This window comes from Toxotes jaculatrix, chromosome 2 (assembly GCF_017976425.1).
Source record: "Toxotes jaculatrix isolate fToxJac2 chromosome 2, fToxJac2.pri, whole genome shotgun sequence".
NCBI classification, from domain to species: domain Eukaryota; kingdom Metazoa; phylum Chordata; class Actinopteri; family Toxotidae; genus Toxotes; species Toxotes jaculatrix.
Window position 1 is genome coordinate 28,220,130 of NC_054395.1, and position 121,683 is coordinate 28,341,812.

General features: G+C 41.2%; 9 protein-coding genes and 1 long non-coding RNA gene across 17 annotated transcripts; 5 read left to right on the forward strand and 5 right to left on the reverse strand.

Moving 5' to 3' along the window:
* Positions 1 to 11,690: 11,690 nt before the first annotated feature.
* LOC121199726 (monocarboxylate transporter 1-like) lies at positions 11,691 to 32,402 on the forward strand. The gene is made up of 5 exons (XM_041064640.1): positions 11,691 to 11,858; positions 21,414 to 21,753; positions 29,359 to 29,502; positions 30,187 to 30,993; positions 31,564 to 32,402. The coding sequence occupies exons 2-5, from the start codon at positions 21,537 to 21,539 to the stop codon at positions 31,851 to 31,853; spliced, it is 1,458 nt and encodes a 485-aa protein (XP_040920574.1). The 5' UTR covers positions 11,691 to 11,858; positions 21,414 to 21,536; the 3' UTR covers positions 31,854 to 32,402.
* Positions 32,403 to 36,552: 4,150 nt separating this feature from the next.
* Positions 36,553 to 41,394, reverse strand: LOC121199735 (vasopressin V2 receptor-like). The gene is made up of 7 exons (XM_041064653.1): positions 41,310 to 41,394; positions 39,104 to 39,378; positions 38,761 to 39,006; positions 38,398 to 38,544; positions 37,974 to 38,277; positions 37,525 to 37,707; positions 36,553 to 37,396 (listed from the first exon to the last, which is right to left on the reverse strand). The coding sequence occupies exons 1-7, from the start codon at positions 41,392 to 41,394 to the stop codon at positions 37,212 to 37,214; spliced, it is 1,425 nt and encodes a 474-aa protein (XP_040920587.1). The 3' UTR covers positions 36,553 to 37,211.
* A 1,994-nt stretch (positions 41,395 to 43,388) lies between these two features.
* Positions 43,389 to 47,981, reverse strand: LOC121200926 (isocitrate dehydrogenase [NAD] subunit gamma, mitochondrial-like). Of its 2 annotated transcripts, none has more exons than XM_041066435.1 (9): positions 47,851 to 47,981; positions 47,594 to 47,709; positions 46,848 to 46,908; positions 46,044 to 46,176; positions 45,791 to 45,924; positions 45,573 to 45,675; positions 45,246 to 45,392; positions 44,149 to 44,304; positions 43,389 to 43,915 (listed from the first exon to the last, which is right to left on the reverse strand). In XM_041066435.1, the coding sequence occupies exons 2-9, from the start codon at positions 47,658 to 47,660 to the stop codon at positions 43,814 to 43,816; spliced, it is 903 nt and encodes a 300-aa protein (XP_040922369.1). In that variant the 5' UTR covers positions 47,661 to 47,709; positions 47,851 to 47,981; the 3' UTR covers positions 43,389 to 43,813. The 2 variants fall into 2 exon arrangements, with proteins under 2 accessions (XP_040922369.1, XP_040922361.1); XM_041066427.1 differs by having other exon boundaries at positions 47,868 to 47,943.
* Positions 47,982 to 50,901: 2,920 nt separating this feature from the next.
* Positions 50,902 to 75,285, forward strand: fam120c (family with sequence similarity 120C). Its single transcript, XM_041066415.1, has 17 exons — positions 50,902 to 52,437; positions 54,715 to 54,961; positions 55,149 to 55,231; positions 56,669 to 56,797; positions 59,155 to 59,257; positions 59,388 to 59,461; positions 59,823 to 60,097; positions 61,518 to 61,680; positions 61,799 to 61,882; positions 62,110 to 62,281; positions 63,073 to 63,322; positions 65,129 to 65,243; positions 66,949 to 67,173; positions 67,801 to 68,041; positions 68,344 to 68,479; positions 69,297 to 69,360; positions 69,493 to 75,285. Exons 1-17 carry the CDS (start codon positions 51,922 to 51,924, stop codon positions 69,748 to 69,750), a joined length of 3,135 nt encoding a protein of 1,044 aa, XP_040922349.1. The 5' UTR covers positions 50,902 to 51,921; the 3' UTR covers positions 69,751 to 75,285.
* Positions 75,286 to 76,594: 1,309 nt separating this feature from the next.
* LOC121200939 lies at positions 76,595 to 77,707 on the forward strand. Its single transcript, XR_005896573.1, has 2 exons — positions 76,595 to 76,675; positions 77,173 to 77,707. It is a non-coding gene; the product is annotated as an uncharacterized LOC121200939 (long non-coding RNA).
* Positions 77,708 to 79,760: 2,053 nt separating this feature from the next.
* hsd17b10 (hydroxysteroid (17-beta) dehydrogenase 10) lies at positions 79,761 to 84,008 on the forward strand. Its single transcript, XM_041046256.1, has 6 exons — positions 79,761 to 79,836; positions 81,216 to 81,380; positions 82,348 to 82,512; positions 82,597 to 82,725; positions 82,835 to 82,943; positions 83,486 to 84,008. Exons 1-6 carry the CDS (start codon positions 79,813 to 79,815, stop codon positions 83,674 to 83,676), a joined length of 783 nt encoding a protein of 260 aa, XP_040902190.1. The 5' UTR covers positions 79,761 to 79,812; the 3' UTR covers positions 83,677 to 84,008.
* A 1,727-nt stretch (positions 84,009 to 85,735) lies between these two features.
* On the reverse strand, positions 85,736 to 87,123 carry LOC121192962. Of its 2 annotated transcripts, none has more exons than XM_041055033.1 (4): positions 86,774 to 87,123; positions 86,610 to 86,637; positions 86,477 to 86,491; positions 85,736 to 86,355 (listed from the first exon to the last, which is right to left on the reverse strand). In XM_041055033.1, exons 1-4 carry the CDS (start codon positions 87,059 to 87,061, stop codon positions 85,862 to 85,864), a joined length of 825 nt encoding a protein of 274 aa, XP_040910967.1. In that variant the 5' UTR covers positions 87,062 to 87,123; the 3' UTR covers positions 85,736 to 85,861. The 2 variants fall into 2 exon arrangements, with proteins under 2 accessions (XP_040910967.1, XP_040910975.1); XM_041055041.1 differs by having other exon boundaries at positions 86,610 to 86,699; positions 86,774 to 86,914.
* Positions 87,124 to 87,495: 372 nt separating this feature from the next.
* LOC121192975 lies at positions 87,496 to 90,240 on the reverse strand. 2 transcript variants are annotated; one of them, XM_041055062.1, is made up of 5 exons: positions 90,148 to 90,240; positions 89,021 to 89,368; positions 88,265 to 88,315; positions 87,962 to 88,054; positions 87,496 to 87,876 (listed from the first exon to the last, which is right to left on the reverse strand). In XM_041055062.1, exons 1-5 carry the CDS (start codon positions 90,185 to 90,187, stop codon positions 87,785 to 87,787), a joined length of 624 nt encoding a protein of 207 aa, XP_040910996.1. In that variant the 5' UTR covers positions 90,188 to 90,240; the 3' UTR covers positions 87,496 to 87,784. The 2 variants fall into 2 exon arrangements, with proteins under 2 accessions (XP_040910996.1, XP_040910987.1); XM_041055053.1 differs by having other exon boundaries at positions 88,238 to 88,315.
* A 1,651-nt stretch (positions 90,241 to 91,891) lies between these two features.
* LOC121192936 lies at positions 91,892 to 106,315 on the forward strand. 5 transcript variants are annotated; one of them, XM_041054987.1, is made up of 9 exons: positions 91,892 to 92,139; positions 99,045 to 99,161; positions 100,549 to 100,668; positions 100,864 to 100,899; positions 101,186 to 101,359; positions 102,458 to 102,556; positions 102,848 to 102,885; positions 102,979 to 103,134; positions 104,851 to 106,315. In XM_041054987.1, exons 2-9 carry the CDS (start codon positions 99,125 to 99,127, stop codon positions 105,040 to 105,042), a joined length of 852 nt encoding a protein of 283 aa, XP_040910921.1. In that variant the 5' UTR covers positions 91,892 to 92,139; positions 99,045 to 99,124; the 3' UTR covers positions 105,043 to 106,315. The 5 variants fall into 5 exon arrangements, with proteins under 5 accessions (XP_040910921.1, XP_040910904.1, XP_040910912.1 ...); XM_041054996.1 differs by lacking the exon at positions 91,892 to 92,139 and having other exon boundaries at positions 99,103 to 99,165; positions 100,803 to 100,899; XM_041055006.1 differs by lacking the exon at positions 91,892 to 92,139 and having other exon boundaries at positions 99,141 to 99,161; positions 100,803 to 100,899.
* On the reverse strand, positions 92,018 to 95,382 carry LOC121192955. Its single transcript, XM_041055021.1, has 6 exons — positions 95,173 to 95,382; positions 94,301 to 94,633; positions 93,079 to 93,402; positions 92,781 to 92,879; positions 92,649 to 92,683; positions 92,018 to 92,514 (listed from the first exon to the last, which is right to left on the reverse strand). Exons 1-6 carry the CDS (start codon positions 95,210 to 95,212, stop codon positions 92,404 to 92,406), a joined length of 942 nt encoding a protein of 313 aa, XP_040910955.1. The 5' UTR covers positions 95,213 to 95,382; the 3' UTR covers positions 92,018 to 92,403.
* Positions 106,316 to 121,683: the final 15,368 nt, after the last annotated feature.

A 121,683-nucleotide genomic window follows, 5' to 3' on the forward strand; every position in this document is an offset into this window, starting at 1 on the left:
CGCCTGTGAACCAGGTGACTCCGAGTAGTGACATCTTCCATCGCAAGTACGTCAACCTGTTGATCTAGGAATCTGTTCAGTCCTGCTTCTCTTTGTTTGTTTCTGATGATTCTTACGATTCAAACTTCCTCCTGCTGCATCAGTGAAGTCTTGTGTTTTATTCTGGTGAATTCTTCACAGATTTAGGAACAGAGAAATGAAACGTGCTCAGAAACCAGTGTTAGAGTTGCACGTCAGTACGGTTTCGAGGTATTTTTTACTGAAACATTTAATTGATTAGCATCTGTCGGTTCATTTTCTGTCAGTCAACTAATCAATCCATCAACTTATCTTTGCAGCTCTGATATAAAGCAGTAAAAACTACTCCTACTTTGAGCACAACATAAAATACTGTACTAATAATCTAATAATGTGATAAATAGGAGACAGTTTTCTGCAGAACAAGAACTTTAACTTTTAATACTTAAAGTATATTTTGCTGCTAAAACTTATACCTGATGTAGGACTTTTACATGTAATGTATTATCAGTATTTCTACTTAAGTAAAGGATCTGAATAGTTCTTCAGAGACAGAGGCAGATTTCTCTCTGCTTGAAGAACAGACTGTTGTAATACTCAGTCCATGTTGTAATGTCCACAGCCTGGATGTGGCCTCAGGGGCACTCCAGATTTTACACATCAAGATCTGTTTACTGTCACAGGAAGTACCAATAAACAGTCGTACGACGTCTTCAGTGAGTGCGGAGGAGCTTTCCAAGTATGGAAATATCAACAATATCTCAGCTTGAACACTACAAATTTAAAACTGAAGGCTTCCTTTTAAACTGGACATGTGGAAAGATGAAAAACGTTTCCCAGACAGGGAGGGCCAAACAAGATTATGCATCATGGGCAGTGTAGGATCTACAGCTTTGAGGGCCTGACCCATATTAGGGACTGAACGTCAACAAAAAGTGAAAAGTGACTCAACAGGCTACATACCAGGATAAAGTACAGGCCTTCATCTTGTCGAATGGTACAAATCCATCGTTTTTTGGTTTCAGCATCATCTGGAAATGAGTGAAAATTTGGTTTGGTTGTTTACTTTAGTTACTGCTGAATTTTGGAAACCAACAGTGATTCAAACACAAGTTGTTTGTCCTCACTCGGTGAGATAAAGGTCATAGATTCACCACCGTGGCAGCACGACTGAGATAAAAATAAGACTCCTCAACTTAAGAGTTCCACCAGGGGTAAGGTCTGAGGTAGGTCTGAAAATACCCATCTTTTTTTAAGTGAACTGTGACCTGCAGGTGGCGCTGGAGATAAAGTCTATGGATCGGTGAAGTCATTGGGGCAATGTGGATGTGTGCGCCGTGTTTCAGGTGCTGCTCCCTGCTGCACAGCCCACATAGTTTGCCTGTTTCTGGAGATTAGAGCGATAACAGGACGCCATAAACCAACCTCCTCACCTGATGCAGGTAACAATACATTACTCTGGCTGCAGTCCAGCTAGCTGTGATGAAACACTGCCTTTACAGTGAGACAGGTTGTCCGTCTGCTACCAGACTATGAGACAGGTACAGCTCAGGTGTACACTGACTCACGAGCTTGTCTCGACACGAAGCTGAGACCTGAGGACTGATGTCCTGTCAAAGCACGTCTCCTCCTGAGACGGTTGCTCCATTTCTGTCAAGTTGTATTTCATAATGACTCACACTCACCTGAGCTGGGACAGGTGAGTTATTCAGCTGCCGGGCGGCGCAACGATACATCAATTAACACCTATTTTAATCGACTGTAATTAAGTTACAGCCAGACTCGTATCCTTCCGCCTGGTGGTGGTTGTTGGGCAGCGCATTAATACCGGAGCAAATCAGCAGCTGCATCAAATGCAGCTCCGCCAATCACATAAAATAACACCAGATATATTTTATTGATCGCAGCAAAATAAACACATGAACTGATCACAAATAAGAAACTTATTAAACAGATATACCAGAGAGGCTGAAAACAAAAACATATAAAAGGTACTAAATACATAAATAGTAAAGCAGTAAGTAAAGTATTTACATTAAAATAATCAAACAATTACCAATACCGATGAAAAAAAGTTTTATCACCAAGCACTGGTTCTACTGTGAGTGATACAGTTACAAATAAAGCAAGTTTTAACTATATAATATAATATAATACCCCCCCCCCCAAAACTGTACTTAAGTACAATACTTGTAAATGTACTTACTTTCCATCTCTGTCTGTAATGTAGTTTGTGTGTTACCTTTCAAAATAAGAGTCTCAGCCTTACCAACTTTACGACACCCTGTTCATAATTTAGCACATCACACTGCTGTATTTGCATATTCAGTTACCTGTTGACAGTAATTCTCTGGAAACTCATGCATTTTACAAAATCATACTTTAATCCAGCAGGTGGCGCCATGGCATTAACTGAAGTTTATATTCAGCCAGTCTTGCAATGTTCCTATATTGCCACTAGGTGGCAGACAACAGCAACTAAAAGGCATCATGTGCTGTATGCACCAGTCTGTCTGTCTGTCTGTCTGTATAGCTGAAAAGCTGCACGTTGCTCAGGATGTTGCCAGTTCAGACAATGAATGGCTTGTGTTCCATGTCATTCCACATACCTGGCAACCTACCTACATACTTACGTAAGTGTGTCCAGCAGCTCCACTCTTCACTGCTATATTTAGTCTGTTTGGCCACTGGAAACACTTACACAGAAGCAGATATGAGGCCATGCAGGAACGTTTTCACAACCGTCTTTTTACAAGCCTGATAAACATGAACAGTTTATAAAAGTTGATGATCAATCATGCTGACCTTTTAAAAGGAGCACTCCACCAGTTTTGCACATGAGTTTGAGTTTGCCCGTCACACGGAGTGAAGGAGCTCAGCCTGTGCAAACAGCAGTGTCCTCTGTGGCGTTGAGGTTTTACCAGGCAAGAGATTTGTTATTTGTTTTTATTTATTTATTCGTTCTCTGTACGATGCTGTTGTGCTGTTATGATTTTATCCAGATGTATCCGTTCTGCACACTGACACATGTCATAATCTCCCTGGTGGTGTGTATGTCGGCCCACTGTCACTGGACATGGATCCCTACGCCAGGGAGCTCTAATGGGGAAATGAGGATGAGGAACAGGTGAACAGGTGGGCGTGGGGGAAGTCAGGTGAGTGGAAAGGTGTCCCACCTTTCCACTCACCTGAGGTGCTGAGGTTACAGCAGGGCAGGTGGGCGTGGTCTGGTCTGAAACTTCAGGACAGTGAAAATCACTGTGCAATCAGGCAAAGAGTGAACAAATGACTGAATGACTGTGACAGTTTATTTGAATTTAATTGAATATTTGAAGTTGTGAGCTGCTCCTTCATCTCCATTGTAAAACAGGTTTAGTACTTTCCTGATGTGGCGTGTGCTATGGAGTTAGGACACAGAAACACTGCCATGGCAACACTGTGTGGGACACTTGAATAAAATGGAGTCGTGGTTATTGTTGTTAGTTACACCTGTGCTTTTCCTCACACCGTCTTACGCTGAGATTCACTGGAGGATAATCAAGAGAACCTTTGATGCTCTTAAGATTCATGTAAACAGGGCAGATGTTCCCCCTACTCTGGTGTGTGTTGCTGCAGAACAATCACCCCACCCCACCCCCTGCCCTTCACACCGTTGACCCTTCCTTTATGGAGTTCTTACCTCCACCAGCCCCCGCCTCTTCTTGCCCCCTTTGCCCATAAATTTCCCTCCCTGTCCTGCTGTGTGACGAAAACAACAACCCTCCATGTTCATGGCCAAAGCTGATACGGGTTCTGCAGTGCCATGTAATACACACTCTGAAGAGAGAGATCACAAACACAAGTTTAAAAGTATTATCAGTCAAATATTTGCTGGTCACAAATATCAAAAACTGCTCATAGGTCACCTGATAAGTGTTGAGAAACTGCAGCACAGAAATGCCAAAGATGTGTTTGTAGTATGTTTGAAGAAGTGACTCCACTACACCTTCTGTCCACCAGAGATCACGGATATGTTTATTTTCTCTTCATGGCTAGGTCAGCATTTAACAGCCGGATTTTAGGAATCCTTATCAAACAATTTATAAAGAAATTCATTATCAGCTGATAAACTATTATCAGCTGATATAGCTATCAGCTATATTTTTTAAACTCTCAAATATTGATTTTGTGTGAGCTTCAAAATGCATCATCAGTTGGGCTCTACCAAAGAGTCGTGTAGGTGTGTCATGACTTTCTGATGTGTGTAGTGACTTCAAATACTTACTACTACTACTATACTGAAAGAGTTAAAGTGGAGTGTACTCTGAATGTAAGGTAGACACAAAAATGTAGTTTTTGTATGAAAACTCCAAATTGTGAAAGAATATTTGTGTTCACATGTGGAAATGTTTATGCAGGCTGTCGTGTGTGTGTGTGTGTGTGTGTGTGTGTGTGTGTGTGTGTGGGTTGTGTGTGTGTGTGTGTGTGTGTGGTGTGTGTGTGGGGTGTGTGTGTGTGGGTGTGTGTGTGTGTGTGAGGACAGTTGAGGACACTGACATCAAAGAGCAAGAGGTTGTATCCAGATAAAGACGTGGAGGACAGGCAACCGACTCACATGCAAACACACATGTTCTTCTCATGTGGAAAAAGCAAAAGCAAAATGGCATTTTTTGGGGGGGGGGGGGGTTAGGACGTTACAGCTCCACCTGATTGGAGGAGAAGACATGGGTGGGATCTGCATGGAATCTGGATTTAATTCGAGGCTCGGGTGAGGGGGGTCCTTCTTTTTGCAGGCTGCAGGAACATATTTAGCAGCTGGTTGTAAAGTCTAGGATAAAAATGATAAGTTTGGTTTGATGCTCAGCAGCTTTTTGTGAACGACCGTGGCCTGATGAGCATAAAACAAATGTGTTCGTCTGGTGTAGATCAAGTTTTATTTGTGTTTCATTCAGTTGTTGTGTTGCGCTCACTGTGGAGACCACATTTCTTGCTGGTCATGTGACTCTTTATGTCTACACTCACCTTGTTAAAATGTTCTAAACAGTTGACGCCCATTTTACTGCTGCTGATGGTCTTCATCATCTTCATCATCATGGTCAGACGGCTGAAGCTCTCGCCTGCTTTAGACCGTCTGACCGTGACCTTGAGCTGAAAACGTGCGGCCGACCTGAGGCTGGGATCAGACGCTTCGCTGCCATTCTGATCATTCAGCACCACGTCCAAGTTTCTCTGATCATGCGTCACCATTCCACATAAATGTCATTCAACTCGTGTGTCAAACAGCAACTGAGCGCAGAGCCGAGGCCCGGCAGAGACCAGGGACCCTCCCTACTGTGTCTCCACCACCCTTCCCCTTAATACTGAGCATTTTCCCCTCCCACTCTTCCCACTCCTGTACATTTGCGCTGGTTAACTGTCATAATTTAGATTTAGATTAATGAATGAAAGCGTGATGAATTTCCTGTTTGTTTGTTTTTTTTCATACTTTTCAGCCCAATGAAAAAAAGAGGAATGCAGCAGTAATTGTGTTGTGTTGAAATTATGGTTCATTGCCTGGTTTGGTGCAGTGATGACAGTGTGGTTTCATGCTTGAACACACAGTGTCCAGAAAGAGCCGGGGAATGTTTGAGAACAAGCGCTGTGAGTCAGTGGAATCTCTCTGACCGGCTCTCTCTTCTCTTTATGCTGCCTCCACATGTCAAACGTGTTTCTTTCAAAGCCAGTTTCACCTTCATACACTGGGCATTTTATTGCTCTCATGTCCTTGAGCTGTTAATCAGCAGCAGTGTGTGTCTGTGACCTGAGTGTTAACGTCTGCACACAAACCAAATTTCCTTCAGGATAATAATATTGAAGTTGAAGTCTCTGACCTGTGATGAGCATGAACCAGCATGAAGGTCCCATCTGTACAAGAGGGAAACTTCTCAGTGTGTCTTTATAACAGCAGTTTGGGTTTAGAGATAATGTTCATTTCTAATGACTCACTGGTATTTGGACATCTAATGTTCAAAATCAAATTTTAGTCATTTTAGCGGTGTTAGAGGTCTCAGATCCCAGATACTTCAGGAAAACTACACAAGCGTTATCAGCGAGTATCTTACACACTGTTTGGTAGCTTGCTCTGTAACAGTGCATCGTATTTCACAAACGTTGCAAGTTTTGTGTGTGAAATCTTAATTTGAGAAGTAACTAGTAAATATATCTGTTAACAAGATGTTAACATGGTGGAGTAAAAAGTTAAATATTTTCCTCTGAAAAGAAGAAACTTGAAAAGAAAATGTTAAAGCACAGTTACCTGCATTTTAGCTGTTGTTTAATCTGTTTAACTGAATGAGAGGTGCTGTGTGCGTACTTGTACAGTTATTATTCTCATCCTTCTTCTTCTTCTTCTTAAAAATGTGGCCACCTTTTTAATGGCAGATATGACTGAAACGTAAAAACGTGTTAACCTTTTGGCATTTTTCATCTTTATTTGATTAATTATTAGAGTGACAGAACACTTCTGTTCAAGTTGTCCATAAATCTGTCTGTGTCTGTCTGTCTGTGGTCTGAAAATAAATTTTATGTCTGAAAAAGAGATGAGAAAAAAAAGTGGAGAGTGGTTGTGAACATGTGAGGTGGATACTGACAGAATGGGGTAAAAGTGGACGGATGTAAGTGGGACAAAGGTAAGAGGGCCTTTGAAAATGGACTGGGAGCTTTGTGGGACAAAGGTGAGGGAAACCAACGAGTTCAGCGTCAGTGGGTGAGACAAACAGATCGATACTGGGAGTTTAACCAGTTCCCAGCATTGACCTCTGCTGCGTGACCTAAAAAACTCAGCGTTTCCTGACCTTTCACACTATGGACGTCACTACTTGTTGGATCCATGCAGATAAAACTGGGCCAGTTTGTGCAGACAGACATAAACAAACAGTGTTGTCTTGTTTTGTGTTGATGTTTGTGTACTTGTCATCTGTAGGTGAAATGACAAAGTCTAAAAGTTGTCTGACTTATGAGGAATAGTTAAGGATTTCGAAAATCTGCCCGTTGTGCACGTGTGTGTTCATTTTTAACTGCACTCTTGTCACACAGGTTTAGTTTTTAGCCAGGCCAGTGAAGCGGCTCTCAGCACGACAGTGATGGCAACTGCTCAACGCATTGCCGTGCAGCTCTGTACAGACGTTCATGATCACAGGCGATGGATTTGAATAACTTTGTTGATCATCAGAGTTTTGAGTTTTCAGCAAATCATTTTGTCCAACGCTTCGGTTTACCTGAAAAATGACATTTCCATTAGCATCAGATGGGTAAATGTTAAACCTGCTATACATCTGCACATTAACGTTGTCACTGTGAGCTTGTTAGCATGCTGACTTTAGCACTTAGCTCAAAAAAACAAAACAAACAAACAAACAAAAACAAACGCTGTGCTGAAAGTCTGACTACACAGAGCTGCTACAGTGGCTTTACACTCTTAGTCTTTTTCTTTTGTCCGTGTAGTTAATAAGGGCAAAATTACAGCCGTCACACAGTGCAACAGACATACTGCAGTCAGAGAACATCAGTGAACCTGTAACTCTTCACCCAAAGGTCCCTTAGATTTGCTGGGTTAGGCGTTTTAGCTGGTCCAGAGTCCAGGTCAAAGTCAAAAGGTGAAGGATCATTTGTTGTACTCGCTGTTCGGCTTTGGAACGGTTGTTCAGAGAGCGTTCACTCTGCTGACACTGCCTCGTCTTTTACACTGTGTCTTAAAACTGTAGGCTTATTTTGTTTTTGCAGTATTGATCATTTTAACTGTAACCGTCTTTTAAGCTGGTTTTCTTTGTGTTTGTATTTTGCAGTATCTGTAATTGTTTCATAACATTGGATAACACTTTGTGCTGCTTGAAAAGAGCTATTCTAATAAGATTATTGTTATTATTGCTTATTCTTCTGCTTATTCTTCTCCTTGTTGTTATTGTCATTATTAGTAGTATTAATAGTAGTAGTATTATCAAAGATAATATGAATCTACAGCAGCTTATCTCCATGATTGAGGGAGGATATCCTTCTAAGAATTTACAGTTGAAGCCATTTTCAGTCGAAACGACTGAAATGCAGAATCAGAACTTGGAAGCTGAAGGCCGAATCAAATGAAATGCATTTCTCTGAAAACTTGGAAGCTGAAATGTAAAACTGGAGCTGGGAGTTGACGTGCATTCGCTGAAACATGCTGCTGAAAGAACTGAAGTTTAATTCTGCTAAAGGTGGAAGTAAAAAAAACTTTTCCAGTATGAACACAGACCTTATTGGGACCAGTTGTCCTCACTGGGACCAAAGCCTAGTCATTTCTGAGGATCTGGTCAAGGTTAGAGCGTAGGCTGACCACAGTGAATGGAACTCAATGCAATGTCCTAACAAGGCTCTGTGTGTGTGTGTGTGTGTGTGTGTGTGTGTGAGAGAGAGAGAGAGAGAGAGAGGGAAATCAGATAAACTTAAGTACTTGAACAAATACACTGCACCTGTACAGGGTGCGGACCAAACACACACACACACACACACACACACACACACACACACACACACACACACACACACACACACACACACACACACACAGGCGGAGACAGTGTGAGACAGTGTGAGAGAGTCAGACTCAGCAAAAAGGGTAAAGACAGAAAGACATGAACGTAAGAGAGGGGTCTTGATCTGTGTGTGTGACTCTTTCTTTAATAGGAGCGAGTGTGCGGTGACACGGTGGACTCTGCACATCGGCACTTTTTTTTTTACGGTCTCAGAGTTTGTCTGGCTTTGATAAAAGCTTCCACCACGGAGATGTTGTTGTTCTCAGGCTGCTAAAATGACTGCGATCCTCTCATGTGAGGAGAGAAGCCTATGAAAGCAGAAAGAGATCACCACGGACACACAAACACTGTTTTTGCTCACAGCACGTATCTCTGACACCCAAAATCTCCTGCTGAACCCTCCCCAAAACAAAATCTGTTTCTCATTCCCAGATTTTCCTGTAGTTCCCATCCCCACCACCTTTTTCTTTTTCTCTTTTTTTCTTCCCCGCCTCCCCCGTGTCTTTGTTTTCCTCTTCCCTCTTGTCTGGGTTAGCTCTGAGGTCTGGGGTGAAGCAACAAAACAGGAGTGTGTGTTTCCCCAACTTGTTTATTGTCTTAGTGAGCCCTGTGAATAGGCAGAGATACCCATTAGGCAAACAGCTCAGGCTTCCTGTCTGTTGCAGGGTTTGGGACCAAATAAATATCACGGACATCTCAGTAGTTCGGACTTGAAATGGGACGTAAAGACATTTCAAACTCCTTACAGACACATAAAAGTGTGTTCTTTCTCTGATGTCACTCATCCACACGCTGGCATCCCCTTTCTTCCTCCTCCTCATTAGCAGAAACTGAATGAATATTCCAATTAGGGACTGTCACATCGCTGAGCCAAAAGCATCCTCACACGCCGTCAGCTGGAAACATTTGACAAACAAAAGAGCATTATACAGGTAGAGCTGCTCCAGGAGCTCTGATCAGCAAAGAGTTCATCTTTTTCCTGTGAGTAGCGGCGGCGGCGGTCTTAAAGGACGGGAGGTCTTGTAGTGGCGGGTCTGATTATATTTACTCTTTCAGGGCTGAGAGCATGTGATTCCTTGGATGAGGATGGAATGTTAATTCAATGAACTCCGCTTTAGCTCGGGAGGGACTTGTTGTGTACCATGAGGGTTGTGCAGCAGGGGCAAGAACATAAGAAAAAATAACATCCACACCTCTGTTCAGTTCGCAGAAAAACATCTTTCAAACTTCTGAACGGGGAGATCCAGACTAATGACTAACGAAATGTGTTACGACTCAAATTTAAAGCCCTGGTTCGGGGCAATAACAAAACATTTACATTATTGTTTGTTTGATCTAATGAGTGAATGCCAAGTAAACAGCTTTAAATGTTCTAATGTGAACCCCTCTGACCTCACCTCTGAAAATGAGGAAGCATTGATTAAGAGTAGTTTCCCTGCTGTTAGGGAGGGGAGGGGGAGGTTACTGTAAATGTTTGTTCTTTGTTCTGTTCATCTGAAATGGACAAAAAAACAACAAACATGCCGTGATCAGCAGCAGGTGATCAGGATGTAGTGCATGTGTGCAGCACTTACTTTTCTTCCCACAACTGTAAAGCAGCTGCAAATAATGGTTTCAAATCTCATTTCGCTGGATGGTCACTGTACTGTCTCTGTCAGAAACACACCCAGTCTTTGCCTCTTCTCTGTCACTGTCATTTCTCATCTTCTCAGTTTGTGCAATGTCCATCTTGCTTTCACAGACGAAGAGGTGGGGAGGGAGGGAGGGAGGGGGGGAGAGCGGCAGCACATTTCAACACAAACTTTTCGGCACTGCTGACCTTGTGTGCAGGAGGGTGCGGACACAATAAACTGAAGATCTGTATAATATGATGCAATGAGAAAAAGTGGCCCCACAAAAAAATGACTGTGTTCTGGAGCTTACGAAGTTTCCCAACACTGAGCCTGTGCCAGTGCCAAGTGTTGATTCAACTGCAGTTTTTAAGGCTGCGAGTGCGTGGAGTCGTTGTACTGGACTACATTTTATTGAAACATAACAGGGTTATATTCCTCCTCATTTCCGGGGAGCTCTTGTGATATTGTTCCAGATCTGGATGTAGAGTCTCTTTAGGATCCCTGGCTCAGGAATGACTTGACCTCAGGGCAGCATATACTGTGTCTGAATTCTCTGAGTTATAATTTTATTGTTTTATCTTATTTAGTTGAATCCATTTTTTATGTGGTATCTGTTGATATCGTTATTATTATTATTATATAAGAGAAAAAAATCATGCAAATCCAATTCAAGGTCAACAAAGATGGCAATTATGAGACACAAACTTATAATTCTCATAATTGTAAGAAAGTTTCTCATCATTATAAAATATTTGGTCAAAATTAAAAGATACTTTGAGATAGTGTCTCGTTATTATGAGGTAGGATCTCATAAAACCAACTCAACATCTCACAATTATAAGATAATTTTTTTGAAGTTCTTTTTTACGATAAAGTCAAAAGAGAGTAATTATGAGACATTTGATTTCCCATGATTATGAGATATCATTTCAAAATTATGAGAAACTTCCTCAAAATTTCGAGCCAGTCACAGTTCTGAGACACTAAGTACTTACTACCTCATTAAAATGAGGCACTATCACCATTTTGAGATAATCACATGATGATGAAATACTTTTGATAATTGTTAAATGATAACTCAACATGGCATTTCTCATAATTATGATATATTAAGTCAAAATTATGAAATACTAAGTCATTAGTGCCTCATAATTATGAATTTGCATCTCAAAATCCTGTCCACATTCTGAGCTACTGAGTTAAAACTTTCTCACAATTATGAGATAATGAGGTAATGAGTTATTAAGTTTTCTTTTATGTTAAAACGCAGTCAACTGAGACAGTAATTGTGAGACACTTAGGGACTCTCCCACCATTATGAGAAACTTTCACATCTCTGAAACGTTTGTCTCATATTTTTTGTCTGTCTCAATCATAAGAAACTAACTCAGTATAATTATAAAATGTTTAATTAAAGGAACATTTAGTTGTTTTTCTTTCCACACTAATAACTGATTGACTGTTACACTTCAGCTGCGCGCGCCTCGCTCAGATTCCACCACTGCTGAGAGGTGTGTTCTGCGCATGCGCGGGAGAGGCAGTCGGCCGCACATCCAGGAGTTGTACGGTGCGTGCGCTTCTCTGCGCTGCTGCTGCTGCTGGTACAACGTGGAGCCATTATCGCGACCAAGGACACCCGGGAGACACTCACCTCGCCGAACCGAGCCTCCAGCGCACCCGGCCGACCCGCCGAATAACCGCGGTGAGTGAACGAACGAGCGAGCGGTGGTTGGGGGGGGGGGGGGGTGCACGGTCCCCGGCGCCGTGTCGAGACAAAGAGGCAGCCGCTGAATTAAACGGCTGTTTGTCCCCCGCTTCACATCTCCGTGATTCAAACGGCCAAGTTGTAAATTAGCCTCGTTTGCGCCTCCGTTATTAGCGTTACGCGCGCCCCAGCTTATCCTCCGTGCTTCCGCTGTCGTTGTGTTTCCTTTTTTTTTTATCATCACGGGGCGCACATGATTTTAAAAACACCCGGCTTCACGGGGCAGTTTCGAACCGACGTGGTTTCACTCACCGCGGCGTGATGCTGGCGCTATTTTTACACTCACATGTGGGGCGAGTGAGGTGAGGGTGCCCGCATCAGACCGGGCTGCCGGTGCCGTTACACAGCGCGTCCCTCTGGACACCGCCGCATTATTAGACAACGGGCCCCTGGGCTCAGGCATGTGAAAGGACCCCCCCACGCCCCCCGTGTGTTTGTAGTTCCCTGTGGTCTTGTTGCACGTTTTTGTCATCATTTTGCATCTCCCAGTGTTCATTGTAGGTGTCTTTGTAGTTGTTATACGTCTCTTTCTCGTCATTTGTTAAAACTTTTTATTTTTTGATTGACTTTACAACAAAAGAAAATTAAATGCATCATCCTACACAGGCTCTGGTCCAGGGCCACCCCTGGACCTGCCCCTGGGTTCCCTGGGATGCCTAATCACTGATCCATCCGTGGCTCCGGGTTGTCAGTGTGGTTGACACAGAGAGGAGAGTAGGGGATGTTGAGCCGTAGCCGTGATTTCCAGTGGGTGCAGCAGGGCATTTAACCGCGGCCTAATGTGCGCTGAGCTGCATGACTTTCACATGCCGGCTTTTTGAGGGCCAGGGCTCAATGGAAAGATCACACGTCAGCCACACGTGCTGCCTCCCATGCAGTCCCCATTGTCATAAAAACAACCAGAGCTGCCTGTTGTTTATTAATAAACATGTAGCCAGGGGATATTCTCTAAATGTGGTGCTGAAAGTGAGTGAACGCTATGTCATTTGCCAGTTGCTGTGGCAGGGTGACCTGTAGATAGACAAGTACAGGACCTGGTGTCATGTTGAAGTTTCCTTCGGTCAGTGCGTGAACGTAGCAGCTTCAGGGGTGTTGTGGTCTGAAATCTGACCTCTCTGGGGGATTCACGGTTGAATATTTCCCTCTGGCTGTCAGTAAAACTTAACTTCTAACTTCTGTCTTCTGTAAAAGACAGTTTTTAGACTTTTACAGTTCATTTATTGAAGAGTTTCAGACCAGAGTCTGTCACGTAATAAAAGGGTTTTGAAAGGTTCCCATGTACTTGCTTCATTGTGCTTATTGCAACACTTTAACTACACATTTCTGCTCACATGAATTGGTTCAGTCAGGTTATTGGTGCTGCTCCAAAACTAACCTGTCTAATTGCCCTTGTTGTTTGTTGCTTTCACATTCAGGACAAGTTCTGGCAGTCATGGCTGTTGGCAGAAAATGTACTCACAAGTACATCATTGTGCAATCTTTATTGTTACGCCTAATCTTTAGTGATACGACGTCTCGCTGGTGAGGAACTGCGAGGATAAGTTCAAACGCTGCACCTTCAAAAGAGCTCAGTGGACGAGGCTGCGCTCCCTGCCCACTACTGTTCGACCGGTGGATGGCAGGTGTCCAAGTTTGGCCAGTAGTGTGAACTGTGCTATGTGGAATTCATGAGCAGACAATCGTGACCTTGACACGTGTTTGACATTTTAGGTGCATCAGTGAATGTGTAAAGAGGTGGTTTGTAGATTTCTGAGTAAGTGTAAGAGACCTGTGAGAAAATATAGCTTCAGTTTTAGTAAAAAGGGACGGAGAATGAGACGAGACGTGTGTGTTGCTTTTCTTTTATTACTGTATGTGTGTGTGTGTGTGTGTGAGAAAGGAAGCGTGTTACTGATTAACAGGGAATGCCATGAACAGAACCAGATGTGGGGTGAGCGTCTTCATCGCTTAGTCTCCAGTCCTCCAGTCACTCATAGGAATCTGAATCCCGAAGCTAACCAGCCTGGGACTGATTGGACCAACAAGCTGCTTGAATGTGTCGACTCACGTTTAAAGAAATGTCAGTGGGCATTTTTCTCAGTTGTCTGACATTTTGTCAAACAATCCACAGCATGTGACACGTGCACAGTCACACTCGCACAAGCTGCTTGGATCCACAGGTTTCTCACACGGCCACAAAACTAACATGAAATCTGTGCAGTTTACTCAACTCATGATGACTCTGTAAAAACCACACTCACTCACTCACTCACTCACTCACAGAAAGAATGAACAGTACCCCTGCTAACCCCCTGTTCCTTCCCTTTCCCGTCGTCAGTGTTTGGCTTCCTGTCTTTCTTGTGCAGTATTTGGTAAATTTGGGAAATCCAGCAGACACGAGTCATCTTTAATCACAGCCGTGACAGCGTTTGTCCTGGCGTTTCACCCTCCAGTGGTTGGGTCAGTGAGTTATCACGGAAGAAGTGCTAACTGCACAGGATAAACTTCACTTCTGCATCTTTTTGTAAAATGTTGCAACAGCTGCTGAAGCTATTATATGTTGTTTGAAGGATTTCAGGTAACTCCAGCCGCTCTACACACTCTGGTAAAGGGAGCGTTTGTTGCTGCAGAATGAATGGCCTCATTGAGAACTCCTTCAGGAGTTGTCCTGCTTTACTGGTACCCACACACACACTCACACACAGACACACACAGACACACACACACACACCTAACTACGCTCCAGCACAGAGCAGTGAGACCTCAGGGGAGGTGGCAACATAAAGCCATTCCCCCTGGTGAGACCTGCTTCCCATTAAGAGCAGGCTCATCTCACATTCCTGCTCTGTGGTTTCCATTTTAACTGGCCCATCTGATGGTGGTTCTGTCGCAGAGGTTTCTAACTCCTGCTGTGCTCCTCAGACACGTCGCCAGTGGTTGTTTGTATACATAGTTTGTTGTATGTTTCGCTTTCGGTGTTGTAAAAGAAAAGCTTTCTAGGACGAGGACTAACCCGTGTGAATGCAACGCTTTCACGAATAACGAGTTTGGCTGGAGTGTAAAACAAAACAAAAGAGCAGGACAGAGCTGCTTACATTAGGCTTCATGATGATATAGTAGATTCCAGGACCTGTGTCCACACAGTGGGGACATACTGCGCCATGGTGAATGGTGCTGCTTCAACATGCGGAGAGGTCTGACCTGCTTAGTTACGCTTGCAAAGGCATGAAGAAACACGGCCTATACAAAATAAAACTTCTCGCCGTCTTTGTGTTGAATGTCATGTTTTTTTTTTAAAGTTTCCTTGGAAGCATAAGTACATCTTGTCCTGCGAGTGCTGCTAAAATCAGATTCACTATGGCCTACCTCCCCTCCCCGTTCGTTCCCCACGGGTAATTAAGAGGGCTAGTTTGTCTGTGTCAGCTTGGTCCCTGAATGACCTTTCTGTTGCCAGGTTCGTAGACAGCTCCTCGTCCTGAGTCAGTCCCAGACAAGGGTGCCGGTTGGTCAAGTTGACGAGTGGACTTTGAGCTAGGCATAAGGAAATTTCATTTCATTTTGTTGTATCTGTATTTTGGATTGTTTCCTGTTTGATGACTTTAGTCCAGTTGAGCTGTTTCTATGAGGCTGTCTAGTTAAAGGGTAACTTAACAGTGATTCTACCTTTTTTCTCGTTTTATTGCACTATTAACTCGTCCTTGTCCCAGTGTGTAGCGTTCATTACATTACAACTATAATAACTATGCTGATAACTAAGCATCCGGCCTCCGTGTCGTGTGACTCAGCTCATGTTTCACTGAGGACGGTAATTTTTTGAAAAACAATCTAATATCGTTGTTTATTCAGTGTTTATGTTTTTTAGCACCCTTTAACGAATAATATTTCCCATAAGCCTCTTGGTGTTCGTTGGCTAAATGTGAGTCCATGGCTGAGACGAGGGTTCGCGGTTAGTCCAGACCCGTCTGGATGATAACATAAGTACCCCCTGCTGCTGCTCTTGTGGTTTTTTTTTTTTTCCCCATGCTTCCTAAAGTAACTGGTTTCAGTTTCGAACAGCAGCTGCTGTACTGGATCTGATTTGTGTTAGAAAATGAAAAGTAAACCCCAGGAACACACAGAAAGCCTGAAGGAAACGCCCTGAATGAGACTGAGTTACAGAAGCCGGTGGAGCAGAGGCCCGCCGACAGGTGACGTCATGACTTTGGCTCTCTGCAGACGTTAAAATGAGAGTTGCAGATGCAACAGCTGAGGCACTCTGGTGCGGATCGAGGGACACTGAAGCAGCAGTTTTTTGAATTCGTGGAAGGGGAGTTTCCAGGCTGGAGTTGGGGGTTAGGTTGCTCATTAAGTTGGAGTAAGTGTAGCTGCATCCTAATAATGGGTTTTTCGGTTGCACTGAAGTGTAGACAGAGGCATTGCTTATATGAGAAATATGGTTTTGTTTTTTTTTTATTTATTCTGGTTCTGAAAAACGCATTGTGATCAGTCATAGTTCAGGATTTGGCCTCAGGTTTCTTCTCGAGAAACCTGCAAAGCTTCATTTCGGCATCATAACTCGAGTTATGAAAGACAGAGGCAGGTATTGTCTTTGTGATCTGGCAAATCTGCCTCATTCTGGTGCAACAGGACATATAAATCCAACACGGCTTGTAAAGATATTACACGGAAAGTGAAATAAACACCTGCGTTTGTGTCTTTGCCCTATTTTGTTGCGTAACTTGAAAAGAGGTCGAGCGAGCCCCAGCTCTGAAGTTGCTCCTTTAGGTACAATAGGCAGCACGTTGTTTTGGAGCCATAACGAAAAAAAACATATAGCGAGAAAATGTTTATGTGTTTATGCTTGAAAGATTACAATTCGCTGACTCATCGATTAACTAATCAGCTGATGGCTGCAGCCCTGGCTGTCATTATTTATTGCGGGGAGCTATTTCTGGGGAGCCTTGAGAATTCAGATCTAAAAAAAAGTACCGTTTCCAAAAGTGCATTTCGGGGTTTAAGCCTGGGCCTCGCCCTGAGTGCTTCTGAGAGCCTGATGTTTCGCACTCTGCTGCTTCAGTCAGCAGTGATGCGTGGGTTATACCGTGGGTGGGGCTTGTCCTCGTCGGTAGATGCTCTCTGAACAGAGATTTGATCGGTAGCACGTTAAGTCGTGTTTTTGTTTTCTTCTTCAGCTGTGGCTCCAGTGTAACAGATCAAAGGCTTTGCTGAGCACAGCTTCAGTGACAGCCGGAGGAAGAAGTAGACGAGCGTTTGCACAGACGTGTCAGTATGCATGGCTGTGTGTGAGTGAGGTCACTGGAGGATGGGCTATGTGGCAAACAGCTCCGTGAGCAACATGAGAGGGAGGCCAGCATGGGAGTCTTTGCCAGCCTTACTCGGTGGCCCCTGGATGACCCGTCGCTACACGTGATGTACTCTCTTCTGAGGTCATAATACTTTGTGTCTGAGGTATTATGACATTTATTTGGATTTAATGGCTGCCCTCCAAAATATTTCAAGGGTGGTCAGTCGCTTGTCTGGGATTTGGAAGTAAAGTTAAAATGACAAAGATTTCCCATCGGACAGGAAGTCCTCTGCTCTGTCTGCTGAATAACATCAAGCTGCTGGACTTACCTCAGTGTTGAGCGACTGTTTGTGAAGTTTTGTGACTTGGCTTTCTGACCAAGGACAATAAGGTTTGTGGCTGAAAAAATACAGATTCAAACATAAATCATGCACACGTCACACACCGACAGTGTGCTTTGATTTCTGTGGTGGCGCTGGTTTTCATACTCTGCACAGGATTACAACTTACTTCATGAGTGATGGCATTCACGCCGAGCTTGGTGCTGTGAATCGGCCAGCCGTGTAGGAATAAACTTAATGCGAGCCTGTGGTATCTGACACCAGCGGTAGAGAAAGCAATGAGGAAGTGGAGCTGCCTGTTTGCTTGTTCTCATTTCTGGTTATGGTGACTGTTTCTGACGTCATCGTCTGTCTGCGTGTCGGTGCGAAGCGCTACATCCATTTGCATTTGTCGCCTGTGGTCTGATCTGGATCAGGGCGTAGACAAGATGAAAGACAGAGAAAAGACACTTCTTTGATGGAGTGAAAAACCCTGAATGAAGCAGATGGAGGAATAACTTTTGGTTGTTTTGGGGAGAAAAAAACTAATTAATGTTGCCCAGTCAGCCGTAGTCTCACTCTGTCGGGCTCCTGCGTTCACCTGGAGCTCTCCTCAACTGTTGTTCCTCATGCGTCCACCAGATGCCCTCCCTCCTGTCCCAGTCACCTGACCTTCCCTGCCCACTCACATACCTGCTCCCAATTATCCAGCCCATATTTAAACCTGCTCCCCGCCAGATCCCGTGTTCTTCTTTGAGCTGTGGACTCCATGGACTGTTTTTGCCACCCTACCTGCCCCTGCCTGCCCGCATGGTTGTTTATCGTTGTCAAGCATTTGCACACCACTAAAAACATGATTAAAAATTGTAATGACTTACCAGAGAAATTTAAGTTAAGGCCTATTAATTCTGGTGAATCACTTCCCTCTTTTCTGACATTGCATCAGCGCTTTAGATTTTTGGGAACTGAAGCAAACTTTTCATGGGCATCATGACTCAGTCTGCAGTGTTTCGTCATGGGTGTCAAATGCCCTTTGTGTGTGGGTCGATTGGTGAGTGCACGTGAGCAGGGGAGTTCGGGTCGAATTATTTTTATGCAGGTAAAACTGGACGGCGTTCGTCTGAATGTCACGGCCTCCCTTTTTGGGAGCTGTGGCATGTGCACATTGCACAGATCTGTTTTAGTGTGTGTAGTAATGTAACCCGTCTGCTAAGCACATAGGACGACATGTGCCACATGTTGGCACTCTGCAGACCAGCAGGCGTGTTAGGGTTTTATCTCTGCTTACTAGTCTTCCTCCTGATCTTCTGTAATCTTGAATGTGGTAACTCTCGCTCACTGACCACACATGGGTGAAACCGCTGACTCACCCAGACCACCAAATCTTGTTCCTTAATAAATTCTCCTTTCTTAGACACACTTTTTTTTGGGTGCATCCAACTGACAGCAGTCTTGCTTATAATGTTCACGTTTTAGAGAGGTGTTAATTCAGCTGTGCGATTATTGTGGTTTATCCGCTCGGGTTTCATTTATGCACAAATAGAAAATCTATGGAATTTACAATCCACTCACTGGGACAAGCAGAGGAAAGCCAAGAGCGCTGCCTGTCAAACACCAGGCTGTAAGTTAGTTATATAATCAGCAGCTGAACACGAGTTTTCCCCATATAAGGTCAGCATCGAATTGTTTTGTTTAAATGTAGATATAGGTCAGTAAAATCTGCACCGCTGCATCAGATTACAGAGCCACAGATTGTGTGTGTGTGTGTGTTTATGTTTATGTTTATGTTTATGTTTGTGTTTATGTTTGTGCTTCTCCAAGACTTCCCAAGACTGAATCCAGCGTTTATCGCACAACTTTGCCTCCAGTTTTCTGGAGAAAACCCTGACGATGGTCATTTTAATTCAGTGCTAATGGCAAAGACATAACTTAATCCAGGTCCAAGTCCACAAGTTGATTTTCATCGTGTGCAGAACTGAACTGAAACTGCCTTGAAGGAAGGAAATAGCTGCTCAGGATTAAAAGCAAATGATCTAAAACGTGAACTCACTCCTTTTTTACACATCAGATTTATGTCAGCTGAACAACAAATATGCTCGTAACGTCAAATGAGGACAAAATATGTGTCTCGAAATATATAATATATAAGTGTTAGTCATTGGAATTGGTAGTAAAACAAGAAAAAAAATGTAAAAGTAAAAAGTAAGTTAAATACATGTAATGAGCACCAACAGCACAAGCTGTCTGAGCGTTGTGTGACCACCGGGACGAGTTAACCAGTTACTGTAACAAGCTGATGGTGTAATGATTGGCGGAACATGGTTGTTTACAACATGATCCCGGCTAAATGCCATGTAGAGCAGCGGGACGCCTGGCTGTTCATTAGTTAAAACAAGGACAAACTGTTTTTCACACATTAATGAGTAATTTTAAATGTCCAGTCTTTGGCTCCTTGTGTTTCTGTCCGTCTTCACTGACGTTACTCGGCTTTAGAGTATAACTGTACAGTTTTGGTGTGAAGTCCCTGCGTCGAGTACAGACTTGTATCTGAGTCAGTTTCAGGCCCAAACAGTAGCAGAGTAGACCATAAATAGCCCGGTTATGTGTGGCCTGAATGGAAAAGAGGACGTTTAGTTTGAAGCATTCGATGAGGAAGCGCAGGGATTTTTGAGCTGTAAGTGTTTGTCACTGAAATATTGAATCAGACGCTGCACTTGGTTTGGGTTCGGTTTGGTTACCAGCTGCGTGGAGGAGCCCGGCCGAGCTGTCAGACAGTCAGAGGTCTTCGGGGGCTCTTTGTGTTATTTTTACGTTCAGTTTGCACGCGGCCGTTTATTTTTAGTTGAGTTCTGCCACCGACTGCGCAGACTCGATTGACCTTCAACCAGATTTCCTGGCAGCGTGTTTCTGCATGATTAGTTGCTGAGAATTTTTTTTTTTTTTGATAAGTGTGATCATATTTCTGAGTTTCTCTTTCACTGCAATAAAAGAACTGGTTCATCAGGCTCCTGCCTACTGTGCACTCTCAGGCTGTTTCTTTTAATCTGACCTTAAGGCTTTAAGGACACCGGTGCTGTTACATAATGCTGAGGTCCATCTTGTAAAACGGCCCAGAGCTAATTACTAATGAATACACACACAATGGACAGAGCGGGAGAAACAGAGGGGGGTCGAGCTGCGACGATCAATCAATGCACAGGAAATTAATCAGCAGCCATTTTGATAATTGAAGCAAATCACCAAACTTTCCAGCTTCTTAATCGGGAGGATTTGTTGATTTTCTTTCTCATGTGATAAATATCACAAACGAGACATTTCAGGAAAAGCTCAGTCGAACATATTAAACATTAAAGAGGTTTGATCTCCATACGGCTGCTTCAGTGTCAGAGCCCTGATAATGTGAGTGCTGGCTCTATTCCTGCTGGGAGACTTGGAATAAAACTGAGTCTTCGTTAGTGTTTTTCTACCATGACAAGTCTCAATGGATTGTTGGATTTGAGGACGTTGAGAGTACGACACCGGCCCCAGCGTACAAGAGTTAAACTCAGCGTCTCACACCAGTGTTCTCACGGTCTAATCTTTGTGTTTTCGTCTGTTTTGTCTGATAAATACGCTCCATACTTCTCCATTGCTCTTCTGGTATGTTGGCACGCAGCCCGGAGCAGATGCCCTTTCTCACCATGACAGGACCTGGCGCTGCGATTTAAAACATGAATGTTTTCCTTATTTCTTGTTTTTCTGTGTCAGTTTCCTCCACCGCTCCACACCTGTCCTCCCTCACACCTTACGCATCCCTCTTTTCCAGCATATTTCATTTTACAGCTGGCAGCAGAAGGAAAGCATGTGTTTATCTCTTTCGCCTGCCATCTTTATTGTTTTTAACCAGCTCTCTGCTCTGTTCCCCCGCAGGTTTTGAGTCCTGATCCCAGTTCAGCTGGTCCAGTCCTCTGAAGCTCAGCTGTCCTCCAGCAGTGGCATTTGACTCCTTTTTCTTCTTCATCATCATCACCCTCTTCTTCCTCGTGAGCAGACATGCCTCCAGCCGTGGGTGGGCCTGCGGGGTACACCCCTCCTGAAGGTGGCTGGGGCTGGGCAGTGGTGGTGGGGGCCTTCATCTCCATTGGCTTCTCCTATGCCTTCCCCAAATCCATCACCGTGTTCTTCAAAGACATAGAGGTCATCTTCGAGGCCACACCCAGTCAGGTGTCCTGGATCTCGTCCATCATGCTGGCCGTCATGTATGCCGGAGGTGAGTGATGTGTGTCGTCTGTTGCGTCGGTGTTTATTCATTTATATTCACATTATTGGCTGATAATGAAAAACAGAAAAAGGTGAGAGACTCACCACTGTGGACACTGTTGCTCTGATCCAGTCATCTGGCTCAGGTCCTTACACCTGAGAAAAATCTGATCACGATTTCCTAAAACCCAAGTTAATGTCACGAATTTGCTTGTTCGCTCTGACCAACACAAAACCTCAAAATATTTTATCATATAAAACAAAGAAAAGCAACAAATCTTCACGTTTGAGAATCTGAAACTTATGACTGTTGAAAAATGACTGAATCATTTATTTGATTTTTAAAATTGTTCAATATCTGTCTTGCAATCGACTTATCGATGAATCCACTACTTATTTCAGCTTTAATTAGCATTACAGATGGACCGTGGACATTTCCCTCAGTTTTCTTTGCAGAACTGCTCGAGTTTTGTCAACTCACATGAGGGTGATCAGCAGTTTTTATGCCACCGGCCCTGAAATCTTTAACGCAAACAGTCAAAATGTCTGAGGAGTGTCTTCTTTCAAAAACCACGACAACTGAACATCACAACAAACATTCCAAAGATTAAGCAGTGTGCTCTTAATAACTGATATTTGCATGTTCCCGGTCTGTGGAGCACATGTAAAACCCACATCTGAAGCCTGTCAGCAGATGGTTTCAGTGTCATGGTTTCCAAAACAACCTCAATGGCCACACAGCTAGTAGCATCATATTAAAAAAGGGGGGGTAAAGTTAAGTTTAGGCATCTAATGAGTCGTCAAAGAACAGAGTTTATCACAGTGGATTGTTCTCACTGGAAACTGATCTACTTAAATCTGAGATGGTTGCTCAGGTGAAGCCTGATTGTGACGCCTCTTTGCCTTGAAGGTGACATGGGTAAGTCCTGTGTTTATCACTATTCATAACACAACTGCTAGACAACGGTGTGTTTAAATTTACGTCTTTGTAATGTGTATTACTTGAGCATGACTCATCGGCTGCTTGTGAGGCTTTACTTCCTCATTTTACACCCTTCACTGAAGCAAAACAAAAACAAATGAGACTTTTTATTTTCTCTTTACACCCACACACACACACACACACACACACACACACATGCTTGAGAGAGAGTCATTCACAGCTTTTCTCACAGCTTAAATAACACTTACTTCTAAAATGTGGGCAGGGAACAGTACGAGAGATGGAGGCTGTGTAGTTCTTGGAAGCTTTTTCTGTTTTTGTTTTATATTGTAAACTGAACGTCGTTGGGTTTTGGAAATTTTATGATACTCCACAAACTAAATGCTCAATTAATCAAGAAATATCTGCATATTTATCAATAGTTAGGATAATTAAAGGAATGTGATTAGGGCCGTGAATGTCTGTGTAAGATGTCAGTGCAGTCCATCCAGACATTGGCCTCTCTAGAACCCTACAGCAGACCTCAGACGTAGAGAGGGGGCTCTGCAGTGCTGCCTGAATTTAATAACAGAGATAAATAAAATTTGAGATGCACTTTTAGTTGCACTGCTGCAGCAATGACCTTCCCATTTACACATGGAGGCAGGTTAGAAAGACTGATCCGGTTTCAGGTCAGGTCTGGTTTCAGATCAGGTATCTCTTACTGTCCCAGGACACAAAGCCAGTTCTTTACTCATTCTTTCCTCACTCTGTCTCCCGCAGTGTATTTAACCGGCAGACCCTGCTTGTTCGACACCATCACCTCACTTTGTCTCTGTGTTTTTCTGTGTTCCCAGTTAAAATCTCTGTATCTAAAAATGGTATCTGTTCCTTCTGCTTACTCCTTCGTCCTCCTCGGAGCTGCGTGCCACCCTGCAGTCGCATTCAGTCGGTTTATGCATTTAGCAGGGAAAGCTGCCGAGGGAGGAGTGGAGGGGAGGAGTGAAGTTGCATAAGAGGAGCCAGATGTTGTTTTTAAATTTTCTTCTTGTTTCACAATTCAGCCTTAACAAGCATTATGCCTGCTTGCACTGCAGCACAAGTGAACTGTTCTGGCCAAACCTGGGCATAAATTACCGTTACCAGATTACTCACTCTCTCATGCTTGAGGCAACTCACGTACACACGCTGACTTCCACAGTGGTAAAACAAAAAAAAAAAACCCAAACACACCCACGCACGTATTCACTCATTGTGGTTTGTGGTGTCTATAACAGCTAACTAACAGCATCTAGTTAATGCACGCCTCACTTAGTCTCAGGGCAGAAGACATGCAGCTAAAAGAAGAAGGATTCAATACAGTCAGGACAGCCACACAGCTACTTCAGTGGTTAAGTATTGGTTGAAGGCTCGCTGAGTAGTTTGCATATGTTTTCAGCGCAGTCAGAATTATACAAGGATCTACTGCGTGGGGTGATGTTAATGCCTTCATGCCTGTGAGGTTTAAGTGGTCATTCATGCTAAGGTGGAAAGTATTTCACCGCCTTTTAGCTTTAGAAAACACACATATATTTATATAATGCTTGGTAACAGGACTTTATCAGTTACCCAACAGAGGCTGAGTGCGTGTGTTATGTCCTCTAATCCTCGTGTCATTTATTTCCTGGTTAGTTTTAGGAATATTTCAGAGCTGTGGTGACTCTGTAAAATTACACTCGCTCATTCGTCTGTGGAAGGAATGAAAAGTAGCCCTCTCTAACCCCCTCTTCCTTCCTTCCTTCCTTCCTTCCTTCCTTCTCTTCCCCCTCGATATAAGTTTTCGATGAGTGGCTTCAGTGTCTTTCTTGTGCAGTATTTAGGGAATTTGGGAAGTCCAGCAGGCCAAACGGACAGACACAAATCATCTTTAATGGCAGCTGTGACAGTGTTTCCTCTGGAGTTTAACCCTCCAGTGGTTGGGTCAGTGAAAAAAGTGTAAACCACACAGGATAAACTTGGCCACACTCATATCTGTCAGTTGCTTAAACTATTATTTGTCGTCTAAGCGATTTCAGGTAACTCCGTCCGTTTGTTTTTAACATAGACCGAGTCCTGACCGAGGGTTTGCTGTTCAAGCAAAGTCAGGTGCCTCATTTACACTCAAACTTTTATTCACCTCAGCTATGATCATACATGGTAAACTCGCTCTCTCCAAACTAAATTAATTACATTTTTCAGTACATGCTCGACCGCCTTTTTTTTTTTTTTTTTTTGTGTGTGTCATCTACAGTCACACTGACTCGGCTGCCTTTTCGACTGGAACATTTTTCTCAGGGGAATCTCTGAATTGGCGATATGCACTAGTTTGGGAAAGATAAACAGAGGGCTCCTCCGCGGCTCAGTAGCTCCCAGAGTGAATAAGGTTGTTTCAGTACAAAAGCAGTAAACCAGTAATCATGCCAACTGCCTGACTCAAGTTTATCTTTTCAAGAGCCTGCCTGTAGCAGAGTTAGATTTGGTGTGTTCCTCTTTTCCACAAAGAACCTCCAGTGTTGGTTTGTTGATCATATTTCCTACAGCAGTAACTCTTGTGACTAGTGTTGTAGTTGTTCCATACCAGGTTTAAACACAGACAAAGGTAAATGTAGACTGTCACAGAGACCTGGGACAACAAAAGTATGTGGAAAAACATCAACTCGGATTCAGCAGAGCTGGAAACACTGAAATGTGTAACTCAAGTTAAGCAGTTCGGGAAAAGCTGTACAAGAGGATTATAAAATGTAACTGGCCCGTCACTTGCTCCTAATTTGCCTAATCCTCATGTCTTTTGAGGTGTGGTGGAATTACAAACACAAACATGTGCCTTTATTTTGTTGTTGTTCTGATTTCAGGCGCTTATGTTGGAAAAAAGACCCTTGATCGCGTCACGTAGCAGCACCGATCACGGCCTCACCGAGTGGGAGAGCTGATGTCCGACTTCTCTCTCTGACTTTTCTTGTGATCTGTGGGATTTCTCTGTTCTTCGTGTGTGTGGGAGTGAAAAGAGCCTGTGTCTGAAGAAAGACAGATGTGTGTGTGTGTGTGTGTGTGTGTGTGTGTGTGTGTGTGTGAGTGAGTTTGTGCATGAGTGAACACCAGCTTGTTTTAATGCAATAAGTGTTCGGGGTTACAGGATACTGATATGATTAAGCATGGCCCGGAGAGGGAGAATTTAGATTTATGCCAATCAGGGCAAATGAATGAAAACACACTTAAATTAAATTACCGTCAAAGTTGGCTTCCCAGCACACAGACCCATAAAAAACCCTCTACACTCTGACCCCTCATGTATGTGAATAGGGAGAACGAAACTTTAGAAACTCCACTCAGAATATTTCAGCACACAAAATCACCTTTTAACTAATTTACACAACCAAAAACAGATTATTAGAAACTTCTTAAGCGCCTGCAGCCAGGAAACGTTACCTTAGCGTAGCTTAGCATAAAGACTGGAAACAGGTGGAGACAGCTAGCCTGGCTCTGTCCAGTGGTAAACAAATTCAACTGACGACAAATCTAAAGCTCAGCTGTTTCTTGGCTGGGAGCATTTACTGGAAGAAGTAGTTTGGCACGGAGCACCACCATGGTTTGGGGGTTTAGACGCCGACCATGAAACAAGGCATCACCAGTTTGAGCCTTGCGCTTGATCTCCGTCGCAACCTCTCTGTCTCATTTCCTGTCACCGCTCTACTCTTTATACGAAAGGATTAACATGCTCAAAAAATACTTGAAAAACAACAACAACAACACATCAGGTTCATTTTTGTGCAGATTAAACAAACCAGGCACAAGATGTTTATTGAAGAACTTCAGAGGCCCTTTAACTCTGTTACCAGTCTTTATGCTAAGCTAAGCTAACCTGTCTCCTGGCTCCGACCTCATATTGACCATATAGATCTTCTCCTCAAACTCTGTTAAAGAAAGCCTATAAGAATATTCCCCAACAGTCAAACTTGTCCTTTAAAGGTTGGGTGCAGATGGTAGACGTTGGCCTGTGAGTGATGTGACTGGCAAAGAAATGTGATGCAATCTCAGCAAATCCAATCAGCTGTTTCCCTTATCCTGCTTCTATTCTGTTTCTAGTGGGGCTGACTCATCAACGCCAGCTGCCCCTCTCCCTCATACACTTCAGATGGCCACTAAATCTGAACGTGAACATTTGCTCTGTAGCGAATGACTTGATGGGACTGTTTTATATAATGAAACCTATAACGCTTCGCTCCTGCGCGGTAAGAAGCGAAAGCGTCGCTGCTAAAATTAGACAAAGGAATGGCTCGTCACAGCTGGGTTCACTCCCGACATGCGCTCGCTCACTTGTTGGATGCTCTGTCAGCATAAAGCTGAGGACGTCTTTCCTCCGCTCGGTGTTGTTCTTCCTTTCACAGAGAGAGAGAAAGAGAGCAAATGATGGAAGGAGGGGGGTAGAATGAATCGTTTATATAATGTCTCTGAGAACACTGCTCACTGCCCTCTTTGTGTTTTGCCGGACAGCAAGAAAGACTGTCACTACCGATTTGTTTATGTGCGCGTGAGTGTTGAGTGGATGCAGATTCATTCCTGTCCCTGTACAGGTTCGGTTTGGTTTACAGTGGAGCTGCAGTGAACTCTGAAGTGTGTTCACTGTGTTTTAGTGGAGAACAACGTCTGAGTCTTTGCCTCTTTCATGTCCTGTTCATACCACTACAGAGAAACCCACCGCCCCGAACAATGGCAGCCCACCAGCGTGGGCTTTGTGCCAGGCCATCAGACTCTTAGTGACAGACCACAGAGAAACGAGGTGTCCCCGGAGAGGTATTTAGTGAGTGCGTGAGTGAATGCTCGTGCATCCAGAGCGCCCCTGGGCCTTTATGGTCAGCTGCCAACTTTCAAGGGCAAATCCACCATAGTCTGTGTGAAGGGCCCAGGCTGGTTATGAGGAAATGGATGCCGGGTGAGAGTCATGACACTAGAATAAGTGTGTCCTCTGAGATCATTCTTTTTTTTTTTTTCCCAGTTAATCTGAAGGGAGGATTTGTTGCAGGGACTGTATTAGACTGCGTTAGTTTTAGCTGGGTGTTCCTAATAAACTGCCAACTGATTATATCAAATATATAATAGAGTAAAACTAAATGCAACATTTACTGAATAGAGATCTTTAGCATCTTTTCTGAGGCAGAGAATTGGCAGCCAACAAAGTACACTTCTCTCAGTGTATTCAGATGTTCAGTTTACAGTCATATGAACTGAGAAGCAGCAAATTCTCATCAGCTGCGTGATCGATTAATCGACCCGTAGTTTCAGCCTTTCATGTAGCGTTCATCTCACTCTTTCTGTCCTCCTGCCCTTTCATGCACAACAGTCTCACACAGAGCCACTGTACAGATTCTGCAGGCCTTTACTTTGTATTCACATCCAGCAGAGCCGGTGTCAGGCCGGATCCATGTGAAGGCTCATTCATGGGGAGGCTGGCACGCAAGCTGAGGCACGTGGACGTCATCACAACTCCTCCTCTTCTCTCTCCTCCTGTCTTTTTTTTTTTTTCATGTGTGTTTGTTTTGTATTGTCGTGTACATACTAGGACAACAGAACAAGTGTGTTGTTTAATTTGATTATATGCGTACGTTGCTGTCCTGACATGTTGAAGTTTAAGAAACAGTTCTGCAACTAGCAAAAATACTTTAAAAAAATTCTCAAACAACAAAGTCATTGTCAGAATAGTTACCTATTAATTTTCTTCTGATTGACTAATCGATTAGTCATTTTGGATTAATCACCACAACACTGCTGTGGTCTTAACTCCCTCCATGCTCTTATCTCTCAGTGTTCAGAACTTTTCAGTGAAATGCTGAGCAGTACCCTGCGCTGCCTGCCTCCCTCCTCCTCACCCACAGATACTCTCCTTCCTCTTCCTTCCCTCCTTTTTTGCTCTGTAACCTCCGTGCAACCAAAGCCGTTACACAATCAGTCCTTGTCCCTCTTTTGTTTTTGCCGTCATAGCACCACCTGTTGGTGAACAGTGAAAATGGTAGGGTGATGTAACAGTACTGTATTTGCAGTAATACCAGGATTAGTGCAGTTTAATAGACTCGTATTTCTTTGTCAGTATATATAATTTTCACACACACACGCACACACACACATATACATGTAGTATTCAATTAATTAACTGCAGATTATAATTTTTTAAATTTATCAATTCATTGTTTGTTCATTAAGATTATGTAAGACCAAGGTGATGTCCTCAAATGTCTTGTTTTGCCCTAAAGATATTCCCACTGTAAAAACTTGGGAATCTTTGCTGCAACTAATGATTATCATGATCAATTCATCTGTTGATCATTTTTGACCATTGTTTATTTCATTAGTGTTTAAAGTTTCATAAAATTGTTAAACATGCTGAACACGATTTCTCAGTACAGGGACATACAGATGTCTTATTTTGTCCAACAGTCTGAATATATTCAGATTACAGTGATAAATGAAGAAATTCATCAAATCTTCACATCGGTTAAGGTGCAAGCAGCAAATGTTTGGCACTTCTGCTTTAAAAAATTAACTCAAACCATAAATTAATTGTCGTAATAGATTCCATCTCATTTTTTATTGCTCAACTAATCGAGTATTCATAATTCCAGCCGGGGTCTTATTCACGAATTTATCAGTTCTCCTTCTTGCCTCACTCTTCATTCTCTCCAGGTCCAATCAGCAGTATCCTTGTGAACAAATTTGGGAGTCGGCCAATCATCATAGTCGGTGGCTGCCTGGCAGGGACGGGACTGGTCGCGGCCTCCTTTTGCAACACTGTGGAACAGCTCTACTTCTTCATAGGAGTAGTGGGAGGTCAGTATTTTACCCACTTCCAACATAAATGTTCCCTTTGACATTGATGTAGAGTTTACGTGGCCATGTAGCTGTCACTTTTCCAGCACCTGTCTTTGGGGGGAAAAAAAGTTTCTGAAGACAAGAAACACTTTGTGAGAATGATCCTGTTGGGAAGACATTTAGTAGTTTTTGGGTCTTCGACTGACGATTCGGTCCCTGCCTGGTTTGTGCTGTAAAGATGTCAGGAGACAATTTCCACTCTGTGTCAGAATTTATCTGCTCTGTGGCAGCAAAACATTTAACGTGAGCCACAGGAACGTGGCTTAGCAACTCTGAGGCTACAAAGAAGGCATCCAAAACTCTCTGAGAGGCTCTTTTCTCAATCAGCCTCTTACTAGTAATGGGATCCAACATAAACACACATTTTTTGGCCAAAGTTGAAAAAGCTTTAGTTATTTCATGAGATGTTTCCATATTTTTTTTTTCCTCTGGGATTTTTGGTCACTGTTGTTCAAACCATATCATCCTGATGATGCAGATTAAGAATTCTTGAGTGTTAAAGTCTTAATAAATAAAACCTAAATATGTGTTTGTTTGTTTTTTTATTTACTTTTAAGGCTTTGAATGGCTTTTACTTTGAAGTCTTCTTCTCTTTGACTAACTCTCCTTTTCTGCTCCCACTCCACCCGTCTTTCCCTCCAGGTTTGGGACTGGCATTCAACTTGAATCCAGCCCTCACCATGATCGGAAAATACTTTTACAAGCGTCGGCCCATTGCTAACGGCATCGCTATGGCAGGCAGCCCCGTGTTTCTGTCCACTTTGGCTCCCCTCAACTCCTGGCTCTACGATGAGTTTGGGTGGAGAGGCAGCTTCCTCATCCTGGGCGGACTTCTGCTGAACTGCTGCGTGGCCGGGTCCCTCATGCGTCCCATCGGACCCAAACCTCAACCTGCAAAGCCCGACTCGGATGCCAAGGCGGCGGACTCAGGGCAGCCACAGCCTAAGAAAACAGTCCTGCAGACCATCAACTCCTTCATTGACCTGACGCTGTTCAAACACCGCGGCTTCCTGTTGTACCTGATGGGTAACGTTGTGATGTTCTTCGGCCTGTTTGCTCCGCTTGTCTTCCTCTCTAATTACGCCAAGAGTAAAGACATTAGCAAAGAAAAGGCAGCCTTCCTGCTGTCAGTGCTGGCGTTCGTTGACATGTTTGCCCGGCCCTCCATGGGCCTGCTGGCTAACACCAGGTGGGTCCGGCCCAGGGTGCAGTACTTCTTTGCGGCTGCCGTCCTTTACAACGGAGTGTGTCATGTGCTGGCGCCGCTGTCAGTGGACTACACTGGATTTGTGGTGTACTCCATCTTCTTTGGGTTTGCATTTGGCTGGCTGAGCGCGGTGTTGTTTGAGACGCTGATGGACCTGGTGGGAGCTCAGCGGTTTTCTTCAGCTGTGGGTCTGGTCACTATAGTGGAGTGTGCACCAGTGCTGTTGGGCCCACCACTAACAGGTAAGACATCCAGCATGAAGGGGGGGTTGTGTGTTTGGGGGAGGGGTGTAGTTACAGTTTTCAGATCAGCCTGATCTAACAAGTGAACCACTTTAACATTTTCTGTCCTGCTCTGTTTGTTTGCTGAGATAATTCTGACGTGTTAAGCTGCTGCTGTTATTCATCTAATCCTGCATGTGTTTCACAAATAAGTTAGAACTGCAGCTAACGATTATTTTTCATTATTAATGAATCTGTTTATTTCCTCTATTGATTAATCATTTGGTCAATGAAATGTATAAAAATAGGGAAAATGATTTTTAGCTTGTGTTTTCTGACCACAGCCCAAGGTGAGATTTGGTCTGCTGTCCTATGTGACAAAAAAAAAGCATCAAATCCTCACATCTGAGAAGCTGGAATCAGGAAATTGCTTTGGGAAATGAGCAAATGTCATATTAAACACGTTTCTGCTCCTAGTTTTTCTTTTTTAACAAAAATAATGTTTTTGTACTTCAAAACATTGATCAAATGATCATTTGAACTTTAAATCGTAAATCTTGAGTTGTCTCTGTCTTTCTCGTCCACCTTCAGGTGCTTTCTATAACCGCTACCAACACTATGACTACACCTACATAACCTGTGGCATCATCCTCATGATCGCCAGTGTGTTCCTCTTTGTGGGGATGGGCATCAATTACCGCCTGTTGGCGCGAGAGAGGAAAGAGGAGGAGAGAAGAGAAAGGGAGGAACCCAAGGAGGAGCGCACTGCCATGTTGGCACCTCCCTCTCCATCGAAATCAGACCAGGAGGCAAACGAGAACAACATGACGCCCGCCGTCACGTTGGATGACGTCGCCAAGATGGACGAGGACACGGTGTAGAAAATAAAATAACGGACTTGAGAAAGATGCACACTGCATTGCACACTTTGCAGAAACACACACGAAAGTTGCAATTACTCGGTACAACCACACACTGTCTTTATACAGCGATAACACCCTTGTACACAACCCTGAAGCCATGGAAACAATTATTTTTGTCATTAAAAACTGAGACCTGTTGCTGTGACGTGAAGCTTAGCCGACCGTAAAGTTCATCAAGCGGCGTTTCACTGCGTTGATACCTCTGGTTTTGGTATTTGACGTGCCTTTGGTAAACTGAAGTCCTCCAGGAGCACACGCACTGCTTATGTAAACACCAGATAGACGCACAACAGACTGAGTGTAAGATAAAAATCCAGTAAACTTGTGAGGACTTAACTCTCAGGGTCTTCTTGCAAATCACTCAGACTCGACCGCTTTAGTCGAACTGAGGCTCAGAGTCAAAGAGTTCATTTTGTTACAGTACTTAGAGATACTGTACATTTTCCCTCTCATTCTGCACACACACACACTTGCATTGCTTCACCCCTAAAGGGCTGGACAAAGATTTCATTTTATTATCAGTACAGTTAGAGTATATTTATGTTGGGTCCAGGTTTTCATGCAGATTTATGCAGGAAAACACAAAAAATGAATAAAATTTTGGGTAAATAATTCTGGAAGTTCATTACCACACAGGGAGAAGTAACGTTCATGACAACAGCAGCAATATTTATAACCTTTAGCCGAGAATATAAGGCACAAAAACAGAAATGTTTTGAACACGGAGATGTAGAAAAGTAAGTTGAAAACTAATGTAGGAATCTTTTCAGATGTGGTCTGAAGCTAGAAGGTCACAGTGCTAGTGACCTGCAGTGTAGAGGGTACTGTTAATTGTGTGCTTGTACATACGTGTGTGCACTTTTGTAATTTTGTATCATACACCCTCCAAAGTACCAGCTCATCACACGTTGTTTTATCGATAAATACGAGACACATTTGAACAAAATAATACGGTCACGCGGTCAACGGTCCAACCGCAGGTTCATCTGCTGTGTAGCCAGCAGGATGAGACGACTCACAGTATTAAATGACACCACACGCTGGTTTGTGGAGAAAAACCACATAGATGGGTATACTGGGTCTGCGTGTCCGTGTGTGTATGCGTGTGTGCTTGGACCTGCCCAGCTGTGGTGCCAAAATAGGAAAAAAAAAATTCTGAATCACACAAACATCCTAATTTTTCATAATTCTGGATTATAGGACCCGCGGAGCCCTATAGTGTTGTTTTTAATTGTTAATAACACATTGTAGTTTACAATTATATCAACAAAGCTTTGTGATTTCAAAAAAATCTATTTTAGCTCAATGTTTAAAGACAATCTGACAGAGTAGTCTTTTTAATGCATTTGGGTTGCGTGGGTTTATGTGTGTGAGCGAGGCTGTGTGTGTGTGTGTGTGTGTGTGTGTGTGTGTGTGTGTGCTGGTGTCAGCAGGCAGTGCAACTGTAGCCAGGTTTTATCTTTTCACTTGTTTGAAATTCAGCACGTCCTGCAGTTTGTCTCTAAACTGCTCAGAATGTGTCATATCAGATCCACCGTTTTTTTTTTCTTTAGTTTAAAATCGCTCACAGATACTCAATGATTAATCGATGCATTGATGAGTGAGTGGGTTTACTGCCACCATGAACGGCTGACACTGGTTAGAGAAAGTCTGGTTTGAGGACAGTTTATGTGTGCAGACTAAGGCAACAGAAGACATGAGACGCGTACACCCTCTTCTGGTGCTTTTATAATGGAGCACTGCTTTTTAAAAGTCCCTGATGTGCAGTCAGTTGCTCCGACGTCTGTCTCTTCATGTAGAACGATGTCTGAGCGGGCGAAGCAACAAGGCGACGGCCAGGGGAGGGGATCACGATTTCATTTTAAGTGGGAATATAAATGAATGTGTTGAAAAGCTGTATGCTACCTTTGTTTTCTTGAGAGCTGTTTTGGTAATTATACCATGACCAAATGTTAGTATTAGATTTCAAACCAACTGCTATCGAAATGTAAGTTGTCATCTAAATGTAAATGTTGCTTGATTTTGACAGAAGTCCCGGTTTGTTGTTTTAAGGTACTGTTGGTACCAAATGGGAGAATAGTTTCCCTCATTCTACCTGATGTGTTCACCTGTCCATGTACTTGAATCTCAAGTGCAGTGCAAATAGTAGAGAAAATCTCTGCAGACAGGTCTGATGTCTCTGAGTCCACATTCCCCTGCTCTCAACCCAGACTTTCTTTAAGCTACAGCAGACTGACATACAACCACATGTCACGGAACAGGACAGTTTGATATACTTTCATTCAGAATTGACCTAAAACCTTCAGATATTTTGCCTCTGAGACGAGTGAAGATGACACTTTGAAACGCTGCAGCAAAACCATTCTATTGAAAAACTGAATGTTAGAGTTTTCCAGTGCAGGGGTTTTTGAAAATGGTACTGAAGTTAGCCACAGGACCTTTTGTGTTTAGAAAAAAAAAAAAACCCAGAACAAATCAGTGTATAAAGGTTCTTTTTTTTTTTTCTTTTAGTTGCAGTAGATGTTTTTATGTTTGTATGTGTGAAGTGTTTATATGATTGATGAATGAATGAATAAACAGTTTTTAAAACAAAACTTCTTGCCTTTGTTTTGTTCTGTTGAAAAATCATAAAAGGAAATTAATATTTACATTATCAGCAGATTGAAACAAAAATACACATATGTACATTTAATGTAAGTACACTTGATAAAATATATTACAGCAGTTTGTAGGAAATAATGATTGATCTGATGTGGGAAATATTGGTTAGCTTTCTTGTCCACAGCTCAATATAAAGGTAGCTCCCGGTTTAGGTTAGCTTAGCTTAGCATTATCGACCTTGTGCGTCCTCTGGTTGCTTAGCAACGGCTCCAAGCCAAGAAATAGTAGGGTACATAACTTTCCAAGGAAACGCAATTGCTCACTAATTCTCACGTTATATCTTTTGGTTGATTTTGTTCAAAGTAGGAAAAAACGCGGTGCCAGACAATTTCTTGGGTAAGACCCGTTACTACCTAGTCTTCATTGGTTGCCTGGCAACTGTTCAAAGCCAAGGACGTAGTCGGGTACATAGCCTTTACCAGGGGACGGCTGGCTAATAGTGGGCGATAGGGCGCCGCCCTCCTTGACCCGCACGAAAAACAAAAGAGTTTATTTTGCCGTTCCAACTCTAAATATCACTGTCCAATCAGCAGCACCTTCAAGCGATTTCAGTCAGATTGAAAATCGCCCCAGGCGCTCTCATAAATTTACATTTTACGTTACATTTTTTTTCAAATTGTAGACCCTGCAATTCATTTCTATAGGCTCCCAACGTCCCAACGTGCTTACGTCATACGCACTGATGGAATCACGTGCTTCTCTGATGACGAGCACAGCGCGCATACGCATCGCGTTCACGTTCAAGATCAACATGGCTAGCATTGCAACTCAACGGAGCAACTCCATCGTGTCATTGCGGGAATTACCATTCTGTCGTCGGAGCAATCGAGATAAATTGGCTATCAAAGAATTAGGACCAAATTTAAATATCAAGGAGGTGTCTTCAAAGGCGGGGAAAACCTACAGCCGCTGATTTTCACGGAGCTGGTATGAGCGGAAAACGTGGCTAGCAGGATGCGAAGTAGCTAACGCGCTGTTATGCTACCTCTGCCTTCTGATTCACCCGGATGGAAACACAGACACCGCCTGGCCAACCAGGGGTGTCACCGACACATCTCTCGGAGAAGGTAAGAAAACATGAAACATCGGAGATGCATATGGAAAGCTGCCCGAAACTTTAGTCTTTTGGAAGAGCTAACATCACCACACAGTTGGATGAGAACTACATGATAGCTGTGTGTCGTCACAACGACGAGGTGAGTAAGAACCGCCATATGCTAGGCCGCCATATTGACTGTGTCAGATTCTGCGGCGTGTTTGAGTTAGCCTTCGAGGCAAGGATGAAATCGAGGGGTCCAGCAACCCCGGGATTTTTCGTGGACTGGTCGACTTAGTGGAGGCGCTAGACGAGGTGTTTGAGGAGCACTTAAAAACAGCCTTGTTATTGTACTCTCTGAATGTTGAATTGTAAATAGTTGCATTGATTGCACATTGCCAGCTGAATATCACTGTATATACTGAATTATGTTCTGTGATGATATGATTTTTGTATAATTTGATTAGATTTTCAATGTGGCATCGTTCTCTTAAGTCAGTGGTGTCCAAACTGTTCCACAAAGGGCCGTGTGGCTGCAGGTTTGTCTGTGATGATGACTGTATATAGAGTTAATAGTAGGCTATGCCAACGTTGATTTCATTCATCGAAACAACAGCTGCACCTTAAATAAAATGTTGTCAGATGAAGACAATGGAATTGTTGTGATTAATTGTAAAGCAGGTCTGTTGGCACTTCCAGAGGTATACATGAGGCAAACTAGTAGATGAAATTGGATGTTGATGGCCACAGTGGATGTGTTTAATCGCAGAACGAAAAAAAACTGTACTCAAGAAATTAACTATGAACTTGATGTAGCTATGCAAAAAAAAAAATCATGTCTGATGCCGCCATCTACCACGTGATTGAACAGGAAAGGTGACCAGGAAAACCAAAGTGTACAATACAATGCAACATTGTAAAGTAACTGGTTATTTTACCCGTCATCATAGCCATCATTTGCAACCATTGCCCCCCTGAGAGATTTGTCAGGAGCCGCCACTGTCCTTTGGACAGATTCAGGCCAGTTGATTCACTCTGCTTCCAACTACCGTTAGCAGGCTAAACGGGCTTTGCGCAGCATCAACTCTGGAAACGGGAACCCTGGCTCTGTCCACAGTTCGCCAACCAGCACATCTAGAGGTCTCTAATTGATTGTTGTATCATGTTTATTTAGTCCATACCAAAAATTAAGCACAAAAATGAAAAATCGCCGTTGTAGTCACTAAAGTATGCGATGTGCCCGACTAGTTCTTGGATACAACCTCTGATAGAAAAGGCACGTGAGGTTTTTCAGCTACCTTTTTTTGTGCAGAAAGGGCAACCCAGGCTCTAATCTAACCTTCTCCTGGGTGTATGATAACTTTAGTTATCATATAACTAAAGTTATCTTCATTCACGGACAGACAAAGGAGAGGCATGGTCTTTTCATCAAACTCAAGAAAGCGGGTAAGTGTATTTCGAAAAGTGTCCGTCTAAATTTTATAATAACGTGGAAAAAAACAAGCACGGTATGGTTGTGTTGTTCTACGGGGAGTAAATACAAGATCATACTGTTATATGTATGACATGGCTGGATTTTGCACTTTATCGTGCAGTGGATCTGTGTGTGTGTGTGTGGTTCAGTAGTTGGAGGTGTGTGTGGTGGTGGAGTCATTCGGCAGGGAGCCTCGGCGCTGTGAGAGCCCGCGGCAGAGCAGCAGCAGGCGGAGCTCCGGAGAGACGCTGCTGGAGAAAGCTGAGTAGATCCAGGGGTTGGTGCACGAGTTCAGACTGGCCAGCAGCATCAGCAAGGTGAACACCGCACCTGGATGCACACACACACAGGCACACAGGCAGGAGGAGGTTTGTAAATGACAGAGGTTAATCATATGGTAATTATAGGATTATGGGAGAGGTAAATTTCAAAATATAATGCCAGAGGAGGGGGTTCACCATTCTGCGGTGTGTCGGGGTCCCAGGCAGCCCAGAGCTGGACACTGAAGAACGGCGCCCAGCAGAGTGAGTAGACGAGCACTATTACTAGCGTCATCCTCACTGTCTTTGACATGGCTGCTGATACCTCTCCACCACGGGCAGCGGGGGCTTTGGGCGGAGGGCAGCAGACAGCAGAGGGCGCTGCAGGGTCAGGCAGGACGTCAGGCTGCAGCTCAGCTGACGGGGCCCACAGACACAGACAGGACTTTAAAGGACCACACTGGTGTTTTTGAAGGAATTAACCCTTTTATGTCAAACACCACACTTTACATTACTTCCTACTTTTTCTGTGTTAGTTTAGCTTAGCACCTGACTCATTCCATAAATACCAGTGCCACTTGCATGACTAAAAAAAATCACATTACGTGCAGTGTAATCATTCAACACACAAACTGTGCGGCTCTTACCTGGATGAACAGCTGTGTAGGTGTGAATATCGCAATGTGAAGTGATGCTGCTGGATCTGAGCGGACCCAGGGGCAGGTGGTGATAGCTGGATCCAGGGTCAAAGGTGGTGTGACTAACAGGGTTGTTGTACGCGAGTGGTGAAACATACAGGGAGAGACTGGACCTCCCTCTACTGCCTCCCCCTGCTCCTCCTCCTCCTCCTCCTCTCTGGCTGTCCCGTCTGGATGGAGGGAGGGAGGCGGGGGATAGGCGGCGCTCTGACTTCAGGTACAGATTGTTATGGATCTCCTTGAAGATTCGCACCTGAGGCATGAGGTAATGGTGAGGTAATTTAAAATACTGATGATCCATCACATTGACTGTCAGTTTTTTTATTTTGTATTAGGATCAAATTCTGTTGTGGTCTGGTGTGTTTCTTTCTACCTGGCAGACAGTGATGATGAGTACGGGGAGGATGAAGACAGCCAGGGTCATCCAGGTGACGTAGGCTTTGAGGCCCCAGGACTCAGCAAAGTTTCCCCAACACTCGTACACGCCTGGAGCCACTTCTGAACGAGAGAAGATGAAAACCTGGCGGCAAAAACGTGTGGAGGTAAATACAGAGATTTGCATGCGTGCATCTTTTTCTAAGTCTCATAATAAGTGTAATAGTTTGCCTCTAAAAAAAGGAATGAAGCATTGATGTAGTTTCAGTCTTGGTTTTACTTTAAAATCGTCACCATCACCATTTCCCATATAAACCAGCACTTTATATGCGATCGTCAGACCCTACCTGAGTCGTCCTACCTGTGGCAGGCTGAGCAGCAGTGACAGCCCCCAGGCCAGCAGTATGAAGGTGTTCCAGCGCTGGGTTGCCCCACTACGATGAGCCTGCAGGGGGCAGCAGATAGCGTAGTGACGGTCCACTGTCATGGCCACAATCATGTAGGAGGAGGCGAACATCCCAAGGACCTGCAGGTATTTCACCAGACGACACAGAAAGTCGGGGCCGGGAAAGCGGCCCTTGGCGTCCCAAACCAGCTGAGGCAACACCTCAGAGAGGAAGAGTCGGAGGAGGAGGGGGAAGAAAGATGGGGTGAGATGCGGAGAAGGGGTGCACACAGTGTGTATGCACGTGTGTGTGTGTTACCTGGAACAGAGCCACCACCAGGTCGGCCAGACAGAGGTTGAGCATGAACTGGTGCAGCGGGTTGTGGTGTCGTCTCCGCCGTAGCAGCACCACCAGCACCAGCCCGTTGCCGAGCAACGCCATCACCAAGATGACTGCCAGCACCACCACCTCGGCCACTGCCAGCAGGGCGTCACGCTCCCACCCTGTGACATTAGCACCTGCCGGGGTCACAGAGACCACTGACCAATCGATCGACGGGTATGAGTCTGTTACCATGGAGACTGACATGTTGCCTAATAGAAGAGAGGAGATAAATGCTGTGCGTAAGTTCAGTTTTGAGGTACTTGTACTTAGCTTGAGTATTTCCATTTAATGCTACTTTATACCTGTACTGTGTACCCGTATATTGTACTTATGTATTTCATTACATCTATTTGGAAAAAAATAAAAATAATATTCAGTACTAAAAAGGTGTTTCTTATCCCTTTTGGTACAATAATTTCCTCTGAAATGTAGTGCAGTATCAAGTATAAAGTACCATAAAAGGTAAATGCTCAAGTAAAGTACAAATATCTCAAAGTGCTCGTTACTGCCTGTTTCTTTATTGTTCAGTTGTTCGTCCAATTAGTGACCGCCAATAACCAATTACCATCCTTCCCCTGTAGTTCTCCACCATTTTGTCAGAAACGATCACAGGACGTTTTGTGGCCTCAGAGGTTATGAAACAGGAGCGATGGGCGACTCGCAGTTTGTGGATAACGACCATCTACAGGTCACTTGCTTCCCAAAGTATCAGCTCTGGATGTGTCCACAAACACAGGCACACACACACTGCTGAAGTTAATAGGTGTGTATGTGTGGGGTCAAGCTTCCGTGGGCACGCTAATTGTGGAACAATGAGACGTGAAACGTGTTTACAGGCGTCCCTCACACACTTTTACAGTTCAACACACACACACACAGACGCACACAATCGCAGAGGCATGCAGAGAGGGCCCCTGATGTGGCACTGTTTACTGAGTATGTGCAGATCCTAATAGTAAGTCACAGTTGTTTGACCAATCTCCAGTGATCAACATTACACACTAACGCTAACAGTCAGGGATTTCTCAAAAAACTGCACTGACTGCAAAACCAGAAAGAAGAGCAAGTGCAAAGACAATGTATAGAACTGTTTATAAAGAGGATTAAACTAGCTTCACTTCAACCGGCATCAGTGCATCAGTATTAACAATCTAATGATGTCTTATTTGATGATTTATCCCTTAGGGGCCATCTTTCTGCAGAGTACTTCCCTTTTGATGCTTTAATCGCCCTGATAATACGTCAGTACGTTTACTTACAGAGGATTTTGAATGTGGGGATTATACGTGTAGCATAGTATTTTTACGTGATTGTAGTGGCACTGTATTCACGTGTTTTCTTACAGCGCTGTGAACGTGAGAAGCAGCTGTGACAGAAAGCTACTGACAGTATCGTCTGTTTCTGTTAGCACAAAACAGATTTTCCTGTGCACTCAGCAGTTCTTAGGTTCATTAGTCTTATCGTGAAAAATTGCTTTTTACCTTAATTCTGCCACTAAACGCAAAAGTGGAGACATTTATACAGTAAATGAAGATTGTCCTCTTGTGAAAAATGTGCTCTGACAAACCCTGTTAAAAAAACAAAAATCATGATCCTGTAGCTCACAAAGCAACAAGACTATAAAGCTGAAATCATGCATTTTTTTCTTTTTATATTTATTTTAAAATTACCTTTAATCTGCTAGAGTTAAACCTTTTAGTTTCAGCCGTGGGATACAGTTTGAAAACAGTTTGATTCCCTGGTGCTAAACACAGAATCTTCACTTCAGCCAGTGTAAGCTGATGGTTGGTTCCCCTGAGTCGCTTTCTGAGTCAACAATAGCACAACCTGGTTTGTTGACATCTTTTGGGTATGATAATCCAATTAGAAGACCGGAGACCTGCTGTTCAGTACTTACTTTACTTTTCACAAAGCAAAAAGCTAAAATCTGTCTTTCTCTGTACACCTGGAGGAGTATTTTCATGATTCCTGTCTTTCTCAGCTTTATCAGATTTATCATAATACTCCCAGACGTCCACCTGAAACCTCTCCAGCCTCATGAACAGTAAAAGCCACTTCCTCTGATTTTAGGTTTCCACTTTGTTCCAAAGCAGAGCTGGGAAAATCCAGAGCAAACTACAAGCAAAGGTAGACGACTTACTCACCTCGTCCTCGTCCTCAGCGTCCCGTGAAGCATCTGTAGGAGCCAGGACAACCTGATCTGCTGTTGCACACACTAGCCGCATCCATGCTGTGTCAGTGTGTGTGTGTGTTTTCCTCTTGCTTATTGCTAGAGGGTGACCTCTGCCAACTCATGCTGCCGACTCCTGTCTCCCCATCTCCTCCGTCCGTCCTCTCCCTCCTCTTTAACACATCCCTCCCTCTTCTCGTCTCTCCCGCATTCGTGAAAAGCTTGGAGAAAAAGAAAGAGGGGCTACACGAGTGGAAAGCGGGTGTGTTGATGAAAGGATGCGACGCCCAGGCTGCGTCAGTGAATTAATGTAATTTCCTGCTGATTGTTAAGATATTAACCATGTTGCTGTTGGCCCTGCTTTGATCCACATTCAGTGCGGAGCAGAACTCGAGGGCATACAGCAGCAGATCAAATGAGATTTCTGCTATTAGCCTCTCAGAATGATCAAAGACGCTTTAAACTAATGTGTACGTGTGATTTTGCATCAGCGGGTGATGGAGAGGGGTGGGAACGGGCGGCGAGAGGGAGGAGAGACAGTGTCAGATGTTGTGACAGATGGGATGTAGGGTTTTTGGAGAGAAATGAGAAGGCAGCAACGAGAGAAGAGTTATCTTTCTCAGCGGCCTTTTTCTTTCTCACTCCTGCTCCCTGTTTTTGCTCCCCCCCTCCGTCGCTCTCTGTCTCCTGCATTCCACCTCTCCTCCTTTCATTCTTTCTTTCTTTCTTTCTCTCCCTGACAGGGCAGTAATCTGTTTGCTTCCCCTCAATTGCTCCCTCATTTGGAGAAGCCTCTAATTATCGAGGGGCCCGCTGAGTGACCTTAAACATGGACACAGAAACATGAACAACTCACACATGAGGCTGCTTCTTCTCATGTTACGCTTCTATGAAATACATTTTTCTACATTTCATCTACGTGAAGCAGTTTTTTTTAAAGTATAATTAAACTTGATCAGTGGACTTTAATTGGTTGTAATCCAAGCACAGATAATATAGATCAAAGTAAAAATACTTTCATGAAATAGAATTCAATGGAAAAATATCTGGATTTAAATTTTTGTTATTGTCTGCAAATCCCATGAAGAGACCAAAACCAACAATGTGTTTGTTTCAGTACTTTGACTTCATTTCTGCGACACTCAGCCTTAGATCCATTTGTTCCTACTGAAGAAATGAATCCTTGAAAACAGGTTGTGCATATGTAATTTCACTTTTTAGAAGCATAAATCGTTTCCTAAAACAGCTTGGCACAGAGTGCTTTTGTTGGGGACTATTTTCAGCTGTGGATTAATATGCATTTGGTGCTCTGGTGAGTATTTCTGGCTGTAGCACAGTGAATGTGGGACTGGAGTCAAAATAAACCACAGCGTGCACAGTATGTTCATGGTTCATTGATGTGTTTATAATCATTTTTGGCCAACAGTGGAGCTCTCTGGACACACACGATACTTGATAGTAGATCAAATTCAAACTCATTGTCGGTTTTGGTCTTTTCATGGGGTTTGTTGTCTTTAATAAGAATAATTATCCTTTATGTAAAAGTAATTGCAAATATAAACAGTGAAATGTGTTTGAGTACCAAAGGTAGAGGTTCTGGTTCTGTTGAACAGCCTTACTGATGCGTGTGGTGCCAAGTGGTGTGTCGGTGAAGGCACTGACCATGAACAGCAGTGTCTCTGGTTTATGTCACTTGTTCCCCTCATTCCCTGTCATCTGTCCAGTGTCAGCTGTTTAATTAAGCCACACAGCGTCAACCCCAAAATACTGTGTTTATACATTTAAGTTATGGTTTATAACACACTGCAGTGTAGTTGTACGCAGCTATAAGGATATTTCTTACAGTAAAAAGTTAAAGTTATGATGCTGCTTAGTACAAAGTGAGTTTCACGCCACAACACACCATATGTAGTGCTTACAGAAGACAATGTGGCCTCCCTGTGGTCTAGACAAGGCAGTGCGGGATGCATTTATACATGTTTCAGCACAGACAGCTGTGGAGACGAATGAACGCCAGGGAAACAGGCTTTATTAGAGGTGTCAGGATCAGACCAACAGCCAAAAATTCTGAGCAGTACATCCAGCAGGAGGACGGCTGTGTTTGGTCTAAAATAACTTACATTTCAAATGCATGGATAACTCTTTTCAGTTAATGATAAATAAACTAATCTGCAGGGAAAAGACCAGGTGTAACTCAATGCCATGAAGTGCTCAAACAACTTTCAAAGAAAAGAATCTATATTAAGTAAAATTATGTGCATTTCAGCTTTAAACAAAATGTTTAGAGCTATTAAATCCTATGAGTAAATACAAAACAGTTGCATAGACACACTAACAGTTTGTGTATAAGGTTTCATTTCAGTATTACTATTACACAACTCAAATTGCATAGAAGAGTTAGTAAACAGAGGTACAGTATTAGAGGTACTCGTCTCTGCTGTCTGAGGGGCTTTGCATATTCATGTCTGTGTGTTCTAGATGCTCAGTGTGCGGGGCCCAGTGCTCTGAACAGCATTCATGATGGACTGGACCACTTCAGAGGTGGAGCCTTGGCCTCCCAGGTCAGCAGTGTGCAGCTGGAGAACAAAGGAGGTGAGAGGATGGAGAGAGGAAAAATCAGTGTGTGCAGAATATTCTCTGATGTTCCTGGAAGTAAAACAAACACTGGAACTATCGTCTACTTAATTCATATCCTGTTACATTCTTCCTGCCCGGGGCTTGAAAATAAAATTTAAAATGTTGCTTACAAGTAGTTTATGACTGGACACTTTTTGTTTAATCACTCATCAGATGGTGTGATGGGGCGTACCCGAGTCTCAGTGACGGTGGTGAGGATGGCCCTGCGGATCATGCCGGCGTAGGCGTGGAGCTTCAGGTGATCCAGCAGCAGGCAGGAGGCCAGCAGCATGGCTGTGGGGTTTGCTGTGTTGCGGTTAGCGATGCTCTTTCCCGTGTTCCTTGTTCCCTGCACACAGTGGAGCGTGAATTAAACAGAGATCATAAATGAAAGAACAGGTAGGCGTGCAGCAGCTTTAACATTTGATTATGTACAACGTTCTCTGCAGTGCTCAATTCATTTCAATTTGAGATACTTTATTTGTCCCACGTACAAACCAATGATCCAAAATCCAAACACTATAAAGCTTAAAAGTGCATTTATCTGTCTACACACAAGGCAAAGTGACCATTTCTTGTACTGTGGCGATTCACAAGTCTAATGGCTTCTGGAATAAAACCAAACTATTTTACATGCAGACAATCTAAAACACATTCCTGATGGGATTAGCTCAAAGTAGGACATGTTTGGGGTCGTTGATAATCTTATGTGCCATTTTGAGGACGTGCTCAGGATTAAGCTCTGCTGGGAATCTTTGTGTTCTGCTAATAATTTTAGAGCTGCGGTTATCGACTCCCTGCATTCAGTTCAAATAACTGAAACAGTTTGAATACTTTCTGTAACAGGAATAAAAATTCTCTCTCTAAAGGAGTTCAGTTTGTGCAGGCAGTTTGAATCGCTTCCTTTCCAGCTGTGGCAGGCAGCTGTTTGCCACCTGCTCAGCACCAACAAAGTTATCTACCTTTGGCTCCTACAGAACCAGATACTTCCCTTTAAGAGAAGGTTGAGACCAAAACAGAGCTATAAGCAAGTGATTATTTGACCAGAGATATGACTACAGATTAAAGCTAATGTTACTGTGCCGGATGTGTAAACAGGGAACTGTTTACACATTCACTCACCATATCATCTTTATAAGGTGATAATATGTCCTTTTTTCCTTTCTTACAATCTCTGTGTTTTCCTCTGCCTCTGTCGCCCCCTAAATCTCCCTCCCCTCATATCGCCTTTCATCCCTTACACCCTTGTTGACAATCTAATCCATAAATTCTGGGTGTGAATCCTCTCACCGTCTCAAACACGGCGTAGTCCTCTCCGTAGTTTGCTCCTGGCACCAGGCCCGGTCCTCCGACCAGCCCAGCACACACATTGCTCACAACGTTGCCATACAGGTTGGGCATGACCATTACATCGAACTGCTGGGGCCTGGAAACCAGCTGATACACACAAGTAAAACATGGTTCCAGAACATGTTTACAGCCTTTAACTATGAATGAACTCTGCTAGCCTTCAGCCATAACCATCTCATTTAATACAGCAGTGGGAATATGGCACACTGAGCATGATGATATAAACACAGTGTAATGTATGGCCGTGTGCGGACATGCCGCAGCTACCTGCATGGTAGTGTTGTCTACAATCATGCTGTCGAAGGTGATGTCAGGGTAACCGCTGGCAACCTCCTTACAGCACTGCAGGAAGAGGCCGTCACCCAACTTCCTGCTCCAAGAAACACACAAGCATTAAAATTGCACTGTGTCATTTGTACAGAACAAGAAATATAAATGAAGAGGGAAGTAAAGCACAGGCAGAGTGTGGGCCCTCACGCACTGACATGATGTTAGCTTTGTGTACAGCAGTGACTCGTCTGCGTCCTTTCTCCCGAGCCGTTCTAAACGCGTAGTCAGCGATGCGCAGAGATTTGGTCCTGGTGATGATCTTCAGACATTCAACAACCCCCGGTACATTCTGCAGAGGCAGAGAGACACAGTGTGGAGATACTCAGAGGCTGGATTTGTTATGGTTTGGACAGAGATGCAGATATTTTTCCATAAAAGTGAAGAGGAACCACACAAAGACACACACACCTCATGCTCCAGGCTGCTGTACTCTCCCTCTGTGTTCTCCCTGATGATCATGATGTCGATGTTTTTGTGGCGTGTCCTCACCCCTGGCAGAGACTGGCAGTGCATCACATTGGCATACAGATCCAGAGTGGTGCTGCAGAGAGGAAAAGGAAGGCAGAAACAGGACGAGGAGGAAACACGGATGACTTTAAGCGCACTTCCACTCCTAACATTATGGTCAGTTAAAACAAACAAAGTGTGGTTGATTTGGGCTGATGTGTCAGCCGTGAATCGAACTCTGTTGTAGACTAAATAACTGGACCGAGACCGCTTGGAAAGGATGGTCTTGGTCCACTTCAGAGTTCAGGAATTTTCCCTGATCAGTGCAAGTTGCCTCTTTTTCCTCTTATTTCTACCTGTTTGTCATTATTCTATAATACTACATCATAATAATAATACAATAATTATCATAATCAGTTATTTCTTAGCGAGCTCTGACACCTGAGAACATAAATATGCACATAAGACGCATTAAAGTGCAGCACAACCAGCACTCAGTCACAGTGATGTGACTTTCACCTTGTGGGTCCTGATGATGCAGGATGACAATCACCAGAACTCTCCAATCAGTGAGTTACCTGTCAGTCTGCATGAGCTCAGGTTTAATCCTCTTAGTTGGTTTGTAAAAAAGTCATATGTGAACACGAGACCCGACCAGAACTAAGATGGAATGTGTCCTTTTTTTCCTGTGGAGCAAATGAACTGAACCACAGGTGTGACAGCGCCTTGAGATTAGATGAGGAGGCTGAAAAGTGGTCGACTCACCGGAGCAGGTTGTTCCGGGATTTATAAGAAGGTGGCAAGTTGTGGTTGGTCTCAATGTTACCTGTAAGAACAAACCAAATTATGCCTAAATTATGACAACTGAAATAAAGATGTAACAGAAGCAGATACTGAACATCAGATAGACAAAATGTCACAACTGTATTTTCAAACCTGACAAATAATGTGAAAGCTTTTAGGCATATTTTATTCTTAACTGGTTGTAAAACTGTAAATACTCATTCTCTAAACTTTTAAAAAAATTTAAAATTTGGCATCAATATTCAGGGTCCCTAGCAGACAAACTCTAAAGACTTTGGTGTTCCTCTGGGTTTTCCTCTAGCGCCACCAGCAGGTTGGTGCTAGAGGAAAACCTTTTTTTGGCTCTTAATAAAATGTGTGATCTTCTGACTGGAATAACTTTAGTGATTCTTTTACTTCCCATGTAGAGTCAAAATTTCAGTTTGTGCAATACTTTGGTTAACAGCACACCTGCAAAACAAGCAACCTTGTTAACTTTACTTTGAAAACTATTCATTCTCAGCATTGCTGTGCCTAAATACAGCCCAACAGAGCTGCCAACGTGGCTGTAGACTCTTAGTCTTGTTTTAAATAGATAAATAAATACATATATACATTGTGGGGTATCATAATTATTTTCTGACATGTACATTTAGAGATTTGAAACATGTCCAGGACATGTTTAATACACACACCTTTAGAGACGCGCACACGTATAAAACACCAACCTTTCAGTGCCACTCCATTGCGTCTTATGGCCATTATGGCATTACTGATGTCTTCCTCTGAGGCCATAGTCGAGTCCACATTCACAACTTCGAAGTCCACTGGCACGCAGCAGAACCTGATCATTTAAACAGATGGAGACCACTTCAGTATGACAGAGCTGAGTCATTCAGCAACAGTGTGAGTCTTTTTGTGGTTACTCACTCTACCCTGACACTGTGTGTGTGTGTGTGGCTGGATAGGATGTGTGAAATCTCACCGGAACAGTTCACGCACATGGTTGGCCAGCTCTGGTCCAATGCCATCTCCAGGAATCAGAGTCACTGTGTGTCGGCCTCCGTACCGTGCAGGGGGAGGCTATACACACACACACACACGCACACACACACACACAGACAGACCTCCTGATACAATCCAGTAGATGCATCCCTACCATACTACTGAGAGGACTCAAACTACAACTAGACAGACTTGTGATCTTTTGGCTCCTACATCCTAATACATGACCTACACCACTGTCCGTGTGTGTGTGTGTTAAGCAGCCATACTCACTATGGTCTGTTGTGGGTGCACGGAGGGAGGAGGGGTTCAAAACAGTGGAGAGAAAACAGGGAGGTTAGAAGGAGAAAGAGGAGGGGAAGACATTGAATGGACAAAACAGCATTGTCTAACAATGCAGTAAGGACATCTTGATGTGTCTGTGCGTCGCTTCTTTGCAGGTTCAGGAATCCCTTAAGTTGTGTAACAGTGGGGTCATCAGGGTGATGGGAAAGTCGGGAGGTAAACCCAGTGTGAGTCTGCTGAATGTTAAATCCTTGTGAATCACAGCTACTCTTTCTCAGTAACTTACAGTGTAAGTGGACGTGTGTCTCTGGTTACGTGTTGCAGCGCCATGAACCTGTGAATGCAGAGAACATGTGGTTGTTTGCAGAGAAGATATGAATTAGAATCAAGTGATAAATAAGCACATGATAAATCACAAGCTCATACATCAAATCTACACAATGTCCTGAAATGAATTTGTGAGTTTAGTAATTGTTTTTGCATTGATAAGAATATCATCACCACAGGCAGGAGTTCAGACCTGCAAGTAATGATTACATTCATTATTAATTATTCTGCTGATTATTTTCTTGATTAATCAGTTAATTTTGTTAGTCTGTAAAGTGCTGGACAATAATGAAAATTTTCCATTACCTTTTTCCCAGTGCTCTAGTTGAAATAATCATGTTGCTTGTTTTGTACCACCAACAATCCAAAACTCAAAGAAATTCACTTTACGATAAGACAAAGAAAACCAGCAAACATTCACCAGTGAACCAGTAAACTCTTGGTATTTTGAACCACCTTCACCTTCATTCTGCAGATAGAACATGTTTCCTGTAACATCTTGTTTTTGTTTTTATCATGAAATACAGTAAAAATGTAAGAATTTCTGAGTGTAAGGGCAGAGTAAGATGTAAGACTTAATGTTTTATAATATTCTTAAAACTCAAAGTGAACTCTTCACAAAGTAATGTTGAGAAAAGAGGCTGAAACACGCAGAGATTTTAGATTAAATTCGTTTACACTTCAGCACTTTAGTTATTCCTACAGGTGTGGTAATGACAGTGGGGCCCACTGAGACTGCACTGAGACCCGGATTGTTCTGCTACGCCCCTGAGACATCGAACTAACCTACTTTTGTACTAGTCTCTGAATAATTCATGTCCCTGCAGGGAGCAGGTTCAGGAGCATACATTTACAGCCTCCTCTCGCTCCGGAGCTGAAGAAGAAAGCTGCTCAAACAGCGAATTAAATTTCTCCGCAGGGGAGTTTTAAGGTGTCAACAGACAGAGATGTGCTGAAGGACAGCGACTTCCGCCCAGCTAACAGTTAACCAACCAGCCGTTAATCTGCTTAACTATGCTCCCTCCGCTGGTCGGGAAAACTAACCGGTAAACCACATCACGGGTCAGCACAAAGTCTGTTTTTTACCAAAAACCGTCTGCTGCCGGTGAACTCGGAGACCGCTCCCACCCGGGACACCCGGCTGAACACGGGCTTCAGGGCTCCGGACAGAGACCGCACAGACCGGGCCGTCATGTTCACTCTCACCGCGGATGGAGGGACGATACGGGGGCGAGCTGCGCGCTCACCGTTAATCTCTCTCTCTCTCTCTCTCTCTCTCTCTCTCTCTCTCTCTCTCTCTCTCTCTCTCTCTGCCACACACACATTCACTCAGGGGCGGAACTTTACACTAGAGCGTGCGTGTGCGCGTGCGTTAGATTAAAAGGGAATAGATAAAAATGTTAATTATTCAGTGTATTAATGCCAAATAAACAACTTTAACTTTAAATGTTCTAAATACCACTTTGTAGTAATTTTGCCTCTGTGCTTATTTTACACCTGTTTGTGGCCATTTCAGTGACTTTAAGAAGAGAAATGTTTGGTCTCTTTATAAAGAAGTTCTGATATTCAACTACCTATCACCTCCTTCTGGTATTGGAGGGGGAGTAGGGGCGGCAGTCAGATTCTCCAGGGGGTGGGGGTTGAGCTGGGGGGGCTGTGCCACCTCTGGCCACTGCTCTGGTCCAGCCTGTGTATTCACTCATCTACAATAGGATCCTTATTCTGCTTAGTTTTGATGAGAGGGGAAACGCAGACAAAGGTAGCACAGGCAGACACAGTGCACTTGCAGTACTTGGAGCTGGCTTCATGTCACCATGCCAACCTGAACAGAAAGCCCCAGTCTCGGCTTCTCATTTTTCCCTCCCAGAGCACTGACCTGAACACAACCACAGGGAGGCGACAGAGATTTAACATGAACGGGACAGCACCATTCTACCTGTTACACCACTCAATCAAATTTCATGGACCAAAGAGCGACTGATTCATTTTTATGTATTAATTTAATGGTTTTCATTATTTATATTTCCCACATCACTGCTGAAGTATTTGTTGAAGGCTCCTATAAGGCTGTGATTTTAGCATCAACATTAGCCTGCGGTAACAGCCGTTATATTGCAAATATTTACATGTTGAACTTGTAAATATATTAACATATTGAACATGTTAATATTCACATAGTGCTGTTCCTACTTGAATCACTTGTGGACCCCTTGGAGAAATTCTACTCTCCAGCTTTTTATCCCCATCCAAACCGTCTTCGTCCTTCTGCTGGTAGTTGTAGTTTTTTTCACCCTTGTCACCAAAGCGCCACTAGTTGGACGTGATGGGGTGATCAAACTACATTTCCCATCATCCCCGCGGCGGCACCTCCTCCCTCCACTCCCTCCGCCTTCCCTCCCACTTCACTGGGCCGCGAGGAAGTCGCAAGATGGCTGATGTCGCTTGGAAGTAATGTTCCCCTCTGCAACATGAAGCCGTGAGTGTGGAAGAAAGCGAGGGAGGCACCATCGGGCTTTTATTTTTATTTTCTTTTAGTTACTTTTCTTTTATTTCGTCAAACATCCATCTCATTCCGCGTCGTGTCCGCCCCGGACTTGTCTTCGGGAGTTGACGCGTCAAATCACGCCGGGGACCCTGCCAGCAGCTAACGGCTAGCTACACCGTTAGCAAATATCAGCACAGCTAGTCAGCCAGCCAGCCACGCAGCTTGTTAGTTTTGTTTTTAATCCATACTCTGACACCGGCGAGCCACCAAGCTGCGCTACACATGTGCTGAAATTTTGCCTGAGGTAGTGCAAAATAAATGTCCAAATATTCAATCTGTAACGATTTTACAAGCTGCTCGGTTTAACATCATGTCCGCGAACTGGCCATCCAGCCCGTGGGTTGCTAACTAATGCGCAACATTCACTCTGTTTCATGTGCACAAACCATCAGGATCATTATTTTGTAAGCATTTCTTAGTAATATTCAACACCCAGCTGCATTTCCGTTACTTGCTCGGCCATTTACATTTTGGAAGCTGGTTATGTTACAGCCAAATTATGGGAGCAGGAGATACGCTGAACTTTTCTTTCTGGTTGTAGGTAGCTACACTGGCCTCGCTGGCATCTCACCAAAATCCACAGGGATGGACACTAAACTGAGCACCCACGACCAAAACTGAAAAAAATTGGCATTTTGATATCTCGGGATAAGTAGCGTTGGCTGACAGGCTTGTGCAGCAGTGCATGGTGACTCATTTCACTAGCCTGGGTGACAGATTAGTTGTTTTGCAGGGTTAACTAAAACTACAGTTAGTCACTACATCGGAGACCAGTTAGCTTGCCTGAAGTGCACAGCTAGCTACAGTCTCGCCCCACATCACATTACAAACACGGCGTACAGAACGTATTCAGAGCCCGCTCCCGGCCAGACACACAGGCTCAACAACACCGTCATGGGAGTGCAGGGTTTTCAAGAGTATTTAGAGAAACGGTGTCCCGGGGCCGCCGTCCCGGTGGACCTCCTGAAGCTTGCCCGTACCGCGGCCCGCCAGCCCCCACACCACCATCATCCACACCACCACCCACATCACCCCGGGCCCATGCCTCCCCCGCCCCCGCCTGCCAGGATCCTAATCGACGCTGACTCCGGCCTGCAGCGCCTCTACGGCGGTTACCAGACGGACTGGGTGTGCGGGGGCGAGTGGAACGCCATGCTGGGCTACCTGGCTGCCCTGTCACAGGCCTGTCTGTATCAGGGTGGCCTGGAGCTGGTCGTGGTTTTCAACGGCACACTGGGGAAGGAGCGCTGGCCCGAGTGGGCGCGGCGAGCTCAGGGCCAGCGACAGACGGCGCAGCTGATAGTCAACCACGTCGGCAGCAAGGCCACCCCGCCTCCCCGGGCATGGTTCCTGCCCCCGGCATGCCTCAGCCACTGCGTGCGCCTCGCCATGTTCCGCTTCCGAGTGCGGGTGAGCAATGTGATAATGGTTGTGTAAAGTTGTTTTATTGTGGTCATATGGCGTGCCGTTCATTTAACGCTTGCCCTTTCTTGCAGCACGCCCATTTAGTAGCTTACATCATCCAGCCCTGCTTTAACTCCTTCCAGTGTGCGAGCAAGTGCAGCTGCCAGCCCCAACCAGTGAAATGAGTCAGTCTGGGGTTTTGTTGTTCAGTGCTTTACACGAAGACAGACCCGATCTGTCAAACGGTCTATTTTGCGCTGGCAGTTTGCAGCCAGCAGAGCATAGATTCCTGTCTCTAGCTGGTGCTTGTAGCCGGCCTGTTCTGCTCTCATGGATATATGTGGGATGGTCTACTGGGAGGAGAAACGTATCCAGTGCAACAGATTTTTTAGATCTGTGAAGCGGTGGCTGCTGGCTAACCAGTCTGTGCATCCTTACTCCAGTGCAGTGGGAAACCTGTTTTGTACAACATGACCTAGTCTAGCCTATATATTACATAACATGAACTCAATGAACCTTTCATACATTGAACAACTGCTGAGTGGATAGACTATTTATAGGAGCTCAGAACCTGACAGTGGTACCTTTTGTGATGACTTTTTTTCATGCAGTTCAGTTGGTTGATGAAAGTTTAAAGTATTTTATTTGATTTTTTTTAAATGTTTGCTCTGGTATAAAATACAGAAAAGCTGGTGCACTATATGTTAAACGTAGGAGGATTAAGTGAAATGAAGAAATTTGTTGTAATGTCTGGAACCATCTAAAGCAGACCTGTCATTGTGGGGCACTGAACGTAAAGCCACGTAAAGGAAATGTGACTCATAACGTTATGTTGATAAATGCAGCTACAGCTGCTGATTACCCCTCAAACTTCCTTCCCATCAACTTTACCTAGCTGTTTGTGGTTTACCTTCCCAGCAGCCTGTGTGCTAGAACAAAAAAAAACACAATGCCATCGTGCATACTGAGAGGGTACTTGTTAGAACAGAAAATCTCATCCACATTACAGTACAACACATTGATGCTCCTTGTGCTTGCACAGCATCATTACTCACAGTTCCCATGTGTACTTGTTTTTTCTACCTGTATTCAGGGAAACAGTCCTATGTCTGCGCCGCATTACACCTTTATGAAATATGTTGCTGCTGCTCTCTGTGCAGAGAGTGCCTGCTCAGATTTACACGTCATGTCGGTTTGTTTTGAAATTTTTGCACATGTTATTCTGGTGGTTAAGATATGTTATTAGTTTTGGTTTTATGATTAGAGGGTGACACAACAGAAATATGGAACAGTTTGAACAAATCTGTCATAAAAAGTTTCCTCACAATTAGCTGTGCCATCCCTGTCCTGTATTGCATTCATCTGAAGGAAGAGATTTGATTACCAGCTCATTAAATTGATTTTCAATGAAGTAACTGGATGTAATTATTTAGTTTTCACATTGATTAACACTGACATTGATTAACAAGATTAATTTAACAGTTCTGGCATAATCCTGAAGCTCTCATCCGCTCTCTTTCTGCCACAGCTATGCACCAGTTTGGGTAGAACCATCAGTGCTTTCTGAGGAAATTGTGTTGTCCTGGGTCTAGGTGTGTGCATCACCAGCAGTGTAGAAGTGACTGACTCAACACAAATTATCACAAATGTATTTTTTCAAGTTTGCAAGTGAACAGTGGTTTATGAATTGTGTTTCATATTTTGTTGTTATACAAAGTGTCAGCACCACTGGCGGTTTCTGATCTCTACCTTCATCATAAAGAGTGTTTTGTTGTCGCTGCCAGCAAATGCTGTCAAGTTTTTGCTCTAAGAATGTTGTTCCATAGCCTTTTTGTGAAATAATTGACAGATAAAACTACTGCCTGTCCACAGCTAATGATTATTGTGTATAATCAGTTGATCTGCTATTTTCTTTCTTGATTAACTGATTAGTTGCTTGGTCTATAAAACATTACATAATAGTAAAAAATCCCTATCATGTCACAAAATCTTAAAGTTTCTTGTTTTCTCCAACCAAGATGTAAGTTTAAAATGATATAAAACAGAAAATGACAAATCCTCAAATGGGAGCAGTTGGGACTGGGTAAAGTAGTTGCAGATTTATTTTCTGTCAGCCAACTACTTGATTAATTGTCTAATTGTAACTTGAAGTGTCACAACAAAAACACAAAATACAAATCTAGCTCACGAGAGTCCTCCAGCAGTGCACTCTGATGATTCCTAAAGGAGGTACCACCAAACTCCATCCACAGCAGGCTGAGTTTGTCCGTTCTGCATCCACAGGTTGTACAGACCTTGGAGGACCATCACCAGGAAGTGCTGTCTCTCTACAGAGACTATGGATTTGCTGGTCTGATTGCTCAGGATTCTGAGTTCGCCCTCTGCAACGTACCTGCCTACTTCTCCTCGCACGCGCTCAAACTGAGCTGGAACGGAAAGAACCTGACCACACACCAGTATCTGCTGTCTGAGGCCGCCAGGCAGCTCGGGCTCAAGACACAGCACCTGCCCTGCTTCGCTGCTCTGCTGGGTAAGGTTCAGCACGCGTACACATACCTCAGCTCGCACAAATCCAAACACGTACCCCACGTTTCTCTTTGTCGCTCTCTCACTGAAACACATGCCCCTAATTGTGACTTGTATTTCTGGGACCTCTCTTTGTGTCTTGTGTTTGTTCATTGACACAGCAAACAATTGAAAGTTTTTCTGTCTTGCAGGAAATCATATTCTGCCTGATGAGGACCTGGCTGCCTTCCACTGGAGTCTACTGGGACCAGAACACCCACTAGCTTCTCTCAAGGTAGCGTATGCTTCTACGTCCAAAGTCCTCCGCAAATCTCACAAAACATTAGCTATAACAGTAACCTAGTACTAATCAAATCGTGTTGTGAGCCCTGACTTAATGTAAACGTCTGCACGACCAGATCCTTACTTGGAACAAGTCTTTAAATCAGATTTTCTTTGCTTTTTAAGAAGTTTATCTTCATTTAGAGAAAGGCATTCCTGTTTTCTGATCTTCTTCCAGTTTCTGGGCTACTTTGCTGTTGCTGAGTGTTACTTTCATCTTCAGAACATCCTGTCAGTTTCCAACACTACACACATGAAACAAATGTGGAAAAAATAAACTTTGCATCAGTCTGTTTTCTCATCTTGGACAGTTTAACACATGGGCTACACACCTTAACATGATCGCTGTATACTAATGGTTTTTTTCCTTGTGCTGTGGTGCCATGGTAAAAGTGTGGTCATAGACTTGGAGGTGCTGTGATATATGAATACAGTGGCATTGGCAGAGAAAATGCCACACCACTCTTGGGTGCGGCTGCCCTCGCTCCCAGACTTTGTCTATTATTTTCATATATGCCAACACCTTGTTGTGTTTTATTGCTTACCAGTGACAGTGTGAATTCTCTAGTAGCTGGGCTGTTGCCTTGCAACATTTTTAGGATATGACGTATTATATTTCAGCTAAATTATATTGTCAGTGCTCATCCCGACAAATATGAGTACCGGTATTTAAATTTTGAGCTTTGATCTGCTCTTTTAGAACATACACATTATCCGTTATAGCACAGACACGTGAGACTGAATTTTGCCTTTACTTGCATACCTTATAATAACAGAGACATTTAAAGGTTTAACACAAGCAGAATCAAATGAAACTTATTTAGAAAGACAGCCTTAATTGAAAGGATCTCCTGAATGTTACGTCTCAGATTTTTCAATTGTGGCTCTGAGATAATGTCTGTTCAACCAGAATTCCTCTTTGAATCAGACTAAGTTCTGAGACCCAAACAGTATTTTAAAGGACAAATTTTTCAAATGAGTGTCGTGTTTAAAGGTCAGATAAAATGGTACACAGATGCTTTTTGTAATTGCATCATCGGTTTTACTTGTGGAACATCACCAAAATCTGTAAAAGGTCATTAATCAGCAATATAAGTGGCTCAGTAATATTGGTTTGGCTGTAATGCTTTTTCAAAACTAGAAAACCTCCCAGCCCTCCCTTTGTAACCGTGGTCTAATAGATCAGCCATGTAGTGACACTGCACTTCCCTGAGTACCTTTGAAGTTTCTGTTTAATGTCTTAAGATTGTTTGTACTCCGTGTTGATTTAAAAAAAAAAAGTGAGTTGATAAAATATGCAGACAGATGTCTGTGTGGCCCCTTTGTAGTTTTACTCTCCACCAACCCAAGACATATGTTCATCAAAACCTTTGTGTGTTTGCTGTCGCAGGTGCGAGCTCATCAGTTGGTGCTGCCGCCCTGTGAGGTGGTGATCAAGGCTGTGTCAGAGTACGTCTCCTCCATCAAAGACCTGGGAAACCTCGATGCCATCGCCAGAGATGTCTTCAAACAGTCACAGGTAGGCCATGTGTGCACTGTGCATTTCACTGATTATTAAGGACTAGTTTTTATCAACTTATCTCTTGGGTTGGATCAGAATTAATTAAAAGTGTCTAAGAAAAGTAGGACAAAATAACAAGCTTGGTCTCCACTAATGTTTGACCATGCTGGACTGTTGCTGATGGTTAAATAGGTCAGTGCTGTTGACACAAAACTTGAGTCATCATCGGTACTTCCTCACACAGCAGTTCTAAACCATAGACTTATACCACTCCTTATATAAATCCACATGCTTAACAGGATTAACTCGTTAACTCATTTCAGTTCATCAGGAGATGAGCTGAGGGAGCTGCAGCGTTAACAGTGCTGATTTCACTGAAAATGACATATTAGAAAATTTGTAAAATTAGAGCTGCAACTAGTTGTTATTTTCATTATCCATTAATCTTGTTTATGTGCGAATTTGGTTCATAGTTGTGTTGATTGATGTAGGGTTGGAATTAAAAAGCCCTTTATTGAATCTGCATGCTATCAAATCCCTTATCAGATCTGTTTATATATGTCTTGTCAGTGCTCTGAGACATTTCAGGGGGTCCTGTCGGCACCATTTGTACTTTTCTAGGGGGCCTGTGCTCCATGGTTGGGGCAAACAATGCTGTTAATGACACAGTGATACAAGTGAAAATGAACCTATGTTGTATGGTATGTAAATGTTTAAATAACGGACTTTTGAGGCATGTCGCTATGTTAAAGAAGCAGTAAACAACTCATTCTCTGACTTACAGAGGCGCGTTCTTATATTCCATCATCACTGTAGAGAGGTTTTGTCACGGGGAGACCCCGTGCCCTAAGGAGGGGCACATGCGCTACACACTCTACTCAGGTGGATCTTGCCAAAATGTTGATACCCGGTGGAAAGTGTTGGGGAGTTGTGTGTGATGTGAACATTTGGAGGAGAGGGTGAGGGGGAGAGAATACATTGTGACTGGGTGTTTGATTTGTTGAATTTGAATTGTGATTACCTGTTTTCTTTGTTGCCCTTCTTCCTCTGTTAGACCAGGAACAGCCAAACCTGAGCTGGAGCATTCCAGTTGGTTAAATAGGGGGTTCACAGGGGAAGAAACCAAGTGTGATAGACTGGGAGGGGTGTTTTGTTTTTGTGCTGGAATAACCAGTATAAGTGTCTTGTGTAAAAAGTAATGTGTGGTTTTAAAGTAAATATAGCTGAATTTCGAGGTGACAATGTGTTATTTGATATTGTTATTACTCTAAGTATGCTGGGGGACATAATTGATTTTGATTGCTTGGGATGGTGTAGTCCAGCAGTATAAAAGGGAGGAGGCTGTGGTGGCTGGAGGGTAGAGAGAGAGAAGGAAGAGTCTCAGCTCCAGGACACAGCACCAGATTGTAACTCCTGCCTTGGGCCCAAACTACAGGGGCATAGCCAGACGGGCAGTTTAGAGTGTAGTTCTTTTGTTGTGTTTGATCGGTTTCTTGAGAAGAGAGTTTTTTTTGTTTTGATTTTGTTTTGTTTTCCTTTTTTTTTGCTTAGTTTCCCGTTCTGGCTGGCCCAATGTGCATTTTTGGCCGTAAAGTTTGTGAACAGGACTCTAATGTTGAATAAAAAGGAGTTTGGAACTGCTCCGGACTGCTGCGGCTCATGGTTTCACTCCGGGTTTCTCGGCCACCCTCACAGGTTTATTATAAACTGATCTTATACGCTAAGTCTGGTAATACTGTGTATTTTGTTTTTTAGTGCCAAACCAAAGCCTGATAAAAACGTATTCCTCATGCGCCACAGAGCTCCAGAGTTTTACAGAAACTGTTAAAAACACACCAGTGAGCCGTCCTGCTGCTAGAAATTCTCAGCGGAGCACCAAATATATATTTATCCACAGCAAAATAGAAAATAGCCCCCAACACTATGTTGTTTCCTCCTCGCTGAGCATATTTTCTAAAAACTTCAGTGCCCAGATGAATTAGAAAATTATTTAGCAAATGAAAGTGTGTATTTGTGACCCTTTTTTTTTTTCAATCCAAGATTTATGTTTTTAATGTGTGTAAAGCCGGTCTGGGAAGTTATTCCCATTTTTGGGAACCATAGAAATTTACTGCTGATTTGGAGATTTTTTTCGTGGTTGGTGTTTGGTTTGTGTAGTTGATGATAACAACTGAGTTCACATTCCTCAGACTTGTGTTGAACTTGAGGTCATGAAGGGAATAGGGAGGCAACAAATGAACACCAGTGACAGGCATGAGTCTCGTCCAGGTCCATGCTTTGGTCTGAAGGGAAAATGCTTCCCCTAGACATTTACATTTTCACTGCCATCATCCTGCATGTTATGTAGTCAACATAATGCTTTGTTTCTCTCACAGTCTCGAATGGAGGACAAGGTGGAGCGATTCAAGAAAGCTGTGGAATATTTTTCAGCTGCCTCCAAACCACGCTCGCCCAACATGGGGCCCTCCTCTTTCATCTGTGAGTACGAAACTGCTTTGGACACAGGTTTAGAAAACAGTTGTCTACAGCACCATGTAGTCTTTCTTTTGGCTCAGTAAAACTGAATAAATCTTTATGAAATCTTTTTTTTTCCTCTTTCTGTGCTCAGTACCTGGGTTTGGACCCACTCCATTTGGGGGACCACCTGGCCACATGGGACCGATGCAGCCTGGAAAGAATCAGGTAGATTCCTTCATCCTCCTGTACGTGTGTCTGATTGTTCTCTGCTCTGTGTGAATCTACATGTAGCAGGGTAGATTTTTTGCTCTTTGAAATCCCTGTGTGGCATGTGCTCATATAGGTGGAAAACTGGCCGAAGGAGGAGGGTGCAGTCCTTTCCGTCCCAAATCCTTCCACCAGCCTCGATTAGATGCTTCTAGTTTGATGTGAAATAAAATGGGACAGTTTTAGTTCCCGTCCCTGAGACATCTTCTCCCTCCGCTCTCCCTCCTCTCCTGCTTCTACACTCTCCTCTCTTCTTCCTTTTCCATTTCGTTTTTTTGTCCCTGCCCTTATTCTCCTCCCCTCTCCTGTCCAAACACAGTTCCCTCCTCCCCAGGTTCCAGGGTTAAAGCCACCCTATCAAAACACGCCATATGGACCTGGCTCCACCCCTCTGTTCCAGAACCCACCGCCACCGTCCCAAGACTGCAACGATTCACTGACGGGCAAGATGGGTTTCTCTGACTGGTCAGCTCCGTATGATTCCACTCAGGGGGGAAGTCGATTACCCAATCATCACACCAGCAGTCAGTCTGGTCCCTCTCCGTCACCATCCTCGTCATCAGATGGAGATGAACCCAACGACAGCAACACAAAGTAAGTCACATGATACAGGTCTCAGCAAACTGAGACTGCTGGATATTCTTAACTATAGATAAAGTTAAGAATATCCAGCAAAGTGAAACGTGAGTAAATGGGAATTAAACGAGAATTAACCTTAATGTCTTGTCTATGCTTGTGAGCTGTCATAATGAAATTAATGCAATTTTCATAAATAATAAATTTGATGGGAAAATTTATTAGCGGTTTAATTCGTGAGAAGCCCCCTGAGTGTTTCTTCCTCTCACAACCATCGTTATTGAGGATTCAGCTGAAAGTTAAAATCCATCAGTGATGCAGCCGCTGGAAAAACCAGAAAACTTTTCCTCCTCTTATCAATACAGTGTTTTTCTACTCACTGCTGTTCTGAGCCGTGCAGCTGTTTCCTCACACACAAGAAGTCAAATGTCTCGTGAGCGTTGTGCCTGTTTCCATAATGGTCTGAATAAAGCCGTAAGAGACATTTACCTGTTGGACACTTAGACGAAGCCTGCAGAATGTTACTGTGCGTATTTCATGTCTGGAAAGAGTGAGAATAAGTCCTGCTTAACGTAGAAAGCCAATTTGATTCCAGATGAGCCTTTCCCACAATGCACTGCACCCACAGCATCTCTGTATCACAGACACTTGTTGCCTGGCTTTTTGTCAACAAGCTTACGGTGTAAAGTAGCTACACCCCAGAGATTCGGGGATTACAGCGACGGAGGAGAAAGAAAGAGCAGCAGAGCAAAATCATCTACAGGAGACACACACGTGATTTTGAATCTTCCAGAAATGGGATTTAAAAGTCAGAATGAGGAAACTTTGGAATCATTATAGAGTGTTGAGTTTATGTGAGACTCACTTTAATACTAACACATTTTAGCTTCAGTAACATCTATTGTATCTACTCACTGAAACAAAATGAGCTTTGACACGTTCATTTGCACAAAATCTGTTTGAGGAAATGCTTCGTTTGCAGAAACTGCAATAGTGAAAACACAAAGGTGTGTGTGATACAGATACACTGGTACCAGACAGTACTGGATAAATGTTTCAGCCCGTTCTTAAGGCAATATTTCGTTAAAATGCTGCTGAGTGGATGGTGTTTACCCAAGTCTCTGGGTCAGGTCATCAGGCGGTGATGTTTACAGTAGTCCAACTTTTCTTTCAGCGTGGGAATGTTAGGGATGACTGGAAACAGGTATGTGACTGACTGGGGACCATAGTGAGCATAGCAGGAGTGGGTTGAACTGCACACGCCAACATACAGAGGCAACAGGCACAGGAGTGCTGAGAGATATGATTAAATGATGATTGATGTTGTGAAAGTTTTTGTTTTGGTTCATCTTTACACCCCTGTTAGACACACACAGACACACACACACGATGAATGCCGGGCCAGAATTACTAAACACTCCCATAAAAATTCTTTCAGCCATTTGACGGACAAGCCCTCTCGGTGGGAGGATCCTGCTGGAAGAGGGGGCTCGGCCTCTGGAGACGGTTCCCAGGGCAATGGGAGCGGGTCAAACATTCCGTCACTGCTGTCTATGGCGACGCGGAGTCACATGGACATAACCACACCCCCTCTGCCTCAGGTGAGAGACATGAAACACGAACCGAGTAACACAGCACGGTTGTATGTTGTTTTTGGATTTTGTCACAGTGCGTCCTGTTTTTTCTTTGTCATGTTTTTCATGACGTTTGTCGTTTTAGGTCAGTGCTGAGGTTCTTCGTGTAGCCGAACACAGACACAGAAGAGGACTGATGTACCCCCAGATTTACCACATATTGACCAAGGTAAATCATTTTCCTCGCTTAGATGACATCCAAGTTCTTTGCATTTGTCTCTGCTAGCCCGTATTCTGTCTTTGCAAGGCCCCTAAGTCATCTTGTCTAGTTAAAGAAGGGTTATGAAAATGGCGAGAGGTAGTAAGTCAGCCTTGTCAGGGCTCTTCTTCTTCCTGTTAATCTCTCTTCTTATTCCCGTTGTGCTTACCTCTCCCTCCACCAACTTCACCCCTCAGGGAGAGATGAAGATGCCAGTGTGTATAGAGGATGAGTGTAACTCTGAGCTGCCTCCTGCCTCTCTGCTGTTCCGTGCTGCCAGACAGTATGCCTACGGTGTCCTCTTCAGTCTGGCTGAAACACAGCGCCGCCTGGAGAGGCTCGCCCTACGAAAGAGGGCTCCCCTGGAGGGTAGGTCGTGGGACGGAGTAGTGTAGATGGATTAGGCCAGTATGTTTTCTGTCAATATAAGCAGAAATGGAAGCTAGTAGAGTTGCAACGATGAGTTTGTTGATTGACAGAAAATCTCGACTAGTCATTTCAGCCATTTTTCAAGCACAAGTTCCAAATATTCTCTGGTGTCAGCTTCTCAAATGTGAGGATGTCCTGCCTGTCTGTCCTTCCTGTTTTTAGTAGTGGTTCTGCATCTGCTGACTCGTCCGACCGCTGGTTAAGAAAGAGCGGCGCCGTTTGCATCTGTAGCTTTGATGTTGCTGTGCAGGCAGAGGACATTTTGACTTGGCACACACAGCAGATAATGTCATTAATGGTGGACGCATTCCACTGAGCTCTACCAGTTGCAGAGCTGTGGTATGGTGGATTCTGTCTAACCAGTATCACTAAATGTAACTTTAGTTACACCTGTGCTTTTCCTGAGATGAAATGTCAGAATACCTGCTGTGAGAAAGGCATTGTCTGAAAGTTACCTCAACCATGGGAACAAAACCCCTATTTATATTACAGAGCACGGAGACACTGTCTCATAACTGGAAGGTCACAACAGTCTTTGAACCTCTGCCTGCTAACTTCTGTTAGCTACATGGTTAATACGACACTGAAATACCAACCTGCTTCGAAGCCTGCCACTTAAACGTCTGTGTCATTGTCTCTAGTACATTTATCTCACAAGTGTTGGATCGGTCCTTTAAAACCAAACCATGTTCTTGTCCGTTCGACACATCTGTCTTTCTGCTGTGTTGCAGTTCCTCCAGTGATTGTCAAAGAATGGAGCAGTGGTAAGGCCAAGTCAGCCCTGACTCCAGAGCTGGTTCCGGCCCTGTGTTTCCGGGAGTGGACCTGCCCCAACCTGCGGCGGCTGTGGTTGGGTCGTGCCAGCGAGGACCGCTCCAGGAGAACCAGGGCCTTCCTGGCCTGCCTTCGCTCTGACTGCCCAGCCCTCCTCAACCCAGCACAGGTTCCACAGCATCTGCTGCTCATGTGCTGCGTGCTCAGGTGTGAGAGCCCGTACACCTCTGCTGGTTGTAGCATTCTTTTATAATGTTTACCCAGTGTGTTCTTTGGAGGCCACACCTCAGTGGGAGCCAGGCTCTGAGAGTGTGTGAATGAGTATTCCCGCTCAGTGCTTTTCACTGTGCTTGTCTTTGTTTTATATGATTGTGAATTGAAAAGGACATTTGAACACATCGTCGTCAGCTATAGGACGCAGTGATCTCCATTTTTCTTTATTTTCTGACATTTTATAAAAGTTATTCTCCAGAAGGCTGGTATGTTGTGCAGATTTACCATTTTACTCAGCTGATGAGTCAAATACTTTAAAAGGTTTAGCAGCAAAAACAGATCACATCAGTGTATCAGTGCCTCCACACCTCTAATCCAACAGCACAGGTGTTTTCACTGACCTGATTAGACTTCCTCTTATGGTGACTTTATACAGTGGTGTCTCCCTCAGTGTTATTATGCTGTGTAACATCGTTCAGATCGTATTTATGAGCAACTGAACAGAGAAACATTCGTGTCAGCCTCCTAGTTGTAATTCAGAGTCAGAGTATTGGGAATATTTGACCGACAGAAGAATCAGCAGACCTGTGCTAAAATTGCTGAAAAGCCAAGGCGTCACTGGCAGTCACATCTAAACAAAATCCAATATGAACAAAAATACAATGACTGAGCTCCTTAAAAGGAGCCACATGCTGCTTGTTTTTTTTGTTTTTTTTTATCGGGCTTCACTTGTTAACAAATTGTGTGACTACAAGGCTGAAATCATCGGGGAATAATGTGCGAGCACTTCTAAATCAGAATAATGAGAGGTTCCCCTGATCTTTCATTCTGCCAGAGTGTGAATGCAGCATTGGAGCAGGACAAGTTGATGTCAAAATGTCACCACGGTGTCACAACAGACATTTTGACTTGTCGCATGCAGAAAAATCGCAGATGTTACTGATAATAATAAAAGCTGTGTCTTGTTCAGGTGTCCCAGTAAGTAATAACAGCAAGGCTGTGTGAACAATGCCAGGACCCTGAAAGTGAATCAGCTACATGGAGTTCATCAATCATACGTTTCATTATGTGCACCTGGGCTTTTCCTGCTGTGGCATGTCAGAATGTCCTCTGTGAAAAGAGCTTATTTGCGGATCAACAATAAGTCACAGTATGATAGTGCTGATACAGAGGGACAGTACATCGTGTGTCCTTCCTCTGCTTTGTTTGAACAGACATTTTGTCGGGTTTTCGGGGACAGCGATCGTCTGCTGTCCCACACACACACAGTCTTTACAGCATTTACAGTGTTAATCCTGTATTGTGTGTTACCATTGGACTCTTTTAACTTCTCAGTAGGCCTGGGTGTCGAATTCAATGCTTCCTAAGGTATCGACCGAATTTCCTCGATACTATCGGATATCGAAAAATGTCATTTACCAAATTTCGATACCTAATGGGTTAATCTCGTCAACTTCAGTGAGCCAATAAGCTTGCAGCATGTTTGCTGGTGATTGGCTGTGTCCAGTCATCCAGGGAAAACGCTAGTTTACGCCACGCCCACAAAGCCACGCTCTAGATCTTTTCCACATTTTACACGGATTTACACGGATTGCGGTCAGAAGAATGCACGTGACGCGACAGCTTCGCTTGAGCTACGTAGCTCACGCTGTATTGAAAACTTTAGAACGATAGCCAGCCCTACTTCTCAGATTGAATCGATTCAGATTCGAAATTCAGTTGTTTGGAGTTACTTCGTGATAAACTGTCAGTACACTGTGGCTCTGTGTTCCAAACTTAGCTTTGTTTTCCTTCGCTCAGGTATATGATGCAGTGGCCTGGAGGAAGGATCCTCCAGAGACATGAGCTAGATGCCTTCCTGGCCCAAGCTGTTTCCAGCCAGCTCTACGAACCCGACCAGCTACAGGAGCTCAAGGTGAGAGGCGGCTTCTCTCTCCATCACTGATGATGGTTTTGTTGCTGCGCATCATTCTCATTTCATTTCCAGTTTCCTTTTTTTGTTCTGTTAATTAAGTTCCCTCTGTGCAGTTCATCAGGCTGTACAAGACTAATTGATTCTTTGGGTGCTTTCACACCAACCTGCTCGGTTCAGTTAAGGGCAGCAGCGAATGATTATTTTCATTATCAGTTAATCTGGGGATTATTTTTCTGCTTAGTGGATTCATTGTTTTAGTCTATGAAACATCAAAAGGTGTGAAAAAATGCCCCTAACAGCTTTACAGAGTCCAAGATCACATCCTAACGTGTTTTGTTTTGCTCAACTAACAGTTCTAAAGCCGAAGATCTTCATTTTACTGTGACACATGCGATGTCTGTGCACTTCATTGATTCAGTGCTTTATTCAGTTCTTTAATGCGTCCTTCTGTGTACAGTAATTCTGTCCAAAGCCAGACTGAAACTAACAGACAGTGGCCTCTAGAAGTGTAAATAAGTCAGTTTCCACCGCTGAGCATTTCACTGTTTGCTGAATTCAGACACATTCACACTGTGAGGCTGTTTGCCTACCTGCCTTCTCACTACACTGTCAGTCTGCTCCATCACACACGTACAGCAAGCAGGGTCCCCACACTGTAATGTCCTGGAAAATAATTTTGACGTTCTCGTCTTTTCCTTCTGCTGAGAGAGAACAGTCAGATCTTAGAATGGCGAGGGCGACAGTGCACAGGCTGCTCCGGTCAAGTGTTGAAGCGCTCTGAACGTCCTACAAAAGCTGTGGGTTTTTGAATGCACCGTAAAAGTCAGCCTTCATCTTTTTAGTAACTGCTGCTTGGTACAGAACTTTACTTTTAAACGCGTTTGGGATTTAACTCTCATGAATAACATGAAAAATGTTAAGTTGGCTGTTATGTGTTTGGTTTGGATGATGCTTGTTTTGCCTGCGGATGTGTCGGGTTTGTGACTTGAACAGTGTATGCGTGTGCACACGCACACTTGTGTTACATGAGCTTAATGAATGGGAACCGTGTGTTTGCATGTGCGAGCGTGAGCATCTTTTCCTAATTCCAAGTAACCTCTGAATCCATAAAGCATGAAAATGAGCAGGAATCGACGGCAGTGCGTGTGCTGTTCGTCCTCTTATTATCAGCCATAAACTTCAGTCTAGGTTTGTTTGCACTGTTTGCATTTTAGGGATTATTCTGCCATAGCTGTTGCAGTAATAAAAGAGTCAGTATGGTGCAAAACAAAAAGGAGTTCAGGTCAAATGTCTCTTTAACAGTTGTTGTGTTCTGGTTTTTCTGAGTAACCTTGCTACTGAAGCACAGTGATGGTGGATTTACACTGAATTGCAGTGTTCCTGCACACTCTTTCTTCGCTCTTATGTTTTCCTTTCTAATTTTCTGTGCTCCTGATTCATTCTGTGTAGTGCATGGCTGCGTCTCTTGGATATGCTAATCTTACTACAAGTCCTTAAACTGTTTTTTGTGTTACAATCAAAGTTCTTTTGAAATCCTCCTTTGAGACAAAGTGCGATGTGTATGCCCACATACCATGTGTTCAAGAGCTCATGATTCACAACTCTGCTGCACTGTCAGTTCTTCTGTCTCCTGCACTACTCATCTCTGTGTGCTGCCCACAGTTTAAAATCTGCTGTCACTTTTCATTTGTGCGTTGGCTGTCAGGTGGAGAAGGTGGATGCCCGTGGCGTGCAGCTGGCTGCTCTCTTTATGGCCGGCGTTGACACAGCGCTGTTCATCAATGATGTGTGCGGCCAACCATTGCCGTGGGAACACTGTTGTCCCTGGGGCTTCTTCGACGGAAAACTGTTCCAGAGCAAACTGGCCCGGGCCGCCCGCGACCGGGCCGCCCGCGACCGGGCCGCCCTGCTGGACATGTGTGAGGGGCAGGTACGAACCTGAGAGCGTCTGTGTGTGTGTGTGTGTGTGTGTGTGTGTGTGTGTGTGTGTGTGTGTGTGTGTGTGTGTGTGTGTGTGTGTGTGTGTGTGTGTGTAATCCTCTCATTATTACACACACACACAGACACACAGTGATGGACAGAAATGGACTGAGTGTGTGATGGATGTTTTTCTTTCAAGACCAGAAAGCCAATATAAGCCAGCAGTTTTAGGTAGGTAGAGTTCTTTATTGACACCTAATGATTTTATTAATCACAGAAACGGTACAGAAAAACAGTGAAAAACTAAATTTCATTAAAGACTGGATTGTGTACAATAACTAAATGCACTACATGAAATTAAAAAAAAATAGAATAGATACTAAAGATAGAACTGTAACTCGACTGTACAATGATAGTATTATACCGTAATACGCTGCACATGGAGATGCAGGATTGTACGTGGATGTTAAACAGAATGTTGTTGACATTAACATTTTAGTGCCCTGTTTTATGGGCACTTAGACAACAGTTGCTGGGAACAGTAAAGGAGAAGTGTGATCTCATCAGCCATTCCCAGGCTGTGTGGTGCGTTCATGTACCTAACAGTCTCAGTTACAGCTTTCTCTCTGCTCTGCAGGAGGAGCTGGTGTCCAAGGTTGAGAAGATGCGTCAGGCGATCCTCGAGGGCATCAACCTTTCTCGCCCTCCTCCTCCTCCCCCTCCTCTTCCGCCTCCGGCCTTCCTGCCCCCTGCCATGGTGCCCCCTTTCTATCCCATGCCTCCTCTCTACCCACCTCGCCCCATGGGCGGCATGCCCCCCCATCATCACCCGCACCATCCACATCACCCCGCCCAGCACAGACCCAGAGCCTTCCCAGGTACAGAGATGTTTTTGTTTTACATGTATCTCATTGTAAAGTTGCTCTTCATACAGCATAAAAGACATGAAGCCAAAATATTAAAAAAATACAAGGCAACATAAAAATACACGTTAATGAGATTTAAAAACATTAAAAGAAGATAAAAACAAGCTAAAGTAACTCTGAGAGTTTGTTTCAAATGTGTGGTCTGCTGTATACAGTTGTGTAGAATTGGGGCACAGATGTAGATTCTCACTTCAGACTGACTCTACAATAAGAAAAGTTTGTCTCAGCTGTCAGTAATTTTCTTCTTTCTTCAGGTATCCAGTCCATCCCCCCTCAAGGAGGGAAACTGGAGATCGCTGGCATGGTGGTTGGCCAGTGGGCTGGGAACAAACCAGTCCGTGGGAGAGGGGGGTTCAACATGCAGGTGGTGTCAGTGGGAGCAGGGAAAGGGTGAGTAACATGGTGATTTATACCACAGTAAATTATCAGGAAGAATGAAAATATTGTAGAGCTTAAATGTGCTCTGGTGATTTGTCCACACGTATTTTCTTTGTAGTTGTGTGTGAGTAGTATCAGCCTCAAGCATGTTGCTATGCAACTGCCAGCTTTCCAAGGTTGTAAAACCAGTGCATAAGCAGGGCTTTTGCACTGAAATTTTTATTTTACCAGATCAGTATCATCTAAAGCAACCACTTTCTACATTTTTGACAGAACAGAGTTGACTTTGAATGAGCTGTTACACAGTAAAGATGAGTTGTAGTGTGAATTTTGTCTAAAAAGCTGGTGTGACTGAGCCCTAAGGCAAGATACTGATATTGGTTGTGTTCTGCATTTAAAGGGGAACTGGTTTTAAACATCAAAGCCTGTTTACAGGTCTTGGGGAGCACTACCGCATATGCGGAAAAAAGTTGCATAAAGCATTTTGTTGGTCCAGAGGGAGCTGTGGGAGGTCTGATAAATTCACTTGAGTCAGCGTCAGTTGAGTCTGAAGGCTGCAAGTTTGGAAAAAAAAAAAATCAAATCTGGTGGTGTGAAGATAGAAAAAAGGGACCTTACCACATCTCTGTCTCCTGCTCCTCGTCGCTTCTTGAGGGTACGTCAGCTGCTACTATCGTGAGAAACCGAACTGTCAGTGACCAGGCTGCGTTGTGGGAAATGTAGATGTCAAATTTTGTTTCTGCTGCGTCAGTTTTTTTTCCTTTCTCTCTCTTACAGTGCAATATGTATTCAGTACTTTTAAAACGTCTGTTCTGTTCCTTCATCTCAGGAGGGGTAAAGAGATTCCAGCAAAAGTAAGGGGAGGGAAGAAGGCAGCTGCCAACAGAACACAGGTATAACCCATCAAGCAACAGCCCAACTTTTACACAAAGCTCCCTGAAACCTCCAGAGAACATCACAGCTGTAATCTCTTTCTCATGCGTCCTGCCGTCTCTTAACTAAATGTTTTGACCACCCTCCTTCAGACGTCGTCATCCCCCCCAGCCAGCAGTCCCCCAAAGCCCTCAGAGGAGGCGGGCTCCACGCCAGAGGTTGCGACTCAGCAGCTGAACGGCAGCTCAGCAGCCTCCGCCATCGGCCAGTCCTTGGAGCTGGCCCCCCTGGTCCAGCCAATCCCGTGTGCCTTAGCCAGCAGAGACAACCAATCAGAGGGGGTGGAAGTGGAGGCCCCCTGTTGCCTTGACGACTGCCCGTCAGACGGAGCGCTACAGAAGGAGGAGTGATGGCATCCTTCCCGGGATGCACCGCTCTGAGAGAGTTATCTGTGTTCGACTGCCTTTCCCTGTTTTTGTAGCCCTGCCTGCTAGCTGTGCACATCATCACATGGAGCAGGAGGTGAAAGCGAGGCTCCTCCTCCTCCTCCCTGCTGCTCCATGTGGTAGGCTAAAGCAGTTAGCTGTTACTCCCTTTTTAGTTTTCTCATGTGGTTTTACATTGTTTTATGAAGAGAGGTTTTCTCCATGAGTCAGTAAGCGCCCCACCCCTCAAAAATCCTAAATGCCTCCCTCCCGCACTCAGAGTAAAATAAGCTTGAAGCCCCGCCCCCATTATGACCCACCATTTTAAAACGAGCCCCCTCTTAGGTATGGGTTTCTGTACAGTTTAAGTTTCTTATTTTGTGTTTTTAATGGCCCCGTTGATTGAATCGCTGCACACAGATGTTAAGCTTGCGGTTACGGTGACAGATTGGATGTGGTTTCCATGGTTACAGCATCTAGGCATGGTCGCCATGGTCGGTAGTTGTGCGTCGATGCGTTTTGTTGCCATAGCCATCTCGTGTGAGGTTTGTCTTACATGAGCTCAGACAGACATTCGGAGTGATTTACCATTCTCCTGTGCAGTGACCCTTGCCCCTAACCCCCCGTACTCTACAGGCTAGCTACACTGCTGAACACACAGTGTTAGCATACTTGCTAGCGACAAACCCCTTTATAGATTGATCGGTTATCTATCACTGGAGCACTTCTGCACCACCATGGTATTAGCGTGCTATTTTACTTTGACCTATGTAGCATAGCCTAGTGCTTAGCTGTTGTGCTAAGAGACCCCATGAATTTATGCACCTTAAGCCCTGAAGTATGCAAGATGTTACCCCGCTCCTCCAAAAGAAAAGTGCATTATTATATTATCTTCCCTCCCCCCTTGTCCCCTTATTCCAAAAGCTTTGATTGTATTTTCCCAACAGAAGCACTTAATGTTGTATTTAAATATAATGAAATTGAACAGGCCCCTGTACAGTTGAATTGACCGTCTGTGAGGGGTGTCCCCTGCGCCTGAGTAAATCATTATGACATGTAGAACTACATTTAAAGGTAAAGATCTATTTGAGAGACGTCAGAATGTGAACAGAGTGGTTTCAGACAAAGAAGCACTTTGTTTTAAAAATGTTAAACCACACTGGACAGTCCTCTACCAGGTGATAAAGAAATGAAAAAAAATCTGAGGCACCTTCTGGAGTTAAGGCCAAAAAGAAAAGACTAATGCTACCCAGCAAAAGATGGAGCTGGATGGTGGCGAGGCTTTGGGTGACTGCTGCCAGGCACAGTTCCCTTCAGACCGGCCTCACACATTCAGTCAAGAACTTTGCAATTAACCTGAAAGGACTCCTGATTGTCCATCAAGGATCGCTGGGAATCGTTTCAGATTTCTAAAAAGTTATTTCCAAAGTGTATTTTGATAAGGCTAGCCGACTGAGGCAGCCGCTGATATAAAAGGGGTGTGGCAACAAAGCCTCAAAGATCCCTCCGCCCTCGGGTGGTGATTGAGCAGTTGTTGTCATGACAATAACCCAACACCAGGAGCTGTTGCCCCGCATAGCTCTGGTGTGTCACTTTAGACCAGCAGGAAGCACTTCCCTGCCCTGAAGCACCTCAGCCACAGCAGAGGCTTTATGGGTTGGCTCACATGTCACATGACAGGGGAGAGGGAGGCCTCATGGCGGACCCGAGTGTGCCGCTCACAATCTGAGACTTACGAGATACTGAATTGTTTTATTAGAGCACCTATGTTTGTAGAGAATAAGATGTGTCCCCCACAGTAGGTTTCATCTGACAACGGAAATACAAGTACGTACTTCTTACCAATTACTGGTAGCACAGCTGCAGATGTAAAAGCAGTAGACCGACAAATATCGCCTGAGAGATGCTGGCCATGAACATTGTAAACTCTATAAACGTACTAAGAGGTTGAAATGAGCTCATTTAAAAAAAAAAAAAAAAAAAAAAAAAAAAGGCAAGTCAACAAGAAGCACCTTATTTTCTTACTATGTTGATGACTTGTGCTCCATTGTGTGCCACAAAATTGACATGGAAAAAGCTCTTATGAAATGCCGTTCTGAAGGAAAAAACCCTGACTATACATGTAAGTGTTAATGTAGTCGCGTCAGACATCCCCTCTGTTATGAACTCAACACATTACAGTGAAACGCTGACAAGTTGACCCGGCCGTGAGTGTAGGCCTACGGTCGTCGCCACAGGCCTGGGCCGCGCCGCCGTCTCTTACACCGACACCAAATGAAATCAGAGGTTTGGACACGTTAGCCGTTATTGGTAGGGATTAAGCATTCGAGTGCTGTAGGTGTTTATAGGTTAAGAGTAGGTGACAGCGTTGGGCTTAACACAGGACTGTAATACACAGACACCAAGACTAGGCTAGAGAATATAGCTCCACTGGCCGAAATACTAAGTCTAGAATTACTAGGAGTCATATACTTAACTGCTTTCAACTTTTGACATTAGTACAAATATGTGTATCGCAACAGTACATTGTTAGAAGATGGCTTTTCTGCAGCGAGCCAGAGTGTGATCCGGTATACGATGCCCTCTCTCGATTCGCTCGCCAGATAACCATTACAAACACGCACGCATGCACTCACACACACACAGACACACACATACATATACATACATACATATACATACATACATATACATACATACATACACACACGACAGACAGGTATTCAGTTGCATTTGTTACCAGCAGCATTCTCTCTGCTTTCGTGCTGAAGTGATTTTGTGCAGTTTCAGTTCCCAGTGGAGTGGTCGTCAGTTCACCAGAGATCATTTGGTAACACATTCTTCTGACTCTAAAATCCCACACTCACAAGTTTTTTGCATGGACGGATTAAAAAAAAAAAACACATACATGTTAGCGGTGTCGTCAGGTAGGCAACGAAGCAACCATCTACACGGACAACACATTAATACACACACACAAACACACACACACGGATACATAGATGTTAAACCCTGATTTACACAGTAGCTAGTATGGAAAAAAAAGTCAACACAATACATGTAGTGTCCCTTTTTTGTCCTTGTCTGTTTTAGTTCAATAGATATTTGATCAGTGATTTTTATGCTTGTTATCCTAACAGCCCCCCACCTGCCACCCCCACCCCCCTGCTATGGCACCTTCTCTCGCCGCCCCCCCCCACCCACCACACTCCACCAAACTGTTCATTCACTTCTTTTCTCTGCCCTCATAGGTTACATGCATCCACTCACACTCACACACACACACACACACACCATGGCCATTGACTCTCATTAAAAGCAGCCACACACCAACACAGATACTGCACACACAGGTTAACCCCTCCCGTCACCCCCTGTACTTCAGTCCTCTCTTTCACTCTTATCACCTCCCTCTCTGCCTCTCCTTTAGCCCTTAGGACCGTTACTATTGGCCGTTTTTCTCTTTTCTCTTTGGGCTGCCCCGCCCCTTAATCAACCCAACTAACAGTAAAGGTTATATTAACGTTGATAATCAGTTTCTGTATGTATCTAGCCAGAGTCTGGAAAAAAAATCAGAAAAAAAAATCAAAACTGTTTTATTCAATTGTGCAAATGTGTTTTTCTTACTATTTTTAATGTTATTACATCTTCTAATCTAATCCTTTTACCATTGCTTCAGTTAGTACTGAAATACGCTTAGCCAACCTAGAGATTTGAACTGTAATGATTGCGATTTTCCTTACCTGTATTTTATATGGCATCTTTAGACCACTTCACCATTTATCATGTACGTAAGTAAATATTGCCCGTTTTTTTTTTCGAATTGAAAATCGTTGTCTGCACTATGTTTGATTCTCATAATATCCCTGATAACGATTTGGTGGTCGACTCATTATCAATCGAAGCTGAACTCTGCGCCCTTGCACAAAGCAGCGAAACATCTCTTGTAAACACCTGAGAACCAAAGCGCACCTAGCATCCCCCCTTTACCCCGTATAAATTCCCCATGGTCCCTGCCCCGCAGCCCTGACATTGACAGTTTGCCCCCCCCCCCCGAGTAACAAGTATTCTGATGAGTATGATTATATATATAATGACAGCACGTGTGATTCATCTGACAAGTCTGTGACGTAACGTAACGGTGTTTTTTACACTGTGGTTGTTGTGGAGACGCAGACAGACAGGGAAGAAGGAGCGAGGTGCGAGTGTGTGAACGAGTTGGCAGGTTTAGACAGCGAGTTTGTTTGTAGGCATTGTGGGTAGATTCGCCGCTCACGTTGCTCGCTCAGTTGTATGTTGTTCACTGACTGAATTTAGGCTGTGTGAACTTCTGCACGCGCTCACATCAGATCTACACTAACACACAGGAAGGAACGACACCTGACAAACATGCTTTCAGCCGTGCTGGGGTTTTGGCGCCCTCTTTTGCATTTTTCTTACATGTAAATTGTTGTGCTCTCTCAAACTTGCCTTTAACTCCCCAGACTCAGATTGACAGAGCACACAGAGCTGTTCTGAGTCTCTTCATACTGTACAGTAAGTGGGCATGGAGGCTGTTGAAAGTGGCTGAATTTTCCTCACAGCGCAAACCTGAGATTGCTTGGCCTCCCAGTAGATGTCATAAAAATGTGGATGTGTGCGAGAGAAACAGTGAACCTGAAGAAATTGGTTAAAAATCAAGGGAAAGACTTTAGGGCGGAAACAGTTGATCAGTTGATTTGTCGATTGATGGGACATTGATTAATGGGAAACTTTTGATAATCATGTGAGTCATTTTAAAGCACAAATACCATGTGTGATATTTACAGCTTTTCAGTTGTGAAAATTTGCTAAATTTCTTTTAGATCAGCAACAATTAGTCAATAAATTTTTAAATTGACGTATAATTAACTGGCGGGAAAAAAAAGCAGTAGATTGCTTTTTTTTTTTTGCTGATTCCAGCTTCTCAAATGTGAGAATGTGATGACCGAAGGTCGAATAATCATGAACTTCAGCTCGGTCTTCAGGAATTTGTAACAGGCGTATTTTTTTTTTTTTTTTTTTTACACAAACCAATTGAGAGCCCTGATTTATGTTTTATGTAAAAGTAGGTTTTTCACTGCTAGTTGGACAAGAGAAGGAATTTAAAGATGTCTCTTGGGGTTTGTGTAAGGTGTAATGTACATTTTTAACTATTTTTTGACCGAACAACTGAGAAAATAAAGTACAGATTAATCTGTAGCAAAAGTAAACATAAGTTGAAGCCCTATAAGACTTACTTAAATTACAATTTACAATCCACGGCCTAGAGCTTTCTTTTATCATCCGTCTAAACTAATTTCTTTAATCAGTTTCTTGTCTAAGCGAAGGGGAAGGCACAACAACAAATGATCTCAGCTGAAGTGACATGAGGAAAATTCACCCTCCCAGTGAAATGAGTCACAAGAAATTATGTCAGGTGGATAAAAGCACCTTGCCTCTGTGCCTATAAAAATGGGAGCATCTCTGAAGAGTTCGACAATGTTAAGAGAACCAAAAGTCCCAGAGTAGAGATGCACTATGTTGTAGAAGCTGAACAGTATTAATGTCTGTCATACAGAATGTGGAAAGGAATCATCTGTTGTTTTGTACCTGTTCTGATCTATTTGCAGGATTCTCACAGCATTTTGTCCAGTTTGAATAAAGGTCCCTATTCTGTCTGTCTCTCTCTCTACACTGCCACTCCCCCCCTCGACAGCTCCCCAAGCTCCAGTATAACCCCCTCATCCCTCCCCTCCATGGCTGAGTCCCAGTAAGAGGCTCAGGTTGATTATTGTAGGCCGTTTCTTGTCATGTTGGTCAAACGCGCCCTCAGCAACATGTGTACCAGTGCATGTACTTCAGTACCCAGGGCCACCCAAACCTACCTGTGCAGCAAAAAGGGTTAAAATTTATCCATAATATTATTGTTATAGAAATATTATCAACATCATTATTGCTGTTATAATTATGGTTGGTATAATTTGTCATCATTGTTAGCATTATGGAAGCACCAGACTGTTTGTGGAAAGATGAGAAAAAGAAAGCTTTTTGTTTTTTTTGTTTTTTTTTTAATTTGTCTGGCTGTTGGTGGTCTGATCTCACAGAGGGAGGGGAGGAATGGTTCAGAAAGAGACAAAGATGGCAGTCATGTTTGTACTGGTTGGGAAATGACTTACAGTGCTGAAATAAAATTTATTCTTTTAGTAAAAAAAGTATCTGTTGTGTCCATTGTCGTGATTTTTAGATTTACTTTAGCTTTAGTTTTTAAATCTTCAGGACAGAATGAACAACAAGGTTTTTGCTGCATTGGAGGCGTCGGTACTGTAATGAGAGCAAGAAAAATGCCATAATTTCTGATTTGATAACAAACCGAACAACTTCTAATGAAACTGAAACACTGAATTTAAAAGGATTTAAAATCCAATATTCATTTGAATTTAAATTCAAATGAATAATTTCAATTTGAATTCAGGTTCAAATGAATAATTGGTGAGAGTCCGGCCTTCTGCATGTCTGTACTCAGGGGTCTGTTGTCATCTGTCCATGCTTATAACTAATGTATAAATCATTAGTAAATTGTGTATTAGCCATTAATAAATCCACTAATTACAATTTTTTTAAATTTATTTACGGTGCGTTATCAGACTATGATACACTGAACTTTACTTCTAATGAAGTATTACTACACGGTAGTGTTGACACTTTAGTAAAGGGTCTGAGTTCTTCTTACAGTCCATATGATAAAGTCTGAGGTTTGCTCTGTGGCTGCGGCTGAAGTCTCGTTGTGGGCGCGTAACTCTCGAGATACTTGGACATACCACCAGCTCTCAGCCAGCGACCACAAACCCGCTCCGCCAGGAAAGATGGCGAGGGTGATAGCGGAGCTACCTGGGCTAACTGAAGGCATGAGGTAAACCCCGCTGCTTTGGTTTGACACCCACACAGACGGCGAGTTGGGCACGGGGGTGAGGGTGGGGGGGACCCTGGCCGTTGCGGACACAGACCCCCGCGGGTCTGTGTGAGTGTGTCCGGGACAGCGGATGTGACAACAAGCCGGACTGAGAGGTCGAGAACCGCCAATTCCAGCTAGCTGTCAGCTAGCCGCTTAGCTGGCTTCCACGGCTGCAGGCTGCGCTTGAATACTAAATGAACTCCCTGTGCATCATCAGCAGCTGGTTTTCGTTCTGTCTCATTTAATAAATATCGATATGAACCAAAAGACCTCACGTTAACCAGCTCGATAGTCTGAGGTACTGCCCAGGTTAGCCCGTTAGCCTCACCTACTGTGGGATCCAAGCTGCAAACGTTATTGGTTTAACGATATTTGTGAGTTAGGTACATATGCGTTTGTGTATTTGTCAGTCCATTATGTCCTGCTCCTTATCACATGTGGTTTTTGTTCCCTAGGTGCTGGTTTGGCTCTGGAGACCCTCCTCAAGGACAGGGAACCTCTGAGGAGTAGGCTTCATCATTTTCAGGGGACTGCTCGCCTCTTCTTTTTCCAGCTCTTTAACTCCTCTCCCTGACAGATGAACAGATAGCCGAGGGTTTTAAATTCATAAGTGTAAAGATGTCAGTGATTTGGACTCCAGAGAAGAACGGTGGGGGGAGGGAGCTGTGGGATGAGGTAGTAGTTTGTATAGTTTTGGGATCACACCAGATCTGGGAGATAACTATACAGCCTACTGTCTTTCTCACGGCGTCCAAACCATCACCTGCATGACAGAGACTGCCGGACACGTCCACGTCTTGTTTCCACAGTGACTGTAGCCTCTGCGGTGAACACTGCATTTGTTTTAGTGGTTGTATTCTGTGTTGCTGTTGACAAATCAGACATCAGTCAGAAGACAATGCCTGTCATGTTAGTTTCAATATCCCTGCTGCTAACATGCAAAAACAAAGAAAAAAAAACACACACACATATTACTGCAGCTCAGTTGCACACACACAAACTACTGAAGGATGGAACAAATTTTGAGTCTGCCCTCGCACAGTGACAACAAATCTACAGGAGATGTCTTAAGGTTCTGTTTTCATGGTGTGTCAGGGCAGATGTGTTTGTAGCTGCGCTGTGGTGAGGTAGTAAGTTGTGTTGTTGTGGGGTGTGGGATATTGCAACCCCTGTTTTGGAGATACAACTATACAACTTCCTGCCTTCCACAATGTGGCAGCGTGATGCACTGTGTTCCAGCCTCTGCAGTGTGTTCAGACATGTACGTGCTTCGTTTATTTGACAGGCCATATTGCAGGTCTTGAATCTGCTGGTAATGAATAAGATTTTCAGAATAAAGTGTGCTTTGCTGATTTTTATTTTTTAATTTGAGCTTAATTATGTTTTGATGGACAGAAAAATATTAATTAACAGTTTCAGTCATTTTTTAAGGGAAAAAAGCAAAGATTTACGCCAGCTTCCTCTGGTTAAGTTATTGTTGTTGACAAACAACTGATTTTCAATCAACAGAAAAAGAGTCAGGAATTAATTCCTTGTGTTATTAAGTGTTTCCATACTATTATTTTTATTATCTATTCCTCTGATTATTCCCTTGATTAAAATGTTTGAAATGGTGAAAAGGCACACACAGTTCCCCGGAACAATATTCAGTTTATGATGATATAAAACAGTTTTACGAAAATTACTGACTGTCGACTGTCAAAATAGTTGACAAGTTTCTGTTGATTGACCAGATGATTAATTGACTAATCTTTGCAGTTCTTCAAAACCATACATATTTTATCTGCTGGTTGGACCAAAAAATTAATTGGTTCATTTTGAAAATAAACTGATCAGCTGATAATGAAAATAATACTTGACTGCACCTTTACTTTTCATTTCCCTGCTCCATCTGAAACTCTTGATATATTTTATTTTAATCTGCTACGATAATACATTCTTAATTTGATGGTGGAAAGATCAGATATTTCATGTTTCCAGTGTTTTATTTTTGCATACACATGAAAATAAAGGATATATCTCTATCTCTGTCATCCTCCAAGCAGTAAGCAAAACACGCTCCCAGAACTCTGTTGTCTAGTAACAGTTAAACCTGCGTTAACCCTGTGAGCCCGTACGTATCATATATGATACCCACATTTCTGGGACTCATTGCATCACCATCAAGCATAAACTTTGCATTTAACCCTTTTAGATGAACTCTTATGCTCGTATACTGACTCCTGGTAGACACTCCTCACTTTTCTAAATGTTTTGACATGTGTGATACAAACAAAAAATATACTTAGAATTTTTTTTTTTTAATTTTTTTTTTTTACATTTTGTCAAAGGGACAAATAAAGAGTTCATATTTGAAAAATTAGAATTTTCTGACCATTCTTTCATAGTTCAGGTCTCACAGGGTTAAACGTCAAAAATTGACTGAAAATGAAATTAAATCTCCTGAAGCATCAGTTGGTCGCCTGAACTGACCTTGGTGAGCTGCAAAGCTGCTGTGATTGGACAACATCCTTCATATTTATCCTGATAATGGCCTATAACGAGAGCGGGCGTTACCCGAGATCTCGCACCGATTGGTCAGATTGGAGCGAAAGGGGCGGGACTTGTGCGTTTTTCCATGCTTTCACCGAAGAGACGCAAAATGACAGAGCTCTCACACTCACTGCGTTTTCGGAAACAATGTACTTCCGGAATCTTACCATGACTTGACAGCATTTTTACAATTTCACCCTGTGACACTTAAACATTAATCAAGAAAGAAAATTAACTGGCTGTTAACTATTTTGATGATTATTTTAGTCATTATTTTTCAAGTGAACGTGTCAAATATTCGGCTTTTTCCAGCTTCTGCATTTTCACACATGATATTTCTTTCTTTTTTTGGAGGGGGTCTTTATTGATCTGTGTCAATTAACAGTCTTATAAAAGGGCAAAAATGTATCTTGCATAAGTTTTGAAATACGTTTTAAAAAAAAAATTAACGTCGTTAATGTTGTTGGTTGCTAAGTAACGATCGGGTTGGAGCCACAGTGGGTGGCTCCTGTCGAACGGACACGATCTTTGGTGTGACGTCAGGGCCGTCTGTCCGAACCAACATGGCGAACATTCGGTGTGTCAAGGTGAGGAAAGAAAAACTGAATCTGTCCGCGCGGCGCAGCGCAGCACCTACAGCTGTTACCTGCCGAGAGAATACGATGCGTGAGACATGAGACGGGTTTGTGTTGTGATGCGCGCGCGCTGCGCTCCTCCCGCTCGGCTGCCTTCCTTGTAGTTCAGAAGTTCAGCAAACGTGCTGGGAATCAATGGGTCCTCACAGCGCCCTCCGCTGCATGTTTGACACTTGAGACGAGATTTATTTATTTAAAGGGTCAGTCCACTTGAATTACGAAAACGTTGCAGTTTGTCAGTTAAATTTCATTCGGTCTGACCCTGTGATCGCTTTATTTTTTTTTAATTCATCCCGGTTTTCAGATAGCCCTCTGTGAAATCGTTTACTTAAATGCCGCGTTCTGACTATAGAACAGACAAAAGGCGCACCGTTGTTTCTTTACGGTGTTGTTCCCTGGCGCTTCTTGATGACATCACGCAGGCTGTGAAAGACGGCAAGTTGTGATTGGTCGGGGCCCAGTGGGTAGTCTGTCACGTCTCAGGGCAAAATTACACCACAAGAATTTATTATGAATTTAATATGATTATATTGCTGCAGTGTCCGACAGCAGTGTGCAGTCTGAGCCCAGAACCGATGAATGGAAGCTGCTTTAGGGTGCTAACAGCTTCACCTTCTTACTATGAGCCGTGGGTTCCATTTTAATGCTAGATTTTTATGTTTTTGTTGGTTTGTTTACAGTTCCACACAAGACATTTGCTTACTTTTTGTTATGTCTTCTTCTTCTTCTCGCCGGTTTGAAGTGGTGGTGCTCAGTTGTGAAAACACCATGTCACACATTTCTGTGCACAGATCAGAATGTGGGTTTCCACTGGTTCTTAGATTTGAAAAAGCAGCTCCAATGAAAGGAATGTTTAACTCATCTTATGAACAACTGGGGCTGTAAATTACAATTATTTTAGCTGTTGATTAATCTGATGTTTATGTTCTCCATTAATCTTTTAATGGTCTATAAAATGTGAAACATAGTAAAAATATATTTTAAAAAATGCCTGTTAGAATTTTCTAAAACCTACCTTTTACTATCACAAAAAACAAAGAGAAAGAACAGGCCTCGTTCTGTTTATCAGCTAAATGATTAATCAATTCAGGTCTACGTACATGTAAGAATATTCCTTGTTTCTCAGCCGTCTCAACACTCAATGATGAAGTGAGTTTTTTCTGCTACACATTTTTAATTAACCAAAGCATTTTTTTATCTCTCACCCGTATTTCTCAGTGACCCATGTTTCCCCTGTGTTTTTACTTTCTTTTTTTTTGTTAATATAATGTCCTGTGTTTCCTCTTTCCTTTAACCCCCCCTGGTTGTCCATATGTGTGCGCGTTGAGTAGGGTATGGTCGGCCTGGTGACGGGCGGTGCGTCTGGTTTGGGTCGGGCCACTGTGGAGCGTCTGGTGCAGAACGGGGCATCTGCTGTGATCCTGGACCTGCCCTCCTCCGAAGGACAGGCTTTGGCAGCCAGTCTGGGAGAACGCTGTGCCTTCGCTCCTGCAGACGTGAGTCCAAAGCCCACCAGACACAGCACGTCTGGACACATACGCTGATACAAAATCACCATGTATGGATATTTCTGCAGATGTGATGCATGTGCAAGCATTGAAACCTGTGTCAGGTCCTTTAGTAGCAATGGCACTGTTTTATTAACGTGTCCCATTAAAAGCCACGAGAGTGTGACAGTGAGCCAGCATGTACAATACCGGGACCCTGGTACTGGGACCGGGACCTGCTCGTTTGTAGGAACGTCTCGATAAAGGTTTTCTGGCTCCTATCTGAGTCCTTTATCTGCCGATACAGAGTCTGATCCAATATTTGCAGAAATCAGAGTGATCTCTAGCAGCAGGAAGCTTCAAAAGCTCTGATGAATCGTGCCCAGGTACCTGCCCAGCACCAAACACCAAATCACTGCCAGACAAACCACAGGCAGACAGCAGGTGAACATAGTGGAGCATTTAGCAGCCACAGGACCAGATTTATCCCTCAGGGTTCCAATATAAGGAAGTGATTATTGGACTTGCACTAATCAGGTGACCAGACACATGACTCCACATGAAAGATAATGTTGCTCCACAACAGCTGGATGTGTGAATAAGCAACTGCTACATGCTAACAAATTTACCACATAAACATTATAAGGTGATATGTCAACGTCGTGTTCACAGCAGCTGTATCTGGAGGTGTAATATCCTCTCTGCTCAGTAGATGACACCCTCACATTATCCAGTGTCACAGCTGAATGCACATGGTTCATGTTGACCCTCAAGGTCTGCTCCTGTCCATTATTTATTATTTATGCCAGATCTGTCTCAGTTCCCTACCTGCATGCACCCAGAGGTGGTATCTTTAGTACGTTCTTAGAACATTAACTCATGTATTCTTGTTGATATCCATCCCATCTCTCAGGACACATGTTGATGTGATGTCTAAAACCATCCTCGGACTAAAAGAGGCCTTGTTGTTTCCCAGGTGACGTCGGAGGCCGACGTGCAGTCGGCTGTGTCCCTGGCCAGAGAGAAGTTTGGGAAGCTGGACCTGGCGGTTAACTGTGCCGGCATCGCTGTGGCTGTCAAAACCTACAACTTTAAAAAGGAGCTTCCTCACAGCCTGGAGGACTTCCAGCGTGTTATCAATGTACGACGGGCAAAAAGAAACGCCAGTCACAGCTCATCACACGGTCATGTGTGACTTTTCTTTGTGTTTTTTTTTTCCCTGCAGGTGAATATTGCAGGAACCTTTAATGTGATTCGCCTTGCTGTGGGTGAGATGGGGAAGAACGAGCCTGACGCAGATGGACACAGAGGCTGCATCATTAACACGGCCAGTGTGGCAGCCTTTGACGGACAGGTCATTTAAAACACACGCAAACATTAGAAAATAACAAAGTGTTTATTTATTTATTTATTTTGAATCTCTCTCTCTCTCTCTCTCTCTCTCTCTCTCTCTCTCTCCGTAGGTCGGCCAAGCAGCTTATTCAGCTTCTAAAGGCGGCATCGTCGGAATGACCCTCCCCATCGCACGAGACCTGGCACCCATTGGCATCAGAGTCATCACCATCGCACCTGGCTAGTGCACATATATACATACATACATGTACACAAATATACAGATACAACCGCCCCCACAAACAATAACCCTGTCCCGGTAGAAGAAACAGGCCTTCGCCTTTCATTTGTAAATGTGTTACATAAACATGCTTGTTACCTTTTCTGTTCATAATTAAAAGGTGAGACTGGTGATATTCTGTATTTTTATTGTCACATACATTTTCACAGTTTAGTTTTTGTACAGATTAAACAGAGGTAAGGTTTAGGTCTTACCTTTGCGGTAATGCTTGATCTAAGATTACGGTTAGTTTCACCTGAATGCCTCACACTTCTGCCCTTTTTTGAGAGTTTGAAGATTTTAACAAAAATCCATCATCAGTTTTCTGCCACTTATCTGTTTCTAGGTCATGTTATTTCTGACCAGTGTAGCCATGAAACAGGTGTTAAATTGATTTCTGCTTGGTATTAAAAAGGCCTAATAAAGTCTTGAATTTAACCTGGTGAACGCTGTAGAAACCACGTCTGATTTAATCCTGACATTTCGTTCCTTCTCGCTCCAGGTCTCTTCTCCACTCCTCTCCTGGCTGGTCTTCCAGAAAAGGTGCGCTCCTTTCTTGCCCGCCAGGTGCCCTTCCCCTCACGCCTGGGAGACCCCGCTGAGTTTGCCCACCTGGTGACATCACTGGCTGAGAACCCCATGATTAATGGAGAGGTCATTAGACTGGACGGAGCCATTCGCATGCAGCCCTGAGACAGACTGTGTGTGTGTGTCTGTGTGACCACGTTAACAAAGGGCACTGATCTTCAGCTGCCTCCAACAAAGAGAAAATTTGTGTGTGTCTGAATGTGCGTGTGTGTGTGTGTGTCTGCCTGGTGTAATTATGTTGTAGACAGCTGCAGACAGTAACTATAAACTGTTGGGGATCACAAACACCATTTAGTGTGTGAGACCGTGACAATGTGTGAAAATGAGACTGCACATCATTCAGAGCAGTGCAGTACTTTATTAACTCCACTTCGGTTGTTTTGTAAACTGATCCAGATTATAATAAAACCTCCGACCGGTTTGATTATCTGCTCCAAGAAGATTTTTTTTCTTAAAAAGCCTTAATGTAGAATTTTTATTTGTGTACAGCTTCTTTAAAATGATCCTAATTGCACAAGTTAGATTATGGAAAAAACTGAGTTTGCCTTCACCCAGTTATGTCTCAAAGTCTCATTGTGTTGTATGACTAACAGAGTCACAATTTATAGTCTGCAGAGAAGAAACATATACAGTTGCAAGAAAAAGTATGTGAACCCTTTGGGATTATGTGGAGTTTTGCATGAATTGGTCATAAAATGTGCTCTGAACTTCATCTAAGTCACAACAATAGAAAAACACAGTCTGCTTAAAATAATACTACACAAACATTATATGTTTTTAATGAACATAATATGTAAACATTCACAGTGCAGGGTGGAAAAAGCATGTGAACCTTTGGACTTAATAACTGGTTGACCCTCCTTTGGCAGCAATAACCTCAACCAAACGTTTCCTGTAGTTGCAGATCAGACCTGCACAACGATCTGGAGTAATTTTGGACCACTCCTCTTCACAAAACTGTTTCAGTGTAGCCATATTCTTGGGATGTCTGGTGTGAATCGCTCTCTTAAGGTCATGCCACAGCACTTCAGTTGGGTTGAGGTCAGGACTCTGACTGGGCCACAGAAGGCGTATTTTGTTCTGTTGAAGCCATTCCTTTGTTGAATTACTTTTATGCTTTGGGTCATTGTCCTGTTGCATCACCCATCCTCTGCGGAGCTTCTGTTGGCGGACAGATGGTCTTACGTTTTTTTATTTAAATTACAAAATTTCGGCCAGGCCCTGAGGCAGCAAAGCAGCCCCAAACCATGATGCTCCCTCCGCCATGTTTTACAGTGGGGATGAGGTTTTGATGTTGGTGTGCTGTGCCCTTTTTTCTCCACACATAGGGTTGTGTGTTTTTTCCAAACAACTCAATTTTGGTTTCATCTGTCCACAGAATATTTTGCCAGTAGTGCTGTGAAACATCCAGGTGCTCTTTTGCAAACTTCAAACGTGCTGCAATATTTTTTTTGGACAGCAATGGCTTCCTCCGTGGTGTCCTCCCATGTACTCCATTCCTGTTTAATGTTTTCCTTATTGTAGATGTGTCAACACTCCAGGATTCTTCTTTACCTCATTAAACATTCTGCGCTGTGCTCTTGCAGTCATCTTTACAGGATGACCACGCCTAGGGAGAGTAGCAAGTGCTGAACTTTCTCCGTTTGTAGTCTGTCTTACCATGGACACATGAACACCAAGGCTTTTGGAGATACTTTTGTAACCCTTTCAAGCTTCATGCAAGTCAACAATTCTTGATTGTAGGTCTTCCGAGAGCTCTTTTCTGCGAGGCATGGTTCACATCAGGCAGTGCTTCATGAAACCAGTAAACCCAAATCTGGTGTGTGTTTGTAAAGGGCAGGACAGCTTTCAGCAACACATCCAATATCATCTCACTGATTGGACTCAAGGTTGGCTCACTCCTGGCTCCAATTAGCTCTTGGAGAAGTCATTAGGCTGGGGGTTCACATACTTTTTCCACCCTGCACTGTGAATGTTTACATGTTATGTTCAATAAAAACATATAATGTTTGTGTAGTATTATTTTAAGCAGACTTTTTCTATTGTTGTGACTTAGATGAAGTTCAGAGCACATTTTATGACCAATTCATGCAAAACTCCACATAATCCCAAAGGGTTCACATATTTTTTCTTGCAACTGTATAATCAAGACAAGAAATCAATGTCAGAGTTGCACATTTTTTTAATGTCACAACAGCTTTGATATAAAAAGGCTGCACATATCACTGGGTGCAACAGAGGTTTGACTGTTGGAGAGAAAGGCACAAAACAAGAGAGAGAAAAACGAAGTCTAAAACAAATCTATTTCAATCCCATTGCCTAACAGAGAAAAGCTTATTCGAGGGCCGATGGTGAAGCCAGTTCCCAGCACCTTAGCCTCTAAACCTGTCGCTCCGACACCAACACCGGTGTCTACTGCTAGACCGACTGTAGCCTTCACAGGACCAGCAGAGGCTGAAGCACTGGCCACTTCTGCTCTGGCAAAGGCTCTGGCACTGAGAGACGCAGCAGAGACTCCAACTCCTGCACTGGCGTTGGGCCCTTTGGCCTCAGCATCAAAAACACTCCACTCAGCTCGAGCGTAGCCCACTCCTGCTGCAGCGTAGAGTCCTGCCTTGGGAATACGTTTCCCAGGTTTGTCCTCAAATCCATTTGCAAATGAGTCGGCACCTGCATATGCACCAACAGCAAAAGCATTTCCGGGCCGGTCAAAGGTGTCGATCATCTCCAGTGCGCCAGATACGCCGACGGAAACATCGCAGCCTCCTCTCAAAACTGCATGGGCTGCAAGTAAAGACGCATTTCATCTCAGTCTTGAAATGCGACAAACATCACAGGAGTCAAAATGATGTTTGACTGACAAGAACAAAAAAAGACAAAACTGTTTAAGAAGTAAGTCACTTACCCTCAGCAACGGTGTCTGAAAGAGATAAAAGAAAAGTTTATTTTTTACTTTGAACATCCGTAAAAGTCTCTGTTAGCGAATGGCATTGACTTTTTACAGTGCGTGTTGTATCTCTGTAAACCTCTTTCCCTACCTGGCATCCTCAGGACCGGCTGTTCACTCTGAGACAAAAAGACGAAATGTCACCAGAAAAGTTTTGCTGTGGGAACTGCCTCCAGGGGAACTGCAAAATGTCATCACATCATGAAGTATGCACGGATTACTGTGTGCAGAACAACTCACGACTTGATTTCTTACCTGGTGAAGTTGTTCGGTTTGTAAGCGATGTGATATCCTTTGTGTGCTCAGTGTCGCTGCTGGGCTGCTCGGACTGAGGGGAGCACAAGTCCCAGGATGCAAAGGGTGAGTCTGTGTATGAGTCACTGGGATGGAATTTCCTCTGTATGTCCGTATGGACGTTGTTATGCTAACTGCATGCTCCTGTTCAGTGTCCTCTGGATGGACTGTCTCTGATGACAGTCTAGTTTCTCCAGTCCAGCACTGTCTGTCTTTTCTGCTGGAACGCAGTCTGGCTTGTGGCTCCATTTTAAGTTTGTCCTGTTTGTCCTTATTCTGTCCTCTGTGGGCTCACACACTGTTGCCTCACAGCAAGAGGGTTCCAGGTTCTGAAACTCCCCTCAGTTACAGTAAACGGAAAGTGAAAGTAAGAACTTCTCGGGAGTTGAGTGTTTTACGGTGAGCCTTGTGTGTGTGTGTGTGTGTGTGTGTGTGTTTTCTGGTACTGATGTATGTGTCCAGTTCCCCACACAGATTTATTTAAGCCCAGAGGATAAAACTAAAATTGTCTTTTTATAATTAAGCGTGTCAAACAATGTCTCGATTAAACAACCATTTCAAAACATACATTTAACATTCTTGTAGTTAGAAGTACAAATAGATGGTTTATTCAAGAGGGAGTAAACTTATGGCAAAAACTTACAAGAAATGTAAAACTGACAAATGACAGACAGGTTTGTAAACATACAGAATATTTAAAATGTCAAATACATATTGTTTTATCATTACTTAGGAAATTACATTAAAAAAATATTATAGTGAGATGGGTTCAAAGTATAGTTTTGCAATGCACAATGAAGGAAAAGATAAGATAATCACCAAGAGCACATATTATAAAAATAAAAGACAAAGGTTACAGTATATGTGATCACTAACAGCTGGAGACTGGAGCATGTTTCTCTTTGGAGGCAAACTGCAACTGTCTAAAAATAAAACTTATTGGCGACAGGGAATAATGGCACAACACAAGAATTACAGTGATCTGAAGAATCCAGACTCAGTTAACCTTCTAAAGAAAGTCACCTCCATGTTTCTGTCATGTGCCTGCCCCCTGGTGTTCGGTCCTGTGGAGCACAAAGCACAAAAAATCATGCTTCTTTCTTGCATTTGATTGAATATTAGGTGAGCAGAGGTTAGAGGGTGACTCACCGGCAGGGTCTCTCCTCATCTTCCACTGGTAGAGGAGCAGCACAGCGGCAGAAAGCAGCACAGAGACGCATAGAACCACAGGGAGGACGTAACCTGGACGAGAGATTTCAAAAAAAAGAAAAAGAAAAGTTCTACATCTTCCACAGATGTTTGCATCAATTAATCTGTTCTACATCATGCAAACTTGTTTTAAAGATTCAGATATAATATTTTTAATATTTTGTTCAGATTAAAATGGACGGACACTGGCAGAGTTTCAGCTCTGTCTGTTTGAACCTTTGACCATGTGAACTGCAGCTGCACCTGTTGTTTCCTCTGCCTGCTGCTGTTCAGGCTGCTTCACAGTCTCCGGAGCTGTGAACAGCGAAAGCAATCAGTGAAAATCAGTGACAACCACATTCACACGTTGTAATGATCCATTTACGTCTCGTGGGTCACATTTGGTCAAATTAAATGTCTGTTAATTTAAATGAGCCGTCAGACACGTGTGAAGACTTTATAGAGATTTTCGTCACCAAAAGGAAAAAAATAAAAAAGGGAAATGAAAGGAGACACAGCTAGCCTGGCTTTGCAGCCTCTTGGTAACATCCACCACTGATTACTGTGTGTTCGAACCACCTGTGTTCACTGTTTATTTCTTAGTTTACGCTGTTAGCATGCTAACATTTGTTCATTGGCTGTAACCACCAAATACAACTGAGGCTGACGGAAATTTTGCAGAGATTTGGCCACAAACCAAACTGACCTTTTTGGTTGACCTGCTTGTGGCGCCAGAGAAAAAGCCAGGTGATCACCAAAGTCTGCAGGATTCATCCTCAGAGGACCACAAATTTTTGTGCTAAATTTCATTTGAAATCCATCAAATAGTTGTTGTTTCAGTCTGGACCACTGTGCTGCTAGCTGTGCTAACGTGGCTAAAATGCAAACACATTATGTCTCGTGTTCACTTTTTGAGTTTTTAAAACCAAGAGTGCTCAGAGCAGAACTATAAAAATCATTAATCAAGCTTCAATATTTTGATAAAAGTCACAAAGCTGGACTGAACAGAATAAAACTCACCGTCTGTGACTCTGACCTCAAACTCCCAGTATGAATCAGGCAGGTAAGGTCTTTCCAAACCACACCTGTACCGTCCTGAGTCAGACTTGGTCAGCTGTGTGATGCTCACAAACAGAGAGGGAGAGGACACCGGGAACGACCCGTCTTTGTATTTGATGCTGTACCTGCCCCTGTGAGCTGCGCTGCCCTTAGTTTCGATGAGAATGTCTTTTTCTTTACATTCGTCCTTACAGAGGAACTTTCTTCTTCCAGAGAGGGTGAAGGGGCAGGTGGCTGTGACACTTCCGCCCTCAGTACTGATGAATATGTTTGCACTGACGAGCCCAGTGTTTCCATCCCAGAGCGCTGCTGGAAAGACGGAGGGTGGATAATGATAATGATGATCAGTGCTTCCTGTATTGTATACTTAGAGTACAACACTGACTGTAGGTGAGTTTCTGTTGTAGCAGTGGTTCTACTTGTTTCAGTGCCTCTTTTTATTCAGAGGCAGTCCTGAGCTTTTACAGTAAAAACATTTGTTTTTGTGCGACTTTTTAGTTTTTGTTTTTTTAATCAATTAGTTCGTGATGAACAATAAAAGAACATTATATAACAGAAACACTGTTGGTGCAACTGGGAAAAGCCTGCACTGAAAATCTTACTTAAGTAAAAGTTCATACGTATAATCAGCAGAATGTGCTCAAAGTAAAATGATCTGTTCTGCAGACAAACACACCCTGTGATGGTTATGTTATTAAATATTATATTATTGGATTATTACCAGTGCAATAATGTTTAAGTAGCATTTTATTGTTGTAGTTGGTCTCAAATGTGAACCACACTGTGTACTGCTGGGTAATTTACTCTGTAACAGTGAACCACATTTTATTATTTGATCATTAATTTTTATGTAAACTCCTAATCAGCACTGTAGGTGACAAACAGTGGAGTAAAAAGTGTTTCTCTCTGAAACACAGAGGAGCAGAGGTGTGAAGTTGTATCACAGGAAAGAACTAATACAAAGTGCTGGCGCCTCGAAACTGTATTTAACAACTTTTCTACCACGGGAATCCACCAGAGAACAATCAGATACCCAAACAGCTGCGATCAACACGTCTGCAGAGACAGTCAGGTAAATCAGTTCTCACCTGAGAAGACGCAGAAGGACAGAACACGGTGGATGTTCATTCTGAATTTGATCCTGATGGAGAACGATCATCAAACTGCCTCTGTCACTTCAGTCTGTCCGGTCTCTGTCAGTCTGATCAGCCAGGAAGTTGACGCTGCTCGGTTTCATTCCTCCCTTCCCCTCTGCGGTTTAAACCCTTTATAGCTCCTTTTGTAGCCACAGTATAATGATGATGATGATGAGGGGTAAGCTTCGTCATGTGAACCCCCCCCCCACACACACACACACACGTTCTTTAGTTTTTTTTTAATTCATCTGATGAACGTTAACAGCAAAGTCTTCTTCAGCAGCATTTCACAGGCTGTCACTGGAAACTTGATCAGGCCACCATCTAAAAAGAGATCACACCGACATCAGGTGCCTCTTCCACAGTCAGGCGCTTCCTTATTGTGGTGCTACAGCAGAAAGATGTGGGCAGTTCAGTTTTATTTATAGACAACCTTATAGAGCTGAGCCAATATTTATCAAACTTTAAACTTTAAATCTATGGGTTTAAAGGGCTAAGTTGAGTCGATCCTTGACGCCACATGTTTCTGTCTCACACACCCTCTGAGACATGTTGTTTCTGTGACTGTAGAAAATATCATTGGCCATGATGATTTTAAAAACTCAAATCAAACAATAATAAAACCACAGTGACTTTGCATGCAGTCGCTTTCTTTGCATCTTTAGTGCCTGAGTTATCAGTTTGGTCCCGGATTCTCCTTCTCATATTGTTTCTCTGCTGTTCCTCATGTGGAGCAGCTGCAGAATTTCTTTCCTGTTTCAGTTTCAGTTTCTGCCAGCCGCCTGCCTGCTCAATTTTATACACGAGTTTTATACACAAGGTGTTTTTTACTTGCAATATTTGTTTTGAAAAAGTTCCTTGAGAATAATAACTTACCATTGAGAATAATGATGATTTTAAAAAAGGGGGATTACAGTTCCTTCAAAATGAAAGAGAACCAGTGTAAACCACGCTGTGACTGATGTGGGAGTTTAGGTTTAAAATCAGAAAAAAAAGCAGGAAAAGATGTTTGTTTAAGACTTTATTGTGAAAGATAAAGGAAAAATTAAAACTATCAAATTCCAAGGAATATATGTGGATGAGAGGGTCTCACAGTTTCTAAATAAAATACCGGATAAATGTAAAAAAAAAAGCAGGAGGATGTTATGAGATGTTTGACAGCTTTGATCAGTCCTGTGCCTGTAGTGTATTTGGATCAGCTGCATGTACGTCCATGTAAAGGTTAGACAGAATCCAGGATGAAGCTGTGAGGTTGTGGAACAAGCTTCTTCACATTTCAAGACATGATAAGTCCTGGAGGTTCAGAGTGACAAAGCCAACAGGTGACCACTCTTCAGAGGAAATCAAAATGCACATCTTCAAAATGCAGGTACGGTTTTTCATAAGGAAACAATCAATAAGCAAAATGGAAACAAAATCATTTACTTTGGCACAAAATCAAGACGCAGTGGGAGAAAGTGATGGATGAAGACTTAAAAACAAAGATGTGAACCAGAGTCAGATTCACTGCATTCAAATGGAAACTGTGACAATCAAGAGACACTTTGCTGAGACTCAGCTGGAACCAAAAAAAAAACAAAAAAAAAACCGTGACTCAGCAGTAGGTGGCGGTAGCGCTCCGTCTGGTTCCAATTCGCCATTGAAAGAAAGAGGAAGAAGAAGAAGGTGGCGCAGGTGAAGTGAATTAACTCAGGTGAGGTTTTGGTGCAGCGCGCGGGTCCTGGACTGTGGCTCACATAATGAATCGGGTGAAACGTGGTTATTTCTCAATGAAGACAGAGAAAATATGGATATGTGTGTTTTTTTCTTTTCTTTTTTTCCCCTTTTTGAACGATGTTACGGCGGAGAGCGACCCGCGGAGGCGTTATGAGCGCGAGAGTGGAAAACAAAAACACTTCCGGTCTTGGATTTTAAAACCGACGAAAGGAAACAGCTGCTCTGCAGGTGAGTCTCTTCAATCTGTCCCTGAAATTTAATGGTGTTACCTTCCATTTCCATTACAGTTTGGACAAATATGGAAACATATTGATGAAAAGAGGTTTTTGGGGGGGTTCAGGGGCACCTGGGTTCTTATCGACAGCTCAAAGTGTTTCACACTACAGGTCACATTCACACACACTTATACAGCGCTTTGGACTAACACACACTATTTAAAGAAGACACTTTGCCTCCACACATGCGTGTTATGTGTTGCTGGTCTGTGTTTGGTTAACCCTGCAGTGAACAGTACATGTTCTGATCCTGGGTGTATGAATCGAGCTCCTGGTACGGTGATTCCTCAGGATTGGGGACTGGACCACAGTTGTCGTAGATGTCAACCTGGGGGGGGGGGGGGGTGCAAAAGAAATGACTGAGGTGACAAGAAGTGAGGGCACAACTGAAATTAGTGGTAGCCATGACAACAGCCCATAGACATTGATGATGATTACAGAGGAAGCGTAAAAGAAATGCACCTCCGCGTTCCTGTCGTTTTCCTGGGCGTTTGCATCTGTGGGAGAGAGAACAGCAAAGCAAAGGTGTTTTCCTGGTTCGTTCTCTGTTTGTAATTGTTGGAAGTTATAGACGGGAGTAGAAAGGAAACTCACAGGTAACGTGAAATAGCTTCTTCTTGTGGAGCAGCAGCAAAAGAACAACCAGCAGCACAGCGAGCAGAGTGACGCAAATGACCAGAGTCAAGACTTTACCTGGATGAGAGATGAGAGGATGAGAGACATCGGAGAGAAGGACTGAAACAACTACTGACGAATCACAACTGGGAAAACATCAGTTTTCTTTAGGAAACTTTGCAGTGAAATTTAGGATTTCGAACAGGTTGTAGTTCATAATGAGGCTCAGGTAATCTGTCCTGCTGCTACATTTTCACAACCTCCATTAGAAACTCACCGTCTGAAACCGTGATCTCAAACCTCTGGCATGTGTTTTCTCCGTCTCTTTTTAACACGCCGCACCTGTACTGCCCGAAGTCGTTCACGGTGAGCTCCGTGATGGTCACGTTGAACAGATCACTGTCCCCATACACGATTTTGTATCTCTTCTCCGTAGCCGTTTCATCGCTGGTATGAAAGAGAAATTTCTTACATTCGTCCCTGCAGAGGAACCTCCTGTTTCGTGGATGCGAGGACATGGAGCATCTGATTGTGACTTTTCCTCCTTCAGTGCCGCTGTAGACTCTGGGCTCTCCCAAGGTGAGATCCCTCTCACAAAGCTCTGTCAAAGAGGAATAGTTCACAGATACCAGTTTGTGAATCTGTTTTTACTGTATTTTCTCTTTATAGTCTCTAAATAATGATCGAATTTAAAATGGATTTATGTGTCTGATAATCATATTCTCAGTCTCACAGTCAGCTTTTTGCCTTCTTTCATTTTTTTCTCATTCTATCTTCTGTCGCTTTTGATTTTTTTTTTTTGCATGTGGTGTCAGATAAATGTGGATTAAAAAGCACAACCTTTCTGTCTCAGTTACAGTGGATTAGAGGTATAAAGTAGCGTGAAGTGGATGGTGCCTCAAAGTTGTACTTAAATACAACGCTTGAGTAAATGTTATTTATCTTTATATTCCATGAATGGAGCAGGACACATATTTTAATGAGAACTCCTGGAACATGAACTTAAATCACTGAATTTTTAATGTTAATGTTTATCAGGGAATTTACACTGTTGTGTGTTTTTGCTGTTGAGGCTGTTGTTGTCTTTCACAACGTGTTTTCACCAGTTTCCAACTGTCTGTCATACGCGTCATAGCACTGCAGTGCTTTCTGTTATGGTAACTCCATAATGAAACTGGAGAGCCTCTTTTTATTTATTTATTTATTTTTTAAAATTAATTAATTTATTTCCTGGTGGGAGCACACGACTCAAAACAAGGTTAGAATTAGTTTGTAGAAGTGAGGAACTGTGCAAAGTACAAATGTAAAGTAAAAGGTTGTTAATCACAAGTTTTAGAATATAAAATGTTTTTTTGGCTTCAGAAAGCAGCAGCAGCAGTTGTAGTGGTTGCAGTTGTCTGATTAATTGATGCTGTAATCACAGGCGGAGGACAGAAATCGCTCAGTTTCATGGAGGCTGTACATGGAGGTTAAATTTCGTGACTTCAGTTGACACTCACCTCTGACCCTGAGCTCAAACTCCTTGTATTCAGGATCCTGTGAAGAAGACGTGCTCACGCCGACTTTGTACCGTCCTGCGTCAGACTGGCTGACCTCTTTGATGACTACGTACACTTTACTGTCATTGGTGTCGTATCTGATGGTGTATTTCTCGCCCTGAGCTCTGTTCTCAGTGAGGATGTCATTTTCTTTGCAGTCGCTCCTGCACAGGTACATTCTGCCTCCTGCAGGGACCTGAAAGTCAAACGAAACCCTGAAATCTTCGCCCTCCAGTTTTGTGTAAGGGGAAGATTGTGTGTTGACGAGATCAGTGCTTCCACGGAACAATGCTGCTGAGACAAAGAATAATACTGATCATCAGACCTTCATATACTGCAGACTGCAAAACACTCTAGCCTTGGCAGAAGTGGTTTTAGTGCTTCCTCCTTTATCTTAAAGTGGAACAAAATGTAATATTCCACTTAGTCAGTTAATCAAATTAAAATGAATCAGCAGCTAATTTGATAATTGAATTAGTGTTGTCATTACTTTTAAAGCAAAAGTGTCAAACAGGATTTGCTGCTTTCATTTGTCGTACGGAACAGTCAACTGAATATTTTTGTTTTTCACTGTCACATTGGACTGTGGGGAAATCACGAACTGTGGGGAATTTACATTTTCTAGGCAGAATCACTCAAATAATAATTAGTTGTGGCCCTAATTCCAACTTCATGATGTCAAACACAGGAGAGCAACAGCAGATGAAGATGAATGATAAATAATTTAATAAGGATCATTATTTAGAGATTAAATTATTTAAACATTAATGATGTGGCAGCAAAAGAAGTTTGTGCTGCAGCGTTAAAGAGTCCGTCAGGTACTCGGTCCTCACCTGATGAGAAGCAGAAGAAAATGAAACGGTGGATATTCATTCTGAGTTTGATCCTGATGGAGAATAATCGGTGAAACCACAGAAGAACTGTGTGTTATCACTTCACTGCGTCTGCTCTGTCTGTCTGCTGTGTGAGGAAACTTCCACTGTTAAACCTCTGTTAAAATACAGCAGTTTTAAAACCTTTTTTCACACACACACACACACACACACACACACACACACACACACACACACACACACACACACACACACACACACACACTATCACCCCTTCTCAGAACTGAGCTCTTACTCAAACCTCATTTCAAGCATCAGCTGACTGAACATCCTGCTTCAGCAGAGAACGTGTCTCATGAAGGAACAGTGACTTTCATCAAGTTAAACACATATTTTAGGTATTGATCTCATCTCTGTGCTGGTGACACATTTTTTCAGTTACTGAACAACTGCAGCTTCCCCCAAAGGGAGGAACCTTTCAATATGAAGCTTGTTTTAAATGCACAAAAGAGCTTTTTTTTTTTTTTTTTTTTTTTTTTTTTAACTTTTTCTTTCTTTCTTTTATGTTTTTGTGTTTTCAAAAATGAAAACAAGTGAGAGACGTCCGTTTTTTTTGGGCCCTAAATCCAATCCAGGTCTTTTGATGTTGAGTATTTTATCCTGAATCTGATCCGATACTTAAATTTACTGAGATGTTCATTAAATTTCTGACACACTGAAATAACATCTGTGTCCTTCTGTAGTTTACTCACTTCATTTAGCATGTGCTGCTTGATCGAAATGCTGGAGGCCCTAAAATCAAAACTATGTATTTTATAAACTTAAACATTCATCCACGTCGTAGCAATCATTTAAGTGGACAGTATGACTCCTGAAATTGATGTGACATGATCCACCAGGGAGGAGACGCATCAAGTTTAACGCTGGCCCTCCATCAGCTTACAGAACTTTTCAGTTGGCCTGTGTTGTGAGACACAGCAGCAGGCTGAGGGTTAGCTGATACCTGCCGTGATTCCACTGAAAGATGCTATAAAGTCGCTGTGGAGAGTGAAGCGGTTTGAAGACTTGTTGATGACACTGCAGCACTTTGCTTTTTTCTTTGTTACTATTTTCTCCCACTTATGTAAAGGAAAGAGATGAAGAAAGGAAAGAGGAAGTGGTTTTATCTTTTTTTTTTGGGTGCAACATAAATAAGAAGAGTAAACAGGCAACTTTGTCCTGAGAGGCGTTCAGCGTTTCCTCTTTTCAGCAGTAAAACATTGACTCATTGTGTATTTAAAGAAGCTGCCGTGCGTTTGGTGGCAGTTCCATTCACTTTACTTAACCCGTGTCTCATTTCCATAGGAGCATTGTTGCCGTGGTTACTGGCAGTTTTGTACTTTTTTTGTAGAAGGGCAGTTCAGCAGTTCACCGGATCTGTGGCGGTCGTACATACGTGTAAAACCTCTGTGAAGTTTAACGTTCATTTTCATTTTGGAGCGTGTCGTCGAGTCGTCTGTCGTTTGTCCAGTAACCGTTCAGTTTGTGTTTTTTTGGATGAAATCACTGTAATAAGATGTTCAGATGTTTGAGAGTGAGAATTAAACATACTGGAAATATGGATCACATTATTATTATTATTATTTTTTTTTTTAGAGACTTCCAGCAGAAACTTAACACTGACCTTTTCTTCGCTGTCATTCCTGCTGATTAATCTGAGTCATCAAACAAAATTAAACTAAAACGTGGGCATTCACTGCGTTTTTGGTTTGATATACATGAGTCAATTGTTCAATCAGTACCTGGAAAATTAGTAAGAATCCATTTTAATAATTGATTAATAATTATCTGTTGTATTTTTTGTCATATGATGAATATATATTTTGGATATTTGATCCCATAAATCAATCTGTATGAGTAAATCAAATCAACGAAACAATAAATGGCCATTTTTGACTATTTTGTCAAATTGTACAGACCTAAGGGTTAATTGATTGAGCAATAATCAGTTAATCAACAATATAATTGTTCATTGCAGCCACAGTATATTGAACATTTTTGGTTTTCAGACTATTGATTATAGAAAACAAGCAATCAGACATGTTGCCTCTGACTCTGGGAAACTGCATTTGTCTTTAACCACTAAACAATTAAACAGATTGAGCACAGAAAAAGTATTTTCACTTAGTGAAGAAGAATCATTAAACTGCAGGAGAAGTTTTATCTCTTACATTCTGTTGTCTCTCTGACGTGTTCACAAACAAACATGTTGTTCCTCACACGAGGTTCCACTGAATTGCTCCATGAAGTTACTGTAAGTTTTCATTTCAACATGTTTTCGTGCTCAGTGTCAGCGACAGTCACTCTCATTCTCAGAGTGGAGCTTTGAGTCAGTGTAATGCACTGACACTCTGTCACTGTCAGCAGATTAATGTAAACAGAGCCACGATACAGAGAACGTCCTGATAGATTCTACTGTCTTATACTGTGTTTTAATGAGGAGATTAAAAGGAGCATTTTACAGACTCTGTGTTTAAAAACTGCAGGTGTGGAGTTTGAAAGATGTGGGCATCAACAGGCAGGAGGGCTTTTTTTCAGAGGTCGACCCAAACCAGGGAGTGAAAGTCAGAATATCTTGGCTTTGTTTTCTGTCTCTTGTGACGTCCCCAACTTCATGGAAGAGTGAGACTAACTTGCTGTAGTCCTTTAACAAGGAGTAGGTAAATGACATGGAAGGGTGGAGGTTTCACTTTTCTTCAGTGTCCAGCAGAGGGTGATATGCACATGCAGAGAAGTGTGTATTGAGTAGAAGAAGTAGGAAACACATGGAGGGAGAAAACAGAGACAGAGTTTGGTCCAGAGTCTGGTGTGGACGTGTTTGCTTAAAGAATATTTGACTAAAGATTGAAAATCATTTATTATCTGTGGATTTTAGAGTTCAGCTTTGAACATGATGAGAAGAAACAACACACTTAGCTCAGAGAGAACCTTCTGACTGAAACTTACAATCACTAACTGATTGGTGTGCTGCAGCTCACACATAAACACAGTGCACTCTCCAGAAACTGGAGCGATGATGAAGCTGATGTGAAGGGACATTGTGTCTGTGGTTGTGTTTAGGTGGGTTTACAGGTGGACTGATGGTGGGTTGCTGGTGTCTTAGTCACACTAATGTTACTGTGTGTTAGCTTTGTGTGTTTGTGTTGTTAGCTTAGCCCTGCAGGTGTTACAGAGGACAGAGAAAGATGCAGTGAAGGATGATGGGATGCAGCAGTTCGCCATGTTCACACCTCTTTCAGCCTGTTAGGGTTCGACGGTTAAACGTGTCAAAATATAAACGTGATGCTGTCGGTGTAACTATAGCAACTGTGTTTGAGTCAGTTCATGTAAAAGCAGAACTAAAGCGACTGTTTCCATGACATTTTCATGTTTAAGGAATTTGTAAGACGCCTCGTTCAGATCTCAGTCAGGCTTTTTCAGACACATTTAACATTCAACTGTCATAAAGAGAAACGTTCAGCGCTTTGTTAACACACTGACTCATTCAGTGTTTAACACAGCAGCTAAAATCAATTAAATATGGACATCTTCAAACAGGGTGCATGTAACTGTTATGTACTACATGTTGTGTTTATTTGGAAATGAAATGAAGAAACGCTTCTTAAATAGTTTCTGGTTAATTTAATGAATGAAGAATTTTGACAGTTCAAAGTGTGTGTGTGTGTGTGTATGTGCGTGTGTGCGTGTGTGTGCGTGTGTGTGTGTGTGTGTGCGTGTGTGTGTGTGTGTGTGTGTGTGTGTGTGCGTGTGCGTGTGCGTGTGTGTGTGTGTGCGTGTGTGTGCGTGTGTGTGTGTGTGTGTTTCTGGGGGAGGGACTCTTCATTTCACTGAAGATCATTTAGAGAAGTGAGAAGTTCCCAATCTCTCAGTGAAGAAGGAAGAGAGGCAACGTCAAACCATCAGAGCCTCAAACATGAAAGTTCATCACACTCTGATCTTCTTCTTCCTCAGTGAGTACGCACACTTTCTTTTTTTGTCGTTCACTCTTTTTTCTTTATTTTTTCTCTTCAGAGTTGATCAGAGAGATTTTTTTTTATCCTGTGAGGTTTCAGTTTTAACAGAGGACAGAGTTGGATTTGAGTCACTTTTACTTTAACATTAGTAGTTATTTCCTGTCAGGAAGTTGTTGGTTTGCACAAACTTTTTTGTTTTATTTTCAACATTTTCTTGTATCTGTTTCACTTCACATTTTCCCAGAGATGATTTTTATTACCTGCAGTCAGATCTTCTCCTTCTCTGCTTGTTAGATCCTTTTGTTGTATTTAGAGTGTTGATGAATTACAGATATATTTGTGTTGCTTCAGTCTGACTGTAGCTGAGACACTTCTCACTCCACAGGAAACTCTCTCTAATAGATTTTGCAAAAAGTGAAGTTTAACCTTCAAGTTTCCACCATAATAAATCTTGGCTGCATTTTTAAATCTGCTCAGAGTCGGTGCCTTTTGCTTTTGTTAACTTGCTGTTTGCTAAAACACTTTGTTCAGTAAAGAACAAGTGAAGTTGGAGCTGAGGCTCTTTTCTCTCCTCAGCTCAGAGGAACAGCTCTGCAGCAGTAAACCACTGTTGGCTGTGGCCACGTTAAGCAACGTATGCAAAACTGCATTTCACATGCAAAGAAGCAGTGAAGAAAATGTCATTTTAAACAGAAGAATTTCTGTCCTGGTGCTGAGTTGCTGTCCATGGCTCCAGGTTGTGGTTTGGTGCTGAGCCCACAGACAGCTGCTGAGGAGGGATTAAGAAACAGGATGTTATCTTCCTGCATAGTTTGCTAGCCACCTGACTAAAGTCATGAAAAATCCCAGAGATGGCGACAAGCTTGGATGAGACAGATGGTGCAGCTGCTGCCAGAGCTTCTGTCCCAACTGAACATCAGCAGGACAGATGTGTGATTTGTTAGGACAAGACAAATGACCCGCCTTTCCCAGAAACATCATGGGCTCGTTCACGATAAGCTTAGTCCTGCGCTGCTTAGTTTTTACATCAGGAAAGTGATGTGACGTTACTTTACATGAGAATTCCAACTCACTTTTATTGATCTCTGGAATCAGTTTATTAACTTTTCAAAATTTGTACAAATTTATTTATTTATTTATTGTTTGTTTGTTTGTTTGTTTGTTTGTTTGTTTGTCTGTCTGTCTGTTTGAATTGTCATCAATATTTACAGTGAAAGTCTGAATCTTTTTAAATAGAATGAAAAGTGAGTGAAACAGCTGTTGGACTGTGGACGTGTGCAGCTCCCAGTGTGACTCTGTGTAAACGCTGAAGCAGGAATTATTATCCTCAGACTGCAGCATCTCACAGGACCATAGTAACTGTGATTGTTCATGTTTTCAACAGCACTGCAGGAAGGTACGACTGGGCTCGTCTACGCAGACATTGGTGCTCGCACAGAAACTGAAGGAGGAAACATCACAGTTGGATGCTCATTTACCTTCTCTGGACAGAGGATAATGTTCTGTAAGGAGGAATGTAAAGAGGGAAACATTCTGGTTGAAACAGACGGCTACAGAGCTCAGAGTGGCAGATACAGCATTGAATTTAAAGACAATGGGATTCTATCTTCTTCCACTCTGTATGTGAGCATCACACAGCTGAAGAAGTCTGACTCTGGACTCTACATGTGTCGTTTGAAAAGACCTGTTTTTGTTCCAGATTCACGCGACACTTTTGAGCTCAGAGTCACAGACGGTGAGTTTCCACTGAAAGTCACAGAAATGTTTCTTCATGTTTCTGCAGGTGTGAAGAAACTTTCTCTGTTCTCTCACAGCTGCTTATGTTTTAAATAATCTGACATGTTGTGTAATCACTGTGAACATTAGTAAAACTCAACATTAGAATCAGTTCTGCTGTAAAACGGTTTCATCTGAACATTAATGAACCGGACAGTTGACCTGCTGACCTGCTTAGTGTTGGTGTGATTAAAACCTGTTTTAACTGTTTGATGATAGTTTCTGATTGTTTCACTGTTTCACAGCTTTGAACACTTCAAAACCAGACTTGACAACATGGCTCCCATCATCCTCCACAGCAAGAACGACGACCACACCCACAACACAGAGTGTAAGAAGCTCCAGTGTAAAAAGCTCCACACCTTCATCAGCCTCCCCTTCATCCACCAAACAGTCTGAGCCGTCATCTGCAGATTCACGTACGTTACATATTAAATATGGTTTTTCTCAGCACATAAACATGAACATGACCTTCAGTGGATGTTGCTAAGACAACAATGGAAATGTGTCTCTCAGGTTGTGTTCAGACTGACAGGAAACTCCATAGGTGGGATAAAAATTCAAAACATTTCAACACAAATAACAATAAAGATGATAAATAATAGAATCAAGTAAAAAGAAATGAAAGTGGTCTTAAAAATGAAAAAAGAGAAACTGTTGTGAGTAAAACCAGAGATCCAGGAAGCAAAAACATAAATAAAAGGACAAACTGAGTAAACAAACAGACTAAAATGTGTAAATAAACAGACAAATAACTGACAAAGAATCTTCAGATCAGTCCTGAAGCAGGCGGGAAACCAGTGCAGAGAAATCGGCGTGATGTGTTTTCTCTCTCTCTGGTCGCAGAGAACACCTGCAGCTGATTTTTCAAACAGCTGTAGGTGAGATATGTTGTAGATATGTAGCTGTAGATATGTTCTTCCTGAGGAGACCGGAAGGCAGAGCACTGCAGTACTCAGATCTGTAGGTGAAAGCGTGCAGTGGCACAGATTCCAGGTCAAACAGAAGCTGACACGGACGTGGTCAGGATTCTGTCAACTCTCTGTACTGATCACAAAATGGCCGACTCAGATTACAATCTGCTGCAATTAAACCGTTTGATGCAGGGAGGAAGTGTGACACTGTGGGTCTGAAGCCTTCATTTCCCCCTCTGGGAAACACCACGTGATGATGATGATATAATGAGCATGAGCAGCATTTATTCTGTATTAGTTAAATATTAATATGTTCAGTTTAACACAGAGTTTCACCAGTGAAAGTTAGCAACCATAACAACTGTTTCTCATGTCCTGACGGACATGAGAAACAGAAACGACGGAGTCTCATTAAAAACACCAACCTGAACCAACCTGGCAGGATATTTGCATGTTTATGTATTTGAAGATGTGAATGTGTACGTCTGCACACACTCGTGTTACATATGGTGTGTATATGTATGTACATACATATATATGTCGGAGAATAGAAACTATATGACTATATAAAATGTCAGTGACAAACTTGTTCTTCTGCCACAGAACCACTGCTGATCATGAGCCTGATCCTGGTTCTCCTGATCATCACATTATCAGTGGCTGTGCTGATATTCTGCCGGAGGAGAGATGGTCAGCCCAAAGGTGAGGCTGCAGGAAACACACACACACACACACACACACACACACACACACACACACACACACACACACACACACACACAGAGCTGCTCCTCTTCTGTTGTACTGCTTTAAGTCTTTGAGAGGTGCAGTTTGATATCAGGAGCCTGGATCAAGCTGATGACTGTCTCAGCATTTCTGATGTTTTATCTGAATGTTTTTGCCGTAAATGTCTCCAGACCTCTGTGGAACACAGATCTGTGTGAGATTAATGGAACAACCTAATTCTAATCTTCTGAGCTGCATGTTTTTCAGAACGCCACGAGAAAACTGTGTACGCTAATGTCACAGAGGTGAGTTTGAGTGAATATGTGTCATTTTATCATTAGTGTTTGTGGAAGCAGCAGATCATTGTTTTAAACTGAACTCCCTTCGTCCTCCTGCAGGTCAGCCGAGTGTATGAGGAGATCAGAGAGGAGGACAGACAGCACAGATCTCCTGTGGAAGTGTCTACAGTTTACGCTCAGGCCAAATACAGCAAATCAAACAGAGCCGAAACAGATGAATACAGCTCGGTCACAAAACCCTGTGCTGAGAACAAAGTAAGTAAAAGTGTGGTAGGATTTTAGCTTTGACTCCAGAAAACAGTTCATTTAGGTTTAATCCACTGAAACAAACTAACAAGGAAACTTTTGAAAGAAGGCCTTTTATTTATTCAGCTGCAGGTGGATCGGTGCGGCTTCCGCAGTAATGCGGTGGATGTACCGGTCCGTCGTGGTGAAGAAGGAGCGAAGCCGAAAGGCGAAGCTCTCGATTTACCGGACAGTCTATGGACATGAGCTTTGGGTCATGACCGAAGGGACAAGATCTCGGACACAAGCGGCCGAAATGAGTTTCCTCCACAGGGTGGCTGGGCGCTCCCTTAGAAATAGAGTGAGGAGCTCGTCATCCGGGAAGAGTACAGCCGCTGCTCCTCCACATCAAGAGGAGCCAGCTGAGGTGGCTCGCGCATCTTTTTAGGATACCTCCTGGACGCCTCCCTGGGGAGGTGTTCCGGGCATGTCCCACCGGGAGGAGGCCTCCTAGGATACGCTGGAGGGACTTTGTCTCTCGGCTGGCCTGTGAACGCCTCGGGACTCTCCCGGAAGAGCTGGAGGAAGTGTCCAGAGAGAGAGCGGATGAAGATGGATGGATGGCTGGACAGCTGCTTTTTGCATTTGGATCATTTCTCATATCTGTTGCTGTCATGATGCAACATACACGCGAGTTAGTAATTTTTTATTTTTTTATTCACGGTAAAAATCACACTCGTAGTATCACAGTCACAGTAAAGTTCAAACACTTCTTGATTTCACCAGCTGAATGTGGAAGTGGACAATCAAACATATTCTTTTACTTCCTCTGGATACCCACATATCCTGTCACTATGACCTGTACTCAAAAACTCATAACACTCAGTGCACTGACAGGTCCAGACCTGAGTGTGCAGAGGTGAAATGAGACTCGAGTGTCCCTGCAGGACTGTACAGCACAGGAAACAGTTTGCGTCAGCAGTGTGTTTTGAAACTGTGTTTTTTCCTCTTCTCTTTTTAAAAATCAACTTCATCCCACACTATTACACTATAGAATTATTGCTCTTCATAAATGTGTGACTGTGTGGTTGCTCTCTGTGCCAGAGAGAGTGACTGTGTTTCTGAAGTAAAAAATAAAATACATTTGTTTTGTTCATCAACAGACAAAGTAATTCACTGCGTTTCAAGAAAAAGGAACCAAATACAGTTGTGGTCAAAAATTTGAATCCACTCAGAAAAAAAGAAGTATTTCCGGTTCATTATGAAACTGATGGGTGCGGTCAGGTGTTGGGTTTTCAGTGATGTCTTTGAACTGTTCTGTCTCTGGGTCACACTGAGTATGCAACATAAATTAAAATTTTTTAATTAAAAAACAAACAAGAATCAGATTCACAACTTTTAATTTAGATTTTTGGGTGAACGTTTGGTTGGATGTTGACCATCAAGAATCAGAACAGAATATTTTCACATCTTCTGTTTATATTTGTGTTATTTGTGTATTTGAAGTTTGCCTTATTTCTTTCAGTAAAACAACAAACCTTCCAAACATCTATTATATCCAAGAATAGTAATTTTCAACAAAAATATTTACGATATATTAGAACTGTGCGCACGAAGAACCACAGTTTAAAACAGCGTCATCTTTCCTGCACTGTAGCTTCTGTGTAAATATAAAGACAGCTCTCAGATTTCAGTGAGACTAAATCAGTCAGTGATCATGTTTAACCTGTCTTTGTTTTATTCCAGACTGAAGAAGACTCCGGTGAACTCAACTACTCCGAGGTGAATTTTTCCGACCGTGCAGCCTCCTCGCTCAGCAGCGCCCCCTCTGGTAAGACTGAAACCGTGATCTACTCTGCGCCTCAGGAAGCAGTGGGCTCTGCCAACCACAGCAGTGACGGATCATCTCCTCTGTACTCTACTGTCGCTTCACATTGACAGCAGCTTCAGTTTACAGCTGCTTTCTCTACGGCGCCTTTCAGTTGAACTTACCATAAATATTTTAGTTAGTGTTAAAGTCAGTTTTTGGTTGAGGTTAAGGTAACCTATCTTTGTTACAGTTCCTGTAAAGCCAGTAATAATCCAGGGTTCACGCTGCCTCCAGTCATCCAGGTGCAGCTGCCCGCGGCTGTGTAATTCGCTCTTTGCACAATATGGCGACCGCTGACGTTAGAACTTGAGCGTGTGGGCCAGTACTTCCGGTCAAAACTCCAGAGTGCCGTGTTTTTTTGTTCTGTTCGTATGCGCCTCAACTGAAAAGCGTCAAACATTTAAAAAAACGGATAATTCTGAAACATCTACAGGACAACTGACCGAAATGTTAGCTACATAGCTAGTGCTATGTAAATAAAATAAAATAAAATAAAATAATCTCTCTGTTAATGTAACTCGATCGCTGTGGTCTCTCGCTGTCTTCCGCTGTCGCAGTTAGATCACCGGAAGTTTTGACTGGAAGTACTGGCCCACACGCTCAAGTTCTAACGTCAGCAGTTGCCATATTGTGCAAGGAGCAAGTTGTAAAGACTCGCTGAGAGCAGCAGGAAAAGGAGTGAAGTTCAGTCTTGTTTGTTTAGAGCCTGGAGTCTCTGATTAGTGAAGTGTGGTCTTTATCAAGTGTAGATAAGTGTCAGTGAAGGACACGTCCATCATTGTATTTTCCTCAGTCCCTCTTTTGTGTCTCCTGCCTTAAAGATCACATATATAAACCAAAACAAAGTGGTGCTGTGAAAAAAAAAAATAGTAATAAGAAAAATGAAAGAAGATTATTCACTGTCAGGTCTGAAAGTTGTCCACATGGGTTGTTTTCAGGGAAGTGAAGTGTTTTATATTATTATTATTATTATTTAAGTGAAGGCAAGTTATTTCTTCTGTTATCTCTGCTGTTAAATGAACAATAAACCATTTCTGTTATGTCTAATTGCTCATTAATTGTTCTTGGTTACAAAAAATATATATACGTATGTAAGTAGGAGACCAAGAAATGGTTGTCCATTGACACAGTTTAAAATGCTGTTTAAAACAGTGAAGATGAGACATTTCTACGATCTGTATTTTGTTATTTGCAGTTTGAAAATGTATTTATGGTTAATAGGTCTGTAATGAGCCACACTCAAGTCTGAAGCGAATGAAATGAAATTTGTTAAAATAATGAATTCAACAGAAGCAGTAAATTCCACATCTTTAAAGAAAATAAAATTTGACATGAATCGAACATTGGCAGTTTAAAGAGTACATGGTCTTTATCTTTTCCAAAATATTTCTATAAATATTTATAACAGCTTCACCCGATTTAACGTTTTCTTTTTTCGTCAGTATCACTACATGCATGTAAAACGTGGCAACAACAGCTAAAACCAAAACATAAATAATAACACGTGTAAGGCGACAAAATAGGACAAAAAAAGTTATACTTTAGAACGGCCTCAAAATGTCATAAAAATGGTCATAGTATAGTAAGGCATCAAAATCGGCCAAAAAAAGTCAAAATTTTTTTGGCCTCAAAATGTCATAAAATGGTCATAGTATAGTAAGGCGTCAAAATTGGCCAAAAAAAGTCAAAATTTTTTTTAACCTCAAAATGTGATAAAAAACGTCATAGTATAGTAAGGCGTCAAAATCGGCCCAAAAAAGTCAAAAAAAATTTTTGACCTCAAAATGTCATAAAAAACGTCATTGTATAGTAAGGCGTCAAAATCGGACAAAAAAAGTCAAAATTTTTTGTGACCTCAAAATGTCATAAAAAACGTCATAGTATAAAAAGGTCAGTATAAAAAGGTAAGGCGTCAAAATCGGACAAAAAAAAAGTCAAATTTTTTTTGACCTCAAAATGTCATAAAAAACGTCATAGTATAGTGTGGCGTTTTTTCGGACAAAAAAAGTCAAAAATTTTTTTAACCTCAAAATGTCATAAAAAACGTCATAGTATAGTAAGGCGTCAAAATCGGACAAAAAAAGTCAAAAATTTTTTTAACCTCAAAATGTCATTAAAAACGTCATAGTATAGTATGGCGTTTTTTTCGGACAAAAAAAGTCAAAATTTTTTTGACCTCAAAATGTCATAAAAAACGTCATAGTATAGTAAGGCGTCAAAATCGGACAAAAAAAGTCAAAATTTTTTGTGACCTCAAAATGTCATAAATAACGTCATAGTATAGTATGGCGTTTTTTTCGGACAAAAAAAGTCAAAAAATTTTTTGACCTCAAAATGTCATAAAAAACGTCATAGTATAGTATGGCGTTTTTTTCGGCCAAAAAAAGTCAAAATTTTTTTTGACCTCAAAATGTCATAAAAAACGTCATAGTATAGTAAGGCGTCAAAATCGGACAAAAAAAGTCAAAATTTTTTTTGACCTCAAAATGTCATAAAAAACGTCATAGTATAGTATGGCGTTTTTTTCGGACAAAAAAGTCAAAAATTTTTTTGACCTCAAAATGTCATAAAAAACGTCATAGTATAGTACGGCATCAAAATCTGACAAAAAAAATCAAAATTTTTTTTGACCTCAAAATGTCATAAAAAACGTCATAGTATAGTAAGGCGTCAAAATCGGACAAAAAAAGTCAAAATTTTTTTTGACCTCAAAATGTCATAAATAACGTCATAGTATAGTATGGCGTTTTTTTCGGACAAAAAAAGTCAAAAAATTTTTTAACCTCAAAATGTCATAAAAAACGTCATAGTATAGTAAGGCGTTTTTTTCGGCCAAAAAAAGTCAAAAATTTTTTTGACCTCAAAATGTCATAAAAAACGTCATAGTATAGTAAGGCGTCAAAATCGGACAAAAAAAGTCAAAAATTTTTTTGACCTCAAAATGTCGTAAAAAACGTCATAGTATAGTAAGGCGTCAAAATCGGACAAAAAAAGTCAAAATTTTTTTTGATCTCAAAATGTCATAAATAACGTCATAGTATAGTATGGCGTTTTTTTCGGACAAGAAAAGTCAAAAAATTTTTTGACCTCAAAATGTCATAAAAAACGTCATAGTATAGTAAGGCGTTTTTTTCGGACAAAAAAAGTCAAAAATTTTTTTGACCTCAAAATGTCATAAAAAACGTCATAGTATAGTAAGGCGTCAAAATCGGACAAAAAAAGTCAAAATTTTTTTTGACCTCAAAATGTCATAAAAAAACGTCATAGTATAGTATGGCGCTTTTTTCGGCCAAAAAAAGTCAAAATTTTTTTTGACCTCAAAATGTCATAAAAAACGTCATAGTATAGTACGGCATCAAAATCTGACAAAAAAAATCAAAATTTTTTTTGACCTCAAAATGTCATAAAAAACGTCATAGTATAGTAAGGCGTCAAAATCGGACAAAAAAAGTCAAAATTTTTTTTGACCTCAAAATGTCATAAATAACTTCATAGTATAGTATGGCGTTTTTTTCGGACAAAAAAAGTCAAAATTTTTTTTGACCTCAAAATGTCATAAAAAACGTCATAGTATAGTACGGCATCAAAATCTGACAAAAAAAGTCAAAAAGTTTTTTGACCTCAAAGTGTCATAGAAAACGTCATAGTATAGTATGGCTTTTTTTTCGGCCAAAAAAAGTCAAAAATTTTTTTGACCTCAAAATGTCATAAAAAACGTCATAGTATAGTAAGGCGTCAAAATCGGACAAAAAAAGTCAAAAAAGTTTTTTGACCTCAAAATGTCATAGAAAACGTCATAGTATAGTATGGCGTTTTTTTCGGCCAAAAAAAGTCAAAATTTTTTTTGACCTCAAAATGTCATAAAAAACGTCATAGTATAGTAAGGCGTCAAAATCGGACAAAAAAAATCAAAATTTTTTTTGACCTCAAAATGTCATAAAAAACGTCATAGTATAGTAAGGCGTCAAAATCGGACAAAAAAAGTCAAAAATTTTTTTGACCTCAAAATGTCAAAAAACGTCATAGTATAGTAAGGCGTCAAAATCTGACAAAAAAGTCAAAATTTTTTTTGACCTCAAAATGTCATAAATAACGTCATAGTATAGTATGGCGTGTTTTTTTGGACAAAAAAAGTCAAATTTTTTTTTGACCTCAAAATGTCATAAAAAACGTCATAGTATAGTGTGGCGTTTTTTCGGACAAAAAAAGTCAAAATTTTTTTTAACCTCAAAATGTCATAAAAAACGTCATAGTATAGTAAGGCGTCAAAATCGGACAAAAAAAGTCAAAAATTTTTTTAACCTCAAAATGTCATAAAAAACGTCATAGTATAGTATGGCGTTTTTTTCGGACAAAAAAAGTCAAAAAATTTTTTGACCTCAAAATGTCATAAAAAACGTCATAGTATAGTATGGCGTTTTTTTCGGCCAAAAAAAGTCAAAATTTTTTTTGACCTCAAAATGTCATAAAAAACGTCATAGTATAGTAAGGCGTCAAAATTGGACAAAAAAAATCAAAATTTTTTTTGACCTCAAAATGTCATAAAAAACGTCTTAGTATAGTAAGGCGTCAAAATCGGACAAAAAAAGTCAAAATTTTTTTTGACCTCAAAATGTCATAAAAAACGTCATAGTATAGTATGGCGTTTTTTTCGGCCAAAAAAAGTCAAAAATTTTTTTTACCTCAAAATGTCATAAAAAACGTCATAGTATAGTACGGCATCAAAATCTGACAAAAAAAATCAAAATTTTTTTTGACCTCAAAATGTCAAAAAACGTCTTAGTATAGTAAGGCGTCAAAATCTGACAAAAAAGTCAAAATTTTTTTTGACCTCAAAATGTCATAAATAACGTCATAGTATAGTATGGCGTGTTTTTTTGGACAAAAAAAGTCAAATTTTTTTTTGACCTCAAAATGTCATAAAAAACGTCATAGTATAGTGTGGCGTTTTTTCGGACAAAAAAAGTCAAAATTTTTTTTAACCTCAAAATGTCATAAAAAACGTCATAGTATAGTAAGGCGTCAAAATCGGACAAAAAAAGTCAAAAATTTTTTTAACCTCAAAATGTCATAAAAAACGTCATAGTATAGTATGGCGTTTTTTTCGGACAAAAAAAGTCAAAAAATTTTTTGACCTCAAAATGTCATAAAAAACGTCATAGTATAGTATGGCGTTTTTTTCGGCCAAAAAAAGTCAAAATTTTTTTTGACCTCAAAATGTCATAAAAAACGTCATAGTATAGTAAGGCGTCAAAATTGGACAAAAAAAATCAAAATTTTTTTTGACCTCAAAATGTCATAAAAAACGTCTTAGTATAGTAAGGCGTCAAAATCGGACAAAAAAAGTCAAAATTTTTTTTGACCTCAAAATGTCATAAAAAACGTCATAGTATAGTATGGCGTTTTTTTCGGCCAAAAAAAGTCAAAAATTTTTTTTACCTCAAAATGTCATAAAAAACGTCATAGTATAGTACGGCATCAAAATCTGACAAAAAAAATCAAAATTTTTTTTGACCTCAAAATGTCAAAAAACGTCTTAGTATAGTAAGGCGTCAAAATCTGACAAAAAAGTCAAAATTTTTTTTGACCTCAAAATGTCATAAATAACGTCATAGTATAGTATGGCGTGTTTTTTTGGACAAAAAAAGTCAAATTTTTTTTTGACCTCAAAATGTCATAAAAAACGTCATAGTATAGTGTGGCGTTTTTTCGGACAAAAAAAGTCAAAATTTTTTTTAACCTCAAAATGTCATAAAAAACGTCATAGTATAGTAAGGCGTCAAAATCGGACAAAAAAAGTCAAAAATTTTTTTAACCTCAAAATGTCATAAAAAACGTCATAGTATAGTATGGCGTTTTTTTCGGACAAAAAAAGTCAAAAAATTTTTTGACCTCAAAATGTCATAAAAAACATCATAGTATAGTATGGCGTTTTTTTTCGGCCAAAAAAAGTCAAAATTTTTTTGACCTCAAAATGTCATAAAAAACGTCATAGTACAGTAAGGCGTCAAAATCGGACAAAAAAAATCAAAATTTTTTTTGACCTCAAAATGTCATAAAAAACGTCATAGTATAGTATGGCATTTTTTTCGGACAAAAAAAGTCAAAAATTTTTTTTACCTCAAAATGTCGTAGAAAAAACGTCATAGTATAGTATGGCGTTTTTTTCGGCCAAAAAAAGTCAAAATTTTTTTTGACCTCAAAATGTCATAAAAAACGTCATAGTATAGTACGGCATCAAAATCTGACAAAAAAAATCAAAAATTTTTTTGACCTCAAAATGTCATAAAAAACGTCATAGTATAGTAAGGCGTCAAAATCGGACAAAAAAAGTCAAAATTTTTTTTGACCTCAAAATGTCATAAATAACGTCATAGTATAGTATGGCGTTTTTTTCGGACAAAAAAAGTCAAAAAATTTTTTGACCTCAAAATGTCATAAAAAACGTCATGGTATAGTATGGTGTTTTTTTCGGACAAAAAAAGTCAAAAAATTTTTTGACCTCAAAATGTCATAAAAAACGTCATAGTATAGTAAGGCGTCAAAATCGGACAAAAAAAGTCAAAATTTTTTTTGACCTCAAAATGTCATAAAAAAACGTCATAGTATAGTATGGTGCTTTTTTCGGCCAAAAAAAGTCAAAATTTTTTTTGACCTCAAAATGTCATAAAAAACGTCATAGTATAGTATGGCGTGTTTTTTTGGACAAAAAAAGTCAAATTTTTTTTTGACCTCAAAATGTCATAAAAAACGTCATAGTATAGTGTGGCGTTTTTTCGGACAAAAAAAGTCAAAATTTTTTTTAACCTCAAAATGTCATAAAAAACGTCATAGTATAGTAAGGCGTCAAAATCGGACAAAAAAAGTCAAAAATTTTTTTAACCTCAAAATGTCATAAAAAACGTCATAGTATAGTATGGCGTTTTTTTCGGACAAAAAAAGTCAAAAAATTTTTTGACCTCAAAATGTCATAAAAAACATCATAGTATAGTATGGCGTTTTTTTTCGGCCAAAAAAAGTCAAAATTTTTTTGACCTCAAAATGTCATAAAAAACGTCATAGTACAGTAAGGCGTCAAAATCGGACAAAAAAAATCAAAATTTTTTTTGACCTCAAAATGTCATAAAAAACGTCATAGTATAGTATGGCATTTTTTTCGGACAAAAAAAGTCAAAAATTTTTTTTACCTCAAAATGTCGTAGAAAAAACGTCATAGTATAGTATGGCGTTTTTTTCGGCCAAAAAAAGTCAAAATTTTTTTTGACCTCAAAATGTCATAAAAAACGTCATAGTATAGTACGGCATCAAAATCTGACAAAAAAAATCAAAAATTTTTTTGACCTCAAAATGTCATAAAAAACGTCATAGTATAGTAAGGCGTCAAAATCGGACAAAAAAAGTCAAAATTTTTTTTGACCTCAAAATGTCATAAATAACGTCATAGTATAGTATGGCGTTTTTTTCGGACAAAAAAAGTCAAAAAATTTTTTGACCTCAAAATGTCATAAAAAACGTCATGGTATAGTATGGTGTTTTTTTCGGACAAAAAAAGTCAAAAAATTTTTTGACCTCAAAATGTCATAAAAAACGTCATAGTATAGTAAGGCGTCAAAATCGGACAAAAAAAGTCAAAATTTTTTTTGACCTCAAAATGTCATAAAAAAACGTCATAGTATAGTATGGTGCTTTTTTCGGCCAAAAAAAGTCAAAATTTTTTTTGACCTCAAAATGTCATAAAAAACGTCATAGTATAGTATGGCGTTTTTTTCGGCCAAAAAAAGTCAAAAATTTTTTTGACCTCAAAATGTCATAGAAAACGTCATAGTATAGTATGGCGTTTTTTTCGGCCAAAAAAAGTCAAAATTTTTTTTGACCTCAAAATGTCATAAAAAACGTCATAGTATAGTACGGCATCAAAATCTGACAAAAAAAAGTCAAAAAGTTTTTTGACCTCAAAATGTCATAGAAAACGTCATAGTATAGTAAGGCGTCAAAATCGGACAAAAAAAGTCAAAAATTTTTTTGACCTCAAAATGTCATAAAAAACGTCATAGTATAGTAAGGCGTCAAAATCTGACAAAAAAGTCAAAATTTTTTTTGACCTCAAAATGTCATAAATAACGTCATAGTATAGTATGGCGTGTTTTTTTGGACAAAAAAAGTCAAATTTTTTTTTGACCTCAAAATGTCATAAAAAACGTCATAGTATAGTGTGGCGTTTTTTCGGACAAAAAAAGTCAAAATTTTTTTTAACCTCAAAATGTCATAAAAAACGTCATAGTATAGTAAGGCGTCAAAATCGGACAAAAAAAGTCAAAAATTTTTTTGACCTCAAAATGTCATAAAAAACGTCATAGTATAGTATGGCTTTTTTTTCGGACAAAAAAAGTCAAAAAAATTTTTGACCTCAAAATGTCATAGAAAACGTCATAGTATAGAAAGGCGTCAAAATCGGACAAAAAAAAGTCAAAATTTTTTTTGACCTCAAAATGTCATAAAAAACGTCATAGTATAGTAAGGCGTCAAAATCTGACAAAAAAAGTCAAACATTTTTTTGACCTCAAAATGCCATAAAAAACGTCATAGTATAGTATGGCTTTTTTTTCGGATAAAAAAAGTCAAAATTTTTTTTGACCTCAAAATGTCATAAAAAACGTCATAGTATAGTAAGGCGTCAAAATCGGACAAAAAAAGTCAAAAAAAATTTTGACCTCAAAATGTCATAAAAAACGTCATAGTATAGTATGGCGTTTTTTTTTGGACAAAAAAAAGTCAAAAAAAATTTTGACCTCAAAATGTCATAAAAAACGTCATAGTATAGTAAGGCGTCAAAATCGGACAAAAAAAGTCAAAAATTTTTTTGACCTCAAAATGTCATAAAAAACGTCATAGTATAGTAAGGCGTCAAAATCGGACAAAAAAAATCAAAATTTTTTTTGACCTCAAAATGTCATAAAAAACGTCATAGTATAGTAAGGCGTCAAAATTGGACAAAAAAAGTCAAAATTTTTTTTGACCTCAAAATGTCATAAAAAACGTCATAGTATAGTAAGGCGTCAAAATCGGACAAAAAAAGTCAACATTTTTTTTGACCTCAAAATGTCATAAAAAATGTCATAGTATAGTAAGGCGTTTTTTTCGGACAAAAAAAGTCAAAAAAATTTTTGACCTCAAAATGTCATAGAAAACGTCATAGTATAGTAAGGCGTCAAAATCGGACAAAAAAAAGTCAAAATTTTTTTTGACCTCAAAATGTCATAAAAAACGTCATAGTATAGTATGGCTTTCTTTTCGGACAAAAAAAGTCAAAATTTTTTTTGACCTCAAAATGTCATAAAAAACGTCATAGTATAGTACGGCATCAAAATCTGACAAAAAAAGTCAAAAATTTTTTTGACCTCAAAATGTCATAGAAAACGTCATAGTATAGTATGGCTTTTTTTTCGGACAAGAAAAGTCAAAAAATTTTTTGACCTCAAAATGTCATAAAAAACGTCATAGTATAGTAAGGCGTTTTTTTCGGACAAAAAAAGTCAAAAATTTTTTTGACCTCAAAATGTCATAAAAAACGTCATAGTATAGTAAGGCGTCAAAATCGGACAAAAAAAGTCAAAATTTTTTTTGACCTCAAAATGTCATAAAAAAACGTCATAGTATAGTATGGCGCTTTTTTCGGCCAAAAAAAGTCAAAATTTTTTTTGACCTCAAAATGTCATAAAAAACGTCATAGTATAGTACGGCATCAAAATCTGACAAAAAAAATCAAAAATTTTTTTGACCTCAAAATGTCATAAAAAACGTCATAGTATAGTAAGGCGTCAAAATCGGACAAAAAAAGTCAAAATTTTTTTTGACCTCAAAATGTCATAAATAACTTCATAGTATAGTATGGCGTTTTTTTCGGACAAAAAAAGTCAAAATTTTTTTTGACCTCAAAATGTCATAAAAAACGTCATAGTATAGTAAGGCGTTTTTTTCGGCCAAAAAAAGTCAAAATTTTTTTTGACCTCAAAATGTCATAAAAAACGTCATAGTATAGTACGGCATCAAAATCTGACAAAAAAAGTCAAAAAGTTTTTTGACCTCAAAGTGTCATAGAAAACGTCATAGTATAGTATGGCTTTTTTTTCGGCCAAAAAAAGTCAAAAATTTTTTTGACCTCAAAATGTCATAAAAAACGTCATAGTATAGTAAGGCGTCAAAATCGGACAAAAAAAGTCAAAAAAGTTTTTTGACCTCAAAATGTCATAGAAAACGTCATAGTATAGTATGGCGTTTTTTTCGGCCAAAAAAAGTCAAAATTTTTTTTGACCTCAAAATGTCATAAAAAACGTCATAGTATAGTAAGGCGTCAAAATCGGACAAAAAAAATCAAAATTTTTTTTGACCTCAAAATGTCATAAAAAACGTCATAGTATAGTAAGGCGTCAAAATCGGACAAAAAAAGTCAAAAAATTTTTTGACCTCAAAATGTCAAAAAACGTCATAGTATAGTAAGGCGTCAAAATCTGACAAAAAAGTCAAAATTTTTTTTGACCTCAAAATGTCATAAATAACGTCATAGTATAGTATGGCGTGTTTTTTTGGACAAAAAAAGTCAAATTTTTTTTTGACCTCAAAATGTCATAAAAAACGTCATAGTATAGTGTGGCGTTTTTTCGGACAAAAAAAGTCAAAATTTTTTTTAACCTCAAAATGTCATAAAAAACGTCATAGTATAGTAAGGCGTCAAAATCGGACAAAAAAAGTCAAAAATTTTTTTAACCTCAAAATGTCATAAAAAACGTCATAGTATAGTATGGCGTTTTTTTCGGACAAAAAAAGTCAAAAAATTTTTTGACCTCAAAATGTCATAAAAAACGTCATAGTATAGTATGGCGTTTTTTTCGGCCAAAAAAAGTCAAAATTTTTTTTGACCTCAAAATGTCATAAAAAACGTCATAGTATAGTAAGGCGTCAAAATTGGACAAAAAAAATCAAAATTTTTTTTGACCTCAAAATGTCATAAAAAACGTCTTAGTATAGTAAGGCGTCAAAATCGGACAAAAAAAGTCAAAATTTTTTTTGACCTCAAAATGTCATAAAAAACGTCATAGTATAGTATGGCGTTTTTTTCGGCCAAAAAAAGTCAAAAAATTTTTTTACCTCAAAATGTCATAAAAAACGTCATAGTATAGTACGGCATCAAAATCTGACAAAAAAAATCAAAATTTTTTTTGACCTCAAAATGTCAAAAAACGTCATAGTATAGTAAGGCGTCAAAATCTGACAAAAAAGTCAAAATTTTTTTTGACCTCAAAATGTCATAAATAACGTCATAGTATAGTATGGCGTGTTTTTTTGGACAAAAAAAGTCAAATTTTTTTTTGACCTCAAAATGTCATAAAAAACGTCATAGTATAGTGTGGCGTTTTTTCGGACAAAAAAAGTCAAACTTTTTTTTAACCTCAAAATGTCATAAAAAACGTCATAGTATAGTAAGGCGTCAAAATCGGACAAAAAAAGTCAAAAATTTTTTTAACCTCAAAATGTCATAAAAAACATCATAGTATAGTATGGCGTTTTTTTTCGGCCAAAAAAAGTCAAAATTTTTTTGACCTCAAAATGTCATAAAAAACGTCATAGTACAGTAAGGCGTCAAAATCGGACAAAAAAAATCAAAATTTTTTTTGACCTCAAAATGTCATAAAAAACGTCATAGTATAGTATGGCATTTTTTTCGGACAAAAAAAGTCAAAAATTTTTTTGACCTCAAAATGTCGTAGAAAAAACGTCATAGTATAGTATGGCGTTTTTTTTCGGCCAAAAAAAGTCAAAATTTTTTTTGACCTCAAAATGTCATAAAAAACGTCATAGTATAGTACGGCATCAAAATCTGACAAAAAAAATCAAAAATTTTTTTGACCTCAAAATGTCATAAAAAACGTCATAGTATAGTAAGGCGTCAAAATCGGACAAAAAAAGTCAAAATTTTTTTTGACCTCAAAATGTCATAAATAACGTCATAGTATAGTATGGCGTTTTTTTCGGACAAAAAAAGTCAAAAAATTTTTTGACCTCAAAATGTCATAAAAAACGTCATAGTATAGTATGGCGTTTTTTTCGGACAAAAAAAGTCAAAAAATTTTTTGACCTCAAAATGTCATAAAAAACGTCATAGTATAGTAAGGCGTCAAAATCGGACAAAAAAAGTCAAAATTTTTTTTGACCTCAAAATGTCATAAAAAAACGTCATAGTATAGTATGGTGCTTTTTTCGGCCAAAAAAAGTCAAAATTTTTTTTGACCTCAAAATGTCATAAAAAACGTCATAGTATAGTATGGCGTTTTTTTCGGCCAAAAAAAGTCACAAATTTTTTTGACCTCAAAATGTCATAGAAAACGTCATAGTATAGTATGGCGTTTTTTTCGGCCAAAAAAAGTCACAAATTTTTTTGACCTCAAAATGTCATAAAAAACGTCATAGTATAGTACGGCATCAAAATCTGACAAAAAAAGTCAAAAAGTTTTTTGACCTCAAAATGTCATAGAAAACGTCATAGTATAGTAAGGCGTCAAAATCGGACAAAAAAAGTCAAAAATTTTTTTGACCTCAAAATGTCATAAAAAACGTCATAGTATAGTAAGGCGTCAAAATCTGACAAAAAAAGTCAAACATTTTTTTGACCTCAAAATGCCATAAAAAACGTCATAGTATAGTATGGCTTTTTTTTCGGATAAAAAAAGTCAAAATTTTTTTTGACCTCAAAATGTCATAAAAAACGTCATAGTATAGTAAGGCGTCAAAATCGGACAAAAAAAGTCAAAAAAAATTTTGACCTCAAAATGTCATAAAAAACGTCATAGTATAGTATGGCGTTTTTTTTTGGACAAAAAAAGTCAAAAAAAATTTTGACCTCAAAATGTCATAAAAAACGTCATAGTATAGTAAGGCGTCAAAATCGGACAAAAAAAGTCAAAAATTTTTTTGACCTCAAAATGTCATAAAAAACGTCATAGTATAGTAAGGCGTCAAAATCGGACAAAAAAAGTCAAAAATTTTTTTGACCTCAAAATGTCATAAAAAACGTCATAGTATAGTAAGGCGTCAAAATCGGACAAAAAGGGCCAAAATTTTTTTGACCTCAAAATGTCATAAAAAACGTCATAGTATAGTAAGGCGTCAAAATCGGACAAAAAAAGTCAAAATTTTTTTGACCTCAAAATGTCATAAAAAACGTCATAGTATAGTAAGGCGTCAAAATCGGACAAAAAAAGTCAAAATTTTTTTTGACCTCAAAATGTCATAAATAACGTCATAGTATAGTATGGCGTGTTTTTTTGGACAAAAAAAGTCAAATTTTTTTTTGACCTCAAAATGTCATAAAAAACGTCATAGTATAGTAAGGCGTCAAAATTGGACAAAAAAAGTCAAAAATTTTTTTGACCTCAAAATGTCATAAAAAACGTCATAGTATAGTAAGGCGTCAAAATCGGACAAAAAAAGTCAACATTTCTTTTGACCTCAAAATGTCATAAAAAATGTCATAGTATAGTAAGGCGTTTTTTTCGGACAAAAAAAGTCAAAAAAATTTTTGACCTCAAAATGTCATAGAAAACGTCATAGTATAGTAAGGCGTCAAAATCGGACAAAAAAAAGTCAAAATTTTTTTTGACCTCAAAATGTCATAAAAAACGTCATAGTATAGTATGGCTTTCTTTTCGGACAAAAAAAGTCAAAATTTTTTTTGACCTCAAAATGTCATAAAAAACGTCATAGTATAGTACGGCATCAAAATCTGACAAAAAAAGTCAAAAATTTTTTTGACCTCAAAATGTCATAGAAAACGTCATAGTATAGTATGGCTTTTTTTTCGGACAAGAAAAGTCAAAAAATTTTTTGACCTCAAAATGTCATAAAAAACGTCATAGTATAGTAAGGCGTTTTTTTCGGACAAAAAAAGTCAAAAATTTTTTTGACCTCAAAATGTCATAAAAAACGTCATAGTATAGTAAGGCGTCAAAATCGGACAAAAAAAGTCAAAATTTTTTTTGACCTCAAAATGTCATAAAAAAACGTCATAGTATAGTATGGCGCTTTTTTCGGCCAAAAAAAGTCAAAATTTTTTTTGACCTCAAAATGTCATAAAAAACGTCATAGTATAGTACGGCATCAAAATCTGACAAAAAAAATCAAAAATTTTTTTGACCTCAAAATGTCATAAAAAACGTCATAGTATAGTAAGGCGTCAAAATCGGACAAAAAAAGTCAAAAATTTTTTTGACCTCAAAATGTCATAAATAACTTCATAGTATAGTATGGCGTTTTTTTCGGACAAAAAAAGTCAAAATTTTTTTTGACCTCAAAATGTCATAAAAAACGTCATAGTATAGTAAGGCGTTTTTTTCGGCCAAAAAAAGTCAAAATTTTTTTTGACCTCAAAATGTCATAAAAAACGTCATAGTATAGTACGGCATCAAAATCTGACAAAAAAAGTCAAAAAGTTTTTTGACCTCAAAGTGTCATAGAAAACGTCATAGTATAGTATGGCTTTTTTTTCGGCCAAAAAAAGTCAAAAATTTTTTTGACCTCAAAATGTCATAAAAAACGTCATAGTATAGTAAGGCGTCAAAATCGGACAAAAAAAGTCAAAAAAGTTTTTTGACCTCAAAATGTCATAGAAAACGTCATAGTATAGTATGGCGTTTTTTTCGGCCAAAAAAAGTCAAAATTTTTTTTGACCTCAAAATGTCATAAAAAACGTCATAGTATAGTAAGGCGTCAAAATCGGACAAAAAAAATCAAAATTTTTTTTGACCTCAAAATGTCATAAAAAACGTCATAGTATAGTAAGGCGTCAAAATCGGACAAAAAAAGTCAAAAAATTTTTTGACCTCAAAATGTCAAAAAACGTCATAGTATAGTAAGGCGTCAAAATCTGACAAAAAAGTCAAAATTTTTTTTGACCTCAAAATGTCATAAATAACGTCATAGTATAGTATGGCGTGTTTTTTTGGACAAAAAAAGTCAAATTTTTTTTTGACCTCAAAATGTCATAAAAAACGTCATAGTATAGTAAGGCGTCAAAATCGGACAAAAAAAGTCAAAATTTTTTTTAACCTCAAAATGTCATAAAAAACGTCATAGTATAGTAAGGCGTCAAAATCGGACAAAAAAAGTCAAAAATTTTTTTAACCTCAAAATGTCATAAAAAACGTCATAGTATAGTATGGCGTTTTTTTCGGACAAAAAAAGTCAAAAAATGTTTTGACCTCAAAATGTCATAAAAAACGTCATAGTATAGTATGGCGTTTTTTTCGGCCAAAAAAAGTCAAAATTTTTTTTGACCTCAAAATGTCATAAAAAACGTCATAGTATAGTAAGGCGTCAAAATTGGACAAAAAAAATCAAAATTTTTTTTGACCTCAAAATGTCATAAAAAACGTCTTAGTATAGTAAGGCGTCAAAATCGGACAAAAAAAGTCAAAATTTTTTTTGACCTCAAAATGTCATAAAAAACGTCATAGTATAGTATGGCGTTTTTTTCGGCCAAAAAAAGTCAAAAATTTTTTTTACCTCAAAATGTCATAAAAAACGTCATAGTATAGTACGGCATCAAAATCTGACAAAAAAAATCAAAATTTTTTTTGACCTTAAAATGTCAAAAAACGTCATAGTATAGTAAGGCGTCAAAATCTGACAAAAAAGTCAAAAATTTTTTTGACCTCAAAATGTCATAAATAACGTCATAGTATAGTATGGCGTGTTTTTTTGGACAAAAAAAGTCAAATTTTTTTTTGACCTCAAAATGTCATAAAAAACGTCATAGTATAGTGTGGCGTTTTTTCGGACAAAAAAAGTCAAAATTTTTTTTAACCTCAAAATGTCATAAAAAACGTCATAGTATAGTAAGGCGTCAAAATCGGACAAAAAAAGTCAAAAAATTTTTTAACCTCAAAATGTCATAAAAAACATCATAGTATAGTATGGCGTTTTTTTTCGGCCAAAAAAAGTCAAAATTTTTTTGACCTCAAAATGTCATAAAAAACGTCATAGTACAGTAAGGCGTCAAAATCGGACAAAAAAAATCAAAATTTTTTTTGACCTCAAAATGTCATAGAAAACGTCATAGTATAGTAAGGCGTCAAAATCGGACAAAAAAAGTCAAAAATTTTTTTGACCTCAAAATGTCATAAAAAACGTCATAGTATAGTAAGGCGTCAAAATCTGACAAAAAAGTCAAAATTTTTTTTGACCTCAAAATGTCATAAATAACGTCATAGTATAGTATGGCGTGTTTTTTTGGACAAAAAAAGTCAAATTTTTTTTTGACCTCAAAATGTCATAAAAAACGTCATAGTATAGTGTGGCGTTTTTTCGGACAAAAAAAGTCAAAAATTTTTTTAACCTCAAAATGTCATAAAAAACGTCATAGTATAGTAAGGCGTCAAAATCGGACAAAAAAAGTCAAAAAATTTTTTGACCTCAAAATGTCATAAAAAACGTCATAGTATAGTATGGCTTTTTTTTCGGACAAAAAAAGTCAAAAAAATTTTTGACCTCAAAATGTCATAGAAAACGTCATAGTATAGAAAGGCGTCAAAATCGGACAAAAAAAAGTCAAAATTTTTTTTGACCTCAAAATGTCATAAAAAACGTCATAGTATAGTAAGGCGTCAAAATCTGACAAAAAAAGTCAAACATTTTTTTGACCTCAAAATGCCATAAAA

Bases quoted from the DNA above. Each gene is read 5' to 3' on its own strand.
- LOC121200926 (XM_041066427.1), bottom strand. From the start codon at position 47,896: ATGGCATTGGACCAGAGCTGGCCAACCAT. The intron at 45,925-46,043 runs GTGTGTGTGTCT...CTGCCTCTGCAG, and splicing joins ACAGCAGCCTGGAGCATGAG to AATGTACCGGGGGTTGTTGA. The intron at 45,393-45,572 runs GTAGCTGCGGCA...TGTGTGTATCAG, and splicing joins TAGACAACACTACCATGCAG to CTGGTTTCCAGGCCCCAGCA.
- LOC121192962 (XM_041055033.1), bottom strand. From the start codon at position 87,061: ATGGAGCCACAAGCCAGACTGCGTTCCAGCAGAAAAGACAGACAGTGC. The intron at 86,638-86,773 runs GTAAGAAATCAA...TTTTTGTCTCAG, and splicing joins AAACCGAACAACTTCACCAG to AGTGAACAGCCGGTCCTGAG.
- LOC121192975 (XM_041055053.1), bottom strand. From the start codon at position 90,187: ATGAACATCCACCGTGTTCTGTCCTTCTGCGTCTTCTCAG. The intron at 88,055-88,237 runs GTTCAAACAGAC...TCTCTCGTCCAG, and splicing joins TGCAGTTCACATGGTCAAAG to GTTACGTCCTCCCTGTGGTT. The intron at 87,877-87,961 runs GTGAGTCACCCT...TGTGCTCCACAG, and splicing joins GATGAGGAGAGACCCTGCCG to GACCGAACACCAGGGGGCAG.
- LOC121199735 (XM_041064653.1), bottom strand. From the start codon at position 41,394: ATGCGGCTAGTGTGTGCAACAGCAGATCAGGTTGTCCTGGCTCCTACA. The intron at 39,007-39,103 runs GTAACACACACA...TTCCTCTCTGAG, and splicing joins TGGTGGTGGCTCTGTTCCAG to GTGTTGCCTCAGCTGGTTTG. The intron at 37,397-37,524 runs GTGAACCCCCTC...GTGTGCATCCAG, and splicing joins CCCCGACACACCGCAGAATG to GTGCGGTGTTCACCTTGCTG.
- fam120c (XM_041066415.1), top strand. From the start codon at position 51,922: ATGGGAGTGCAGGGTTTTCAAGAGTATTTAGAGAAACGGTGTCCCGGG. The intron at 65,244-66,948 runs GTGAGAGGCGGC...GTTGGCTGTCAG, and splicing joins ACCAGCTACAGGAGCTCAAG to GTGGAGAAGGTGGATGCCCG. The intron at 69,361-69,492 runs GTATAACCCATC...ACCCTCCTTCAG, and splicing joins CAGCTGCCAACAGAACACAG to ACGTCGTCATCCCCCCCAGC.
- hsd17b10 (XM_041046256.1), top strand. From the start codon at position 79,813: ATGGCGAACATTCGGTGTGTCAAG. The intron at 79,837-81,215 runs GTGAGGAAAGAA...CGCGTTGAGTAG, and splicing joins CGAACATTCGGTGTGTCAAG to GGTATGGTCGGCCTGGTGAC. The intron at 82,513-82,596 runs GTACGACGGGCA...TTTTCCCTGCAG, and splicing joins ACTTCCAGCGTGTTATCAAT to GTGAATATTGCAGGAACCTT.
- LOC121192955 (XM_041055021.1), bottom strand. From the start codon at position 95,212: ATGAATATCCACCGTTTCATTTTCTTCTGCTTCTCATCAG. The intron at 94,634-95,172 runs GTGAGGACCGAG...TCTTTGTCTCAG, and splicing joins TTTCTTCTGCTTCTCATCAG to CAGCATTGTTCCGTGGAAGC. The intron at 93,403-94,300 runs GTGAGTGTCAAC...CCTCTTTGACAG, and splicing joins GTTTGAGCTCAGGGTCAGAG to AGCTTTGTGAGAGGGATCTC.
- LOC121199726 (XM_041064640.1), top strand. From the start codon at position 21,537: ATGCCTCCAGCCGTGGGTGGGCCTGCGGGGTACACCCCTCCTGAAGGT. The intron at 21,754-29,358 runs GTGAGTGATGTG...CATTCTCTCCAG, and splicing joins GGCCGTCATGTATGCCGGAG to GTCCAATCAGCAGTATCCTT. The intron at 30,994-31,563 runs GTAAGACATCCA...GTCCACCTTCAG, and splicing joins GTTGGGCCCACCACTAACAG to GTGCTTTCTATAACCGCTAC.
- LOC121192936 (XM_041054970.1), top strand. From the start codon at position 99,125: ATGAAAGTTCATCACACTCTGATCTTCTTCTTCCTCA. The intron at 99,162-100,548 runs GTGAGTACGCAC...TGTTTTCAACAG, and splicing joins TCTGATCTTCTTCTTCCTCA to CACTGCAGGAAGGTACGACT. The intron at 102,557-102,847 runs GTGAGGCTGCAG...CATGTTTTTCAG, and splicing joins GAGAGATGGTCAGCCCAAAG to AACGCCACGAGAAAACTGTG.